Source organism: Phoca vitulina, unplaced genomic scaffold (genome assembly GCF_004348235.1).
Source record: "Phoca vitulina isolate PV1807 unplaced genomic scaffold, GSC_HSeal_1.0 scaffold47, whole genome shotgun sequence".
In the NCBI taxonomy this organism is placed as follows: domain Eukaryota; kingdom Metazoa; phylum Chordata; class Mammalia; order Carnivora; family Phocidae; genus Phoca; species Phoca vitulina.
Genome location: NW_022589750.1, coordinates 10779930 through 10914898, shown reverse-complemented (window position 1 = coordinate 10914898; position 134969 = coordinate 10779930). Strand labels below are relative to the sequence as shown.

The window sequence follows — 134969 nt, the reverse complement described above, 5'->3', positions numbered from 1 at the left end:
TATTTGACAGACAGAGAGAGCGAGAGCAGGAACACAAGCAGGGGGAGTGGGAGAGGGAGAAGCAGGCTTCCTGCCGAGAAGGGAGCCCGATGTGGGACTCGATCCCAGGACCCTGGGATCATGACCTGAGCCGAAGGCAGACGCTCAACGACTGAGCCACCCAGGCGCCCTACTTTTTGTTTCAAGTAAACTTCACCCCCAATGTGGGTCTCGAACTCATGACCCCGAGATCAAGAGCCATATGCTCTACTGACTGAGCCAGCCAGGAGCCCCAGGACTATTTTTTTCTTCCAAAAACACTTAATCCTGTGGTTTCTGCCTATGTTAGAATCTGCAATTAAAATAGGTGACTTGGCACAAAATTAAGATTGGTCACTTACTGTCTGCCATATCCAGGTTTCTTCATGCTCCCAAGAGAGCAGCCTGACTCTGGGGGACTTGCTGTGGAGTGGGTCTGGGGCCTTGTGTGTGCAGAAGCACCGAGGGCTGTGCTTCTGGCAGCTGCCCCGGGTACCAGACGGTCTACTGCTCATCTCTCTGTGCTCATCGCACGCAGCAGTGTCCAGACCCCTCCTGACTCGCTGTCTCAGCCAAACAGTCTGTGATGGTTGTGCTCCTGCAGGTGCATGAGAGGAAGGCGTATTTTGTTAATTACCTAAAGTAATGCACACTGATGGTCGGATCTAATCAAAGTAGAAGCCTGCGCTGTTGACATGGGACATTAACTCTTGCTTAGAACTGTGTGACCTTAAAATGAGCTCTCTCCTTTATACGTTGTGAGCATGGTTTTCTTTGCTTTATGAAACCCTTGAAAGTAACCACATTTTCCTTTTACTTCAAAATGAATAAGCTGGCAGATGTCTACCAAGGATGGTGGAATGGGGAACTCCAAAAGTCTCTTTCTCCGTAGAAGCAGAGAATAAATTAACAAAAACAGAATCGACTTTATTGGAACTCTAGAAAATAAAAGTTTACAGCAACTAAGTAAATGGTCAGTAAGAAAACAAAACAATAAAGAAAAATGGCTGAATCTTGAAAAGATTGCTTTGTGGCACTTTAACTTACCCTGGTCCCATTCATTTTGTGCTTCCTGGCAGCCTTGAAGACAATAGCCTGCATTCCTGGTACATGTTCCTTGTACCAATGGGAGTAGAATACTATTCTCAAAGAATTATGGTTATTTGTTTGGACCTGTCTACTGGCTCCTTGAAGAAGTGGCTCAAACGACTTGCCTTTATTTTATGCAACTCAGAACTCTTCAGAGCAGAGGGACAACTCTTAAGTTTAAAGGCAGATGTATTAGCCACTCCTCTTGGGACAAACAATGAAATCATTAAAATCTAAGGAATGAGACACTTCACGGGGAAAGGGCTTTGAAAATCTCCCACATGAATGGGAGCGGGATATGAAGGGTGTGGGATTGCACAGAGTTGAGGACATGCTCAGAAAAGACTCAAGAAAGCTTTAAGTTCTCACCTCTGGCAGATTTGCAGGCTCTGTGCAAGCAAGAAGTGAGGGCTAAAGCAGAGTTGTAATCTGCCCAGCTGAGTGTTGAAGGCATGTCGTGAGACATGCAGCCCATCTGCAGACGGTTATTTTTCCTCCCTCCTTCCCTCCCTCCCTTTCACCCTTTCTCTCTCTCTCTTTTTTTTTTTTCTTTTTTCTTTTCTTTGTTTTCAGGCTTAAGGAAGCCTGTGATGACTCATATTCAGTTGGCCAAACAGAGATTTCAGTTACCATACACAAAAAGAATACAGACTTTACAAAAATTAGTTCAGAAAAGCCACTGAACAGACAACTACAAGCAGCAACAAACCTTGGGGAAGGAGGAGAATCTGATTTCCAGACTTCCCACATTATAATATTAAAAATGCCCAGTTTTCAACAAAAAAAAATTCTGGGCCCACACACAGGAAAAAAAATTTAATAGAAACCATCCTTGAGAAAGTGCAGACATGAGATTTACTAAAGACTTTAAGTCAATGGTTATACATATGCCCAAAGAGCTAAAGGAAACCATGAGAAGGATGGCTCACTAAATAGAGAATATCAATACGAAATAATAAAAATGAACCAAACAAGATTTGGGGAAGACAGTGGAGTGGGAAGCACCAGGAATCTGTCTCTCCACCTAGACAATTGCTGTGGTAAGATTTGATGGTTTTGAGACTCCAGAGTCTATTGAAGGTTTGCAACCTCCAGGGGGAGTGTTGGACAGTAAATTGTTAATTTTGGTCAAATTCAGCTCTTAGTACAGTTGCAGATCCCTGACCCCCATACACACACTCCCAGACTGGTGGCAGGCAGCCGTACCCGTGTTCCTGGAGCCGCCTGCACAGCTTGTGGGTGCTGGGGTGGGCAAAAAGGACTCCGTCCTCCAAATAGTGGAGATCTGTGCTCTGACAGCTGGTTGCTGCTGCTGATCACGGAGGTGTAGACAAAGAGGCTGGGAGCTATTGTGATTGCACTTCCTTCATTTGTTGCAAGCCCTCCTCCTCCAGCTGATGAGAATTCTGGGAGATTTAAAGGCTGGTCTCCTTATTCCCCACCTGCACCTCCAATTTTCTCCTTTTCCCTCTTTTGGGAGCCAGACATTAAAGACTAGGACTCCTAATTCAAAAACAACTGCATATGCAGGGAAAATTAGAAAGTTACTGCACATGCTCAGAGGATATGCAGGCTCAGAATAGAACTGAAGAGACCCTAAGCTCATCCCTCAGGTTGATCCTTGGCACACAGACAGCCTACAACAACAACAACAACAACTACTACTACGACTATAATAAATACTGGGGAAGGGAGAGAAACCGATTTCCAGGGTTACCACATTATTAGATTCAAAAGTCCAGCTTTTAATTAAAAAGAAAAAAAAAACATGCAAAGAAACAGGAAAGTATGGTCCATTCAAAGGGAAAAAAATCACAGAAATGGTTTCTGAAAAAGACCCGATGGTAGATCTGCTAGACAGACTTTAAAGCAACTGTCTAAAAGATGCTCAAAAAACTAAAAACAAACCGAAAACAAAACAAAAAACAGTTGTGGAGAACAAGAAAATAATGTATGAACAAAGCAGGATATCAATAAGCAGAAAACCTAAAAAGAAACCCAAAGAAATTCTGAAAAGTACAACTAAAATGAAAAATTCACTAGAGGGATTCAAAGGCACATTTGAACAGGCAGAAGAAAGAATCAGTGAACTTAAGAAAATGAAACTAAAAAAAAAAAAAAAAAAAAGAAAAGAAACTAAATCTGAGGAACAGAAAGAAGATTGAAGAAAAGGAAACAGAGCCTAAGGGACCTGTGCGACTCCATTAAGTGGATCAACATACACATTGTGGGAGACCTCCTCCAGAAGGAGAAGAGAGGGAAAGGGGTAGAGAGAATATTTGAATAAACAATGGCTGAAAACATCAACATTTTATGAAATACATGAATATAAACATCGAAGAAGCTCAATAAACTCCAAGTAAGATGAACTCAGGGACACTCACACCAAGACACATTATAATCAAACTTTAAGAAGTCAGACAAAGAATCTTGAAAGCAGCAAGAGAGAAAAGATGAGTCTGTAACATACAAGGGATTCTCAGTAAGATTATCAGATTTCTTATTGGAACTTTGGAGTTCAGAAAATGGTGGGCTCAAGAATTCAAAGTGCTAAAAGAAACAAAAGATGTCAACCAAGAATTTTATATTTGACAAACTGTCCTTCAAAGTGAGGGAGAAATTGAGACAATCCTGGGTAAACAAACACTGACGGAGTTCATTACCACTAAACCTGGTCTGCAAGAAATGCTCAGAGGAGTGCTCCAAGGTGAAATGAAAGAACACTAGATAGTAAATTGAAGCTCTATGAAAAAACTATAAAGATCTCAATAAAGGCAAATACACAAGTAATTATAAAAGTTACTATTATTGTAACAATGGCTTCTCTTTTCTACATAATTTAAGAGACATATATTTTACAAATTATTAGTCTAAAAGCTAGTATTATTACAACATTAGTGTGTAACTTTGTTTTGTACATAACTTAAGAGGCTAATGCATTTAAAAGATTATGTTTTGTGGAACAAAATGAATAAAGATTTAATTTTATAACAACTGAAAAGGGGTGTAAACAAAGTTGTCAAAGAAGCAGAGTTTTTGTAGTTATTGAAGTTAAGCTGGTATAAATTGAAATTAGTGTCATAATCTTAGAATATTAAGTATAATCCCAATGATAACCATGAAGAAAATAGTCATAGAATATATATCAAAGGAAATTGGAAATGAATTTCAATGTTTTACTACAAAAAAATAAACTAAGCACAAAAGAAGGAAATGAGGGACAGTTGTTAGGCATCTGCCTTTGGCTCAGGTCATGATCCCAGAGTCCTGGGATCGAGCCATGCATCCGGCTCCCTGCTCCTCGGGAAGCCAGCTTCTCCATCTCCCCCTGCTTGTGTTCCCTCTCTGGCTGTGTCTCTCTCTGTCAAATAAATAAATAAAATCTTTAAAAAAAACCCAAAAACTTCTAAGTTCATGTTCATGAACACAATGTATAAATTTTTAATTTGTTAATTACACTGTAAGGGGATATACAAGTTTATATGTGTATATATACATATATATTTGTATATAATTAAAAATTAAATTGATATTAGTTCAATCTAGGTTGATATATTCAGGTGTATTATTGTTCTCTGGAGAAACAAAACCAAAGTGTGTGTGTGTGTGTGTGTGTGTGTGTGTGTATGTGTGTGTGTGACATAGAAATAGATCTATATCTATGTATCTATATCCATCGCATCTATATATATAGAAGTATCTATATAGATCTATCTATATAGATGCAGATGGATATAGATCTCTATATATCTGTATCTCTATCTATCTATATATAGAGGGAGGGAAATTGACTCATTTTAAGGAATTGGCTCATGGCTCACACACTTGTGGGTGCCAGCAAGTTTGAAATGTAAGGATGGGCCAGCAGGAAAGAACCAGGGAAGCCTGGAGAACCAGGAAAGAGTTGATCTGGCAGTCTCAAGTTCAAAGGCAGAATTTATTCTCCTAGAAGCAGAATTTTTTCCTCAAGGAACGTGTCTCTTCTCTTAAGGCCATCAATTGATTGCATAAGACCCACACACATAATGGAGAGTAATCCACTTTACTTGGTCTACTGGCTTAAAGGTTAATCACAACTAAAAAATACCTTCATGGGGACTTCTAGTTTCCAATACTGCATGTAAGGAGCTTGGAATGAGCCACTCTGTCCTAACAAGCAAAAAGCTGAATTGGAAAAATGACCGAAAAATGACCGAAAAATCAACAACTCTTCTTGAATCTCTAAGAGATGAGGACAGAGAATAAACTGCAGCCCTCAGGATTGGAGAGATAGACAGGTGAGTTCTGGGGACTCCCACAAGAGTGGGAGCAGACTCATGAATGGAAATCATTGTGAGAAGTGGGGCTGGGGTAGGAAAATCGGAACAATAATTGGCGAATTGCAGGAAGCTCCGCATGGACAACTCCAAGAGTTAAAAACTTCAGGAGGACCCTGTCATGGTAGAGGGGGAGGTGGTCTCCACCTTTTTTGCAAATTTTACCCCCAGGAGCTTGACCAAGTTCTCACAGTAAACATTGGAGAAAAATCCCCTTGTGCTTCTGGCAGGGGGAGGGGGAAAAGGAATCATTTTGAAATATGTCAGAGTATCCTGTTCTTAACAGGCCTGCCCTCAGGAGAAATTAGTTAACCAGAGTCTAAATCGCTGGGGTATTATCAAAGTATAGAAAAATAGAGTATTACAAACTAACAATACATTAACTTTTAGTATATGTGCTGCTGAGAGTGAGCACAATATTGACTTCTTTACTTATGTAGTTATCTTTAGTCTTCATGTGGACTTGGGTTATTTTATAGTGTCCTTTCATTTTAGCCAGAAGGACTCCCTTTAACGATCTTATAGGGAATATCTACTAGCAATAGACACCCTCAGCTTTAGTTTATCTGCGAATGTTTTAGTTTCTCCTTTATTTTTTAAGAACTGTTTTGCTGGATAACAGACTTAATGGTAGATGGCAGTGGGGAGGTGGGAGGTCCTTTCAGTATTTTGAATATATCATCCAACTACCTTGTGACCCTCAAGGTTTCTGATGGGAAATCAACTATTACTTACTGTTACTTACTGAGTCCTCTGTGACAAATTGCTTCTCTCTTGCTGCTTCAGGATTCTCTCCTTGTCTTTGGACAGTTTGACTATCATGTGTCTCATTGTGCACCTCTTCGTGTTTAATGTATTTGGGATTTGTTGAACTTCTTGGATGTGTACATTCATGTCTTTCTTCAAACTGGGTGGAGTTTTCAGCCAGTATTTATTTAAATATCTTTTCTGCCCCTTCCCTCTTTTTTTTCTGGGATTCCCATTAGGCGTATATTGGTAAATTTGATGGTATTCTACTGGTCTCTTAAGCTATGTTCGTATTCTTTTTGTTTCCATTTTTTATTATGGTAAAATATACATAAAATTTAATATCTTAGCCATTTTAAGTATCCAGTACAGTGGCATTAATACATTCATAATGTTGTGCACCATCACCACCATCCATGTCCATATCTCCTTTCATTTTGTGAAACTGAAACTCTATACTCATTAAACAATAACTCCCCCATTTTGCCCTCTCACCAGCCCCCAACACCCACCATTCTATTTTCAGTCTATGGTTTTGAGTAATCTAACTACATCGTTTATGTAGAATCATACAGTATTTTTCTTTCGGAGAATGGCTTGTTTCACTTAGAATAAAGCCCTCAAGTTCATATATGTTATAGCATATGTCAGAATTACCTTCTTTTTAAGGCTGAATAATACTGCATTGTAGGTATATGCAATACACATTTAAAAAAAAATCCATCAATGGACACTTGGAATTCTACCACATTTTAGCTATTGTGAATAATGTTGCTATGAACATAGTTATACAAATAGCTGTCTGAGATGTTTTCAGTTCTTTTTGGGTATATACCCAGAAGTGGAACTGCTGGATTACACGGTAATTCTATTCTTATTTTTTTAAGGAACTGCTATACTGTTTTCCACAACAGCTGTGCCATTTTATATTCCCGCCAACAGTGCAAAAGTGTTACAATTTCTCCACATCCTTACCAACAGTTTATTTTCTGATATTTGAGGCTTTTTTATAGTAGCCATCCTAATGGGTGTGAAGTGGTATCTCATTGTAGTTTTGCCTTGCATTTACCTAATGATTAGTGACATTGAGCATCTTTTCATGTTCTTATTGGCCATTTGTATGTCTTCTTTGGATAAATGCCTATTCAAATCTTTTGCCTATATTTTTTAAAGTAATCTCTATACCGAATATGGGGCTCAAACTCACAACTCCCAAGATCAAGAGTTGTATGCTCTACCGACTAAGCCAGTCAGGCAACCCTCTTTTGCCCATTTCTTAGTTAGGTTGTTTATGATTTTTTATTGTTGAGTTTTAAGAGTTCTCTATATATTTTGGATATCGATGCCTTAATATATATTTGGACACATACAATATAATGGATATATCCCCAAGAAATCATTGCCCAATACAATGGGCTTTTGTCCTGTTTTCTTCTGAAATTTTATAGTTTTAGGTCTCACATTCAGGTTTTTTTTTAATTGATTTTGAGTTAATTTTTGTATATGGTGTTAGGTAAGGGTCCACACTCATTCTTTTGTGTTTGGACATCCCGTTTTCCCAGCACCATTTGTTAAAAAGACTATCTTTCCCCCATTGAATGGTCTTGGCACCTTGTCAAAGTCATTTGACCAGGGGCGCCTGAGTGGCTCAGTTGGTTAAGCATCTGCCTTCAGCTCAGGTCATGATCCCAGGGTCCTGGGATCGAGCCCCTAGTCAGACTCCCTGCTCAGCGGGGAGCCTGCTTCTCCCTCTCCCTTTGCTGCTCCCCCTGCTTGTTCTCTCTCTCTCTCTGTCAAATAAATAAATAAAATCTTAAAAAAAAAAAAGTCATTTGACCATATATGCAGGGGCCTATTTCTGGGCTCTATTCTATTCCATTGGTCTATGTGTGTCTTTATGCCAGTACCACAGTGACTATAGTAGCTTTCTAGTAAGCTTTGAAATCAGGAAATGAGAGTCCGCAAACTGTTCTTTTTTCAAGATTGTTTTGGCTATTCAGGGTCCCTTGAGATTCCGTATGAATTTTAGAATGGGTTTTCCTGTTTCTGTAGAAAACATCATTGGGATTTTCACAGAGATTACATTGAACCTGTAGTTTGCATTGGGTAATATTGACGTTTTAACACTAGCAATTTTTCCAATCCATTATTAGGGATGTGTTCCCCTTTATTTATGTCTTTTCTAATTTCTCTGAGCAATGTTTTATAGTTTTTTTTTTTTTAAGATTTTATTTATTTGCAAGAGAGACAATGAGAGACAGAGAGCATGAGAGGGAGGAGGGTCAGAGGGAGAAGCAGACTCCCTGCTGAGCAGGGAGCCTGATGTGGGACTCGATCCCCAGACTCCAGGATCATGACCTGAGCCGAAGGCAGTCGCTTAACCAACTGAGCCACCCAGGCGCCCTGTTTTATAGTTTTTAAAAAAGATTTTATTTATCTATTTTAGAAAGAGTGAGAGCGAGTGGGGGAGGGGCAGAGGGAGAGGGAGAGAGAGAATCTCAAGCAGACTCCATACTGAGTGTGGAGCTGACTTGGGGCTCTATCTCATAACCCTGAGATCACAACCTGAGCCAAGACCAAGAGTCAGACGCCCAACCAACTGTGCCACCCAGGTGCTCCTTAATAAGGGATTTAAAGTATTTATAAAGACTGTCCTCTAAAAATTTCCTCAGATTTTTGAAGAGCAGTCTTGGTCCTGAATACCCAGTGTTATCCTGTATGTTTGAAAGGGTGATCCAGACATGAGAAGCAACTAGGTGGTGCCTAAGAAGGGCCTACTTGGCTATTTCATAGCTACCTACAATTGACCAAATTTTTTTTAGGCCAGGAATTATTATTTAGTTTCTCTCCTTCTAATGCAAGAAACTGTAAGCTAGATCAGTAGTTCAACAGCTCAACAGTCATAAAATAGTCATTGTGCATGTTAAATTTCAACTATAAAACAAATTCAGTTTGTATTTACTTATTCATTGTGACAGTATTACTAAATAGGTAAGGATGGGAATATTTTGCTATACCATATATCGCAGATGTATTGCTCTGTCTGTAAAAACTGTGCTTTAAATGATATTTTCATATGTTTTGTTGGGGCCAGAGCACATTAAGTTTGAAAGCAACAGAAATTTGTTTTGAAACTGAAGGCAACTTAATGAATCACAATTCCTGCCAAGAAAAGGTGTTTGGGGTGCCTGGGTGGCTCAGTTGGTTAAGTGTCCGACTGTTGATTTTGGCTCAGGTCATGATCTCAGGGTCTTGTGATTGAGCCCTGAGTCAGGCTCCATGCTTGGTGTAGAGCCTGCTTGGGATTCTCTCTCCCTCTGCCCCTCCCCCTCTGCTCTCTCTCTCAAAAGAAAAGAAAAGCTGCTTATAAATATAAATGAAATCATATTTAAAACAAACTGCCTCTGACACAAAATAAAAAATAATAAAGAGAGAAAGATCTAAAAATATACTACTGTTAACTTAAAAATGCTCTATAACATAAAGTCTTTAAAAAAACCTCCACAAGAACATTTAGACTGGTTTGACCAAAAACTGGGTACCTAGCCAAGTTGACTCATAAAATAACCATGACATTAGGATATTAATTGTAATCCCCAGGGCAACCACTAAGAAAATAGGTAAAAATACATAACAAAAGGAAGAAGGGGATCAAAATGGTAGACTAGAAAATATATATGTGACACAAAAGGGAGTATAGAAGAAATTGTGGTTCAAAAAAGATATGACATAGAAAAAAAAAATAGCACATTGGCAGAAGTGCTTCCTTATCAGTAATTATGGATTAATATCTGCAATCAAAAGACAGAGAGATTAGGAGACTGGATTTAAAAAAACATGATCCAATTATATGCTGTCTACAAAAGAATTACTTTATCTACAAAGACACAAATAGGTTGAAAGTGAAAGGATGGAAAAAGATATTTGATACAAAGAGTATCCAAAATAATTGGAGTGGTTTATACAAATATCAGACAAAATAGACTCTAAGATAAGAAGTGCTGCAAGACAAAGAAGGACATTACATGATTATAAAAGGGTCAATCCATTAAGAAGATATAATAATTGTAAATATATCTGCACCTGACAACAAAGCCTCAATATATTGAAGGAGAAACTGACAGAATTGAAGGGAGAAATAGACAATTCAACAGTAATAGTTGGAGATTTCAGCACTCACTTTAATAATGGATAGAACAACTAGATAAAAGATCAGTAAGGAAATAGAGGATTTGAACAACACTATAAACCAATTAGAATTAATGAATATATAGAAGACACACCACCCAACAACAGTGGAATATACATCCTTCTCAAGTGCACATAGAACATTGTCCAGGACAGACCATATGAGAGATCACAAAACAAGTCTCAATAAATTTAAAGTGATTGAAATCATACAAATATCTTCTCTGACCATAATGTAATAAAACAGAAATCAGTGACAGAAGGAAATCCAGAAAATTCATAAATACATGGAAATTTTTAAAACATTTTATTTTTTATTTATTTATTTTTTAAGATTTTATTTATTTATTTGACAGAGAGAGACACAGCGAGAGAGGGAACACAAGCAGGGGGAGTGGGAGAGGGACAAGCAGGCTCCCCGCTGAGCAGGGAGCCCGATGTGGGTCTCAATCCCAGGACCCCGGGATCATGACCTGAGCCGAAGGCAGACACTCAACCGACTGAGCCACCCAGGTGCCCCTAAAAACATTTTAAAGAGGACCACTGGGCCAATGAAGAAATGAGAAGGTGAATTAGAAAAAACTTTGAGATGAATAAAAATGAAAACACAATAGCAACGGTTATATGATATAGTGAAAACACTTCAGAAAGACATTTATAGCTATAAACGGCTATATTAAAAAAGAAGAAAGAGCTCATATAAATAACTTCATTGAACACTTTAAGACGCTAGAAAAAGAAGAACAAACTAAACTGAAAGCTAGCAGGATGGAAATAATCAAGCTTAGAGTAGGGATAAGCAAAAGAGAAAAGAGAAAAACAATGGAGAAAATAAATGAAACCAAAAGTTGGCTCTTTGAAAAGGTCAACACAACTGACAAACTTCTAGCTGGATTGATTAAGAAAAAAACAGCAAAGACTCAAATTACTGAAATCAGAAGTTAAAGTGGGAACATTACTACTGACTTTACAAAAGCAAGAAGGATTGATTATAAGAGAGCACTCAGAGTACACCAACAAATTAGATAACCTATATGAAATGGACAGTTCCTAGAAACACACAAACTACAAAACTGACTCAAGAAGAAATAGAAAATTTGAATAGACCTATGACAACTAAGGAGATTGAATCAGTATCCACAAAACTCCAACAAAGAGAAGCCCAGTACAAATGGCTTCACTGGTGAATTCTATGAAACATTTAAAGGAGAACTGACACTAATTCTTCCCAAACTCTTCCAAAAAATAGGAGTGTTATGAGTTGAATATTTGAGTCCTCCCAAAATTCATGTATTGAAGCCACAACCCCCAAATATGACTGTATTTGGAGATAAGGCCTTGTGGAGGTAATTAAGGTTGAATGAGGTCATATGTTGGGGTCCTGATCCAGTAAATTAGTGTCCTTATAAGAAGAGACAGAACCTCTCTCTCTCTTTTTCCCTCTCTCCCTTCCATGTGAGGACATAGTAAGAAGGTGGCCATCCACAAGTCAGAAAGAGAGCTCTTGCCAGGGACAGAAACAGCTGAACATTTTGATCTCGACTTCTAGCCTCCAGCACTGTGAGAAAATAAATTTCTGTTGTTTAAGCTACCCACTCTATGATATTTTGTCAGGGCAACCTGAGCTAACTAAGACAAGGAGGGGACACTTCTTAACTCATTCTATGAGGCCAGCATTACCCTGACACTATAGACAGACAAAGATTTCACACAAAAAGAAAACTATAGACTCATATCTTTTATTGAATATTAATGGAAAAATTCTCAACAAAATACTAGCAAACCAAATCCAGTACTATATTGAAGGATTATACACATGACCAAATGGGATTTATTCCAGGAATGCAAGGGTAGATCAACATACAAAAATCAATCAACGTCATATACCAAAGTGATAGAATAAAGGGGGAAAACCCCACACATGATCATCTCAATGGGTGCAGAAAAACATTTGAAAAAATCCAACACCCTTTCATGATAAAAATATTCAACAAACTAGGAATAGTAAGGAAGTTTCTCAACCTGAAAAAGGATATATATGAAAAGCCCACAGCTAAGATACTTAATGGTGAAAGACTGGAGTTTTACCCTAAAATCAAGACCAAGATAAGATGTCCTCTTTCACCACTCCTATTCAACATTGTACTGAAAGTTGTAGGAAGAGAAATTAGGCAAGAAATAAAATAAAAGTCATACAACTAGGAAAGTAAGGAGTAAAACTAACTCCATTTGCAGATGACCTAATATCATATATAGAAAATCCTAAAGAATCCCAATTAGCACTAATAAACAAGTTCAGCAAAGCTGCAGGATGTAAGACCAACAACCAAAAAATCAGTTGTTTCTATACACTAGAAACAGTCCTTGTAATCAAGAGTCTGCTCTGCCTCCCAGCACCTATATGCCTTATACACCCCTTAAATAAGGCCCCTGGGGGGCTTACCAAAACCTTACCATTTGTATCTTCTTCAATTTCTTTCATCAATGTTTTAATTTTCAGAGTAGAGCTCTTTCACCTCCTTGGCTAAGTTTATTCCTAAGTATTTTGTTGTATTTGATGCTATAGTGAATGGATCATTTTTTAAAATTTATTTTTCAGATAATTTATTGTTAACATATAGAAATTCTACTGATTTTTTGACAAACCATGAGAGACGATGGACTCTGAAAAACAAACTGAGGATTCTAGAGGGGAGGGGGGTGGGGGGATGGGTTAGCCTGGTGATGGGTATTAAAGAGGGCACGTTCTGCATGCAGCACTGGGTGTTATATGCAAACAATGAATCATAGAACACTACATCAAAAACTAATGATGTAATGTATGGTCATTAACATAACATAATAATTAAAAAAAAATTCTACTGATTTTTGTATGTTAATTTTGTATCCTGCAACTTTACTGAATTTGTTGATTAGATCTAACCATTTTTTGATGGAGTCTTTAGGATTTTCTATATATAAAATCATGTCATCTGCAAATACAATTTTACTTCTTCCTTTCCAATGCTGATGACTTTTATTTCTTTTTCTTGCCTGACTGCTCTGGCGAGGATTTCTAGTACTATGGGGAATAGGATTGGTGAGAGTGGGCACCGTTGTCTTCTTCCTGATCTTAGAGGAAAAGCTTTCCAACTTTCATCATTGAATCTAATGTTAGCTGTAGGCTTATCATAAATGGCCTTTATTATGTTGAGGAAGTTCATTCTGTCTCTAATTTGTTAAGAGTTTTTATCATAAATGGGTGTTGAATTTTGTCAAATATTTTTTCTGCATCTACTAAAATGGTCATAGGATTTTTTTTTCTTTTGTTCTAGTAATGTGATGTATCACACTGATTGATTTGCGTATGTTGAACCATCCTTGCATTCCATGTATAAATCCCACTTGATCATGGTGAATGATCCTTTTAATTACTCCTAAATTCTGTTTGTTAGTATTTTACTGAGATTTTTCTGACTATATTCATCAATGATATTGGTCTGTAGTTTTCTTTTCTGGTACCGTCTTTTTTGGGCTTTGAAATCAGAATGTTGGCCTAATAAAATGAGTCTGGGAGTATTTCCTCCTCCTTTTTTGGAAGGGTTTGAGAAGGATTGGTGCTAATTCTTTAAATGTTTGGTAAAATTCATCAGTAAAGCCATCTGGTCCTGAGTTTTTCTTCATTTGGAGCTTTTCAATTACTGATTCAATCTCTTCACTAGTGATTGGTTTATTCAGACTTTCTATGTCTTCCTGATTCAGTCATGGTAGTTTATATGTTTCTAAGAATATCTTTTTCATTTTCTTCTAGGTTGTCCAGTTTGTTGGTGTATAATTTTTCATAGTAGCCTCTTATGATCCTTTGTATTTCTGTGGCATCAGTTGGTTGTACTGTCTCATTTTTCATTTATTATTTTGTTGGTTTGGGTCTCATCTATTATTTTCCCTAGTTAGTCTAGTTAAAGGTTCATCAGTTTTGTTTATATTTTCATAACCAACTCTTAGTTTAACTAATCTTTTCTATTGTTTTTCTGTTTTCTATTTCATTTATTTCTCCTCTAATCTTTATAATTTCATTCCTCTTGCTAAATTTGGGATCAATTTGTTCTTCCTTTTCTAGTTACTTGAGACATAATGTTAGGTTGTTTATTTGGGAATCTTTCTTACTTTTTTTTTTTAAGATTATTTATTTAGGGCGCCTGGGTGGCTCAGTTGGTTAAGCGACTGCCTTCAGCTCAGGTCATGATCCTGGAGTCCCAGGATTGAGTCCCACATCGGGCTCCCTGCTCAGCGGGGGGTCTGCTTCTCCCTCTGACCCTCTTCCCGCTCGTACTCTCTCTCATTCTCTCTCTCTCAAATAAATAAATAAAATCTTAAAAAAAAAAAAAAAAGATTATTTATTTATTTATTTGAGATAGAGAGCATGAGCAGGGGGGAGGGACAGAGGGAGAGGAAGAAGCAGACTCCCCGCTGAGCAGTGATCCCAACGTGGGGCTCAATCTCAGGACCCTGAGATCATAACCTGAACCGAAGGCAGACACTTAACTGACTGAACCACTCAGGCACCCCTTACTTCTTTTTTAAAAGTTTTTATTTTAATTCCAGTGAGTTAACATACAGTGTTATATTAGTTTCAGCCGTACAATATAGTGACTCAACAATTCCTTATACCATCTGGTGCTCATCATTCTTACTTCTTTTTTTTTTTTTAAAGATTTTATTTATTTATTTTGACAGAGAGAGAGAGAGAGAGAGACAGCGAGAGAGGGAACACAAGCTGAGGGAGTGGAAGAGGGAGAAGCAGACTCCCTGCTGAGCAGGGAACCCAACGTGGGGCTGGATCCCAGGACCCTGGGATCATGACCCAAGCCGAAGGCAGACAGTTAACAACTGAGCCACCCAAGCGCCCCCATTCTTACTTCTTAATGTAGGCATTTGTTGCTATGAAGTTCCCTCTTAGAACTGCTTTTGCTGTTTTGGTATGTTGTGCTTCCATTTTCATTTGTTTCAAGATACCTTTTTATTTCCCCTTTAATTTCTTCTTTGATCCATTGTTGTTCAGGAGAGTGTTGTTTAATTTCCATGTATTCATGAATTTTTCGGTATTCTTTTCATTACTGATTTCTAGTTTCATACCATTGTGGTCAGAGAATACACTTGGTATGAATTCAGTTTTCTTGAATTTGCTAAGACTTGTTTTGTCTAACGTATGTTTGGCTTAACATATGGTCTATCCTAGAAAATGTTCCATGTGCCCTTGAGAAGAATATTCTATTGTTGTTGAATATGATGTTCTGTGTATGTTAGGTCCATTTGGTCTATAGTATTGTTCAAATCTGCTGTTTCCTTATTGATTCTCTGTCTGAATGATCTATCCATTGTTGGGAGTCGGGCATTAAAGTCCCAACTACTATTGTATTGCTGTTTATTTGAAGAGGAACTTCTAAATGGAAACAGGATTTTATGTTGGTTCAGCACATCTATACATACTATCAAGACCTCTAAAGCCTTTTAAATCCCAGAAATCTATTTTTATCAAGGTAAGATGTACATAACATAAAGTTCACCATTTTAAACACTTTAAAGTATACAATTCAGTGGCCCTTAGAGAGCTTCCGGATGGGAACTGGACACCAGAAAGACCAAGGCATGATGAGAGGGTTGGAACTTTTAGCCTTGAGTTAATCATCAGTGGCCAGTGATTTAATCCATCCTTCCTAGGTGATGAAATCTATGTAAAAACCCCTACATGATGAATAGTGTTCAGAGAGCTTCCAGGTTGGACCTCACTCTATGTTCTTCTCCATCTGGCTGTTCACCTGTATCCTTTATAATAATCTGTATCATATACTGATAATGACCAGTTTCCCTGAGTTCTGTGAGCCATTTGGCAAATTATGAAATCTGAGAAGGGGATCATGGGAACTTCCAACAATTGTAGATGGTCAGTCAGAAGTACAGGAGGCCTAAGATTTGTACCTGCTGTCTGAAGGGGGGCAGTTTGGTCAGACTAAGCGCTTAAACTGTGGGGTCTGTGCTCAGGTCATCAGTGACAGAACTGAGTCAAATTTTAGGACACCCAGTTGGCATCCAGAGAGATGGAGAATTCATTGGTGTGGGGGAAAAAAACCCCACACAGTTGGCATCAGCAGTGGTGTTGGAAAATATGACATAGGGGCTTCCTCTTGGGACGGATGCAGCTTACGGTGTGTAATATGGCTGCCTTCTTGGCTGGGCAGGTCTTGTCATTCCTGTCCTGGGTGTGTTGGGCCAGAAGAGTTTGGGTCCGAGTGTGGGTCATGTTGGATAGGATAGGGTGGGAATATGGAATGTGATTGGGCTTAAGTGTGGAATTTCTCACATCCTTCACAGCCACCCTCTCCTTGCCCCACCCATCCGCTCCTTGTGACTTCTTTTCCCCAGAATTTGTATCAGAAGGCAGGGGCTTGTTTCCCTGATGGTTTATTTTCTTCTGAGATGCAGACTGAGGCGAGGGGACCAAATACTGTTTTCCAACCACTTTATCCTTAGGAGACTGGTTTAATAAATCCGGATAATCTCCAGTTGGGTCCTTCCGACTGCTATAAAACCATCTTTCGATTCACTATATGCTTCTAGCAACGGCTTGGAAAGTGACCACCATCAGCGAGGCTAAGTGGCCGAAGGTGAGGGCAGTTGGGGAGGGGGCAATCTGAGCCTGCCTGAATTGACTAGAAACAGTGACTTAATTGTTCTTCTCCGTCTAGTTTTGCATGTAATCTTTAAACAGTCTACCTCAGGTTACCGAGTAACAAGCACGGTTGCTTTTTGCAGGTCAATGTGTTCCCAGGGGTGGCGGCTCACTCATTAACACTTCTGTAAAAGCTGCGTGTCCCGGTTAAACTCCAAATGCTTTGCAAAAGCCGCAGGCCATGTTGGAGACATCCACCAGGCTGTGCGTAATGATTTCGTTAGCAAGGGCGCATCCAAGACCCTGTGGGCTCCAATGGAAACAGAGCCATCACTGTCACCAGTGGGGAGCGTCTGGGGTCAAATCTGGAGCGGAATCCCAGCTCCGCCCCTTACGTGGCCAGACGACAGGTGGCTCAGCCTCCTGGCCTCCATTCCTTGACTGTGATACAGTATCACCTACTCCGAGTGAGCGCAAAATGGGACAGCGCGCAGAAAGGCTAAGCATTGTCCTCAGCTCCCGGCGGGCACCTACTAGATGTGTCCCTCCGTGGACATCCTGAGGAGACCACAGGGACCTGAATAGATGGTCAAACGAGGGGCTTGAGGTTGTTTCAACTGGCCTAGAAAAAGAAAGCAGAACGTTTGGCAACAGACCTTATGGTCCGATACTGGGATGTTCTGGGGCCGGGACAATCTTGGCTGGAAGTGAGCCACGTGATGCAAGAGTCACTGTCCCAAGTCCCTCTCGGGCCACTCATGGCCTGATGGCCACAGGACATGGTTGCTCGCCACAGTGGTGTCCCCAGAGGTGAGGCATCTGTCCCCAGCCCTCCATGCTTCTTATACAAATTAAATATAGGTCGAGCCACGCATCAGGTAACTGAGCCCTTTCTGGGACTATTCTGGTTGTCTTTGGATGCACGAAACTCCTTTTATTTATGATTATTGGTTTATTTAAAGTAGGCTCCACACCCAATGTGGGGATCAAACTCACAACCCTGAGATCAAGAGTTGCATGCTCTACCTACTGAGCCAGCCAGGCGCCCCCTAAACTCCCTTTATTTTTCCCAAACCTCCTCTGAGTTTAGGGAGGCTGCCCTCCTCCAAGCCCCTTCCAGCTCTCCCCCCATCCTCACGGTCAGGATTTGCTTCCCCCCTGGGGGGGGTGGGGGACACCCGAGCTGCACTTGGAAGCCGTTGCCCTGCACGCAGCCACCTTGTGGGCTGGACATGCCACCATCACGCTCGGTTTAATGATCAATTTATTGTCTGCCAGGAAGCCCTTTCTGACCTGGTTCGGCCCTCAGTTCCTCTTGCTCAGAGCCCGTGCCTTCTGCAGGATGGTGGCAGACAACTCCACCGGCGACCCCCGCACTCCCAGGCCGCAGCTGAGCGTGATCGACATCATCATCATCACTGTGTATTTCGCCCTGAACGTGGCCGTGGGCATATGGGTGAGAGGCCCGCGGTGGGCGGCCAGCCGGGATGGGCACTGGGGTGTGGGCTGACCTGCTTCGCCTCCCCTGGAGGGAGGCCCGATGTCCTCTGGGGTCCTCCTCCCAGCCCTGGGGTGGATTTGTCCGAGACCTTGACCAAGCCCCTTTGTCTTTGGGCAGTAGCTGCTCAGGCTACAAAGGGAGGAAGAGGAAGACCTCTCTAATGGGCAGGCCTAGGGGGAAGCTCACTGGGCTTTTGCGCGGCCGACAAGCTGGGGGCCCAGCGCGGCACGTCCTCTTCTGGGGCTCCGTCTCCTCCGTGTCAGATGGGCTCACGGGGTGAACGTTTGCCCAGCTGCACCCCACACCTGCTGGGTCAGAATCCGGAGAAGGGGGGCGCACACACAGAGCCTGGAGATCTTTATTTCGCAAAGCTCCTTGTCCGCCTGCCTCTGCCTAGTTCCTAAGCCAGTTTCTCTCACTTTCGATAAGAAAGAGACGTGATTTAGGCTGTCACAGACTCCAGTGGCAGTGAGGCCCCTCCTAGGCAAGCCCTGTGCTCATCACCTGGCCCCCGTAGCCGCAGGGCAAAGGCCAGCCCCATTTACGGATGAACCCCAGTGCTCTGCGGGCTGGGACTTCCGCAGTGAACCCCGGGTCCCTGCCCATAGGGGAGGCGTTCCTCCCGTCTACTCATAATGCTAACCTTGGAGGCCTTCCTGGTGGGGAGGTGAGCACAAAAGCCAGCTTTGGGTTTGCAGAGGTCAGGCTCTTCCTCCTTGTCCCCAGAGGTCCCCGGACCAGCATCCCTGAGACGTGATACATGGTGGGCTCCATCTCCTGGGGGAGAATGAGTATCCTTTCTTCTTTTTTTTTTTTAAAGTATTTATTTATTTATTTGACAGAGAGAGACACAGCGAGAGAGGGAACACAAGCAGGGGGAGCGGGAGAGGGAGAAGCAGGCTTCCCGCTGAGCAGGGAGCCCGATGCGGGGCTCGATCCCAGGACCCTGGGATCATGACCTGAGTCGAAGGCAGACGCTTAACGCCTGAGCGACCCAGGCGCCCCGAGTGTCCTTTCTTACCTTCCCTGGCCCCTGATTTAAGCCCCGAGGGCCGGAGGCAGGAGACTGGTCACATTCCCAGCTCTGGCATCCTAGGAAGTCGCTCAGCATTCTAGGCCTTGGGGCTCTCCATCTATAAGGCAGACACACCACCTACTTCACCCCAAGCCCCGAGGGCCTGAGTCAGAGGCGTTCTCCTCCCTGAGGTGCCCACACGGGGCACGGACCCTGCCGCCGCTCTTGGTTCCATAGCAGGAATGGTGCGAGTGGTCCTGGGCTTGCTGGGGCTGTGGGTGGCAGCAACAACAGTAATTGGAATTGATTCTTCGGTGATGGAATCGTAAACCACAAGCCGTTCAGAGCTGGTCCCCACTCTGTGGACTTGGAGTAAGTTGCTTAACCTCTCTGGGCATGGCTCCTCAAACACACAATGCGGATCTGGGCAGCCCACTGCTCCTGGCGGTTCCAAGGAGCACAGGAGGTCCGTGGGTGTGAAAATCTGTTGCCAACCGTAGCCCGTTTCTGGGAGAGTTGCTGGCTGGGAAGTCAGAGGAGGGGGCGCCCGCAATGGAGGCTGTCTGGGTGAGGTGAGGTGAGAGCCAGGGGCTGGAGGTCAGCAAGATCTGAAGAAGGAAGAGGAGCAGGTGGGGGATTTAGTTGGAAGCGCACATCTAAGAAACTGTTTTGGGCACCTGAGGCCAGGCCACCCGGTGACTGGGGCCCATTAGCCTCGCCGCCCGGGACTCACCTCTCCCAGCTTAGCCTTTCCTTGCAGGCTGGTGCCGCGGGCAGTGGGGTTGTGGGAGCTCTGGCCTGGCCCTCCAAGCAGGCCATGCTGGCCTAGCACGATGCTGATGGCCGGACGGCTGTGAGTGTAGGCAGCAAAGAACAGAGCCAGACGAGGAGTGTGCTGGAGCTGGATCGCACAGGGATCAGATTCAGCCGTTCATCACCCAAATGCAGACGGGACAAGCTGAGTTGGACAGGTGCACCTGCAAAGGTGCTCTGACGGTGGGGTTAGAAGAGCCCAGGGGAGGGCCTTTAAGGAGGTGTTCCTGGATGAAGGACCTTGAGCTGAGCCTTTGCGTCTATTAGGATATCTGTTAACAAGTGACAGAAAACCTAGATCAGATGAGCTCGAACAATGAAGGAAATGTAATGACGTCCATCCTGAAAGGTCCAACAATAGAGAAGGCTTCAGGTACAGTTGGATCCAGGGGTTCACAGTGTCATCAAGGCTATCAGTGCGAAATTACTTTGGCTTTCTCAGCCTCCACCCCTGTGTGGCATTGTCCTGAGCCCAGTTTCCCACACGGAGGTGAGATGCCCTGATTAGCCTGGGTTCAAATCCTGACTCCATCACTTACTAGCCACTTTCATCTCTGGAAGCCTTGGTTTCCTCATTGGTAATATGAGGATGATCATAGTACCTACTTCATACAGGTAAAGCCCTTGGAACCAACTCTGCTGCCAAGGGGCCCTCAGTAAATATTAACTAGGTGCACATGGCTGCCAGTGTTCCGAGAGCTCTGGCTTCCTCCTCACCTCCTGGGAGGCCAGGAGCGATCCCAGCCTAAGTCCACAACTGCCCTGAACCAAGTGTGACAGCTAAAGAATGTGATAGCCTCCGTGGCTTAGGTGAGTCAGGATTCCTGGAGCGGGAGACCCGGTCGGGACCACTCAAGCCACTTGCTAGGAAAGATGAGACCTCTTGAGGAAGGGAAAGGGCAAGAAGGAGGCAATTGGCAATACCTACCATATCCTCCAAAGATGAGAAGACATGTTAGGAAAAATCACACAAGTTAAGAACAGAGCTGCTCTGGAAGTTGCACAGTGCACAGCCTACACAGCTGGATGGGGCCATCCTGGCCAAGACCATGAGAGCCTTCAGATAGTACTGCATTCAATGTGGCTGGATCACAGCTCACAGAAAGTGATGGGAACTCAGGCAGGAGAGGCAAGCAGGACTCACATCAAAAGCTTTGGATGGCAGATCCAGACAATTCAGGTGAATCATCTTGAATATGATGGTGTGTGTGTGTGTGTGTGTGTGTGTGTGTGTGTGTGTGTGTGAGAAATTAAAGTTGGGTAGAAAGAGGGCTGTGTATTGATTGAGATCATGTGATCCAGCCTTATGTTAGGATGTGTATGTTGCGAAAAAGGAATGCAAAATCTATACCTAAATACACCTGCTGTGTCCTTCTTTTCAAATTTTTCCTGTTCTCAAGGTCACGTCTTTTCATTTTCTCCTGTCCAGACAGCACTAAGTGAGGTCTTGAAAAATCCATATAATCATTGACCCTTATCAGACACGTACTAGGTACCAGGCACCTTGTCAGAATGTTATGCGTATTAACTCATTAAACCTCACAGAAGCCTGTGAGGGACTTTTCTTAGGCCCACATCACAGATGAGGAAACCAAGGTACATTGGTGAAGTAACTTGCCCAAGGTCACACGGCTAGGAAACAGAGGAACCAGGATTTGCCCCCAGGCATTTTGATTACAGATTTTTCAAATTATATTATGGAGCACAAAATTCCATGCTCCCCCCAAAACAAAAGGTATGCAGGAATACTTGAGTGATAATTCTTGGAAATGTGTCAGAGATTAAAATATTCGAAGTAAGAGGGCACCTGGGTGGCTCAGTTGGCTAAGCTTCTGGCTCTTAATTTTGGCTCAAGTCATGATCTCAGCGTCGTGGGATCGAGCCCCGCGTCGGGCTCTATGCTCAGCGGGGAGTCTGCTTGGGATTCTCTCTCTCACTCTGCCTCTGCCCCTCTCCCCACACCCCCCTCTCAAATAAGTAAATAAAATCTTTATAATATGAGAAGAAATCAAAGGCCAAAGCGTTCTCAGAATCCTTGGCTCAAAGTCCTCACCAAGAGGCAAAAATCTCCGCGTAGGGGCACCTGGCTGGCTCAGTCAGTAGAACCTGCAACTCTTGATCTCAGGGTCATGAGTTCGAGCCCCACGTTGAACGTGGAGCCTACTTAAACCATGTTAAAGTGTATAATTCAGTGGTATTTAGTACATTCACAGTGTTGTGCAACCATTACCTTTATCTGGTTCCAAAACCTTTCATCCTCCCAAAAGGAACCCCATACCTATTAATAGTCATTCCTCCTACCCTCCTCTCCCCAGCCCCTAGAAACCACTACTGTGGACTTTCTGCCTCTGTGGATTCACCTGTTCTGGACATTTCATATCCATGGACTCACAATAAGTGGCCTTTTCTGTCTGACTCCTTTCACTTAGCAGAACGTTCCCAAGGGCCACCGTGTCCTAGCAGGTGTCAGAACCTCATTCCATCCTGTGGTTGGGCAATACTCCGTTGTATGGATAGACCCCATTTTGTCCATTCGTCCGGTGATGGGCATCTGGGCTGTTTCCACCATTGGGCTGCTGGGAACAGTGTTGCTCTGAGCATCCAGGGACAAGTCTTGTTTGAACACCTGTTTCCAGTTCTCCGGGAGGTCGGAGGGGAATGCTGGGTCATCACGTAGGGGACTGAACTTAGAACGTGGAAGACTTTGAGGGGCCCGAAGACTGTTTTCCACCGCGGGGGCACCATTTTACGTTCCCTCCAGTGTGTGCAAGGTCCCAATTTCTGCCTCTGCTCTTGCAGTCCTCATGCCGGGCCAGCAGGAACACGGTGAAAGGCTACTTCCTGGCGGGCCGGGACATGGCCTGGTGGCCGGTGAGTGCTGACACCCCCAGCTCCTCCTTCTGTGGGGGGGGAACAGCATCTGACCCTCGGCACAGGTGCCGGCTCGGGGCTCATCCCTGAGGATGAGGGATGTCCCAGGCAGGCAGTGAGGGGGCAGGGTGAGGCTGGAAGGGCGTCCCCAAGCTGGGACTGTCGGGTTGGGATGCTGGGAATTGTGTAAAGGGTGGGGGCTTTGGAGTCTGGTAGGGGGAGCCTGCCAATGATTCCTTTTCCTCTCTGTCCTCCAGATTGGAGCCTCTCTCTTTGCCAGCAGCGAGGGCTCGGGCCTCTTTATTGGACTGGCGGGTTCGGGTGCGGCCGGGGGCCTGGCCGTAGCGGGCTTCGAGTGGCATGTGAGCTGCCGGCGGGCAGGGGCGGGTGCGGCCGCGGGAGGGTGCTGGATGGGCCTCTACTGGAGTCTGCCCTCGGCCCAAGGGTCAGCTCCCAGCAACTCCGGGCAGCCAACGTCTAGACGGGTGGTGTTCCTGGGAAAGGTTGGTCTTCAGAATGCCAAAGCGCTGGATAGGCCAGCAGGGGGAGAGCTGTTAGCCTTGGCCAGGGGCCATCAGTGTACAGACGCACAGAGAGGGGATGAGGCCACTTCAGGTTCTCCTGGCAAGCCAGGCCTCCAGACCGCTGGTCCCGGCTACGTCTCTAGAGCGGGGTTGGGGGGAGCTGCACCTGCTGTCCTCACTCTGCCTCTGTCCCCCTTAGGCCACGTATGTGCTGCTGGCCCTGGCTTGGGTGTTCGTGCCCATCTACATCTCCTCGGAGGTGAGTCCACTCCCGGGGCCCCAGGGTGACCTCACGTGGGTCGGGGCCTTGGTCCGGCTTGGTGGTGCTGATGAGCGGGAACCCCGGCTTCGCTCACAAGTTGGTGAGCGAACCCACTGCTCTCCGGGCTGGGTTATTAGTCCAACTAGTGTGCCTATAACTCATGAAGACAGGTCCCCGAGGACCTCAGCCTGGGGGCTTTGCTGGTTTCTACTGCCCCTGCTTGCTGCATCTGGGGGGTGACGCTCCATCTACTCAAGCACATAGGCAGCACACCTGGGCGGCACACCTGGGCGATACTGTCCCCGACTCTGCCCACCCCCTCAGCCCCAGCTGGGCAGTCACTACCTCCAGTGGCTCCCACTTGCTGGATCTCTCTCCATCCATCACGGCCACCTTCCCCATTCAGCTGCGTCAATAGCTCATCCAAACTTGTCCCTTTCTCCCTAGTCACAGTCCCAGGTTCTGGGACGGTAATAAGTGGGCCTGGCCTTGTCCTTGAGCAGCTCTGGGTGGGATCTTGGGGGAGTGCTTAGTCCCTGCCCCCGTGTCTCCCCCAGATTGTCACCATGCCTGAATACATTCAGAAGCGCTACGGAGGCCAGCGGATTCGCACGTACCTGTCTGTCCTGTCCCTGTTGCTGTCCGTCTTCACTAAGATATCGGTGAGCTGCGCCCCCCACTCCCAGCATCCAGCCAGCACAGCCTGGAATCATCCCTGCTCTGGGGGCCCCTCAAACAGACCTGATATCCTGTCGTCTGTCTCTAGTTCAACAGCTGGGGAAACTGAGGCCCGGAGAGGGACAATCATTGCTCACACAGTGAACCTGGGATAGCTGGACCAGGGCTTCCAGAATGTCAGTTCGGCAGCTCGCATCGTCAGGGGACAAAGCAGGCCTTCTGAGTCCTGCTTTGCCCCAGGCCTAGATATGAGGGTGTTAGGGGTTCTCGCTATGAGAGGTCACTTGTGGGGGTGGGGGTCAGCTTGGGTGTCTTTCTGGGCCAGCGTGGAGGTGAGCCACGACTGCCCACTAGGGGGCACTGAGAACCCGCACGGTCGCTGGTGGTTCAGAAGCCACCGGGAGCCCATCCTGTGGCTGGTCAGCTCCTTCGCAAAGCTGAACCCTGGCGGCACCCTCCTGGTATTGGGGTGCCGCCCTCGTGGGCACTCCAGGCCTCTTTCCCTTGGGGACTTGGACTTGGTCCCCCTGGGAGGGTAAGAGCAGAAAGCACCCCTCGAATGTCAGTCAAGGCTCACTTAGGGCTCGTCTTGTCGGAGCCCCTGATTTCACAGATAGGGAAACTGAGGCCCAGGGCGGGAGAGTAACTTGTCCGAAGCTTCCTGGTGACTTCTTGGCAATACCAGGTCTTCTGGCTCTCACTCCTGAATCCATGGGCACCCTGCCCTTGACCCCCGAGGCCATCCAGCCCACTTCAGCCCCAGCTTCTGGAAGGACTCGGGAGGTGGGGACCAGGGCCCGAGTCCTACATCGGTCTGCTTCTGGCTGGGTGCACCCCGATGAGACCCAGAGCCTCCGTTTCCTTGTTCGTAAAGAGGGCAGGTCATCTGTGAGGGGGGTGAGGCTGTGGAAGTGCTCTTGGGCTGCTAGTTTCCCACCCCCGGCCTCGAGGGCTGCAGTGGGGGATGAGGCTGCCGGGTTCTGATCGTAAGGGGCCCGAAGGACCCAAGGGACCCTGGGGGCTCGAAGCAGGGGACTGACACAGTCAGCTCTGCTTTTGTACTCTGGCACCTCTCAGTGGGTGGACTGGAGGGGAGAGAAGCAGAGTGGGGAGTGCCCGGTGGGGCCCCGTGGGGCCAACCTGTGTGCACGGGGTGGGGTTCTCCTACCCCCCCAGCTTCATGCTGCTATATGTCTGCAGTAGGGTCGCATCTCATTCAGGGGTGGCGTGGGTAGGACTCCAGAAGGACTGAGCCTTAGGAGGGGACGTCCTAACAGAGATCTCATCCTGCAAGCCCAGTTTACAGATGAGACAATCGAGACCTAGAGAGCGACCGTGACTTGCTCAGGCGGAGAGCATGGTTAGAACCCAGGCCTCTGCCTCCCCACCCGGGGCCACAACCTCAGCTCTGTTGCACTGAAACAGCCAGGACTTGACACTTTAAACTCCTCACTGTGATAGGGGATGACTCGACTGACCCTCCTATAAAATGGAAAACAGCCCACTGACGTCAAGGCTGGGGCTCCAGAGCCAAGACTGGGTTGCCGGAGGAAGCCCAGAGGAACGCTAATTGCTTGGCTTGGTTTGGGCGGGACTGGGGCCGCCCTGGCTGATGGCTTTGGGCTGAAACTCTTTGAAGTGCATGCGCCCAGCTGGCCCCCGGAGGCCCCGACCACACTGGGAATGCCCCGGCTGTCTGCACATTCAGCACCCGTCCCAGCTGCAGTCTGTCCGGACAGAGACCACCGGGCTCACCGGCTCCCACCTCTCAGGCGGGGACACTGGTGTGCCGGGAGAACATTCGATGGCAGGGTGCAGACATTACCGCCCTGACCCTCAGATGGGGACTGGGGCCACTGAGCCCCATCACTGCATGGCTCTGGGCTAGTCATTTAACCTCTGGAAAATAGAGAAACGTGGCACAATACCCTAGGTCACATGGAGTGAAGGCCAAATGTGGCCTACAAGATCCTCCAAGATGTGGCCCCTACCACCTCGCCAACCTCTCCTGTCCCTCTCCTCCTGTCACACACATCATTCCAACCACACTGGCCCCCTTGCACATCCATGAACACACCAGGCGTGATCCTGCCCCAGGGCCTTTGCACTTGCTGTGTTCGCTGCCTGGAACATTTTTCCCCTGGATATCCACATGGTTCACATCTTCATCTCTGTCAGGTCTTTCAAATTTCACCTTCTCAGTGAGGCCTGCCCCTCCCTGCTTTCCCTCTTTTTCATACTCGCACTATCTTCCGGTATGCTGAATAATTTACTTAGAAAGTCTGTTGTCTGTCTCGCCCATTTCTTCTCTCTGTTCACTGACGTGTCTCTGGCGCTCCTATGTGCCTGGCATACCTCATGGGACTGAAGGAAAAAATATGCCAGGGGCCAGCTAATTCTTTCCGGGAAGGGCCAGAAAGTCAGTATTTGGGGCTTTGCAGGAGTCATAGCCGTTACTCGACTTTGCTGCTGGAGTGAGAAACACAATTCCAATGCGTGTGACGGGGTTTGGTCTGTGGGCTCTGCCGTGCCAAGCCCTGGTATACTTACGTAAACGTAGCTATCTGAGCACCTACTGTGTCCCAGGCCCTGGGTGAGCCCTGGGTGATAAACACATTCCTTACTTGCAGGGAGTGTAATGTTCCTGACGGAGAAGTACACAGGCCAATATAGTCGTAATAGTAAAGTGTGGTGAAAGAGGCAAAGGCGGGGCTGAATTCTAGAACGATGACAGCAGGAGCAGAGATCAGGCTCCCTTCGGAGAGAGTGGTCTGCATTGAAAATGCCAGGTTTGCAGCAGAAGGAAGGGGTGAGGCTAGAGTGCAGGGAGCTGCAGAGCTTGGAGAGGGGTGAGTGAGGAAGGGGACGGAGGGGGCTGCCTGCCGGGTGGCACCGGGCCTCTGGGCCTGGCTAGCTGGATCTTATTCTATGTGCGGTGGAAATGCAGAGAACTTGATTTTCCGCTGGACAAGCCGAGTGCGGGAGGGGCCGGTGAGGGGCTTCCAAAGGGATGGGGCAGCGGGTGGGGACAGCGGACGTGGGAGTATTTTGGAGACAGCCCTGGCCAGTGGGTTGGGTGCAGCGAGTGTGGCAAAGGTGAGAAGTTTCTGGAGCCCTGAAGGGACAGTGATGGCCTCGATGGAGATGGGCAAGGTTTGGGGGCAGGACAGGCTCCCTTGGAGGTCCTGCCCGCCCTTCCCCCCCACCTCCCCGAGGGCGGGGCTCTGCAGGGGGATGGAAGAGGCTGGGCCTGCAACCGTGGCCTGTCTCTCCGCATCCACTTCCCCATTTTCCAGATGAGGGCCACTGAGGCTCAGGAGGTGAGGTGACCTGCTCAAAGCCACGTGGCCAGGACACAGCCGAACAGGGACATAGACCCGGCCCGTGCGGCTCTGGATTTAGGGCTCTTAGCTTGTACCAGGCGGCAGCTCTCCTGGGCTCACAGAAGCCGGGGCTCCAGCTGTAGGAGAGGTCAGCGAAGTGCGGGGTGTGCAAAGGAGACCAGGCTGGTGTGACCAGAGTCACCTGGGCTGGGAGAGATGGGTGGCCGGGGCCTGAAGGCCAGCCACGCAGATCAGGGCTGAGCTCTGAGGGCGGCCTCCGTCCAGGAAGGGGTCCTGAGCGCCGGCTGGAGGAGGAGCAGGCCGGGGAGGGAGGGTGCTGCTTCCTTCTAGAGACTTCCTGTTCCTCTTCTCCTGGCAGCTCCAATCTCTGATACCCTTCGCGGCCTGGCCTCAGGGAAGTCCCTCCCCTCCCCAGGCCTCAGTTTCTCCTCTGGTCTGACAGGGCAGGGGGCTTGAAGAGTCCTTCCTGCTCTGACGTTCACAACCCTGGGCTTCTCCTTGGGCTGGAGGTAGACACACTCTCCCCAACACGCACGCACTCACACTCACACACACACACTCACACACACTCACGTCACCAAAGCCAGTAGCTAGAGTGAGGGGCTGCTGTTCTCCTGAAAGCACCTTGTCAGAGTCCACACTGGCTGATCTCTCCAAGAGAGGGTAAAGGGGAGCCTGGAGGGAGAGGTACAGGGAATGCAGACTTTGGAATCAGGGGTCCACAGCCGACTGAGCAGTGCTGCTCGGCTCTATGGTGGGCCAGGCACTGTAGCTCGAAGGGGCCTCTGCCCCCTGGGCCTTGTGCTGAGCGGTCCCCCACATACACAGGCTCGGCTGACCCACTGGCCTTGACCAGCCTTGTCAGGAGCCCATCGGCCCCAAAGGCTGTATTTCAGGTCATCTCCCCTCCTCCGAGCAGGCCCAGAATGGCAGATCGGGAAACTCGGCAGGGTGGAGCCCCTTGTCCGGCCCCTAGTCCCACAGACAGAGTCCTGCCCTCCTTCCCTGGGCTCCCACAATACAGGTGGGGGTGGTGTTGGAATTAGGGTTGTAAGGCTCAACCCAGGACGAGGACTCCAGCCCCACACGCCGCCCCGGGGTCTGGGATAACAGCGGCTGGATCCAGTCCAGCCCCTGGGGACCAGCCTGGGCCTGAGACATGGTCCTGGCTTCGGGTCCAGCCCCACCGGAGGGCAGTAAGCAAGACTGCCTGTCTGTTCCCCAGCCTGCCCCCCCCCACCCAGAACACATCTGGTCTCTTTTCAGGGCCCCCGTCTAATGGGGAGCAGAGAATAGGGGGCACACCCAGACGGATACTGGCCTGCAGACCTGTTTCCTGAGGCCCATTGGTCTTCTTGAGCCTCCCTCAGGAAGCCCTCCTGGACTCCTCCTTTCCCATCTCACCACCCCCCACCCCCCTGCAGGGGCCAGACTCAATGACAACACTGCTCCTCGGTGGACATGGGCCACTTAGGACTTTATTAACATTAGCAACATTCCCTGCACACTGCTTGTCCACATCCAGGACCTCCTCCCACCCTCACGACAGCGCCGGCGGGGGTGCGGGGTGGCTGGGGGTGTCTCTCCCGCCTTGTCCACGGGGCACCGAGGCCACACGGCGCGCGAGTGGTGCCCTGGCTCGAGCCTCCGCGCAAGTTCCTCTCCCATTCCCCAGATCGACCTGTACGCAGGGGCACTCTTCGTGCACATCTGCCTGGGCTGGAACTTCTACCTCTCCACCATCCTCATGCTCGCCATCACGGCCCTGTACACCATCGCAGGTACGGCGCCCCAGGGACCCTGCACACAGGGGGCCTGACCGCCAGCCGGCCCGGGCATCCCTGCGGCGGGGCAGATGCATGGGGGGCATGAGCTAGAGGCGGGGGCCCCCTCCCCCCACAGCCTGGCCAGTGGAGCCGTGGAGCTGGCGCTGCCAGCCCAGCCGATTGGCCCCACAGCTGACGCACCTGAGAGGGCAGGGGACACGTGTCGTGGAGCTGCTGCCCCTCCCCCCTCGAGCTCCGTCGTTTCTACCCACAGGGGGTCTGGCTGCTGTGATCTACACGGACGCCCTGCAAACGCTCATCATGGTGGTGGGGGCTGTCATCCTGACCGTCAAAGGTGAGCGGGATGGGGGGGGGGGGCTGCACTGCCAGGACCCAGGTGCCAGCACTGGGTGGGGGTGGGCTCACGAGGTCAAGCCACCCGGCAGTCGGCAGTCGGCAGCCCCCGCGGCGGCGGCCTCCCGTCGGCGGCCCAGCTGAGCACGTGGCCCGCCCCGGGCCGGCTCGGGGCTTGATGGAGAGGGAGGGCCGAGGGCACGTGTGCGCACCATCAGCGGACCACAGAGCCGCCCGGGCCTCTGGTCCAATTGTTCAAAATCCTGTGCATAATGGCAGAAGCGCTGCAACAGCCCGCAGGCCGGGGCCGGGGAGGAGGGGAGAGGGTTGAGATGGGTCGGTGATCCTGGCCTGGGAACCTGGACGAAGCTCCGAGGGCGGCCCCATTAGGGGCTATCAGAGCCAGCAGGATCCCACAGGGGTAAACCGAGGCTCAGACTGGAGGATCCTGTGGCCCGGCAATTTCTGACCTTTGAATAGCGTTCGTACGCTTGCTCTGAGTACTCGGGCCGGCCTGGGCTCGGGGCGGCAGAGAGGCTAGGGCCAGAGACCCGGCGGCAGGCTCCCAGCCTGGCAAAGGCGGGGCAGAGGGGCGAGGAGCAGGCAGATGAGACAGAGCGTCCCCCGTATTCACTTTTGCGTGTCTGCCTCCTTTCAGACAGGGGCCCACGTCCCTGGAACCCACTGCAGGGGAGGGAGCCAGGCAGCCAGGCCCAGGCTGGATGGGGGGGGCAGTAACTGTGGACACAGCAGAAGCCACAGATGGGCCGGGGCTTGGCCACGCAGGGCCCTGACCCTGAGGTAGACGGGAACAGTGAGGGAGCGAAAGGAGGGAAATGACTTCTGGCCCGAGCCCCAGCCGGCTGGCCACGTGGCCTCGGTCACTCCCGTGCCCCCTCTGGGACTCGTTCTGTTCTCAGTGCTACATGACTGCCGGGCATCCTCAGCTCTGCCGAAGTCACATCCTTCAGAAGCCCCAGGTCAGGGCTTTAACACTTTAGACTCCTCGGGAAGGTCCTCGAATGCCAAGAAAAAGTACTTTTGCTCCCTTGAGTCAACAATCTGAAGCCTGGCAGAGAACCCCTCGCCCGAGGCCAACAGGCATCCAGGGCCCAAGGGGACACTGTAGGTGTCCACGTGCAAAATGCTCATTTAATAGTCTTATTTTAAATACAAATAAAACAGTCATTTGAATCCCCCACCCCCTTGCTTTTTAAACCCTCTACCCTCCATACCTTTCCAGAGACTGGGAAAGGTGAATGGGAAAAAGTCAAGTTTGATGCATTGGGAAGTGGGGGCCCTGAGTCAGGGCCACCAGCCAGCAACCCGTCCCTGCCCCGCCCTCTCCAGCTTTTGACCAGATCGGTGGGTATGAGCAACTGGCGGCTGCCTATGCCCAGGCCATCCCACGCCGGACCATCGCCAACACGACCTGCCACCTGCCGCGGGCAGACGCTATGCACATGTTCCGAGACCCCTACACAGGGGACCTCCCGTGGACTGGGATGACCTTTGGTCTGACCATCATGGCCACCTGGTACTGGTGCACTGACCAGGTGAGTGTCAACGTCGCCGGCCACCCCACCTTCCTGCCTTCCGGGCCGGGCTCTGGACGGTCCGGGCGGCCCGTCTGCCAGTCCCTGGCACAGCCCCAGGGACACCTGCTTGGTGAGTCTGGGCTGGGGCAGAGACCACGGACCGCACGGCTCCAGGCCCAGGGACGGGGTGCTAGGGGTCCTTGCGGTCCCGGGGGGCCTGAGCCCTCCGTTTAGAATCAGAGGAGGCCCACTGGCCACTGCCCGTCCTGGCCTTCAGGTGCTTCGACTGGGAAAGTTTGGAGTACGGGATTCCGAAAGGACTTGGCTGCTCTTCAGGGCGCCTGGCATCGGCCTGGGGGCTGGCGTTTCGGGCCGGCCTTGGGGTCCCGGGATCGGCCAGAGTGCGGGACATGGGGCCCCCCTTGACCTGCCAGGGGTATGGGCCTGCCATGGCCGGGCCCGCTTTCCTGGCAGAGCTCTGGGTGCCATCAGCAGCAGGGCGGTACCGCGCGAGTCCCGAGGTCCTCATCGGCCGCAGGAAGCCATCTTTCTCCCTGGTCCTTGAGGCAGGGACCCTATAGTGGGGGATGGGCTGGCCCTAGAAGAGAAAGAGCAGAGACAGTGAGCCCCCCAAGGGCTGGGGGCAGGCCGCAGCTAGCACACCTGGGTTTGCCTCCTGGCCTGGCCACTCACCCGCTGGTGGTCCTAGACAAGTCTGTTTCACTACTTTGTGCCTCAGTTTCCCCGAGTCCTACGGGAATAATCCCGCCTTTTGTGGTTATGATAAGGCAAGTTCCTGCTGTGCCTGCCCCAGCCTCCTCCATCCGTAAAGGCGGCTGGACGGGTTTGTTGGAGGGAGCACCTCAATGTGGGCCGGGGAAGTTCTGGTGAGCGCAGGGGCTGGGTCTTCTTCTGGAGTCTGACTCTCGCTCTCCCTGGGCTGTGAACACACCAGGGGACTGTGGGCAGTTCCAGGCAGCCGCCTGGTGGCAAAAGGTCTTGTGAAGCAAGAGATGACCATCTTGCCTCTGGACCTGGCTCCCCAAGGGCCCCACCATGGGCCTGAGGCAGCGAAGCCCAAGAGCCACCCCAGCCAGCCACTAGGGGATGAGTGAGGAGAGCCTTCCCTGCAAGAGAGGCCTGGCCAACCCCAGTCCCAGGCCACAACCCCGAGGCCCAGAAGGTAGACCTGGGATCTGCACCCGGAATAGAGTGACCTCCGCCATGGCCATGGCTCCCGCCCACGAGGGGAGTGTTCAGCGGGCTCAGTCCTGGCTCTCCCTCTCCCAGGCAGCAGGAGCTCAGTGTGTGTTCGCTTAAGGACCGTCTCTGAGCTGTGTCCATGGGAAGTAATCCAGGATAGGAGGCTTCAGGAACCTTGGGAGGCTGGGCCTCAGTTTCCCCAGCTATAACATGATTCCGGTCTCACACGTGGGCCTCTGGGGCACACACTGAGCTGACAGCAGGTGTCTACCCAGCATCCCGGGAGAGTGGAGGGCCTGCCCATGCCCCTTCACCCCAGGACACCTGTCATTTCCTCCCTGGCATGACACTGGCATTTCTGGGCGGGATATCAGTCAAGAGATTTTCCCATGAAGGCCAAGTGAGTCAGCACCCTGCCAGGCCTCAAGGTCAGGGCTGGATGCGCCTTACTGCCTGGATACCGAGGCAGGACGCTGCTGACCCCAAGGTGGTCCCGAGTACCACTGACACTGGGGCCTCACGGCCTGGCCTGACTTCCCTGTCGTCCTTTGGCTCAGGCTGGGTCTGCCCAGGGGGGACGGCCAAGCCTTGGCCCAGAACCTCACAATACAGGTACCCTTTGCACTGAACCCCACGTGGCTGGTCCTACTCCGCCGTGACCCTCAGCAGCAAGCGGGGGCTTGCAGGACGCCAACTGGCCACCGGGCTGGAGCAGCCCTCCGAGACGCCCGGTCTGGTCAGCACCAGGAGGCGGCTCTGTGCGCTGCGACCCCGGGGCTTTTCACTGGCTTTGGACTTTTCACTACCTCCTGGCTCGTCCGTAATGTGTAGCTGATGCTCTCAAACTCAGGAACAAGCAAACCCCGGCCCAGGAGGCAAAAGGCCCCATGGGCAGCGAGCTCGGCCATACCCCTCCCTGGCCTCGGTGGCCCTGTCTGAGCACCAGTTTTTGACAACCAGGCCGGCTCAGGACCTGCCCAGAGAGCGGCGCCAGGGTCCCTATGCTCGCGGGCCAGCATTGCACCGTGGCTGACCCTGAAGATGGACCCCAAGGAAGTCTGAACTCACGGAACCTGTGAGCAGCCAGGCACAGGCTCGGCCCTCTACACAGTGCCTCACTCAGTCCTGCTAGCAACCCCGGGGCTCAGTGGTAGTACCCCGTCTTGCAGACGAGGTCCCACAGCCTCGGGGAGCTTCAGTGGCTGGGCCTGGGGAGTGAGTGCCGGCTTGGGGCCGAGCCTGCGCTGAGACGTCCTGGGGAGGTGGGAGCCCGCTGACCCCGCAGGGAAGGTCCCGGCCTTGCTGCCCGATGCTCGCTCTGCTGGGGCAGTGGGCCTCAGCTTCTCCAGCTGCAGAATGGGGGGACGGCAGCTGCCCCCCCCGCCTCCCAGGGCTGGCCACCGTGAGCACAGAATACAATCATGAGAGTTGACGTGCGGGGTTTTAGGGAAATGCTTTCTCTCTCCCACGAGGAGAGCAGCCCCGGGCTCTGGCAAAGCACAGGACATCAGAGGGGATGAACTCCGGAGAACTGCGTCTAACCCCCTCCCTGTCCAGACAGGGAAACTGAGGCCCAAAGTCAGGCAAGGACTTGTCCCCAGTCAGAGGCAGCTGTTGGAGAAGCAGGATGGAAGTCAGCCTGTCCTGCACACTCGGGGTCACCACTCTGGCACCCAATAATGATTGTTCTACCAAGAGCCGTGTCTTAAAGGGAAATGCGGGGAACTCTGCATGCAGCTCGCATGTTTGGAAAATAAGTTAAAACCACAGATTCTTACTTCTGAACTGCAGCTGGTGATTTCAACTGCAAAACACCAAACATAAACTACTTAAAAGCTGCAGATTGTCCAACCATGTGAACGTACTAAAAACCACTGAATTGTACCATTTGTGTGGCTGAACTACACAAGAATTCTATCTCTGTGAAGCTGTTTAAAGTTACACTTAAGGGGCGCCTGGGTGGCTCAGTTGGTTAAGTGACTGCCTTCGGCTCAGGTCATGATCCCAGGTCCTGGGATTGAGTCCCGAATCAGGCTCCCTGCTCGGCGGGGAGTCTGCTTCTCCCTCTACCCCTCCTCCCTGTTTGTGATCTCTCTCTCAAATAAATAAATAAAATCTTCAAAAAACAAAAACAAATAAAGTTACACTTAAAAAAAAAAAAAACAGAAACAAAAGGAAATCATGTCAGAGCTGGGAGGAATCTCAGAAGCCGTTGGTTCCAACCGATGCTTCCGGTTGGATTGCTGTCGGGCATCAGGCTCAGTTCTCTCAAGCAGCTCTAGGGCTAGAGGGACGGCACCCTATCTCCTGCCACTCCCTGAGGCACAGCAAGGAGAAAGCCCCCGACAGGCGCCCCTGAGGGGGCCTGGGACTCACCCCCTCCTCGTGCCCCCAGGTCATTGTGCAGCGGTCGCTGTCGGCCCGGGACCTGAACCACGCCAAGGCAGGCTCCATCCTGGCCAGCTACCTCAAGATGCTGCCCATGGGCCTGATCATCATGCCAGGCATGATCAGCCGTGTGCTGTTCCCAGGTAGGACAGGCACGGGGGGCTGGGCTGGGGCTGCGGGGGGCCCAGGCTTCTGGGTCCTGGACCTGCAGCGGTCACCAGGAGGAGAGGCAATGATGAATGTGAGCCAGGGGAGAGGGGAGGAGAGTGGTCCCCTGGGCCCTCATCAAAGGGACTGACATGGAGGTGGCTTGACATGAGGTCCAGACAGGGACCACTTACTGCTGGGTGACCTTGGGGGGTGTAAAGGACATCTCTGTGCTATCAGCAAATAAGGGAGTGGACCACACGGCAGGGCAGAGTCAACTCCCTAGAACTCCAATGTCTGAAATCTCTGGGTATTTTAAGCGCGTTTCCTTTTGGCTCCCAGTAGCTGGCTTCGGTTGCCTTTACGGGGCACAGGGGCTCCCCAGCGTCGGTAGGGACCAGCCACATGTGTGGCCCTGCGTTGTTGCTACCTGCCCCCCGCCCCCGTTCATCAGTTTCCCCATCTGTCGCACGCAAAGCCATCCGATCTGGGGATCCGGTACCCCAGCAGACGACCACTCTGGCTGCTCAGGCCTGGGGGAGGGACCCCTCAAGGGCAGGGACCCCGACTCACCTGTGTCTCCTTGTCCGTGGAATTCCGAGCCTGCGTCCTCCTCGGAGTACCCGCCTCTTCTCTCTCCCAACCTGGGGCCCACGGCGAGCCACCCAGGGGTCCACCAAAGGTCCCATGGGTCACATGGGGGGCACTCAGCTGTCGGCGGGGGGGCTGGGCCGGCCCGTTGGCTACCTGCTCGGAGTGGCGCCTCCGGAGAGGGGCTGAGCGCCCCCTCACCTCAAAATACTCGTCTGACACAGAAGAGGAGGCCACCGAGGGCCGCCGGGGGCTGGGGCCATGGCCAGAGCTGCCCGAGAGGCTGTCCTGGTCACTGAGGGTCACGTAGTCATCATCATCTTCTTCCTCCTCCCCATCTAGCCCATTGGGGATCACCGCTCCCTGGCCGTCAGGGTCATCCTGGGTCACAGACAGCTGCCGCTGGAGCGGGGCGTGGCCTGGGCCCGGTGTCCTGGGCGGTGCTCCATCTGTCCCATTCTGGGGCGTCTCCTCTTCTGGGGTCTCCAGGGCCCAGTCAACACCGCCGCTGTCCTGGGCAAGCAGCTCTGCCACAGGGACTGTCCGGGGCTTGGGCATGGGGGGCTGTGGCTCGGGGTCCCCCTGCGGAAGGCCGTTCTCCGCTGGGCCCCCGTCCTGGGGGGCACTGGGCTCGGGGCTGGGGCTGCAGTCCTGGCTCTGCTTCCACAGTTGGTTGCTAGCTTGGGACGTGTCTCGGATCTTGATGCGGTTCATCTGGCTGGGCTGGGGGTTCCAGATGTTGGGGTCGATGATATTGATGTAGCCCAGGATGTCACTGCCGGGCTCCGGGTCCGGCTCCACCCACGTGGGCAAGTACTCGAACATGTTGGCCCGCTCCAGGTTGAGCAGGCCGGGGTGGACGGGCGGGGGCGCCTCCGGGACGTCTCTGGGCCGCTCGGCCAGGGTGGCGCCCCGCAGTCCGGGGGGCTTCTTGATCTCCTGCTTCTCGGAGGACGTCTTGGCGATTTCGTCGGCGCTCTTGGCCTTGACCAGCGCGTACTTGGGGTTGACGAGTTTCTTGGCTACGGTGCCCGAGGGCACCAGAGGCACCACAGAGGGCAGCACAATGGGCTCGGGCTCGGGCTCCTTCTCCATGGGGATGTCCTTGAGGCTGACGCCGTGGGACATGAGGTACAGCTCCTGGAACTGCCGGTCGAACATCTCCACCACCTGGCCCGACAGCACGGAGATCACGTTCCGGTCCGTCCTCGCGGCTGACCACGTGAAGCTGTAGCACAGGGAGACGGGGCGGCCTGGTCAGGCACAGGGGGGGCCTGCTTCCTCCCTCTGGCCTCGGGTCCCCAGTCTAGGGAGTCCCCAGCCACAGCAGCGGGCGTGTGAGCAAGGCCCCGAGCACCCAGAGGCTGGCGCTCATCAGACTGGCTACGGGGGCCTGGATGGAATCGAGAAGTGAGCACAAGCCTCGGGGTCAGACCTGAGTCTGGGACAAGTCACCTGCACCGGGGCCGCTCCCACCCGTGTAAAATAGCAGTGTGGCGCTCCTGCGGGCTGTTAGAGGGCCCCGTAAGGCCGCTCATGGGATGCACGGTACAGCCCCGGCGCCGTCCAGCACAACAGGGGCAGGTGCTATCCTCGGTGGCTTGGCTGCGTGGACAGGCATGGCTGGGGACAGCCCGCCCCCCACCCCCGCCGCCCCCTGCATGGCGGGGTTTGCAGAGCTGGGCCACGGCCATCCTCGTCCTGGCCCATCCCTGAAGGTGGCTCTCCGAGTGACCGCCCCGTGTGCTTGGCCCACACCCACCCCCAGGCCGGTGACACCTCTAGGTTGGCACAACAGTTTTGGGGACAGGAGCCCTCCCCTGCCTGCTTCTGGAGACAGGCGGGCGGCGTGCGGGCGTGCCCCAGCCCCGCTCACACCTCAGCAGTTTTGGGACCCATGAACCGGAATAACCAGGGTGTCATAAGGCAGGATGAAGGGCAGAAGCCAGCTGGGAACAGGAGCCACCTCTGTCCCCGGCCCCCAGAAAGCTGGAGAGTCACCTGTAGGAACCACAGATGGCCCGGTCTCCATCCACGAACATGAACTTCTGGGCCAGGGCACCCTTGAACTTGGTGGCCGACCGTGTGAAGAACTCCGTTCCCCCGCTGCTCCGCACCCTGAGATTCTGTGTTGGGGGACAGGAGGCAGAGTTATGTGACCACAGCCCTGACCACACTGGCGGGGGTGGGGGTGGGCAGCAACTTGTGCCCAGGGCTCAGGCAGGGCTTCGGGGAGGGGGTGCGGGGCGGGCTGGAGGCACGGGGTGGTGTGTGTGAGGACCACAGGGTCCCGGCCAAGGCGCAAAGTGGTGGGAAGACAGAAAGGAGGGTGGGGCTAGTGACAAAAGGCGTGGCGCAGGATGGCCTGGGCGTGGCCTGAAGGCTGTCCACAGAGCAGACGTGGGCAGGACAAGACGTGCGTGGCCAGGCCAGCATGGGACAAGCCATCGCAGGTGGCGGGAGGCCGTTGCAGGGTCTTGAGCAGGAGGGGCGTGCAGACACGTTTTAGAAAAGTCCCACGGGGGCTGTGCAGGGATCGGGGTATCGCTGTCAGGCAAGTGTGTGGCTTTCCCAGGGCGAGTGGCCGGCCGGGCCCCTCTCCCTGTCTTCCCTGCACACAGCTGTCTCACTGTCCCCACTGAGCCCTGCTCACTGAGGACCAGGCTCGCAGCACTCTCCTACTTTCTCACGGGCCAGCTCACCGCCTGCCACCCAGCAGTGGTTCAGTAAATGGTCAAACCCCACTCCTCACCGGGCTGGTCCTGTGGCTCAGGGCAAGCCAGAAAGGCCCCCGCGCAGGTGCGAAAAGCCAGGGTTAGGGCACGGCAGGCCCTGGGAAGGGCAAAGAGACCCAGGAGTGGAGGGGACCCCAAAGTAGAGCCTCAGGATAGGAAAGACCCTTGGGCTCATTGGTGCAAGCACTGCCCCTGTTAGAAACCCAGGCTCCCGGCCCCCCGTCCCCTCCCCGAGACGTGCCTCTGGAGGACGGGTGGCAGACTGCGAGTTTCAGGTTTACCGCAAGCCCCAGTGAATCTGACACCTGCCCAGGGCAGAAACTCCCTCGGCAGCATCCTGCCGGTCCGTCTACAGGTCCGTGACAGGAGTCACTCCCTCCAGAGGGGGTCTGTGCCGACTTCACTCCCTCCTCGACCCCTACCCAGCTGCAGACCGAGGGGATGGTGATGAGGACCCTGCACTGGAGGTGGGGGAGGAGGCAGAGTAGTAAGAACCCCGGCTCTGGGGGAGGGGCTGGGGAGGCTCCCGGGTATAGGCTGACATCCGGAAGGCGGGGATGAGTGGGTCGGGTGGGAAAAGGGTGCAGCATTCCAAACGTGGGAGCACAAAGGCCTGGCAGCAGGAGCGGCATCTAAGACCTGGGAGGACTTCCTTGGCGGGAGGACAGTGGGTGATGGAGCCTGCAGAGCAGGCTCAGCCACATGCCAATGAAAGACCCTACCCCTGCTCAAGTGCCTGGCTCTACCCTGGGGGCAGTAGGGAGCCATGGAAGGATTCAGAGCGGGGAGTGATGGAGTTGGAGCTGCCCCTCCAGAATAGCGCCAGTCCTGGCATCCAGCGGGAGGGTGAATGAATGGGGGGTGGGGGGGTGGGCAGGAGGTGGACAGGGAGGGGGTTTCTGTGAGTGACGGGGTGCACGGCCTGAGTCAGGGCAGGGGCGACAGGGAGGAGGGAATGGGTCTGAGAAAGCCGGAGCCTGCCCTCCATGCGGGCCCCCAGGCCAAGGGTGCTCCTGTGTCTGTTCCTTCTGTGACAGGTCCCAGACCCCTCTGCTGGGCAGCCCCAGGGCGGTATCCAGAGGTTACGCGGCCGGCATGGATGCCCACCTGGCCGTGGGATGAATAATCGTTTGTTGTGGGGCCCAGCCCAGTAGGTAGATAAGCCTCTAGTCCCAGGGCCGGCTCCCCTGCCCCCCAAGCTGCCTGTCGGTACACAGCCAGCTCAGCAGGAAGCTGGCCATAACCCAGGACAATTAGTGCTCGTGACTTTGTACCCAACACAGAGCACGCTCGGGGACCAGAAGTTGGAACAAAGATCCTGGAGGCGGTTTGAGGCCTTCCCCCATCACCTGTGCCCGACCACAGCCCAGCTCTGTGGCTTCTGTGGCTCCCTGCCCAGAGCTCTGCCTGCTGGGGCCACAGGCCTCTCCTTGGCCTTGAAGAACAGCCCCCAGCCTTAGTCCCGCTCTCACCAGTGTCTGCCCCCGCCCACCCCAAAGCCTGTCCCCGTGAAGGGCTCAGAAGGTCACCACCTACATCTCAGAAAGACCCAACTCCAAGTGAGAGGCCTTGGCTCCCCTGATTTGCTGTGTGACGCTGAGCAGGTCCCTGGGCCTTCATTTCCCTGCCTGCGCACTACACAGACGGCCTCAGACTCTAAGGCCCATCCGATCTGGGGGCCGGCAGCAGCAGGTGGGGGCTTGCACCCCCCGTTCCCATCATGGCAGCTCCCCTGCCTGTTTGTTCCTGGGTGGGCCCCGCCCCGTGGGATCTGGCCCAGATGAGGTAACGTCTCAGGACTCAGGGCTCGGGTGCGCAGAGGTAGGGGATCCCACAAAGCCGCATTGTCTCTGAGCCCCGGGGCATCCCCAGCAGAGCATGTAACAGGCAGGGTGGAGGACACCCAGGCTGGCTCCCGTGGGGCGCCTGGGGCAAGGCCCTGGACTCTCTGGAATCTCAGCTTCCTCAGGCACAAAAGGGAGGCAGAGATCAGTCCCTGCGAGGACCTCAGGGGAGGACAGCTGGGCAGCGCTCCGTCCGCTCCAAGAGTGGCTTTTGCCCCAACCACTGGGGGGCACGACGGGGTGGGCACTAGGCCGGGGAGGACCTGCAGGTGCCCCGCCTGCACCCCCCACTGGGCCTCCTATGCTCACAAAGAGGCCACCTGACCCCGTACCAAGCTGCCCAGGGCCCCACGTGGGCCGGTGGTAGGCAAAGGGGACAAGCCCAGTCCCCTGCCGGAGCAGGGTGAGTCACTCGGGCTCTGGTCAAACATGGCTCCAGTCCCAGCTGGGCCTCCCTGGGCCTCAGTTTTCTCACCTGTGAAGTGGGCCCACTGAGCCTTCTGCTTCAGGGCTGCTGTGAAGCCTGACTAGAGCCACGATGCAGGGGGTGAGAACCAGCAAGGTGCCCGGCACTCGACGGGTGCTCCACGAATGGGAGGTGACAAAAGATGTGATAGCTCGTGTAGCGTGACAGGGACGTGACCCCTTCTGCTCGTGGGGGGAAAGAGGGGACTGACATGGAGGACCAGAAAATACCTAGAATGTCGTGGGTCAGGCCCAGGGAGGCCAGGACCGCCAGCCATATGTGATGGTCGCGGGGGGCTCAGCGAGGGGGCGTGACCGGCCCACAGTCTCCCAGTCGGTGGGCTCCAGCCCCCCAGCTGTCCCGTGGTGGCTCTCTGCAGGGGCCTGCTGGCATCTCCTGGGCCCAACGGGGAGTCGGGAGGCCCAGAGGCCCTGACCAAGCCTGGCTGGTGACAGCGAGATCGGGCCAGCTATGCAGACTGCAGGGGACAGAGAGCCCATGTCCCCGTGTCCTGGGCAGCCAGCCAGCGTCCACTCGCCTCTAAAGGGCCTGTTTCACTCTCTGTGATGGGGGACTGGGAGCCACTCTCACCCTGGCCTCCCCATGCCATCATGAAGCTGGGATCAGGAGGGGACGGGGCAGCGCTGAACCAGCCCAGCTCCAGGGCCTTGATGTCTGAGGGGCTCCTGGCTCCTCCCCCAGGCTGGGTTGCTCAGCCCCGGCACTGCTGATATTCTGGGCCAGGTGATGCCCTCTGGCGGGGACTGTACACTGCACACGGCACGTTTAACGGTGTCCCTGGCTTCTACCCACCAGATGCCAATAGTCCCCTCCCAGTCGCAACCATTAAAAATCCTCAGAACGTTGACAAATGGCCCAAGCCAGGCAAAGCCCGCTTGGTCGAGAAGCACTGGCCCATTACAGAGCCAGGCCAGGATCAGAGATGGCAGGACAGCAGTGGGAGAAGCCCCGGGCGCCGGAACGGGGCCAAGGCGTGGACCCTGAGCCACAGGCTGCACCCCTGCATCCTCACCAGGGTGGCTGCAGCTCCCTCGTTCATCAGACAGAGGTCCGGCCTCAGCCCAGTGGCTGCCGGTTTTTCCAGTTTGGCGCCACAAAGCCGACTACCTTTTCAGATCAGCCAGGCATCTCGCTGCTCCGGTCCTGTCTCAGCTGTGAGGCTCGGTCCTGTGTCAGCTGTGAGGCTCGGTCCTGTGTCAGCTGTGAGGCTCGGTCCTGTGTCAGCTAGGAGGCTCGGTCCTGTGTCAGCTAGGAGGCTCGAGGCCCAGCCTAGCTTCCCCTAGCTCCCCCTGCCTCCGGGGCATCCGTCAGCCCTCAGTCTCACCCCGAATGTGGCCAGGTCACCTGGTGTGGCGCTGGGCCCCGTGGGGACCAGAGGGCTGGGTCTTCTTCTTGGGGCATGGTCTCTGTTTGTAATACGGGGCGCTCATTCCCACACTCCCTGCCTGAAGGAGTCAGGGGCCAGCTAAGCCAGCAGGCTGGGGTACTTGGGGATGGCTGGGACCCTCACACCCGGGGAAGGTGCTGGTGCATGGCCTGCCACCTCCCCTAGGAAGCAGGAGTGGGCTTGACCCGAGCAATGCAGCATCTGTTTGCAGAACTCAGAGCTCAGGAGGCACGAGGCTGGGGTGGGGGTGGCAGGCTGCCTGGAGGTGAGGGCGTGAAGGTGGCCCCTAGCCAGAACACAGCTGGAAGGAGGAGGGAAGCTCTTAAGACCAGAGCTGGGGTCTCATGAGGAGGGCTGAAGGACAGGTCAGGGAGAAGAGTTCATTACTGACTGCCCTGCCCCCACATGGCTTCCTTTACTCTTCAGAGCAGCCCTGCCAAATAAATGGGGCAAATTCCCATTTCTCAGACGAGGAAACTGAGGCCGACAAAGATTCAGTATCCTTGCCCAGGGTCACAGTGCAGGTGGCAGAGCTAGGGCTCAGGCCTGGCTCCCGGCACTGCCCAGACCGGTGCCCAACACCCCCCTGGGCACAAGAATGACCCCACCAGGCACAAGCTACCCCGGGCCCGTAGGAGCTGAGGGCAGGTCACTGCAGAGCTGGGCAGGGGCGGTGGGCGGCCGAGGGCGGGCCCAGGGATTACTGGCAAAGGAAGTGCTCCTGAGACGGGCCCGGGCCCAGCCGGCCCACGGGCAGGGAGGGAGGCCAAGCAGGCAGGCCCTCGACAAGGTGACACTTGGCCAGGGCCGGGCTCACAGGAGCCTCTGGCCACCTGCCCAGGCTGTGGAGGGGACGGGCTCAACAGCAAGAGTGAGGAGGTCAGGGTCACCCATTCTTTCCCATGAAGGGGCCCGAATCTCCGTGGCGTCCGGCTCCTGGGCACATCACTGCGGGGAGGTGGTGAGCAGGGACCCCTGGTTCGAGCTGCCCCGCCCCTGCTTTGGGCTATGGTCTCATTTCAGCCTAAAGTGTGGGGGGAGGCCGCATACCGCACCCTCCCCTGCCTGGGGCCTGGGGTTTATAATTCCTTAGAGCCAGCAGCTGCCTAACTGCCCTTACTTAGCACGTGGAATGCTTTTATAACCATTGTCTCCTCTAATTTCATCCTCAAACAACCCTATGAGGCATCATTATGGCCACGAGGCGCTGGAGGCTCAGGCAGGTGGAGCCGCGTGCCCCAGTCCCACAGTGGGTCAGCACGGTGAGCCCCCGTGGGCAGCACTGGGACCGCCCCAATGGCAGGTGCATCCTCAGCCAGGGGCGTCAGGCACCAAGGATCGTGCCCTCCTGGTCTGTGCCAACTTCTCATTTCTGGCAGTCAGGCTCAGCTGCTGACTTGTAGGAATGCCTCTGGGCGAGCCACAGCCTCCCTGAGGCCTCAGTTTCCCCACCTGCCATGTGGGAGCCTAGGCCGGGGGACCCTCAAGGTCCAGCTTGGGCATTCCAGGCCCCTAGGAAGCTGCGGGGCTGCAGCAGATTCTGAGCCCCCCTATCACACCAGGGAACAGAGGGCAGGGTAGGTGGGCGGGCAGTGAGGGCCAGGAGCCAACCTCCCAGGGAGGGAGCCGAGCAGCCCCTGGGACCACGTGCTCCGCCCAGTCCTGCCTGCCTCCCACTTCCCAGGAGCTCCGGAAGCTCTGAGCGGGCTTAACACTTGAGATTTCCCTACCGAGAAGACACACCAGACAGGGGTGAGGCCAGTCCCAGGTTCAGATCCCGCTTGGCATGGACAAGCCCACTCCCTGCGTCTTCATCCCACACGGGGCACGCATGCGGGGGCTGAGCCACGTGACGAGCACCCACTGGGCTCACGGCAGGATGTGGGGGGCGGAGGGGGGCCCGGAGGTTCTCTGATCTGCTGCCCACGGGGCAGAGGCTTCTGCAAGTCACCTTTCAAGAGACGCCTTTTCTACACTCCGGACCTCTCCAGCATGAGCTGTCTGTCCCGGGAGTCCATTCTCGGTGCTAATTACACGGCGGGCAGCGCGCGGGGCGAGCGTGGGGCTTGGGGTCAACCCACCAGGGAGACCACATAAAAATGTCCCAACAGCCACAGACTCGCTGCCCGGAGAGCTCATAGCCACTTGAAAGGGCTCAGCTGGGATGGGTGGGCATACCTGACGAATACCAACAAATTACAGGCGCAGGAGCCCAGCCCCTTGTTAACCAGCCTGGCGTCGCCCCTTCTCCCACGATCGTGTTCAGATCACAGGCCGGAAGCCCAAGGAAATCTGACCCGTCAGGAGCAGCTCTGGTGCTGGCCCCCACTCCCCTTATGCTTAACTTACTGGCAGCGAGTGACACCTGGACAAATTAACCAGTCAAGTGCCCAGGATGGGGCCGACCCAAGCCAAATTCTGTGAAAGTATTCGCTCTTGTCATGCATACTGATCCATACTCTCTGGGGACCATGCTGCACACGGCAGGGGCCGAGCGACAGCTGGGTGGAAGGAGGGCTCCTCCCGCCCCCAAACACAGGATCAAATGCAGGCTGAGTGCAAGAGCACAGCGACAGTGGCCCACCTGCCCCTCTTCGGGACCAGAGAGATCCTGGAGCCCAGAGACAGGCAGTGATGAGCTCCAGGACACACAGCAAAGCGGTGCTAAGAACCCAGGTTCATCCTGATCCCTCCCCCTCTGCTCCATTGTGTCCTTCCCTAGAAAGCCCTTTCTACCCTGCTCTCCCTCCTCAAATTTATTTCAAGTCTGCAGCCATCAGGGAAGCCTTCCCTGACCTCAGCCCGAGGAAGCTGCCTCTGCCAGAGCCAGATTCTAAAACCGGCGGGTAGAACATTATACAGAGAAAGATTCTGGCTTCAGCCCAAGAAATAACTTCCTGGGAGTCACAGCTCTCCAGATGTGAGCTGCGGGAGCCTGGGTGGTGAGCACCCTGTCACTGGAGGTGTGCAAGCAAAGACAGGGAATCAACGTGGCCTGGGCTGCTCGGAAATTATACGTGATAAAGAACCTTGCCTCGGCTCCAGCACCGGATTAGCCCTTAACCAGCGTTTATCTTATCTCTGACGGTCGGAGGTGGTGTCCTGTCCCTCTGGGTGGTCAGGCAGAGGTCAGGTGACCGCTTGGCAGGAGGCTCTAGGATGACTGACCTCTCTGTCCCCAGCATAGGGCTCCATCCCTAGGAGGCAGGTGCTGCAAGTGTTTGTGGACCCACCGAATGACCGCTCGGTCATTCCGGACCAGCCAGCTCACCTTCAGGTGCCCCAGGTGCATGCGGGCCCGCTCACACATGTGCAGGAAGTACTTGACGTTACTCTCGTCCACGATGATGTACACGGCCACCTTCCTCTTGAAGCCGGCGTCCAGCAGGTCCTTGAAGATGTCCACGTCGGTGAACATGTCCATGACCACGGCTATCACCTGCGAGCAGGAAGAGACCAGGGCTGTTGGGTGGCGAGGCAGTGGGGACTGGCGCCCTGCAGGACGCACAGCCCTCCCACACCCACCGCCCTCTCTGGGCGCCCCTGCTAGCCCTGCCCCACCCCCAGCCTCAGCACTGGGACTGGGCAGCGATGGGCTGGGGGCCTCTCTGGTCCCGAAGTTCTAGGGTTCAAGATTCTCCATCGGTGGCCCAGACTGGACTTCCTGGAGCCGCGGGCCTGGAGAAGCACATTCGGCAGGCCCTCTGTCTCTGTAGTACAAGACGACAGAAAACAAAGCCCCGTCTCCTGGCCGGTGAGGCCCGTGGAGGGAGGAGAGAATGCCTGGCAGCCAGGCAGGGTCTGCATCCTGAGGTTGGGAGCATGCTGGGGCCAGCCCCCGGGGCAGCCTGCCTTCCTCGTGGGTATCAGGGCGCGGCACGGGGGCGCCCCGTTTTGGTCCCTTCCTGGCTTGCATTCCCGAGCCAGAGCAGCCCACACCTTCACCTGCCACCGGCCACCCTGAGATGCCGAGGTGGACCAGATGTGTCAACAGCCAGGAGGGCAGCAGCTGGCACAGGTGTTCTTGAGGTCACCTGCGCGTCCCTGCCTGGCGCGGACTTGGCCAGGCTTCCCGCTACCACCTCTCCTGTCTGTCTGAACGGAGCCCAAACCAGCAGGTGTGCTCTATTACGTGACAACAGCGGACCTCCAGCCCCCTGGACCTGGCTCAGGGTGGGGCCCCAGAGGTCAGAGTGCATCCAGCCCAAGCCCTAGCCCCACGTGGGCAGTGACAGGCAGAGGAGAAGAACAGGGTGGTTGGGATGAGCTCACCTGCCTTGGGGGTAGTCAGCAGATGCTTGGGACGGCTGGGGCTCAGTGACCATCTCTGGCCCTCTCTCTCGTCCCTCCCTCCCCGTCCAACTGGGCAGCCAAGGGGAGCATATGGGGGGGCCTGGGCCTGCGGCTGACAACCAACACAGACATCCAGCACCCCCAGCCCTTCGAGACCGGCGCCACTGCCCTGTCCAGGGCCTGAGAACCTTCTGGAGAAGACTTAAGAGGCCAGGGACTTGGCCTTACAATGAGCTGGGAGTGGTCAGGCGAGAACCTACCCAGGCCCGCTAGGGAGCCAAGTTCACCCCCCACCCCCACCGCGAGGGTGGCCCAACAGGCTCCCCTCACTGGGATCTGTAGGCGCAGGGTGAAGGACAGGCAGACTGGGGCCTGCTGGGGATGAGTCCGCACACTCCGGTGAGCTCACCCAGCTGGCCTCTGCAGGCCCATGTGGGCTCCTCCCTGCCCTGCCCTGCCCAGGACACGATCTGTGTGACCCTGAGCAAAGACACCTAGCTTCTCCGGGCCCAGCTCTCTCTGCGGTCCAATGGGGGCAGGGGAGCTGCAGGACCAGCCGGGTTCCATCATGGCTGAGGCCCAAGATTCACTCCATTCTCTGGGGGACAACCGCTCGCTGGCTTTGGGTCTCTGAAGGGCTGTTTCAGGTGGGGCAGAGGGCGCGGTTACAGGCCAGGCAGGGGCTAGGACAAGCAAGGGGAAGCCAACAGAGGCAGATGCTGGTGCCAGTTGAGGAGGCGCTTTCTGACCCAGAGTGAGGCAGGGGTCTTGATAGGGAATGAGCTCCCCATCCCAGGAGGTGTTTAAAGAAAGGCCAGAGATCGTTTAGCAAGGAGGTGGCTGAGGGGACAGATGAGACACAAGGATGGCTGGGTGGGCTCATGATGGCCTTAGATTTCACCAGTTGAACGTGAGACCTTGAGGTGGGTGGGGTGGTAGCGGGGACTTCCTCACCTGGGCCCCCCCAGCCCCAGAGCCAGCCCTGGGAACCCCTTGGATAAGGCGCTCCTGGAGGCAAACAGCTTCACGTGCCACCCCGGAAAGGGCGCAGCCGACACGTTTCTCCTTGGAGGCAGACATCACATCACCCCTTGCTCCCTTGTCACCGCCATCCCCCACCAGATTGGTCAGGCCCGCTTCCAGGCCCCGCCTGCCGTGGCAGATGGGGACTTGCCCTGGGCCTGGGCTGGGGGACATGCCCCAGCAGGACCCACTCCTCCTGTGTCCTTCCCCATGTCTCCCTCCAGCAGGTAGCGGACCAGATCTGCTGTTGGGCTGGATCTGTTGGGGCCTGCCCCCCATGGTGGGTCCCTTCCATGGGGCCCTGGGGCTGAGCGCTGGCTCTCCCGGGGTACTGGGTTCGGTGCCAGGCGGTGGTCAGAGGAGGGCTTGTAACAGGGGCCAGCAGATGCTGGGAGTGGGGAGGGGTGCTTGGCGCTCCCTAAGCACTGGGATGATGCTGGGGGAGGGGACCAGGTGCTCCCCATGGAGGACCCCACAGCTTGTCCAGTCTGAGCCACAGAGGTTTCTTGGAAGCCCCCCCATCGTGCATGCCGTTCCCCGTTCTGTACATGGGAGAGCTGGGGCTGGACGCGCGAGGCTGGAACCCAGGTCTCGCGCTGCGGGATGGTGTAACGTTCAGTCCTCAAACACGCAGTGAGGCAGCGGTCACTGCTCCCATTTCACAGATGAGGAAACTGAGGCATGGAGGGATTCACTCCCTTGCCTAATTATCTTGGGTGGCCCAGCTGGCCCATGACACTGTGACTTCATCCAGGGCAGAGCCCCCATTCGGAGCCAGCGTGGGGCCTGGTCTACGGCGGGCCTCAGGGGGCTGCTGTCAACTGAGAATGTGACCAAATGGTCTGAGTTGCGGGAATGAGGGAAGCTCGGGACAAGCCACGGCCCCGCTCGGGCCCTCAGTTTCGGCATCTGCCCAATGGGGCTGTCAGCCTGGCTCACTGCTACGGTCTCTCCTGCCCACACATCGTGGCCGGAGCCCAAAGCTGCCGGCCCCACCCGGAGGGGTACAGCAGCTGCCCCCTGCAGCCCCAGCTCGCACAGACCCCGCAGGGGTCCCGGGCAAGGCCAGGGCCAAAGCCGTGCAGGCGATGAAGGGGAGGCTGGAATCTGGAGACTACCCTTGTCCCGCCGTGTGTTAAGAGACTGCACTGGGCAAGAGGCAGGTGGCCTGGGTCCCCGCTTTGAAGCTCACACCTCATGACCACAGGAACCAGTGTGTCCGTGTGAGCATCGGACCAACTGCCCAGTTGCCAGGGGGTGGGGTCGGCAGGCACGTGCGCATCCCGTATCCCAGGCTGGGCGTCGCTGGGGAACCGATGGGGCAGCGCCAGCCCAATACAGAACCGGCACAGAATGCACAGGCCGGCTCCCAAGGGAAGGAAGGTCTCCGGGGGTCCCCGTGCGTCTTACCGATGGGAAAGTCCTTGCTTGAAGAAAGGCACAGAACCAGGAGGGGCCAGACACCCGTGACAACCATCCCAGTTCTCAGCCCCAAAGGGCAGCGCAGTGGGGTCTGGATGATACCTAGGGGGAGCCGGAGGATGGCCGTGCCCCAGACGGGGGCCAGCCACACAGTATAGAAGTGGGTGAGGCTAGAGCAGAGGGGAACATGGCAGGATCAATACAGGCACTGGGCTTGAGCGCGCTTTAGACCCAAATGACCCCTGGGCTCTCTGGGGGGCAGGGGGCGGCGGTATATGCAAGCTCCCAAAATACGTCCCTCCAGTGGTTCCCCACACCTCCTTTTCCCACGCCCTCCCCATTGAGCACTTTCATTGTTCAGGTGGTTACTGGGGGGACTTGAACAAAGGGGGGGCAGCGTCTGAGCCACGCTCCCAGCTGCTCCCTGCCATTCGGGCATGCACCACGTCTGCATTTCTGGAAATGCCGCAGCAAACCGACCGAGTGGCATGCCGTCTCCTGAAGGCCTGGACTCTGAGAGCCAGGTCAGGGTCCAGCAGGTTCCCACCTGGAGCTCCCTCTCTAACACCTTCCCCACCCTCCCTGGCCATGGAGCTGCGTGGAGGAGGCTCAGAGGGAGGCAGCTCTGGTCTCTCCCTTCAAAGTGCTCCAGAGCAGACAGGGGAGACAGACAAGCCCCATCCACCCTGCAGCCCGGAAGCAGCCACGGAAACAGGGCACTGCAAGCACACAAGTCCCTGACCCTCCGTGGGCCTCGTGTCACCACCTGCAAAGTGTCGGAGGCGAAGAGAACCTCAGAGCTCTGGGTCTGTCCCACTAAGGCCCCAATGGACACCCAGATGGTGGTGGCATGGGCTGCAGAGTGTCCTGGAAAACGCGTGACCTCGGGCAAGAGCCTTAGTCTCCTCAGGGGGTGGTAAAATGCCCACCTACACAGATGAGATCAGCCCCAGGATTGCCTCAGCTACCTCCGAGTCTGGCAGTCCCCCTGAGTCGAGGAGACAGGGTGTGCTCAGAGCACGGTTGCCAGAATTTTCAGAATGGAGGAGAGAGGGCTGCAGGGAGCGAACACCAGACACCTACACAGGTGTTCCCTTGAGCCTTCAGCTGGTGACCGAGCATCACGTGCACGGAGGAGACCATCCAGACTGGGACAAAACTGCTGGAAAAAGGCAGCTGGAATGGTCACCGGTGCTCACGCAGGATTTAGGAGTCATTTACAATCCTCCTACCCCCACCCCTGGCTACAGTGCAGACCCCTCTAAAACTCAGGGCCTGCGGGAGAGTCCTCAGAAGGGTGTTACCTGAGTAGTGGGCAAATAAACCCTAGAGCAGAGGCCAACAAACTTTCTGTAAAGGCCACGTGGTAAATACTTCAGGCTTTGCAGGCCACATGGCTCTAACACACTCAACTCTGCCGTGATAGCATGTGGTCCATGGTCCAACTCTGACCCTGGGCTGAATCTGCTCTGGTCCCACCTAATAAAGCTGAAAAAACACCAAACTGAACCTCGAGATGTGAAACTAGTCAACAATTAAGATGAAAAATACACTGGATGGGATGAATACCAGATTAGACACCATAGAAGAAAAGATGAGTGAACTTGAAGACACATCAGTAGAAATGATCCAAAATGACCCACGGAAAGGGACTGACAAACCAGGATCGGCTCAGAGCATCAGTGAATGGGGCGGGGGGGGTCCACGTAGAGGATCTAGGATACACATAACTGGAGTCTCAAAAGGTGCGGAGGTGGAGAAGGGGTGGGGAAGACAGAAAAATGAAAAAATAATGTCCATCATTTTTCCACATTTCAAGAAAACTATCCATCCACGGTCACGGAAGTTCAGTGAGTTCCAGGCAGAAGAGACAGGAAGAAAACCTCACCGAGGGACATCAAAATCACATCTGAAAAGCAGCCAGAGAGAAAAAGACCTTCACATAATGAGGAACAGAGATAAGTAGGCTTCTCCGCAGAATCACCGCAAGCCGGGGAACACGGGAGCAACATCTTTAAGGCACTAAATGCAAAAACAGTTACCCTAGAGTTCTCTGCCCCAGGAAAATAGCTTTCCAAACCAAAACCGAAATAAGGACTTTTTCAGACCTACAGATGCTGAGAGAGTGCATCCCTGGGCAGACCCCGTGCAGAGAAGTGGTTACCAGCCCCGCGTACACATGGAGGGACTGAGACTCCAGAGGACTACAGTGGTCTCCCTGGTGGAGGCACAGGCCCCCCTCCCTGACTGGAAGGGCAGAGTTACTCCCCTACCCGCCCCCACCACATACCCCCACACCCCTGCCTCCTGGCTGCAGTGCTCCCGTCTCCCATGTCCTCGACGTGGCCTGCACCCCTTCCGTCCCCTGGTGCCAGCAGGATTAAGGAGACTGAAAGGCCTAGAAGGTTCTCCAGGCACTGGGGAGGACTCTTGGGAGCCCCTGGCCCCACCGTGGGGGGCATTGCTCCTGACTTCTGACACTCTCTAAACCAATTTGCCCATCTTCTGGCTTCCAAAGGCCTGTCCCCGGAGGAACAGCCTGGTCCTGCCTCCCAGGGAGGGAGTCTGCGTAGGTCATTACACCTGCTGACCCCAGCCAGGGTCAGGATAACCAGGCCAGCTTTCTGACACTCACGCAGGTGTCCCTTTTCCAGGGACTAAGGATGGGCAGCAGTGACCACTCCCATTTTCCAGAGAGGGAGTCCCTGTCCCAGAGCCGCACGGTCAGCTGGTGGCAGAGGCCTCTTGCTTAGGGCTCTTCCCTTGGGAGGGGAATCCTGTGTACATCCTAGCTGACTCCACCCGCTGACCCCCAGAGCCCCCCCTGGGTCCTGAAACAGACTCTTGATCATCAGCTCTGCCTGGAAGGTAAATGCCCCAGGGCCTCCTGGCTCTTCCACTCCTTCCCAGGGTGGCCCAGGGCACAGCCTCAGCTTCCCTTCTCAGTAACATGGGGGCGCGCAATGGATAACCTGAGTCTCTCCCTTCTGACAGTCATCAACCCTGGCGCTTTCCCCACCCTCTGGACTATTAAAACAGAAGCCTCATTAAGGCCAATTAAAGGAGGCTTGGGCCTCCTGAGTGCCAAATGGCTGCAGCAGGATGGGGTCAAGAGGCGCATACTGGTCACGCCCAGAGCCCTCTGTCCAGCGGCCCTGCCCAGCCCAGCCCAGCAGCGTGGGCCCTGCCGTGAGTCTCCAGCCTTCCCCAGATAGACATTGGCCCCCTCACCAAGGCTCAGCAAAGCTGCAAGGGAAAGGGGCCCTGGAGAGCGTCGGGGAGGGCTGTCAGGGACTGTGCCTGTGAATGAGCCGGGGGGACAGGCCTCGCCCCCTTCCCCTGCGAACTTCCAGGCCTGCAGGCATAGGGTCCAGCCAACCAGACCCCCACACAGTCATCAGTGAATGGCACCAGCTGAGGACTTTCAAATCGGAAAATTCGAAAGCCTGTAAAACCTCAGTTTCCCCAGGGTCCAGGAGGGACAGAAGCTGTAGTGTCATTGAGCAGCCTAATCCCCCAGGAAGACTGGCCTGGAAAGGGCTTGCCCAAGGTCATGCAGCAAGCCAGAGAAGGCCTGACGCCCCTGGGCCACCTGATGCCCACTCGTCTCTACTGCATTCCAGCGAGCCCCTGCTTGAACTCCTCCAGGACGGGGAGCTCACCACTTTGCAACCCAGACTATTCCCAGAGCGAGGCTGTCAGGAGAGAGGGGAGGATGAAGGAAGAGAGGAGAGAACTCGCATTTACGAAACGCCGGCTTGGTGGCAGACACCACACTGCACTCTCTCCGCAACTTTGATCCGGGTATTGGCAACACCGTGGCAGCGAGGGGGCAGGAACAGAGGGTGAAAGGGGCGAAGGGACTATCCTGGGGCAGCACGGCAAGGTAACAGCAGAGCTGAGGCTTGGCCATGGGTCTGCGTGGTCTGGAAGGCCCTCTTCCCACCGCCCCGCACTGCCTGTAGCCTGGGAAGACACCTAAGGCTGGAGAGCACCCAGAGCCACAAAGGAGGCAGGCCAGAGCCTGCCAGGACGAGGGGCAGGGTCCTGGAGTGGAGGGGCGGCCCTGCCCCGCACTCAGCATCCTCGGATCACTCAGGAGCTCGTGCGTGCTCACCACTGTTACTGTTGCAAGACAAGTGTCCAATCCCCATTTTGCAGATGAAGAAACTGAGGCCCAAGGCTACGCAGCAAGGGGGTGGCTGAGCCGGACAGGAGAACCAGGGGACTGAGAGGACCGGCCCCTTTCTGCTGGCCCAGCCGGGAGGACTCTCGGCCTCAGGATGAGCCTGCCGAACCCAGGAGACCAGGAGTGCCATGCAGGCCCGCCAGACCAGAGACCCTCAGGTGAAGGCCAGCAGGCCCTGGCCCGCTCTTAGCGCCCTAACCTCAGTATCCTCATCTGGGACATGAATACGACAGGGTCCCTGGAGGGAGGTCGGCTGCAGGAGGCTGGCAGCATGCGCCAGGCCCCGAGGTGCTGGCCCTCCTTCCTGGCAGAGCTGCTCCTGGCTCTCCTCAAACTCTCAATTAGATGCAAACGCCGTCGGGTAGGAAGCCTTTGGAGAGGATGGAGCTGACACCTGGGATTATGTTATCAGATCGTTCCCCACCTGGCAGGCGAGGGCCCTGGGCCTGGGTTGGGAATTGCTGGAGCAGGCAGGATGCACCTCCGTCGCTTCTAGGCCTGAGCCTGGGCCCGGCCCCTGCTCCTTCCAGGGTCCAGCGCACGCCACATGCACTTTGGGAACAGCTCAATGGGCCATCCCTGGGGCCTCTAGAGGACAGCCTCGGTGCCACCGAGCTCAGGGGAAGTGAGAGCCCTCCCTCCTGCTCCAGAGGGACCTGCAGGGGTCTCAGCCTCCGGTCGCCCTGTTCTCCCCAGTCCCGGTGTGGTCATACTTCTACTGGGCCCCCCCACCGTGCCCCCCCCACCGCGCCCCCCCCTCCTCAGGAGAGCCCAGTGTTTGGGAGCCTGATGGGGACACGCAGCCTCATGAAAGGGCTTTTACTGTCCTGAGTCAAGCTGGGGGCAGCAACCAGGCACCAATGCTCCCATTAGGGGCAGGGCCCAGAGAGTCCAGCCAAGACGCCGCTTCCCTTGGGGACAAGAGGCTCAGAGCCTGCAGACTAGGTTCTGGGCCCAGTTCCTCCGAGACGTCTGCCGTCTCTGAGCTGCACCAAGCCTCGGGTTCCTCATCCGCACTGAGGAGGCAATGCGTCCTTTATGCAGTCGCTGGGAGGGTTCCAGCGTAGGTAAAGTGCCCGCTCAGCACCTGGCATATGCCTGGCATTTAATGAGCGCCTCATCAAGCTGCTTTTATTCTCCGGGAGCCAACCCGTGAGGCAGGACATCAGCATGTGAAGGCAGGGGGCTGACAGGAAAGACTGCGATTAATCAGGCATCGGGAAACCTGGTTCCAGTCTCTTCCTGCTGCGTAGCCCGAGGCAAGAAACTGAACCTCTCTGGGTCTCCGTTCCCAAGCCCGGACCCGGCAGGCACGAGAAGTGGGTTCTAGTCCAGCCTTGCACACTCACTCTCCCTCGTACTCCCTCAGTGTCCTCACCTGCACACGATTCACCCCTGCCCCTGGGAGCTTCCCCGGACTGTCTGGGGTTGGCGAAGGGATCCCACTAGGGGCCTGCTGGGGGCACCCCCCCCCCCCCGCAGCCCCCCCCAGGACCCAGCCCAGCCTCACCCCTCTCTCTCGGAGGCTGCAGTCAAGCAAGGCTGGGGCTCATCCCTCCTAGGCATGATGCTACAGGCCCGACCTCTGGTATGCAGTTGGAACCCCGAAGCAGGTTTTTCCCCAGGTAAATCACTGGTCCCGGGGAGAAGGGGGGGCTCTGTCTCAGACACTTAGAGCCCACTGGGGCTGGAAGACAGCTCACAGAGCACAGGCTGCCTGCTCAGCGCCATATAGCCAGTTCAGTTAGACCCAGGACCCAATCTTCAATGCCCGTACCCATTTTACAGATGAGATGACTGGGGCTCCGAGAAGAGCTGGGGCTCGTCCTGGGTCCCCCAGCAGTGGAGGAAGAGCAGGGACTCTGGGCTCCTTGTACTGTGGCCCCCTAGTTTCGTTCTAGTGTTTTGGGAAAGGGGGGAGTTCAGCAGCCTCGCCGGGAACACAGCCTCTCCCTGGCGGCCACGCTGGGACGGGCTGAGTGTGTGCTGTGTCATTTCCCTGCCCCAGGGTCTGCCTGCCGTGCTGACGGGCCAGGCAGAGAAGGAGGAGGAGGTGGGCCGGGCCGCCCTGAGTCAGCACCAGCAGCCCCAGCCCAGGTGCCCCAGTGGGCAGGGGGTCAGTGTTCGGGCCAAGCAACCGGACAGCGGGCCCCCCATCCCAGGCCTGGGGAGGGGGGAGTGTTCTCCTCACATTGCTGCTGGGGGGGGTGGGGGAGGACACGGGGGCGAAGGTAAAGAGGTGATTCACGGGGAGAGATAAGGCAGGCAGAGCTCCCGGGGGCGGCGGGCGGGCAGGCCAGGCAAAGCACCTCGTCAGCATCCGCCGTCAGCATCCGTCAGCGGCTTGGCCGAGCGCTGGAGCCTGGGAAGCCGCAGGAGCAGGGCAGATGGGAGGGCTGCAGGCCGTGTGGCCGAGCTGCCCCTCCCTGCCCTGCCTGTCACTGTGTTCTGTCAAGGCCAGGATGGGCAGGGGACCCGTCCTGGAGTCTAAGGACAACACAGGCCTGGTCCCCACCCCTCCACCCAAGAACTAGCTAGGTGACATCGGCAGGGACGAACCAGTCGGGCCTCAGTTTCTACATCTGGAAAATGGGCAGATCCCACTAGCTGAAATTATAAAGCGCCTCGTGCCCAAAAACCAGTAGCTAGTGTCATTACGCCCGCCCCCCCCCCCCACACCAAGCTGGCCTCGGGTCCCTGGATGGATGTGACAGGGAAGCACAAAGGACGGAAAGCAGGGGCGTGGCTCACCATGGCGCTGGGGGTGTGAACAAGTCCCTCTTCTCCGTGCTCTCATCTGAAAGACCCCAGATCCTCCTGCTGGGTCCGAGAGGAGCAGGCAGTCTCAGCAGTGGGCCCCCATTCTCAGAGGGGTCAGGCAGCAATGCCAGCTGGTCAGGGGGCCCCGCCGACGGTGGTACCACACAGACCGGGGTTCCAACCCGAGATGGACCTCACCCTGCCACGTCACCTTAGACAGGCGACGCCAACAGCCTGGTGGGGCTTTTGTGGGGAGCAAATGAAGTTACAAGAGGCCCATGGGACTGCATGGGGTGGCTGGGTCTCAGCCCTGGCCACAGACACGTTGGGAGGATGCCCTGCTGCCCAGCCTGGCCCCGGGTGCCCCTATCTGGCCCCATCACTGGGCCAGGCCATCAGTCTTCCTGTCTGGGGCAGATTAGACTTGCTGGCCGTTCCCATGCCGAGCAGGGATCTGGTGCCAGTCTCCTTCCTACTCCTGGTGGGGAGGAGAGGGGTGGAGGAGGCAGAACCCTGGCACAGCAGGTCAGGGCCTCAGTTTCCCCATTTTTAAAAAAGGGGTCATGGGATCCCAACAGGCCCTCCCAGAGGACTGGGTTCCACGACCTCAAGTCAGACATGACGTCAGTTGCACCTGCCTACCCCCTAGCAGCTGTGGGGCGGATTATTCAGCCCAAGGGCTATGAAGGCCCCTTACTCCTCCCACTTTCCCTCCTCTTCCTGCAACTCTTCCTCACTCCGGTCACCCGATTCCATCTTCACAACGGCCAAAGACGCAGCTCCGTCCTCACCTCCACTTTACACACCAGAAACCCAAACCCCAAAGCTGCCTGGGATCAGGCCGAGAGCCAGGCTCCGAGACACAGGCTCTCCGACTCTGCCAGCCCCCTCAGGGGACAGGCACTCCCACCTTTCTAGAAACCTAACCCATGGCCACCTTGTCAGCTCCTGACCCACTTCTGGTTTCTCGGCCTAAGAGTTTCCCCAGGCCCTGTCAGCCAGGATGGTCCCCAAAGCCAGCGTTCTGGGCTCGTGCGATCTGCTGCCCTGCTCTGGGCCTGGCAAAGGGTTAGACTCTGCTAGAAATACCTCCACCAGCACAGACGTTGCTAATCGCTCAGCACCCTCTACTGAGCTCAGACCTGGTCTCAGAATCTTTCTCAACACAGCTCGCTTGGGCAGGCTTTATCAATCAGCTCGGGATGTGCTCTGAAACCACGGGAAGGCACTTCCCCTCGGCAGGAAGACACACCAGCTCATGGCCTGGCTCGGCACGTGGTGAGCACCCCTTCTCAGGATGTGCGTCAGTGCGTCGGCTGAGAATGACTACCCACACCAGGGATGCTGCCCGTCGCGGCCGGGGTAGAGAAGAAGCAACCCTTGGGGTCCTTTCACTGGCAGAATTCAACCCAGGTGGGCAACCCTCAGCTGACTTCACTGCGCTTCCACCCAAGGACCATCCCCGCCCCCTACATCCCAGCCTGGGAAGATTCTGCATTACAAAGCTCACAAAGAGGCTCAGAGAGGGTGAGCAAGTCACTCTCCGCTGCCCAGCGCAGCCAGGAAATAGACACATTTGAACTTGGACCTCCAGGCCAGCCTCAGATGGACCCAGGCTACTTTTTAGTCTCCGTGCCTCCTCCACCACTCCAGACTCTCTCCACCACCCAAAAAAAGCAACAACAGTGTTTCACGGCGTGCGTGAGAGCTTCCTGCTTCGCAGGAATGAATCAGAGTCCTGTCGAGGGACAGTAAGTGAGAGAAAACCCCGAGATTCCTCCCTGCCCCACCCCATCACAGCACTTTCTTCTGGAGAAACTGCTTGCCTGCCGGGTCTGGGGAAATCAGAATGCGCACCGCCCCCCAACAATGCACAAAGGCCCTTTGAGATGGGGCAGCCCATGGTCACCCGCCAGAGGACCCAGGTACCCTATCCCTGTGCAAAGACACTGAGGAATCCCAGGAGGGCAGGGGAGGAGGCAGCAAAGAGAACCACGGGGGGACGGTGTTTCGGTCTCCGTATTGGTGCTGTGAATCAACGCGCACTGAATTGGCAGAGATGCTGGGGGCCGGCTTCCCCTCGGGGGGACCCCCCCCCCCAGCAGCTGGCTCACCTTCTGGGCCTGGCTGATCATCTTTCGCACCACCTCTTTGATGTGGGCCTGCCCATCGATGGGGGGCTGCATGTAGACGCTGGCCCGGGTCACACCACGGTAGGCAATGGTGTCGGGCCAGCCCAGGTCCAGCTGGGGGATGGATCGGTCCGACTTCTGGGGCCAGTACTCCAGAGAGGGCAGTGGCTCGGCCTCAATGGGGTCCCCACCCGCCCTGCTGGCCTCCTCGCTGTCGCCAACGCCATCGTCCTCAGGACCCCGGGGCCGGCCGGCACCCCTCAGATCCTCGGAGCCTGGGTCATACACCTCAATGGTCTCCAGGATGCGCCTGAGCTCCAGCTCCGACAGGAAGTCCCGAATGTTCTCCCGATTCAGCACCTCGTAGAAAGCCTCCCTGCCGCGGGCCACCAGGGCCTCCAGGGCCAGCCGCTGCTCCTCGCTGTAGAAGAACTCGGGCTTGGACTCGCTGGAGCGCCAGTTGACGTGGCTGTCGTCCAGACACTGCACCTGGGAGAAGGCCATGTTGCCACTGCCCCGACGCCTGTGCCGGGGTGGGCGGGCGACAGAGCACTCGGCAAGGTCCGGCTCCGAACTCCGGCCCGACTTCGGCAGGGCGCACTCTGGGACTCCACCGGTGCCTCAGCAGCTCTGCCCATAGGGAGCCTGCGGGAGAGGCCAAGTGAACGCAGAGGCCAGGTCAGGGTGCAGGCGGGACCGGGGAGGGGCGACAGGGCGGGGGCGGGGCGGCAGTGGGCGAGACGGCGGGGCGGGACCCACGCCTGGGCGCGGTGTGCCTCTCTCGGTAGGGGCCGGGGGGACCCGCATCCCGGAGGAACTGTGGGGCTGCCTAAAGTCCTAGGCAACTTCTGGGAGGAACCAGAGCAGGCAGGGAACTTCCCAGAAGTTTCCAAGAGTGGGGGTGGCAGGGCACAACTCGGACGGCCGCTAGACCAGCTCGGCGGCGCCCCGCATTCCGACAGCTTCCGGGAAGGGCGCGGGGGTCTTAAAACCTGAGGGCGCCACGACCCCGCAACCCGAGAGGGCTGCCCGGAGGAGGCTCGGGGAAGCGCGGCTGGCGGGCCCGGGACTCGCTTACCGGGCGGGCGCGGGCGCGGGGCACAGCCGGCAAGGAAAGCCGCGCTGGCAGAGCGGAGCGCACCCGCGGCGGCTACGGGCTGGTGACTAATGCCGCCCCGCCCACCCCGCCGCCACCACCTGCGGTCACGTGCCGCCCTGGGGGCGGGGCCGGAAGCTGATTCACCCCCACCCCCAACCCCCGAGGGACAGCGGCGCGGGGTGGCTGTGCGCCGCGTTTCCTCCGCTGCTTCCCGTGCCGGGGTGGCCGAATTCTGGAAAGTCCAGGGACCAAAGTCCAACAGCTCCTGGAACATTGCAGCCCAGAGAGGGACAGTGTTCTTACTGAGAACACACAGCAAGTCAACAACCTTTGCACCGCCCTTCCCCCTGATCGCGGCGCCTGTTGGTAAACTTGGTCCAACCCTACCGGTGTCCAGTTTCCCAGGTGGGACGGGAAGTCTGTGCAGATACCCAGCTGTCGGGTTGTGGAAGTAGAATTGGGGTACTGGACTGGGAGGCCCCAAGGCAAGGATAGGGCACCGTCTGACCCATAGTCAGGATGGAGCCTTTACAGAGCCTGGTGTGCAGAGAGCAGATAGATACCCAGTTCTTAGTCCCTAGCCCTGCTCCCTGCTGGGAGGGGTAACCCCCCAGGACTGGTTCCACATGATGAGCAGCGCCCTCCTGAACCCTGGGATGGGGAGAGCCAGAGAGGGCTGCTGTGGGCTGGAGTCAGGCCCAACTCTTGCGCACACACCCCCATCTTCCCCACCCCACTCAGCCACAGAGAAGAGGCAGGCGGTCCCAGGGGGCCAGCGCTGCTTTTGGGGTCCTGAAGCCTGATTTATATAGCTTCACTGCCACCAAGGACCCAGAACAAGAGTTTACAGGCCTCAGCTTCTCCTTTTGCTCTTATGACTGCACGTAGGCCCTGGGGCTCATGAAGGGAATCCTGGCTCTCGGGGCTGAAAGGCATGAAGCCCTCCAACCTTGCAGTTACCTGACCGTATTTACGGATGCACGGGAAGTTGTTAAAAACAGCAACAACAACACACCAACAGAGAGGTCACGGGGATCCTTCTCTCAGTTTCTCCCCATGGTATCATCTTGTAGAACTCTAGTACAATAATACAATAACCAGAAAATTGACATCAGTGCAATCCAGAACTTGTTCAGATTTCACCAGTTTACAAGTGTTCGTGTGTATGTGTGTGTGTGTATGCAACTTTACCGCATGTGTAGATTTGTGTGGCTGAAACCTCCCTCGCTACCCACATCTCCATCCCTAACCCCTGTCAACCACGAAATCTGTTCTCCATCTCTTCAATGTTGTTATTTCAAGATGTTATATAAATGGGAAGTACAGCATATAACCTTCAGGGATTAGCTTTTTCTCCCACTCGGCATAATTCTCTGGCAAGTCATCCAGGTCATCGTGCGTATCCGTAGCTTGTTTGTTTCTGTTGCTGGCTAGTATTCATGGCATGGGGGGACCAGAGTCTGTTCAACCATCTCTCCTGTTGAAAGACAATGGGTTGTTTCCACTTTGGGGCTATTATGAATTTAGCTGCTATGAGCATTCATATGCATATTATACGTATTCATTTGTATATATGTTGTATTATGTATATTTTACATTCCTACCAATAACATATGAGCAATCCAGTTTCTCCACATCCTTGCCAACATTTTATGTTGTCACAATTTTTTTATTTTAGCCACGCTCATAGGTGTGTAATAACCTCTTCCTATGGTGTTAATTTGCATTTTCCTAATGACTAATGATATAGAACATATTTTCATGTGCTTATTTGCCAGCTGTCTGACCTCTTCAGTGAAATTCCTGTTCATGTGTTTTGCCCATTTTCTAAGTGGATTGTTTGGTTTTTCCTGTTGAGTTTTGAGAGCTCTTTATACTTTTTTTTTTTAAGAGAGAAAGAGAGTGAGTGAGAGTGTGAGTGGGGGTGGGGAGGGGTGGGGGGGAGGAGCAGAGGGAGAGAGACAGAGAGAATCTCAAGCAGGCTCCACACCCAGCATGGAGCCCGACATGGGGCTCTATCCCATGACCCCAAGATCATGACCCGAGCTAAAACCAAGAGTCAGAAGCCTAACCAACTGAGCCAGCAGGGTTCCCTGCTCTTTATATATTCTAAATACAAGGTCTTTGTCAGGTCTATGGTCTGCACATATTTTCTGCTGGTCTGTAACTTTTTTTTTTAATATAAAATACAATATTATTAACTGTAATCACTGTGCTGTACGTTAGATCTCCAGAATTTATTCATCTTATAATTGGAAGTTTGTACCCTTTAACTAATATCGCCCCTTTTCTTCCACCCCACAGCCCTATCATTCTACTCTCTTTTTCTGAGTTCAGCTTTTTTGGATTCCACTTATAAGTGAGATCATATAGTATTTGTCTTTCTCTCTCTAACTTACTTCACTTAGCATAATGCCCTCAAGGTCCACCAGTGTTGTCACAAGTGGTAGGATTTTCTTCTTTCTCAGGGCTGAATAATATTTCTGTGTGTGTGTGTGTGTGTGTGTGTGTGTGTGTGTATGCCACATCTTTATCCATTCATCTGTTGATGGACCCTTGAGGTTATTTCCATGTCTTGGCTGCTGTGACTAATGCTTCAATGAACATGGAGTACAGATATCTCTTCAAGGTAATGATTTCATTTCCTTAAGATATATATTCAGATGTGGCATTGCTCGATCAAATGGTAGTTCTATTTTTAGTTCTTTGAGAAATCTCCATGCCGTTTTTCATAGTAGCTGCACTGATATATGTTCCTACCAGTAGCACACCTACACACGCAAAAGCATTCCCTTTTCTCTACATCTTTGCCAACACACGTGATCTCTTGTCTTTTTGATGATAGCCATTCTAACAGGTGTGAGGTGATATTTCATGGTGGTTTTGGTTTGCATAGCCCCAATGACTACTGATGTTGAGCACTTTTTCATGCACCCGTTGGCCATTTGTATGACTCCTTTGGAAAAATGTCTATTCAGATCTTCTGCCCACTTTTTAAATGGATTTCGTTTTTTTTGGGGGGGGGTTGCTATTGAGTTCTATGAATTCTTTATATATTTTGGCTATTAACCCCTTATCAGATCTATGGCTTACAAATATTCTTCCCAATCCATAGGTTGCCTTCTCATTTTGTTGATGGTTTCCTTTGCTGTGCAGAAGCTTTTTAATCTGTTGTAGTCCCATTTGGGTTTTTTTCTTTCTTTCGGTGTCAAATTAAAAAAAAAAATCATTGCCAAGATCAATGTCAAGGAGCTTACCCCCCATGTTTTCTTCTAGGAGTTTTACATTCAAATCCTTAGTCCATTTTGAGTTGGTTTTTACGTATGGTTTGAGATAGTAGTCCAGTTTCATTCTTTTGCATGTAGCTGTCTCATTTTCCCAACACCATTTATTGAAGAGACTGTCCTGTCCCCATTGTATATTCTTGACTCCTTTGTCATAAATTAATCGACTATATATGTGTGGGTTTATTTCTGTGGTCTCTATTGTGTTGTATTGATCTATATGTCTGTTTTTGTGCCAATACTGTATTGTTTTGATTACCATAGCTTTGTAATACAGTTTGAAATCAGGGAGAGTGATGTCTCCAGTTTTTCTCTTCTTTCTTAAGATTGCTTTGGCTATTTGGGGTCTTTTGTGGTTCTATACAAATTTTTAGGATTGTTTTTTTCTATTGTGTGAAAAATGCTATTGGAATTTTGATAGGGACTGCACTGAATCTGCAGATGGCTTTTGGTGGTATGGACATTTTAACATGAATTCTTCTAATCCATCAACATGGTATATCTTTCCATTTATTTGTGTCATCTTCAACTTCTTTCATCAGTGTCTTATAATTTTCATTGTATGGGTCTTTCACCTCCTTGGTTAAATTTATTCCTAGATATTTAGTTATTTTTGATGCCATCATGAATGGGATTGTTTTCTTAATTACTCTTTCTGATGGTTCATTGTTAGTGTATAGAAACATGACCGATCTTTGTATATTGATTGTGTATCCTGCAACTTTACTGATTTTGTTCTGTAACTTTTCTTTTCATCCTTTTCACAGGTGTCTCACACTGAACTTTTAATTTTGATGAGATCTACTCTATCCATTTTCTCTTTTATGGGTAGTGCTTTCGTTGTCAAGTCTAAGAACTCTTTGCCTAGCCCTAGGTCCTGATCTACTATTTTCTTCCTAAAAGTTTGATAGTTTTTACATATTACATTTAAATCTGTGATCTATTTTGAATTAATTTTTGTGTCAGGTGTGACATTTAGGTTGAGGTTGAGTTTTGGCCTCTGGATGTCCCCCAGAAGGACTTTACAGGGGAAGAAACAGCCTCAGAGACCTTAAATAATCACCCAGGATCATACAGTAGAGCGTTGGGATAGTTGGACTTAAACTCAGGTCTGTGTGCTTTTCTCCTGTTCCTTATTGCAACATCCACATCTGGACTGTCTCCCTGGGATGGGCCAGGCCTGGTTAGGGAGTGGGGAGCAACTTGATTAGCCCTCCTGGTCTTATGTCCAGTGGCCTCCTTGGGAAAGGGTCATTCAGTCCATCAACAGACACTGGCAGAGGCTGTCACGGGTCACAGAGTTATTGGTGCCATGAGGATATTGCCCAAAGCCTGCACAGACATCCATAGGTTGAAAGTATGAATCCATATGAATTCCCTGAGTTTCTGAAAGAGGGAAGGGTATTCCAGAGAGAGGGAACAGCAAACACAGAGGCCCAGAGGTGTGGCTAAGAGGGTAAGGGGCCATGAATGGCACATTTAGAGGCTTGTGATCCCTCCTGCAGGGGCTGGAGAGCCACAGAAGTGTGTGAGCAGGAAGGATGTGGACAGAAATGGTGTTTTTAGAAGTTCCCTCTGCTGCATGCAGGGAGGGTGGGTTAGAGGGGGCAAGGCGGTGCAGTAAGGAGGTGGTGCAGTTCACCTGGTCACCAAGCCCAGTGGCTGGACTTGGTATTGGCCACAGGGAGGGAGGACGTGGGAGACAAGGAGAGGGGCAGCTCCCAGGCTTCTGGTGTGGGCCCTGGCTGGATGGAGGTGCCAATGCAAAAGTAGATCCCAGCTGGGGAGCTCCTAGGTCCACAGAAGCTGGCTCCCTGGCCAACTCAGAAGCCCCCCCTCCCCCCCTCTGGCCCTTGCCATCCTGAGTGTGGCACATTCAGGGGACTTTAATGGCGCACCTCTGCCGCTGTCATAAAGGAGAGGTTGTTGTTTCTTGCTGTTCAGCACAAACTCAGGCAAGCGAGCCAGTGGTGCCCAGAGGCGGAGGCCCATGCCCACAGCCTGGAATGGGCTGAATAAACTTGGCCAGAATCTCCTGACTCGGGCTTTCTGAGCCATTATGTGGCTGTGACTCCTCACCTGTCTCTCCCAGGAGGGCTGGGTCCGGGCACCAGAGCAGGCCAGTCCAGGCCCAGAACCTGTCAGCAGGGGCCCAATCACCTGCCTTCTGTATGCTGGACCCCAGTGCCCTGCCACCCCGAAGTCCTGCCATGGGGCCTGGGGCTTTGTCCTGGGTCCAACTTTGTGTCCCAGGCCAGTCATGCCCTTTGTGGTCCCAAGTTCTCATCTGCGCACCGCTGGCCTGCAGCTGGATCAAACGTTGCCTGAACTTCGTCATGACTGTTTTCTGGCATCCTTTCTCCTCCTCCTCTCCTCCTGTGCCTTGCCTCCTTCTTAACAACCATTCACTCCATTACTCACTCATTCATTCACAAATGTTCGCAGGATCTCTTTTCTGGGCCCAGCCCTACACCGAGTGATACCCGGGACCTGGAGATGATTCAAACCCAGTGTCCGCCCTGGGGGAGCTCCCAGTCTGGTAGGGGAGGTAAAATATGCATACAAACTATCATGATTCAATCCTCAGCCATAGGAGCCTTTGAGAGGAAGCTGCTTTTCCGGCTTAGGGTTGGGGGGAGGGCAGAGGGAGTCAGAGAAAGCCTCAGAGGACCAGCCCTTTGCAATGGGCCAGGGAGCAGGAGGTAAACAAGGGTAGGATGGAGTCCTGGGAGGAGGGGACCTCGTCTGCGAAGGCCCAGAGGCGGCAAAGTGCTGGGTGTGTATGAGAAAACACCAGCAGGTCCGGGCGGCTGATGCATGCACACTGGATGGGAGGATCTGGGACCAGTTGACAAGGACCTGAAAGGCCACAGAAAGGATTCCACCCCCCCCCCCCCCCCCCGGAAGCTAGGGACTCCAGCAGTGTGTATGTGTGTGTGGGGGGGAGGCCTCCTGAGAAGTAAGTAGTGTGAGCAGAGGTGTAATTTGGCAAGGATGGGGAGGATGGAAGGGAGGCGGGGAGGGGCTGGTGCCCAGGAGCAGGGCAGGGAGCCAAGTGAAGCAGGCAGGGATGTGGCAGGAAAAGCCATGGGGCTGGGGGGCTCTGGAGCTCCAGAGAGGGGCTGGGCTAGAGACCGGGGATGCCAGGTCATTGAGGATGGGCGGATGCTGCCCCAGCCCTGCTAGCCTGGAGGAAGGGTTCTGAGACCCACCTGCCATGGGTTGGGCATCCGTGGAGGGACTTTTCAGAAGGGGCATTTGGAGGGGACAGTGGTTAACTCAGGAGTGCCTGGTCTGCAAGGGGAGCACCGTGGCTGGGGAACGCCGATGCCTGCTGCCGGATTGAAATGAAAGCGCCCACACTGGCCTCCCTTCCCCCTGGAGCGCTGGTCGGTGGCATCTGTTTCTGAACTTCCCCCACCATCAGCTATGCACTCTGTGGGCCCCCTGCTGAAAATCCCAAGGGACACGGGCAGCCCACGGGGCGTGGAGAGAGTATTTCATGGGAGGAGCCCGAGAACGTGGGGTTGACCAGTGTTCCCCACACTGTGCTGGGGAGCCCGGCTGCCATGGGCAAGCTCTGGGAGTGAGGCGCCATGCTTCCTGCCTCCCCCCCCCAACAGGGTTCTGCTGGGGCAGCTTGCTAGGGAGGCCCAGATGCAGGGCTCAGTCCATTCACTCCACAGATGAGCAGTGTGCGCCCCTCCTGCTGCGGGGGGCCACTTCTGAGCCAGTCCTCCTGGGAAGGCCTGGGCAGAGGGGCTGGTGGGGAAGGCCTCAGGTGACGGCGAGGCCCCTGTGGCTGGAGCAGGGTTGGGGGGCAGCAAGGAAAGGGACACGACTGGAGGAGCCCAGCGTCTCGATGACTGGAGAGTCTTGTGGACAGCAGAACTACTGGAGAGTTCTGACCGGGCTGTGATCTGGCTCCCCTGTGTTTTAAGGGTCCTCCAGGAGCTGCTGGAGATGGCTCCAGGTGGGGGGTCAGGGGGACAGGACCCAGCCTAAAGCTCTGAGCCCAGGGGTGGGGGAAGGTGTCCCTCTAGCCTGCATTTGCCCCTCTGGGGAGAAGGGGTGGGGGCAGAAGGGGGGTGAGGGAGACCAGCGCCCCAGATGGCTTCTAACAGTGGACTGCTCACGTGGGCAATGCCACACCACAGGTGAGCCCCCTGGCCTGGCCTGGGAGAGGGAGAAGACATTACGACGGAGGACACCAGGCAGGAAAAAAGTCAAGGCTTTAGGGACCAGAATAGTTCTGAGGCCAGCCCCCTCCTCGTGACCCAGGACCACATAGCTCCTGGTCAGAGGAGGTGACAGAGCAGGGCTGGGCCGGGGGCTGGCCCACCCTCAGGTGCTCACGGCTGTCCAAAGGGCGGGGTGGGGCAGCTGGGATATACTGGGCATCCCTCTGACGCAGATGACGTGGGCTGCGTGGTGCCGTCTGAGTGCCTTCGGGCCTGCGGGGCTGAGATCGGATGCTCCAACATCGCCTACCCCAAGCTGGTCATGGAACTGATGCCCATCGGTGAGACTCTGGGTGGGGTCCCGGCAGGGTGAGGGGTGGAACCTCGCGTGGGACTGGTGAGGGCGAGGGGCACCAGGGGCTGTGGAGGCTGCTTTGGGTCCAGTGTGACATCCGAGTGGGATGTTCACTCCTCGGGAAAGAGAGGAAGGTAATAATACTGGAAAATACTCACATGCCCCCCCCCCGCCCCCCACCATGGGCCACACAGGATTCCAAGGACTTTGCATGGGACTACCTTCCATCATTCCAAGAACCCTAAGTGCTGATATTATCACCCCCATTTTAAAGATGGGGAAACTGAGACCCAGAGAGGTTGAAGAGACCTGCCCAAGGTCACGTGGCCAATGAGCCCCAGAGCTGGGTTCTCAACCCTGATAATTTGCCTCCAGAGCTTGTCCTCTTCCCCTGTGCTGTGCCATCCCTTGACAGAGGTCAAACTGCTTCCCACTTCCGGCTATGAGGTAGTTGTTAGCTCCCCTTTACAGATAGGGAAACTGAGGCACCGAGCGGGGAAAGTGACTTCCCCATGGTGACAGAGTGGCTGAGCCACAGACCCCGGTCTGTCCTGCTCCAACCCACTGCCGACTCCGCTGGGATCAGGAGCTCAGGCCCCCATGAGCCCCACGCTTCCTGCCTCCCCCAACAGGTAGAACATGGAGGCAGGTTTTGGCCTTTCCCACATTTCTTGTCCCAGCAGAGCAAAAAGAGGAGATAGCCTTCTGAGACCCTCTGCAGCCTGGTTTCACCTCCAGATTCTCAGACCCTGAGTGTCTCCCTCCCTCCCCGTGGCTTCCCCTATAGAAGCTTCCAGGCCCTGCCCTGCTTTCCCTCCCTCCTGGGGTGTGGAGGCCCAGGGTGAGTTCACAGACCTGGGATCAAATCTCAGCTCTGCCACTTGCTGGCTGAGATATTTGGGGCGTGTCATTTCCCTGCTGGGAGCTTCAGTGTCCTCATTTGTAAATTCGAGATAATGACACCTACCCACCCCTCGGTGTGTTGTTGCTGGGATTAAACATAATAATGCTGGGACCCTGCCTGGCGCAAGGCTTGGCCTCGCTGTGGGTTCCCACCTCTGGGCCTCACCTTCCTCTTCTGTTCTGGGGGGCGGGGGTAGCTCGCTAAGCCCCCGAGTGCTGACACCCAGCCATTGTTGGGCTATAACCACTCTCTAGGCCTTGAGCTCCCTGTCTGAAAAATGGGTGGAGAATAAGCCCCAAGTTAATTCCACCTCCCTGAGCAAGAGAAACAGGATGGAGAAATGTTTGAGGGAAAACCGTGATCTAACTCACTTTTCTTTGGGCCCCAGCCCTGTCATCGTGATAACTGAACAGAGAGGGCCATGGGATGCCTGGAAGTCACACAGCGAGTCAGACACAGAACCAAGGGCCAGGCAAAAATAGCACCAGGGAGGCTGAGCCCTCAGGGGAGGGGGGGCCATCAGTCAGGTTTAAACTAGGGCAGGGGGTGGAGGACAGACAGACAATCAGCAGAGTTGGAGGGGAGGTGCTTAGACCCTTGAAGAAAAAGTATAAGAGGCCTTGGAGATAGAATCAGACCGAGGCCCAGAGAGGGGAGCCGACCAGCCTGATGCCACACAGCACTGAGTTGGAAATTGAGCATCCTTCCGTCTCTCCGGGCTCCCCACCCTCAGCCCCTCTCAAGCCCACGACTCCCAGAAGGCTTTGCAAAGCAGAGCCTCGTCCACCTCGATGGGGACCCCTCCCTCGTTTTCAGCCAATCCCTGGGTAGATTTTTCTCTCTCCCCTGGGGAACCGCATCTCCTTTTCCACAGAGCCACAAGAAAGGGGCCCCCCCTGTGCCTCCTGGGGCCGGCCACACACAGGCCACCGCGCCCTGCCCAGGTTGTGACCTCTAAGCAGAGGGTCCTGCCCCAGGTCTTCCTGTCCCCGCCCCACCCCAGAGTTTTGCCGCTGGCCACTGTGAGTCCCTGGGCACCTCTCCTCCCGCTAGGAGCTCCTACTTCCTCCTCTGTCAAACGGGTTAATAATGCTTCCGTCAAATGAAGGCCTGGATGTGAAAGTGCTTTGTCACCTGCGCGGCTCTGCAGAAACAGGGTGCTCCTAACTGCACCCAGAACAGCAGAAGCCGTCACGGCTGTGACGATGGGGCCAGCAAGCCGCAAATCCAGAAGTAACCCCCTCCGCCCCGCCCCCTGCATTTGCCCTTGGCCTCCAGCCTCTCGCGTCTGGGCCTTTCTCCCGCGAACACCTCCCGCCTCCTTCCTCCAGCCTCCTTCCTCCTTCCTCCTGGGGCTCTGCTCTCGAGGGCTTGTGAGTGGCCGATGCTGACGGTGGGGCCTCAAACAGGGGGACGCAGGCAGGAGGGGCTCCCGGGCCAGGTCACAGCGGCCCTGTCCCCACCCCCCAGGTCTGCGGGGGCTGATGATCGCAGTAATGATGGCCGCGCTCATGTCATCGCTGACGTCCATCTTCAATAGCAGTAGCACACTGTTCACCATGGACATCTGGAGGCGGCTGAGGCCCCGCGCTGGCGAGCGGGAGCTGCTGCTGGTGGGCCGGTATGGTGGCTGGCAGGGCGGGGGGGGGGGACTTGCCGGGCACTGGGGACAGGCTGGGACATGGGCTTCCCCAGCCGCACGATGGATGGCCCGGGAGGCCCCACCAGAGGGGGCCTTTGAAGGGTAAGTCTGAGTTTGCGGGTTGGAGAAAGGTCCATCTCACCTCCCATGTGGCTCTGCCCGCCCCCCCACCATGGTGACAGCCATCATCTTCGATGTGTCTCTTTCTCTGAGCTGCATCTCTGAGCGAATCTCTGCCGGGGACGGTCCCCCTTCCCCAACCGTCCCAGAGATCTCTCTGTCTTCCCCCAATCTGAGCCCTTAGCCCTCCTGATAGAGGGGGCCCAGAGCCAGTTCTCAGGGGGGCCACACTCAGGCCACAGCTGTCCCTGGCCCCCCTGAGCTTCTGACGTTTCCTCCTAGCCCTGCTTGTCCCCTCCTTATCACCTCAATGACTCACCCCACGATCTTTCTAGACTCTGCCCAAGTGTCCCCTCCTCCATGTAGCCCTCCCTGATACCCCCGACTAAGGAATGAGCCCCTCTCCCCTCTAAGCCTCCCACAGGGGATCATGGTCAGACTCCTCCCACAGCACATGTGTCTCCCTGACGCCCCCCCAACCCCCACTCCCACGAGGACGGGCAGGGGCTGTGTCTGGCCCAGCCCTCCATCCCCGTACTCAGCAGAGTACCTGGGAGTCCTCTGGGGTGAACTCTGCAATGGGTGACAGGAGGTTGGCGTCTGAGTGTGTGCATGTGCCTGCCTGCTTGGGTCCTCTCCCGGGTCCTACCGGCCTGTCTCCCTCCAAGCCATGCAGCCCCCCACTCCGCCGGTCGAGGGCCCCAACGGCCGGTGCCTAGCTTGACCAACAGCGCAGCCTCGGGCTCTGGGCCCATGGCGCCCGTCCTCAGGGCGGGGTCTCCCCTGGAGCTCCAGGCAGCTGTCCCAGCGATGCAAAACAGCCGAGCTTCTGTCAGAAGGGCCCTGTTGGGACACGCCACTCAGCAGGCGAGCGTGAGCTCATCTGCCGGCTCACCGCCTCCTCCAAAACAAGGAGCCTCTCCCTCCTGCCTTACGGGATGCTTCTGTGTCAGTGGGGCCTGGCCCCTTGACCTCCTCTCCCCGCCATGTGGTTCCCCTGCCTCTCCTCAGTGGCTGTGTGGCCCTGGAAGCCCACCCTCATCTGACAGACTCCTCCAAAGCCCGTCCAGGCTCAGCATCTGGGGACCTGACGCCTGAGTGCCCCCTACTTCCCGCCCTCCTCAGAAGCAGGCTTCCCTCCTGCTCCCACCTGAGACCAAAGTCCGAAACTGGCCTCCCCTCTATACCAACTCACCCCCAGCCAGGGGGCTCTTGACCCTCCTTCCCACCTCTCCTACCAAGTCAAGCCCCAGCCAACCCAGGCCCTGCCAGCCTGCCTGTGGGCACGCGGCTGTGTGATGTGGGGCAGGTTGCTCACCCTCTCTGGGTCCCAGTTCTCTCAGCTGCCAGTTTGGTCAGGTGGGAAAGGATCCAAGGCTAGGTGTTGGGCCAGGGTTCAGCTCTAATGCGTCTCCCTCATGAAACACCCGGACCCCCGCAGCACCTCCAGCCTCCTCCTGCCTAAAACAACACTATTTAAGCTGTGTTTCCTGGATTGTGTGGGGTCCTGGGTCTCTGGAGCCTCGATCCAAGGGGATGTGGGACGTACAGAGAGAGGGGCAGCAGAGCATGTGCAGAGGCCTGGGGAGGAGGCTGCCGTGGGTCAGGGACAGGCAGGGGCATGCCGATGACCCTGACAGTCTTATTAGGTGGGGGTGGGGCCAGAGAAGCCATCGCAGACCTGGGGCAAGTGACAGTCCCACATCTGGGGCCCTGATCTTTGCCAGGCCCCACTGCCTGGTACTTCTGCTCCTTCATTTCCCTCCCCTGCTACCCCTGTCTGTCTACCATTCTACCTTCTGTCTATTATTCGGTCCACAAATAGTGCCCGATGCCTCCCTGCATAGAGCTGAACAAGATGGGGGACCCGGAAAGATCTCAAAGACCCCACCTCGAGCCCTTGAGGGGCTCCCCTGCAACCACGGACGACAGTCAGTCATCCTGATGGCAGTGTGTGTGTGCAGGCGGGAAGGGATGGGGTTGGAAGGCTTCCTGGAGGAGGAGGGCCTTGAGCTGAGCCTTGGAGGAGGAGGAGGGGGTCGGCCGGGGGGGGAGTTGGGGAAGGGTATTCTAGGCAGAAGGAACAGCCTCTGGGCTTGTGGTTCCCCTGGAAGGGGAAACCCTAGAGGGCAGAGGGAAGGCAAGGGCCCCAGTCCAGGCCGCTCTGGAGACACCTGGCCCCGCACAGAGATGCTGAGTCCGGTGTTGGACGCAGGAGCCTGTGTGGGGAGGGCGGGGTGGGCCGGGTGTTAATGGAGCCCGCCTATGCCTTTGAAGAGGGCAGTGCCCACCCGCCTGCCAGGCTAAGGGCTAATTAGCCTTAATCAAGGTGGCACCTCCTCCCTCCACCCTCCCCCTCAGGCTTGGAAGGGAAGAAAGGGAGGCAGGCGGGTAGGCAGACAGGAAGGACCCACGCCAGCGGCACACATGGCTTTGCTCGCCCTTGCTGTCCTGTGCAGGGTCCGGGAGGCCTCACCCACCACCCACCTTGGGGGTGAGCGGTGTCCAAGTGAGCCGGGACACAGGGGCGAGGGGTACTCAGCCAAGAAGGAGCAGATGGGACGCCTCACCCCAGCTCTGTCTCCTTAGCTGGCCCCCACAGCTCTTCCAGACTGGAGGAGGTCCTCCTCTGCCTAGAAGCCCTCCTGGGTTACTGCTTCCTCTGGGCCCCCTCAGCCCAGACCCCTAGCACAGGGTAACAGGCTCATCTGCTTTCTTTGCTCTGCTCTCAGTGCTAGGAAGGGACCGGGGCCCACTCGTTATTGAGTCTGGGCTTCTGGCCCAGTGCGCTGCTCTCGGGTGGGCTCCCGATGGGCGGCTGCTGAGTGCAGGAAGCATGTCCCTGCGGTGGAGGGCTCCCACCTAGAGGAGAGGCAGGCAGGAGCCAAAAGGAGGAGTCCACACAGGGTAGGGAGGCAAAGGGGCTCCTCTGGCCAGAAGTCTTGGGCTTCAGAGCTGAGGAGTCCACGTCCCAACCCAGACCCAGACCGCCCGGCCCCAGCCCTTGCCCTCTTAGGACAGAGGTCATCTGCGATGGGTGCAGGTCAGCAGCCCTGGGCTACGGGCGTGAGGAGTGTGCCAGCCACAGGCCACCGCTCCTGCCAGACCCCACCAGCGTTAGAGAAACTGCCAGGGGGGCAGTCTGGCTGGAATGCGAGGGCTGCAGGTCATTCTCGAAGCCACCAAATGTTTACGGGGCACCTACTGTGTGCCTGGGGCTGGTGCATCCAGCCCAGAGGGGGAGCCGGACAGTAAGGAAGTGGGACGAGTGCTTGAGGACAAAGGGGAGAGCCTGGGGGGACCTGGGGGGGAGACAAGAAGGAGCAGAGAGGCTGAGTCGGGGGGCTGTACCTGCAGGTGGCCGAAGCCACAGAAAGATTCGGGGCAGGGCAGGGCTGGCCACATCCCCAGAGGAGGGGACCAGAGGCCGGGGAGGAGGCTGGAGCTGGGGTGGCAGGGGACAGCCGGAGAGCAAATCTTAGTGACCGTGGGAGATAGGGGAGAATGAGAAAGGGTCTTGAGGGACGAGCACGCCCCACCGCCTGCCCACAGGCTGGTCATCGTGGTGCTCATCGGCGTGAGCGTGGCCTGGATCCCCGTCCTGCAGGACTCCAACAGTGGGCAGCTGTTCATCTACATGCAGTCAGTGACCAGCTCCCTGGCCCCCCCGGTGACCGCCATCTTTGTTCTGGGCATCTTCTGGCGGCGAGCCAATGAGCAGGTGGGTGGGGGATGGGGAGAGCTGGGGCAGCAGACTGGACGTGGGGGCAGACTCCGTCCTCTTCCTGCGGACGAGCTGTGTCTGGCTCCCATCTCCCACCCCCACCCCTCCCCCTGCTGGCTATGTGTGTGCTGGGGGAACCCTGGCATCCCCCTCACGGTGCACCTGCCCTGCCTCCTCTTCCCCAGGGGGCCTTCTGGGGCCTCATGGTGGGGCTGGCCGTGGGCGCCACAAGGCTGGTCCTGGAATTCCTGCACCCTGCCCCCCCCCTGCGGTGACCCGGACACGCGGCCGTCCATCCTTGGCAGTATTCACTACCTGCACTTTGCCGTCGCCCTCTTTGTGCTCAGTGGAGTCGTGGTGGTGGCCGGGAGCCTGCTGACGCCATCCCCCCGGGGGGTTCAGGTGAGCCTGCCCTGGCCCCTGACCCCGACCCCTGACCTTTAACAAACTTTTGACGCTGGTCCCATTCTGACCCTTGATCCTCTGCAACTCCGGCATTTTCTAGCTCTTGACCCCTGTCCCTTTTTGAACTCAGCTGCTCACTTTCCATCCCTGACCCCTGTCCCCGCCCGGGCCCAGCCCTGTCCTGCCACACCCCCATCCCGATCATTCTCTGCAGATTGAGAACCTTACCTGGTGGACCCTGGCTCAGGATGTGCTTGTGGGAGCCAAAGCAGGTGGGTGTGTGACCCTAGGCCCTGACTCTAACTCCCACCCAAGGAGTCCGGGAGGTGGGGGCGCTAGGTGTGGCCCTGTGGCCCTCACCTGCCTCTCTGCCCCGCCCCCCAGGTGATGGCCGAATACCCCAGAAGCATGCTTTCTGGGCCCGTGTGTGTGGCTTCAATGCCATCCTGCTCATGTGTGTCAACATCTTCTTCTACGCCTACTTCGCCTGATGCTGGCCCTGGGGGCAGGAAGGCCAAGCCCTCGGAGTCCTCAGGTCCCCCTTGCTTTCGCTAACGGGGACACCGAGGCCTGGAGAGGTGTGGACTCCCCTCACCTCACGACTCCATGGCCAGTCAGCGTCCAGGGACTGGCTGAGCCAGCAAAGCAGGGGCCCTGGAAAAGTCGGGGGGCAATGAACAGAAAGAACGTGGTATTTCAAAAATTGCACAAAGTAGTCTTGACGGCAACAAAAATTAGATTTCCGATGACCATCCTGATACTCATTTTACTGTTTTTATTTTGAAAACACGGGCCCAGGTCAGGAGCAGCTCAGGCCTTGAAGGGTCACTGGCCAGCCCTGGGCAGAGGGAGAGCCTAGGGCCCCCTCCCCGGGCTCTTGCCCCCATCCCACCTGCTCCCAGCTGCCATGAGATCTTCCTCTCCCTCCCTTCCCGCTCACTGCCCCCTCCTCCGCCAGCCTGGCATCCAAAGCACTTCCTGAGTCCCCGTCACTCTTCCTGCTCCCAAAGGTGCCGAGGCCCTGGGCAGGCGCCCCTTGCTACCTGCTGCTGATTACACATTCTCTGTGGACACCCCACCTTTCCTCAAGCCAGGGTTCCATTCCAGATGCCGTTAGACCTCCCAGTCCAGCAGTGGCCCTGACTTCCCACCTGGCCTGTAGTTTCGCTGAGCTCGGGGGCCCGGGTCTGGGCAGAACTTGGACCCCAGCAAACGACAGCGGGGGCGGGCAGGTCCTCCAAGTGTCCATGCCCCGGGCCTGCGCCACGGAGCTTGTCCATTGTGTTGGGCCTGCGGGAGAGGAGAGCCTCCCTCTGTGTCTTTCATCACCGCCCACCTCCTGTGGGTCTCCCCAAAGTGTCCGTGGTGGGGCGGGGGTGTGGGACACCCAAGTGGAGCCCAAAGTTTCATGGGGCTGCCGAGAAGTCGGTCTCCACCTGGAGTCAGTCCATCGGTCCAGGCCATCGGGTATGCAGCCCCCGTCCTGTCCCTCATCACTAAGCCACCTTCCCAGTAGCCAGCACCCTCAAGGGGCCATCTGAGGGTGGGGCAGGTGGGCCAGCAGATGGTCAGCCCAAGGTGAACCCATCTACCCTACGCATGGTTCCTTGGGCAGAGCCCCCAAAGGCCTGCAACTTAGGAGTCCTCAACTCTCCCTGAGGCTGGGGCCATTGATGGCTGGAGGTGGGGGGGCTTCTTCCCCCAAGGGCACCCCGCAGCTGGTAGCCAAGAGGAAGAGGCCAGCGGGAAGCCCGGGAGCTCCCCTTGCCTGCCGGGCACTGAACATCACAGTGGTTCTTGGGCCCCGGGGCCCATCCCAGTTTGTGCAAAGCAGTGGGCGCCTAGCCCGGCAGTGAGAAGACCCACGTTTGGGTCCAAGGCCCTCGGCTGAGTCCCGTGGGCCCCGGGGACGGGGCGTCCACGTCTTCTCTCTGGACCTCAGTGTCTGGTGGATGGATGATCTGCCGGCTCTGCCCCCGCCCCCGGGCCCCACTGGGTCACAGCTGCACTGGCTGGACGTAGCTCCGCGGGAAGAAGCCGATGCGTCCGCACAACCGGCCCCGCCACCAGTGGGGGTCGAGGCGCTCTAGGACCTCGATGATGTCACCGCGGTGGAAGCTGAGCTGTGAGGAGTCCTGGGCGGAGAAGTCAAACTGCGCCTGGGCAAAGCAGGCCTGGGAGGGCTGCGAGGGAAGGGGGTGGTTAGTGGGGACCTTTCAGGAGGCCCCAACAGGAGAAGTGAGTGGCTGCGGGTGGGAGAGCAGAACTGAGCTCGAACTCGCTTTTCACTCCAAATCCAGACAGATGGCCACCCCACCCCAAGAGCCCCCCGCTGCCTGCCCCCTGAATGTCTGCCGCACAGAGACTGTCTACACAGACCAACAGGACTGTCTGGTCCGCAGGAACAGGCCCTATAAACTGTAAAGTGCTGTGTGGCTGAGAACAGAGTTGACGGCTGTTGCCCTTGACCAGGCTTTGAGGGAGAGGGTGTCACCAAAAAGAGCTGCTCCCAGCTCTCAGGCCTGGATTCTGCTCCTATCTCTACCCCAAGGTGACCTTGGGTAAGACCCTGCCCTTGTGGGACTTAGTTTCCCCATCTGCAAACGGCAGCAGGACAAAGCTCTCTGCAGGCACGTCGGCCCGGCGCCGTGACGATTATACCCGGTGTCCCGGCCCTGCCTGCCCCACCAGGATCTCTGTTCTGAGCCTGTGGAATCTTATCCAGGATGGGTGATAGGATCAGCAGACAGGCTCTAATTAGCAGTTCTCTGCCCAGGAAGGAGGAGGCGGTAGCATGGGTCCCACAGGGTGGGTGACCCCAGGGCCCAGGCTGGAGTGAAGCAGTGGGTGTGGGGAGCCCTCAGGCAGCCCCCACCCTCCCCAGCTCCATCCTGGCTCCCTCACATTCTCCAAAGGCAGGTCTGGCCGACGGTGGAGGGGAGAGAATGGAGGTCGGGGACAGAGGCCTAGCAGGGCCAAAGTTCGCTAAGACTGAGCGCTCACAGCTAAGCCAAGCCCCCACGGTCAGGCTGAGGAGGCCAAGCATCCTGGGGGCAACAGAGAGTACACTAATGGGGGTCTCCCAAGGCACTCTTTGACCCTCCTGACACATGAGAACCCAGGGCTCATTCTCTTGGACAGCAGGGAAACTGAGGCCCAGTTGAGGACTGAACTGACCGTGAGGTCACACGTGGTGGGGGTCTAGGAACAGGCAGGACTAGAGCTTCTCTGTGACAGCCCGGCAGCCCCTCCCCAGGATATGCACCCTTTATCCTTTGCAGAGCCCTGGCTCACCTGGGCGGTCCTAGGGTCCTGACTTCTAGCCCCGGGCCTTGCCGACACCCCCCTCGCAAAGAAAACAGTACCTGTCGGGAGCTAATAACCCCGTTGGCTGGTGTCATCATTCTAATCACACCCCGAGCCCGGCCAGCAGGTCTCCCACGAATGCTCCTCACACTGCCCCCACCCCACCGAAGGCCAGCTCCTGGGGGCACAAACCAGGACGGAGCCGACCCCGCAGGTGGTCTTGGGAGAGCCTCAGTTTCTTCACCTGTACAATGGCGACGATGAGGCCCCCAGCGGACTAAGCCCAGCTCAGTGCATGGCACCCGGGTGGCTCCGCAGGGTATCAGGACCCTCGTGCATTCAAAACGCGTACCTACTGTGACCACGCAGGGCGCCACCGCGAGCTGAGAACGAGCCAGACACGGGGTGCCCCCTGCAATGTCCACTGTTCCTTCCCTTTCTTTCCCTCTGCGTTCCCACCCTTGCTTGTCCTACTGCGGTGCCACCAGAATGGGACTTCAGAGCCTGGCCTGGCCCCCTCCTCCTGGGACACTAGGCTGCGAGGGGCGGGGCGGGGCGGGAGGCCACGCCCACTCCCGGCCCCAGCAGGTGTCGAGCCCCTGTGAAGGCAGAAGGCGCGGAGAGGCTCCCGCGGGTCCGCCCGCCTACCTTGAGCAGGGGCTCCTCGTCCCGCAGGAAGACCTGCCGCTGCTTCGCGATGGTCGTGGTGCGGTAGAAATCCACCAGCTCATTCAGGGAGTTGAACTTCTCTTCCCACAGGAAGTACTTCCCCGAGGCCTCGCGCAGCACCTTGAAATGCTGCACCTGGTCGCCGTAGCTGGGGGAGAGGAGCCCCCTGAGCCGGGACCCAGGGTCCCCCCGGGGGTCCCCGTCCCTGCCCGCACAGCCCCGGGGCCTCCCTCCTCATCCCCACCGGGAAGCTGGTCGTTCTGGCTCCCGAGGGGATGGGGGGCGGGGAGGGGGGGAACACCTGCGGGCAGGAGAAGGGGCAGGTCCGGGAGGGCAGGGGCCGGGCCCACTGACCCGGTGGGACGTGAGACCTGGTGAATCCCCCTCGGCGGTGGGCTATGGAATTAAGGGTGTGGGCGCTGGAAGAGACCACTGGGCTGCTGTGTGACCTTAGGCAAATCACTGAACTTGAAACCTCAGCTTCTTCATAATGGTAGCTCCTCCCTTTTGGGTAAGTGTCCAGAAAGTGCTGCGGATGGTTGATCGGCAACATTAAATGGGTTCCTCGGAAAAAGTGGTCACACAGCTCTTCTCCTCCAGCCGCGACCTTCTCCCCCATACTTCCTCCAGCCTCGCAGTCCCACTGAGGAGTGAGTCCTAAGACCATCCTGACTCAGACAAAGCCTGCCTCCGTATTGGGTGCTTCCTGTCTCTTCCTGCCCCCCTACCTCAAGAACCATCTATGGCTCCCCATTACCCTCCAGATAAAATCTTAACACCTCGGACTCAAGATTTGGCCCCGGTTACGTGCCCAGCCTCATTTCCTTCATACACTTCATATACTCTCTTCCCACATGCCTCATGTCCCATGCCAGGACAGGCCACAACGGATTGGGACTGGAGAGGGTACCGGCGTGGGTTGAGACAAGGGGTAGCACAAACCATTGTGATTCCCCTCGCTGCTGCAGGCCGGGCCCACCACATGGCCCAGGAGGTGCAAATCGGGCTCTTTGTACAGTGGGGAAACTGACGCTCCAAGTGCAAACTGTGACCTTCCCAGGGTCACACAGCAGCAAAGCCAGGACTGGGGCCACATCTGTGGCCAGAGCTGGGGCCTCATGTCAAGTGTCATTCCAGCATGCTCCCCTGTTGGTTCTCATCGTATAACAATAGGAATAATAATTATTCCAACTGTGGTATTGATAATGTCCCAGACCTCGTCATCCCAAGTCCAGGACTACTCCCTGGGCTGTGACCCCTAGGAGGCCTTCCCTCTCTCAGCCTCTGTGCCTGGCCGCATCGCAGCCATCCTCCCGGGCTCTGGTCAGCTCACCTGGGCCTCAGTGTCCTCACCTGCCCAAGGAAGGGGAGGGCTCCCGGCAGCTGCAGGGAGAACACAGAAGAGCCCCGGCTCCCCCGCAGGAAGAAGCTGGTTTAGGAACCTGCCCCGGGGCTGGTGGAGCTGAGAGCCCAGGGAGCCCGGGACCTGAGGGCGTGGCCACGCATGTGTGTTGGGGGCAGAGGCTGGCCCACCGGCCCCTTGGCCACCTGAGCCACGGGCTGTGCTCTCATTTTGTGCAGGACTGAGAACCAAACAGTGGTCTGGAGACTTGATAGTAAAAAGGAAAAAACATCTCCTGGGTTCTAAATTTAAATCTTGTTAAACAATTTTGTAAACTGGGGTTTGCCCACAGCCTGGGTTCCTCCAGGCTCACAGTCCAGGGTCTTGCAGGGCCCCAACAGGAGCACAGGACGGTCACCCGCAGCCCCCCAGGTCTCCTGCTGTCTCATCCCAGCCTGCCGTTCACCTCCTCCCCCTGTCAGCCCTGGGGTTGTTGTGCTGCTTTGTTAAACGTTTAAGATTAAAGACTGAAGACAAAGAATTGTTCAAGGTGTACATGTTTGGGGGGAGAATGGGGGTCAAAGTGGGATGCCCTCACCTTCCCATGTTAAGGGGTCCAAACCACATAGAACCCCTCTCTTTCCACTCAAACATATCTCCCCTCCAGGCCTTTGCATACATGATTGTCTCCAAATTCTTCTCCAGTCAAACTCCTACTCATACCTCAAAGCCCAGGTAAAATGGCCCAACTAAGTCAGAGGCAGAGGTCTCCTTAGGTTCCTCAGCCCCTCATACAGCCTTCTTCTAACCCACTGCTCCTAATGGCTTACACAGAAAAGGCAGGGAGGCAAGACTAGGCCCTCAGGGTCTAGCCCAGTTGGGAGAGGCTGAACTCGGGGAATGGAGCGTCAGGGCCCAAGGCTTAAGCGCTCATCAGGGTGGTTTACTCCTGAAAACCCTCTCCTGTTCGCTCTGAGCCGTGATTCCAGCCCTCCAGGTGTCCTGGCCCTGAAATAGACCCGACCCCCTCTCTAAGACGTATCCAGATCTCAGGGCAGCTTAGCTCCAAAGGGAGCCAGTTCCCCCCACCCCCGCCCCCAAGAGGCTCTGGGACCAGGTGGAGCAAAGATCCCCAAACCTGAGACAAAGCCGCTTGTGTGCTGTCAGCAAGCATTGTTCCCAGGTGACTAAGCGGCCGGTGCTGTCAGCTGGGGGACATGCAGGTCTATGTTCCTGGGACGGAACTAGGGCAGGCAGGCGGAGGGTGCTTCCTGCCCTGTCTGGCCTGCCACAGCCTCCCAGAGGCCACGCACTTTCCTTGAGGCACCTCTGAGCCCGATGACTCCCAAGTGCCCTGTCCCAGCCAGATCGGGGTGGCCCCAGCCCCTAGACTTTGGCAGGGGTGCATGGGGAGGAGTGTCTCTCAACCAAACGCTGGGCAAGTGAGAATCTGCCAGGAAAACAGGGACCCCAAGGACTCCGTGTCTGGGCCCCCCAGTGCAGCAGAGGCAGAAAGCTCTGACTCGGGGCTGTCCCCAGAGAGGAGCCTGGGGTATGGGCGGCCCGGCCCCTCTGGGTAAGGGGGCAGAGAAGCTGTGGTACGTTTGTGAACGAGATCTCAACCCCCAAGTGACGACCTGGAAAGTCAGAACGAAGTATTCCCTGATCACACAGGAGGATCAGCGAGTAGAGAACGGGAGATGAGATAGGAAAGGGGCAAGTGCCCAGGAGGTTTGTGCGTGTGTCCTGGCCTGTGTGTCCATCTCTATCGTATCTGAGTGTGTGTGTGTTTGGGGGGGTCCTCTCTCTCTCTGGGGGGGTCCTCTCTCTCTCTGCTCTGCCACAGTGACTTCACATGTGGGTCCCTTTCTTTGCAGCCATGGGTGTGTTTGTCTCTGTGTGTGACCCCCACAGCCACCTCCCCAGGGGGCTGAGGGGCAGGGCCTGGCTTCTGGGCTGTCACAAAAGCCTCAAGGACCAAGTGAGGCCTGATGCTAGCAGCCGTCTGTCCTGCCCAGCAGGTTTTTCTGGCCTGGTGGTGGCGGCAGCTAAGGGGACAATGGCAGCGCAGGGAAGATGAGGAAGGCTGGGGTAAGGTCAGGAGCCCCAGGACTGCCCCAACTAGGGCCCGTGGTGGGTCCTCCTGGGCAGAGGCCTGCGTGCTAACTGCCTGTGGGGTGATGGCCATGAGGCATGGTCCTTCTAGCCTCAGTTTTCTCATCTGTGAAAAGGGCAGGGGTAGAATACATGGACTGCAGCAGGCGTGAAATAGGATCAAAGTGACCGTGGCAGGGACCCGTGGGTCTTTGGGACTCAGAAAAGGTGGCTGGAAGGTCGAACGGGTCTGCCCGGGCACAGAAGGTCAATGGACACTTGCTCTGCGTTTCCTTGCTGTGTGACCTTGGGTAAGTTACTGCACCTCTCTGAGCTTCAGTTTCCTGCAAACCAGGCTTCTGGGGATGGCTTCCTCTCCCTCTCGGTCTTTGCCTGCATAAGGTAGCGCCCTCCACCTTCCGCCACCTCTTCTGTCCTGCTTCATTTTCCCAAGAGCCTTTATCATCTCCCCAGATCTTATATAATCTGCTAATTGTTTCTTGTCTGTCACCCCAGTGGAAATGAGTGCGTAAAGGACAGGGAGCTTTGTCCGATTTTGTTCATGGCTGCATCCCAAGCACCTGGGACGAGGCCTGGTGCACAGTAGGCGCCCAGTGGCCAGAGCAAACACACGTGCATTGACTCCAGGGCACCTCTGGCCTGAAAAGAAGCGCAATACCTCACTTGGGAACCAACTGCCATTCACAGCAGAGGAACCTGGATGGGGGTGTGGGGCAAAAGTCACACAGCCCAGGCACTGCGCCCCAACCGTGCTCGCTGGTCTGCTGGCTGCCCGCTCAGACGTGCCCCTGCAGGTGGAGAGGAAGTAGCCCTCTGTAAGCTCGTAAAGGGCATCTAGCGTGGCCACTATCGCTCCACGGGGCAGCCCGAGGCCCATAAACCCCACCTCTGACAGCTTTATGGGGCTTGGCATGAGCATGCGGGAGATGCCACGTGTCGTGGGGTCAGAGTCCCCAAGAGCCAAGTCAGCGAGGGTGGAGATGCTCTCACGCATGGATTTGCACAGCTGTCACTTTTCTGGAGGGCCACTGGGTCCCCGGACTCTGTGACACCTGGGGTTATTGTCTCCACGCTGTAGATGAAAACATTACAGCCAAGAAGAAAGCCAGGGCCTGCCTCACAGCAGGTTCTGAGCAAAGTCAGGACGAGAACTGGGTTCCCTGCCACTCCATGTCACTGCCCCTTCTCGAATAGCCCCGGATTCGTGGGCAGGGGGCTAGGAAGCACTGTGTGGCTCTTAAAGGGTAATATAATGATGACTACGATCGCCGGCATCTTTGGAGCACTTACTATGTGCTAGGCAGCATACAAAGCACTTGACCTGGATGTTCATTTTACAGATGAGGAAACTGAGGCTCAGAAGGTAACTTGCCCAGGGTTATACAGGTAGGAGGTATCAGAGCTGAGATTCTTGCTCAAAAGCCCACACTCGTAGCCATATATGCCCTCTGAGTCTGTTTCCTACTCTATCCCTGCCCAGTGATCCTCCAAGGGCCACTGAAACGCTCCCATGAGAGACAATGGACCAAGAATGGGAGCAGGACCTAGGAGTCCTGGCTCCACTGGGACGAAACCAAGGGTGGAGGACGCCACCTGGTGGCGCTGTGCACAAACCACAGCTAGCTGAGCCCAGGAAGCCCCTGCTGGTTCTGACCTTGGGGGGCTCGGCCAGGACGCCTTGGGGGAGGCGCCGAGCGGCACTGTCTGAAGGACACTCCCAGACCTCTTCCCAGGACATTGGTGCTGGCTCCCCTGCTCACCAACTGCATCCTATTACTGCCTGTTGTCCCTCCTGGTCAAACTTGTTGCTATCCAAACCCACCCCTCACTGTCCCAGCTCCGGATCTTTGCACCTGCTGGTCCCTGTGCCTGCATACCCTCTCCTCTCTTTGTGCACCAAACTCCTACTCAGGCTTCAGGGTCCTCCTGAAGCTCAGATGTCACCTCCTTCATCATGAAGACCCCTGGGCCGGGCGGTGTCTACTTTCCCACCGCACTCCTTGGTTTGACCCCGCCCTGTACACACACACACACACTCTCTCTCTCTCTCTCTCTCTCTCTCTCTCTGGGTCTGAAGCTGCGCGTGTGCACAGGTGGGGCTGCATTTACAGAGAAACGCCAGAAGAGGGCAGTGCACAAGGTCTTAATGCTGGACGTTCAGGCAGTGTGATCTGTCAGCAGAGGAGGGAGGGGGGATTAGGGGAGCCGTTGGGGGATGGTTGGGAAGGTCACCACCTCCCCTCAGCTTCGGCTGCAGAAGCTATCCCAGTGAGTCCCCTGTGCCCCTGCTTTGCTGGATGATCTTGGACTTTGGAACTGATTCCAGGAGGCGCCTGAAGCTGGCCCAGCCCGCCTGATGGGCGCCATTCCCAGATGACCAAGTCCTTGGATAGCCAGCACATGGAAAACTGACATTTCCTGCTTTTGCAGGGACCCCAGAGGGAAGTGCGGGCTGGGCTGTGGAAGTGGGAAGGTGACCCGGGGGGAGGGCACTCCAGGTGCCACAACCATGGGCAACGGTGGGGGTGGGGGCAGGACTAAGAACTCACAGCATCTCCCTGACCGTGCTCCCATTTTTAAGATGGGGAAATAGAGGCTCAAGTCCGGCCAGAGCCACTCCCATCCCCCAGGGTAACCAGCCTGTTCCCCGTTGGGGAGGGATTGAGGGGTGGGGAAGAAAGCGAGAAGAGCCCATGGCTGCTTGCAGAGCTTGGAGGGGATCAGTTAAGTGCTGTGACCTCTCATGATGTTGGATCATTTTTACACGCGCCCCCCCCACCCCCCCGCCCAGCAGCCTTCCTGACCACAGCAGTCCGCCCCACACGGGTGCCGCCAGGCCCAGACGAGGAGATCACCACCACGCAGCACTCCAGTGTGCACATCGCACACCACGCTCCGGAACAGAAATGGACCAGCCAACAGCGCACCAGTCACAGAGCTCACCCCAGAGTCTGGAAGAGCCTGGAAGACACTGACTTACCTCCTCACCCCCAGCCCCTGCATTAACCGTCAAATTAACCATGGTCCCGGGTCCGTTCATCCTTTGGACAATCAAGCCATCGACTGCAAACCAACCCGGTCCTAGGAAAACGGCCTCTTAGCGGCCACACCACCAAGCTCCAGAGTCCAGCACCTGGGCCTCCTTCCAGCTGCAAGCTTGCCACCCCAAGACTGCTCTCAGTGACAGTGAGGCTCTGTGCCCACTGCCCACGGAGACCCTAACCTCTGGCCCTGACTTCACAGATCCGTGGCATTCCCTGATCTGGCCGCTTTTCATGCCTTCAGCCCCCACCGCAGTCCCTGATACCATCCCCTCCTGCCTGGCTCCTCCCTGGCCAACCATCCTTCCTCCTTGTAGCAGCCAGAGGGATCTGCTGAAAAATGGAAGCCCATCACATCTCCCCCTGCTCCAGACCCTCCGTGGCTCCCTATGGCTCGGAGAGAAAACTCTACCTCCTTGCCAGGATCTGTCAGCCCCATCTCTGATCGTATCCCCCACCTCTCTCCACCTGGATTCTCTGCTCCTGTGGATGCCAACATGCCCCAAGTGCATCTTACCTCAGGGCCTTTGCATTTGCTGTTCTGTCTGCCCAGAAATCTCCCCTCCTAGGTCCTCATTCCCGGAGACCTGGGCAGCCTCCGCTTCCAGGTTCAGATCTTTGTTCAAATGCCACCTCCTCAGAGCGGCCGTCTCTGACCACTTGATTCCTGCTGGATGCTTTTGCTTCCTTGTTTGCTATCTCCCCCACTCAGACATAAATCCATAAGGGCAGTTTTTACTGTCATTTCCCCAGCCTCTAGAATAGCCTGGCCCATGACACGTAGCTTAATGAATAGTCCTTGAATTTCTGTATCTATATCCTACTGTTCCAGGCACCAAGAATAGGAAAGACGGACCATACCCCTTCACCCCCGACTCCTATTCCTGTTTTCTACCTTCCAGCCTGGGTTCCTCTATTTCCCTAGTTGTGGCCTTTCGGACTGGGTTCCGCACTGCCCAGAGGCTGCTGCATATCACAAAGCGAGACCCTCCCAGCACGGCCACCCCGCTTCAATGTCGGGCACTATTCTAATCACGCTACATCTGTTGACTCAAAAAATATATAGGGCGCCTGGGTGGCTCAATTGGTTGAGCGACTGCCTTCGGCTCAGGTCATGATCCTGGAGTCCCAGGATCGAGTCCCACATCGGGCTCCCTGCTTAGCGGGGAGTCTGCTTCTCCCTCTGACCGTCCCCCCTCTTGTGCTCTCTCTCTCTCTCTCTCTCATTCTCTCTCTCAAATAAATAAATAAAATGTTTAAAATATATATATATATTGACTCATGTATTCTTTGTATTGACTAATTTCACATCAGAGAAAACAGGCACAGAGAGGTTAAGTGACTTGCCCAAGGTCACACAGCCAGGAAGTGGCAGAACTAGAATAGGAACCCAAGCAGCCTGGCTTCGTAGTCCATCATCTCGTTTACGGCACCATATGGCAGGACCCTGTCCACAGCACATCCTGGACACCTTCCCTGGGTGCCTGGTGCTCTCCCGCCTCCTGCCCCCAGCTGCTCCCATCACCTCAAACCCCGGCATCCTTCTTCCTCCCTTCACGATGAGTCCTTGAGGGCTCCTTACCGCTCATAGAATACCAGCCAGACCCTTCACACTGGCACTTGAGACCTTACAGTGGACTCAAGCCTGCTTTTCAAGCACGGTCCCATGACTCTGGGCCCCACCCTGGGGTGCGTGTCATTCCCCGACCCCCAGACAGTCACCTGCTTCCAGGCTTGGGCTACTCCTCCTTCAAGGATGCCACTCCCTGCACCTCGGTCCGTGAGCCCCTGTCCTGTGCTTCCAGGCTCAGCTCCAATGTGCCTCCCTGCCCACCCTTCTCTGCACTCCCCCCATGGGTCAGAACTCACTTCACGGAGACCGAGAACTCCCCAGGGGAGCTCTCACTCTCCCGGATCAGGAAAGCTCCCAGGTGGTTCCGCTTCATCAGAATCTCTTCGGCCAGCTGCCGGGAAATCCTGCCCGAGTACCACCTGCAGAGGGAGGGGGCAGGTGAGGGCGGTGGGAAAGCCAGGCTGTCCCTTCCCCCATGTGCCAGGCAACATCGCTGACCCTCACACCAGTCCCGAGACACGGGAGGTATGATTTGCACCCATTTCACAGATAAGTAAGCTGAGGCACAGAGAGGCAAAGTGACGAGCCCAAGGTTACATGCTGCGCAGGCAGGACCTGGGACCCAGTCCCAGCATTTTGGCTCCCGAGCCCAAGCCTTTCCCACCACGCCAGGCCAACATCCCCTTAGGAAAAGAGAAAAATCAAACCTTAGTGAACCTCCACCCAGCCAACCCCAGCTGAGGTCTTCCGTTTTAGATGATAGATTCTTAAAAGTGAAAAAATATAAAAATGGATGACAAAAGCAATTGCAGCTTTGGTCTGATGAAGGATCGTTCCCTCACCCATTTCACAGATGCACAGACTGAGGCCACCTGGATTTTTTCGTCCCAGGTACAAGTCCCTTTTCTGGCTGACCACATAGAACTGGGAACGCAGAAGCTCCTGGCAAATGCTTAGAGTCTTGCAAGACCCCCATTGCCCCCCCGACCCCCAATGCCTTGGGGTGCGGGTGAAAGGCCAGGACTCAGCTTCTCTGCCAGTCCTGCCCATCTTGCTGTGTGGCCCAGGCAAGCTCCCCGGCCTCTGTGGGCCTTGCCGGCCCTCGCAGTGTCCAGGTGGTCTCTGACTGGGCCCTTTATTGTGCAGATGGGGAAACTGAGGCCCAGAGCAGCCCAGGGGTGGGGTCTGGAGACTCCTTTCCTTGTAAAGCTTCCCTTCCCTCTTTCAGCAAATGCTTCCTGAGTCTGAGCTGGGCACCGGGGGTGGCTGTGAGGTGGGACTTTTCCTGTTGTCTCAGGATGTTGCCGAGCCCTTGAAGCCCGGGGCAGGGGCAACAGGTGCAGCGCCCCATGGTGTCCTGCCCTGTCCCTGCTCCCCACGGTGTCGCCTGCCAAATGCGAACACTGGGATCCTGCCCTGGGGCTTTTTTTCTAGCGACTGTGCGCAGGGTGGGCTGAGCCCCCAGAACATTGTGATGTGTTGTGTTTATCCCCTCGGGAGCAGGTGGATAAACATTCAGCTCCCCTGCCCCCGATGGAACATTCTGGGGACACTATGCTGTCTCCCCACCCTCCCCGGTGCCTGTCGCCCGCCCACAGCTGCACTGGTAACACACCCCTAACCACTGGCTCCTTCCCTGCCCACTTCCCACTCCGAAATAAAGTCCTTGTCCTCACACCGTGTCTCAGGCCCTGGTTCTGGGAAGCCCACACCCAGAAGTGAGGCTTAGCCCGCTGCTGTCCCCAAACTGGTGGGGACCCCCGGAGCCCGTCTCACGATGGATTTCCTGGGAGGGGAGGTGGTGAAAGATGGTTGCTGAGTGTGGGGGCTCGAGGCAACCATCTGGAAAGCTCAGCCCAGGTCCCTGGAGTTTGGGAGGCCTGGATGGAGGCTTCCAGGCCAGAGGCTGAGCTGGGGGGCCGGGGAAGGGAGCTCCTCCACCGGGAAGCCCCCAGCAGGACACAGGTGCAGGCACAGTGAAGGAGCAGGGGCCCACTGGGGCCCCGAGTGGGCGTTTCCTGAGGGCCTGGGTGTCTCTAAAGAACCCACAAAACCCCACAGGAGGCGTCAGTGTGTGGGCGCCCGTCACCCTCAAAGGCTTTTGCAACCACACCCTCTGAGGGGGCCAGCCCCGCCCCCATCGGAACAAGGCAGGGCTGGTCCTCAGGTGGCTTGAAGGACAGAGTGCAGGAGCAACATTTCCCGAAGCCCCCAGAACCCGCCTCTCTCCGCCATGCCAGTGCCACGCTTCTTGGGGCCACCTCGTATCCTCCCCCATTTCACTGATGTGGAAACTGAGGCTCGGAGGAGGGCAGGGATCTCCCGAAAGGTTGCCCAGCAAGTCCCTGGCCTCAGGGCCTCCCCCAGTGCCACGGTGGGCACAACCCCGGGGTTGGGGGGGGCGGTGCACACAGCACAGGGCTGCAAATCCCATGCTGCCTCTTGCCGGCCAACCTCTCTGCACCTCTGTCTCCTTGTCCATGAGACCGTGATGATGGCACCCGGCTTGCAGGGCCCCTGGGAGATTGGGGGCCCTGATGAACCAGCTCATGCCCCTCGCCCCGCAGCACTCCCTTAGGCCTGTCTGCTGCCCTCCCTGGCAAACTTCTAACTCCCAGGCCCAGCGAGCCATGCCCTTCTTTTGGAAAGCCTCCCTGCCGTCCACTGGCACAGTGCTGGGTGGGTGCCTCTGGGGGCCCCTAGTCTGCATCACGGCCCCCGCAGGGGCTCCCTGGCCAGGCAGGGGAGACAGTGGGTCCTCAGGGAAGGAGCGGGGCTGGTGTAGGCCGAGTGAGGCCCTCTGGGACCCCAGTCCTCCCCCCACTGCCCCACACCCCAGGGCCTGACAGGCTGAGTCAGATGCTGAGCTGGAGTTCCCCCCTTGCTATTTTGGGGCCAGGGCAGGTGCTGAGGTTAGCCGAGAATATACCCGGGCATGGCCTCCAACAGGTTGGTTGGGGGCCTGAGCCCTGTCCCTGCTTTGTCCCAGACACCGGTGACCAGAATTGACCCCAGGGACCCCCAGGGCTTCGGACACCGGGACCCTCCACAGCTTCCAATGGGTAGAGAGTCTTGTCTCAACCACCAGCAGTGCCCGGAAAGGCCTGGCCTTGCCCTGAAATCTGCTCAAGGCGTCCCAGCAGCTTTGGGCCTTCTGGGCTTCCAGCCTTGGCCAGGACATTCCCTGCCCCTGGAGGCCTCTTCCTGACCCACCGGCCCGCGGGGGTCACTCCTACCTGTGGTCGCTCCCCGGGGTGCCTGGCATCTCTCCCTCGTGCCCTCCTTTGATTGGCAGAAAGACTATAAAAGGCCAGGGGGCAGACACCTGCCCCCTGTCACATGGCCCAGGGGGCCCGCTACGGGGCCTGGATCGGGGAGCTGTGGCCGCATGTGGGCGGGAGGCGGCGGCCTCTGTGTGGGAGGCTGGGGATGCCTGGAGCCCAAGCAGAGGACTAGCCGGGGACCTGGGTGGGATGGGGCTTGCCCAGCACAGGAAGCTGGAGGCGGGGGCAGCTTTGGAAATAACTCGAAGACAGATAAAGAGGAAACATCGCCCCCCCGCCAGACACCGCCCTGATGGTGCACCTCCCTCCCCTTCTACCCCACAGTCACACACACCTCATGGCCTCCAGTCTGCCCCCTCCAGCCTGCAAGGCCCTGTCACTGTTCTCCACATCTGACGGAGTCCCTCCCCCCGCTCAGCCATCTCCGTGCTCCCCACCACCCCGGGCCCACCATTTGAGGCCCTCCGGCCGCTCCCACTGCCATGGGTTCGCCCTCATCGTCTTCCCTGTCCCCTCTCCGGGGAGTGCCTTTCTCTTTTTCTACCTAGCTAACTCCTACGTGCCCTTCAAAACCTCATTCGTTGCTACCTCTTCTGAGAAGCCTTCCGCAGTTACCTCAGGGCTGACTGCCTTCCCATCTTGTACTTTCTTTATGTCCCGTCTCTCCCCCAGGATGGGGCTGTTCCGACTCCCAGGCACTCCTCATGTGTCTCCAGCATCACCCAGGCCGGCCCCCCTGGGGTGTGGCTAGTGTTTGATGAATGACTGAGTGAGGGGCTACCTCCACCACCATCTCAAGCAGATCCAGTTGGTTTTTTCATAGGTTCTTGGCCACTGGGGCCTGTTCTGGGGCTGGGCTCTGCCCCAGCCATTCCCAGGGCGGCAGGCTGGGGTGCCACCTGCTGTGAGCCCGATGGGGGCTTCCCTAGGCTCCACACATGACTCCTAATCTGCCCCAGTCGCAGGGCATTGGTCTGCTCAGCCAACGTCCAGCTCCCCAAAAACCCCCAAAGGCAGGGCCCACAGGATCTGCTTCCCACACCCCCCGTCACTCCTCCATTGTCCCCTTCACTCCTCATCCTCACACAAGGCTGAGCCAGCCTCTTAGAGAAAGCTCTAGAATCCTCTGCAGATTGAAGCCTCAGCCCTCCTCATGTTACAGACAGGGAAACTGAGGAATAGAGAGACCACACGGCAGCCAGCGGCCCAGCCAGCCGAGAGCCCGGGGCCCTGTCCCTCCAGCACCCTCCTGGATGTTCCCCGGTGTTCCAGATCCTCAGTGTTGTGGCCTGGGCTGGCCCTGACTCTGCCACCACTTTGGTCCTCACATCTCTGTCCCCTGCCCCTGCTCAGGGTAGAGACAGGGGCCCCAGGCAGATGAACGGAAGCCGGAGCGAGGAGTCCCCGTGCCTAAGGCGCGTGCCAGGCCCCGAGCTTTTCAGGCAGCTCGGCTCAGGCTGGGCCAGGCCAGGTGGGGACACTGGGCTGTAGGGCCTGGGGTGGGGGTGCCTTGAGCATAGGGCTGGGGTGGCAGCCACTCACGGATGGGGCTTGATGCGGATGTAGTTCTTGGGAATAAAGCCCTCAGCGCCTCGGAGCTCAGCCTTGTACCAGTTCTGGTCATCTTCCATGTTCAGGATCTGTGGGCAGGAGAGACATGGTCACCTGGTCACCGAAGAGGGACAACTGCCACCTGCTGAGGTCCTGCTGTTCAAGGACCCCAGGTCGGGGATCCCAGGACCCATTTAACAGAGGACGGTTGGGGACCTGCCCAAGCTCACAAGGACCATGTCTGATGTCTCAGTCCTGCTTGCTTTCAGGCCCAGGATAGCCTGTCCCCAGGAGGGTCACAGACTCCAGAGGCTGGACAGTTGGGGACCCAGAGGAGGTCAGTGGGTTGAACTTTGGGGGGCCTGGAGCTGGACTCTCAGGATCTGAACCCCAGTCCCCCAGCAGACCACACGGTCTTAGGGGGCAGATCCGGGATGCCTTAGTTCCCAAGCTGTGCCCCTGAGTGTGGGGCCTCCACGGCATTCATATGCCACGCAGAGCCATGGGGTGGAGGTCTGAGGTCCCCCAGAAGGTCGGGGAGCCCCAGCCCGAGCTTGGTGCCTCCTGGTGGTTCACCTGGGGTCACTTGCCTTTAAACAGCCCTTATAATCTGAGTTGGGGGATGTCATTTCAGGGTGGTGGGGACTCAGGCACCAGGGAGCAAATAAGGGAGGCCTTTGGGCTATGATGGGGCTGAGGCCCGGCCTGCTCAGGTCACATGGGCCCCTTGTCAGCAGCCGCACAGGTGGGCCGAGAGGAACTGAAACAGCCCGAGTGGGGGTGGGCCTTGCAGGGGCTGAGCAACCAAGCGGCCACAGGGAGGAACCGGCCGGGTCTGGGGAGTGGGTACAGCATGAGTCTTGGGGCTCCTTCCTCCTTCCCCTGGGCCAGCCTCCCACATGGGACAGCTCATCACCCCAAAGGCTACTTCACAGATGAGAACCCTGAGGCCCAGAGATGGGAGGTGAACAAGACCACACAGCAGTGGGGAGGCAGAGCCCGTACGGCAAGCCAGGACTCTGGGGTCTGGGGTTCTTGGCTCAGCTGCTCTAGGGGAGACCGTAGCCCATGAGTTTTTAACCTCACTCCGCCTCCCACTTGTGTCTGGACCCAAGGCCTGGAGAGCATCTCTCCTGTCAGTCCTGGAGCAAATGTCAACATTAGCTCAATCCTAGTGGGTATTTGTTGAGGGGGGGAAAAATCAGATATACAACAGCATCCCAAGTAGAGGGCATTGGAAGAGCAAAGGGCCGGGGGCAGGCCAATGCAAAGCCATCAATTTAGTTTGATTTTCCTGGGAAGAGCTGAGATTTGCTCCCTTGGGCCCAGGCCTTGCAGGCAGGCATCCCCCTTATCTGTCTGCCAGGCCCCGTTGAGCTCCTTCCTTCCTGACTCTGTAGCCGGGGCAAGGTCAGCAGCCCCAGGGGCGGACGGAAGCAGGTGGCTGACTCAGGACAACTTCTGCTGAAAACAAAACAATTCCCCAACTTAATAGGACACTTAAAGCCTGTCAGCTGCCTTCCATGGCCATGGGTTCAAGGAAGATGCCCGGGAGCCTGGGGCTACCCTACTCTGTCTGCTTCTGACTCTCTCCATAGTCCCGGCCTCAGTTTCTTCATCTGTGAAATGGACACATTTGTGGCCTATGCTGAATGTGGCAGTCTTGTAACTACAAAGTCCTGTGTGGCCATGTGACTATCCTATCTCAAATAGAATCTTCGTTTTGTTTTATTTTGTTTTGTTTTCTGTCATCTCCACTCCGAGGACCCAGAAATGTTCTCAATGGTTACATGAGCTGAATTCTTAATGTTCACATTGTTCAAAATCTACAGACCCCCCTGAGACATGAGAATTTGCACAAAGGAAAGAGACCAACTCCTCCCTGGTGAAATCCACACCTTGGTCTGCCCTCAGGGCTTTGCTCCCACCGTGTCCTCCACCAGGGGTGCTGTGTGGGGACTGGGAGGGCTGGGAGCAGGGGGAGGCGGGGCGGCGAGGAGCTTCTGCACTGGCCCAGGTGAGCGAGGGAGGCCCCGACCGGGCGGGCAGTGCGGGTGGGGTGTGGAGAAGTGGTCAGGGTCGGGATAGGGGTCGGCAGAGTCGCTGACGGGACTCAACAGCAGGCCGGGCACGAGACAGGGAGGGAGCGACCAGGACAAGTCCGGGGGTTGGCACCTGCTCTCGTGGCCATCAGCTGCTATCCCACAGCTGTCGAGGAGCAGATTGGGGGGCTCAGGGTCGACTCCACTGGGTCAGAGGTGCCATTGACCATCCCTCTGGAGATGCCGAGGAGGCTGTGGGCTCCCTGAGTCTGGGTCTTGGGGGCCAGGTCATCCACGGAGAGATGGGGGTGAAGCCGCCACCCACCTCCCTCCTCCAGCTGGGAGCGATGGGGTGCTGTGCCCCCAGAAGTGCCTAGCCCGACAGGCAGGACGCTTTGTTCCAGAGGAGTGATGTTTGGGGCCATTTGTCCAGAGTGGGTGCACCTGCCACCTAGGCTTCCTCCAAGACCGGAGCTCAGATTGCTTTATCCACGGGGGCTCCCAGGGGTTGGGAATCCGCCTGCGGGCACTGCTGTGACAGGGTCGCACCTCCAGGGGGCGCGCGGGAAACACTCGCTGGAAGAGTGAATGGAATGGCTCTAGGAGCGCCCCCCCCCCCCCCCCGCCCCCCCCAGCCCAGCCAGGTAAAGGAGGGCCAGCAGACCCACACACCGCCGCCCTGGCCCGGGAGAAGAGGGGACACAGCGTGACATGGCAGTCACGTTTTTACGGTTCTACAGAAAGAGGGCTTCGCAGGAGTGAGACGGCTGAGGCACCTCGGGGACTAAATTTAAGGGGGCGTCAAGAAACTCAGGAATCAAGATAAAGAATATTTTAAGACAAGATGTTAAAAAATCAAATCAATGCAAAAACTCGATTACGTTCATGAGTTAACAATAAGGTATCAATACCAGTCCATTAACGGAAAAACGGTAGGGTGCCAATCATGTAAGATTCTACCCACTGGGGCAGATGGGTCCAAGTCCCCCTGTGCTATCTCCTCGATTTTTCTGTAAATCTAAAACTGTTCTGAAAATTAAAAAGCTAATGCAAGGGGCGCCTGGGTGGCTCAGTCGGTTTAAGTATCTGCCTTCGGCTCAGGTCACGATCCCGGGATTCTGGGATCCAGTCCCTCATCTGGCTCCCTGCTCAGCAGGGAACCTGCTTCTCCCTCTCCTCCCAGCTCGTGCTTTCTTTCTCTGTCTCTCTCTCTCAAATAAATAAAATCTTTAGAAAGAAAGAAGGAAAGGAAGGAAGAAGGAAAGGAGGAATAGCTCATGGCCCACCTCCCAAAACCAACCACTGCTAGCTTTTCGGATCATTTCTTTCTAGAAAGGTCTTTTTTTTTTTTCAGAGCACAAATCCAGTGCATGATGGGTAGTTTTCCTTCCACAAAATTAATACCTATTGATTATCTATGTAGAGTACGTTTGCATTCTGCTTTTTGCCACTTGACGCTGCATCATGAGCTTTTTTATGCCGTTAAACACCCTCCCCAAATAGCATTTTCAGGGCTGTATGATATTTGGTACCATCACTAGGTGGGCAGTCTAGGCTGATTTCACACTCCACAAACTTGCACCCATATTCCCCACCCCTCGCCTGCTTCATTCTTTCCCATGCACTGTCTCCATCGGACAAACTCTGTATGTTACTTACTAATCTGGTTTGTGGCCCTCGGCTGCCACCAGAACGTCAGCAGCATGAGCAGTGCCTGTGCCCATTTCCTCCTTGCTGAGTCGTCACTGCCTGGCCGAGGCCCGCGGACATGCAGAGTGCTCCCTGAATCCCCATGAGAGAACACACATACATCTCTGATCACGTCTCAGTTTTCCAGAGGCAGAATTTCTGGGTCACAGGACATGGAGATTTTTATGGCTTTTTATATGTTCTCCAAGTTCTCTGCAAAATGATTGTGTCACTTTACCTGTCCACCACCCCCATGTAAAAGTGCACATTTTCCCACACCCTCAGTAACCTTGGAGATTCTTTTTAAAATAAAATTTTGCTGATCTGGCAAATGGAAAACAGTTACTTGCTTTAAGTTGGGGTTTTGTTATTGGTGAAATTGGGCACTTACTTGCTTACATTGCTTCTTGGGCAATTTCCCCGTTCATATCCTATGCCCATTTTTCTATTATGCTGTTTGTGATTTTCTTATTGATTTATAACAGCTCTTTACATATTAAGGATATTAATATTTTGTCATGATTTTTTTGTGTGTTTGTTTAAACCACCTTCATTTCTTACCTAGGAGACTGCAAGAGCCCCTCTCTGCTTCCATTCCTGTCCCCTCTGTTATCTTTTGAAAATGTAAATCTGATCAAGTTTTTTTCCCTGCTGAAAACTCTTTATAAATTTAGAATGAAATACAAATCTTTCACAGGCCCTGATGCCTGCCTACCTCCAACATCATCCTTACCTTCTCCTTCTCACCCACTGCCCTTCAGCCACAGACCTTTCAACTCTTCAAATACACAAATATGGTCCTGCCTCAGGGCCTTTGCACCAGCTGTTCTCCCCACACCTGGTGCTCTCTTCCCCCGGCTCTTTGCATGGCTGATTCCTGCTCATCCTTCAGGGCTCAGCTAGAGGTGTTATCTCTCTCTCTCTCTCTCTTCTTAAGTAAGCTCTATGCCCAATGTGGGGCTCGAATTCATGACCCCGAGATCAAGAGTCACATGCTCCATTGACTGAGCCAGCCAGGCGCCCCTAGGTCTTAACTCTTTTGAGAGACTGTCCTGACCACCCCATCTAAAGCTGTCCCCCTGCCCCCTCCCACCCACCGTCACCCTCATTCCATCTCGCTGTGTTCATTTCTTCAATCCATTCATCACCTCCTGATGTCACTCACTCTCTGGAATGTCAGCTCCCAGAGGGCAGGGACTTTGCTTCATTCCTTGCTATATCCCCAGAACTTAGGACAATGCCTGGCACAGGGTAGGTGCTCAATCACTTGACAAATGTTTGTGGAAGGAAGGAATAAAAAGGCAGATCTTCCCACTGCCTGACATTCCTCCATCAGTCTTTGAGCCTGAAAAGTCCCCTCCTCAGTCTCTGTGGAGACGAGGTGCAAACCCCCTGGGAGGGATGCCCCCATTTCAGCTAACACGTTAATCCTTCCGTCCTTCCTTCTTTCCTGCAACATTCCCCATGTTTTATTAGGAGCCTACTGTGGGCCAGACACTGCTTTATGTCCTGATGCTCCACTGTGGTCCTGGCCTCGTGAGCTCACCCCTTCCTTAGCCAGCACCTCTGTTAGAAGCAAACATGCTGGGAGTTGCCTAATGCTTTAGCAAAAGTTAGTGGAAAACGTGACTCATCTTGGGGTGGGGGTCATGGGCACAGGAATCTGGGAGGGAAGTGGAGATGTCATAGTCTTTACTATAATTGCCTTGGGGGACACCCAAGGATCCATCCTGTCCACCACTGGCTGATCACTCTGAGCCTCAGCTGGAGCCCAGCACCTACTCCGTTCCTATGTCCTCATTGTCCCACTCCCCACCAAGCCCCAAATCTGGGTCTAGAGACCCCAAACTGCTCTCAAAGCAGTCAATGAAGCCTCTGAACTAGACCCAGCTCTCCCAGGATGTCTCCTGCCCCGGCTAGGTGGTGCTGGTGCTAAGCCTGCCCCTGTCGTCCGCCGGCCACATGTCCCCAGGGCCCCCAGCCAGCAGCTCAGGTGGAGAGAGGAATGGGATTCCTTAACGGGACATGGTTCCTCTTGGGGAGCATCACGCTCCTGAACCCCAACCCAGGCTGTTCAGTCTCACGGAGACAGAATGAAGGTTCCAGAATCAAGCTGTGGTATGACTTTCTTTTCCCTTTCCTCCACACTGCTGGGAAGCTCCTTCTCTACACTGAAATCACAGTTCTTCACCCTGAAAGCTTTTCTATCCCTCTCCCCCTCTTTTCAACTGTCTTTTCAAACTCTTCCCAGGAAAACTGGGCGTTGAACTGACTCCTGCCAGGCACTAAGCTAATGTCTCCTTGAATCTTCACAACGCGCCCCCTGAAGGACGGGTCACAGTTATCTCCTCATTTCTAAGATGGGGACACTGAGGCTCAGCGGGAGGAGGCGACTTGTCCAGAATCACACAGCCAATACCTGGAGAAGCCGGGCCTGTCCTCCTCCGGAAGCTGGACCCTGTTTGGGGGGCTGTCCTGGGCCCCTGATTCTTAACACCCTCCCAACTCAGCCCATCCCAGCCACCCTACCTTGAGTGTGTCCCCCTTGTTGAAGGCCAGCTCATCACTCTCCGTGGCCTGGAAGCTGTACAGGGCCACAGACTCCATCCCGCTGGTCCCAGGCCCCAGCAGCTGGGCTCCGAGCAGGGTCGGCTCTTCCTGCTTCCTCTGCAGTCGAGGACCGTCTTCCTTTGTTTTGAGAGCGAGCTGTGCTTTTGAAGCGGCCCCCGAGGGAGGAGAAACAGGAAGCTGACAAGTCACAGAGCACGGCGAGCCTGTGAGCAGCCCGGCCCCTACCTTAGACCCCAAAGGCCAGGTATGGCTCTTGGGGAGTCCCCAGGCAGCCCTGAGAGGGGGTGCCCTCTTCTACCCATGTCACAGATGAGGTACAGAGGTTTCCAGAGAAAAAGTGCCTTCCTGGCAGCTCGGGTAATGTGTCTCATGGTCCCAACCACCCCCACCAGCTTGCCAATCTGCCCTTCACATTTTCTGAACTCCAAGGCCTCTCAGAACTCCCCAGGGCCTGCCTCATCCACCCCGAGCTCCTTGCCTGACATTCAAGGCACTTCCAAGCCATTACCCCTGCCCACCACTGCTCCTCTCCAGAGCCATCCTTTGTTATCCTCTTGCCCTGTGAACAAACACTGGGCGGGGAGGGGGGGGGGACACACTGCTCTTTCATGCCCCTGCCTTTTGCACATGCAGGTCCCTTCCCCTGTCTCTTCCCGGGAGACTCCTATGCATCCCTCAAAGCCCATTTCAGAAGGTGCCTCTTCTGGTTTTAAACACTGGGCATCCTCCGTGCAATTGAGATCCTAAGGTCAAAGAGAACTGCAAATAAATCTTGACCTCTCCTTAGTAGGTTTATTACGGGTCATGGTATCAGGATAGCAATTCTGCAACAATGGCATGAGTATTACAGGAAAGAGCATCAGTGGATAAATGTGGTGGCGTTGCTTCAGACCCTGGTTCTTTCCGGGAAAGAAAGGAGACACAAACCTGGAAGGGCAAAGCGAGGAAGAGCCCTGTGGCATTGGATGGGAACTGGATGGCTCAGGGTGAAGGCATGCTGTTTTTTTTCTATAAAGGAGTTTTTCCTCCTTTGTTTATATCAGTATGGTTACATCCTGCTTTCCTGTTTTCGTCAATGGGTTAGAATCCATAACTGCAACGATTGATGTGGGATGCTCAAACTGTCCCGGATTTGGCCAGTGGGACCCCTTTCAAGCTGCCTGCTTGTCCTTCTGCCAAGTGCCCGTCATTCTCTGAACAAGTCCCTTCTGCCCGTATGTTCCAGGCTCATCGAAGCCTTCTCCTGCGTCACCCTGGAATCAGCCTCCTCAGAGAGGTGGAAGATAGTGTTTACCCAGGATTGAGCCGGTGTTAGTTGGGTTTATTACCCTGGAGCTGTTAGAGCTTCTAGACCCACTACACAGGCAGAGAAGGGGGGAAAATACACACACACACACACACACACACATTCATTATGTGTAAATATACTCATATATAAATTCATTATATATGTAGATATAAAAGACTCATATGAATGAGTCTTGAGAAATAGATTTCCTGGGGGACAGAGTATGTCCATATTTCTAAGTTTACTTCTCTGCGTGTCTATATAGTTCTGGATAATAGATTAAAAACTAGGAGCTTGGGCGCCTGGGTGGCTCAGTCGTTAAGCGTCTGCCTTCGGCTCAGGTCATGATCCCAGGGTCCTGGGATCGAGTCCCACATCGGGCTCCCTTCTCGGCAGGAAGCCTGCTTCTCCCTCTCCCACTCCCCCTGCTTGTGTTCCTGCTCTCGCTCTCTCTGTCTGTCAAATAAATAAATAAAATCTTTAAAAAAACAAAAAAAACAAAAAAAACTAGGAGCTCAAGCAGATATGAATGGGTGAATGCAGGTGAGGGGTCTATGCGTGTCCTTGTGCCCTTCTCACAGCTTTTCTGAAGGCTTGAAATTTTTCTATGTAAAACATTGATAAGCTATAGTTATCTCAAAATAAAAGGTTTAATTAAAAAAAAATAAAAAAACAAAAGCCGTGGGGCAAGAAGAGGAACATGGCAGAAGCCATGGCCCGTTCTGGAGCCCCTAAGCCTTGGCCAGCGCCCCACAACCCCTTCCTGGTCTTTCCTCCAGGCCCCTCCCCGTCTTCCGCCCAGACCCCAGCGTGACAGGATGTTTTAAGGCTCTTCTTTCCGGCTCAGTTTCAGCTGAGGTTTCAAAACCTCAGAATGGTGCAGCCAGGGGGTTGGGATCCACCCCACCCCAAATCTGAGGTGCCTAAAGGCAGGCATGGGGAGGGTTTTCCTTAGGAAGCCGAGCATGTGTCCCCTGGGGCTTGGGGGCCAGCTGGCTGGTTTATTCAATGTTTTTCAAAGTCCTTATTCTGTGCCAAGTCACACACAAAAAGGTGAGTAGCTCTCCAAAGGGCCCATGGCTAGTATGTGGCCAGGCTGGGGGGGTGGGTGTCAAGCCTGGGTGGACCTGAGCCAGGCCAGGCGGTGACCCCCGTGCCACGTGTGACCTCAGCCTGGAGCCTGGGGAGCACACTGTGAGTCAAGAGAGCCGAGCTGGGGGTGAGCCACAGATTGGAGGAGTACAAATGCACCCAATTCCCAGAGACCACACAGGACCCCCCAAATGGGACTTGACCGAGAGGACCCTTCGGGACTTTGGGCACCCCAGCTGAGGGTAGACAGTGGGGCCTACAATGAAGGGGGCATCAGATCTGGCAGCTGGGAGCATCAAGCCCCTCAGGGGAATTGCAGCTGGGGTCCCTGGGGAAGTCCCTCAAAAGCTGCCCACAGGAGAAAAAAAAAAATCGGCATTGGTCACTAGCCACGCCAGGCCACAGCAGAGCCAGCCACGTAAGACTCTCCATCCTTAGGCCCTAATTCCCTGTGGCAGGCTGATCCGTGGCCCCAAGACATCCAGGGCCTCATCCCTGGACCCTGTGAATGTTCCCTTGTCTGACAAAAGGACCTCGCAGATGCGGCTGAGGTCAGGATCTTGAGGTGGGGAGAGGACCCTGGATTGTCCAGGGGCGCCCTCGGTGTGACCTCAGGTATCCTCGGAGAGGGGGATGGAGGCCGCTCTGACACAGAAGCAGGAGGTATGTGACCGAAGCACGATGCTAGGCTCCCCGCTTTGAAGATGGAGGAAGGGGCCATGAGCCCAGGGATGCGAGGGGTGCGGCTCTGGAAGCTGAGAGAGGCCCCGCACGGAGTCTCCCCTGGAGGCTCCAGAAGGAGCCAGCCTGCCCACGCCTTGACGTTAGCCCAGTGACACTGATTTGGGAGTTCTGGTCTCCACAACTGCAGAGAATAGTCTTGTGTTGTTAAATAAGCCACTAAAGCTTGTTACAGAAACCACAGGACACAAATACACCCCATCTCCCTCGGGGGCTGATCCTACGGGGAGGACATTCGGAAAAGGCAGTTTGAGACCTGAAGGCTGGGGGCGGGGCGCGGAAAAATTGATCACTCCAGGTCCAGAGCCAGGGTCGGGGGTCGGGGAACCACAATTTTCAATGCAAGTTGGAGTTCTGTCGTTATTAGACTGGATTATACCCTTGACACTACAAGGAGGCAGGACGGAGGACTTTTTATCATCAGATGTTAACTGAGAGACATCTGAGGGATCTCCCTGAGTTTTCGTTCTGGGCCGGGAAGGAAGCATTTGTCAAGGAAAGTTTAGCAACAGAGGGGAGAGGAAGGATCAAATTGTTTTCTGAGGCCCATTCACTCAAGAACTCTTTCTTAATGGGGCGCCTGGGTGGCTCAGTCAGTTAAGCGTCCAACTCTTGGTTTCCGCTCAGGTCCTGATCTCAGGATCATGAGATCGAGGCCCGCATGGGGCCCTGGGCTCAGTGTGGAGTCTGCTTAAGAATCTCTCTTCCTCTCCTTCTGTTCCCCCTCCCCATGCTCTCTCTCAAATAAATCTTTAAAAACTTGGGCGCCTGGGTGGCTCAGTTGGTTAAGCGTCTGCCTTCAGCTCAGGTCATGATCCGGGGGTCCTGGGATCAAGCCCCGCATCGGGCTCCCTGCTCAGCAGGGAGCCTGCTTCTCCCTCTGCCTGCTGCTCCCCCTGCTTGTGCTTTCTCTCTCTGTGTCAAATAAATAAATAAAATCTTTTAAAAACAACAACAACAAAACTCTTTCTTGAGCCTCTATTCTGTGCCCGGCTCTACGTAAGATTTTGTGTGTGTAACAGAGAGATGGAGAAAACAAAACAAAACAGAACAAATTTCTGCCTTCAGAGATAGACAGCCAGCAGACCCCCGTGAAACCGGTGAAAACTAGTGAACAACCCCTAAAAAATATTTAAAGCTTCTGAAAAGGGTCCAAAGGGTGAACAGAAAATGAAAACTCATTTAAGAACATTTATGAAAATTTGGTAAAAAAAGGTGAGAGTCTGTGGTATTTGAACCAAGACCGCTCCCTCCCTTTACTCTCCGACCGGTTCAATGAGGTGAAGACTCCACTCCCCCCCCCCCCGGCCAACAACACAGGGCCCCCCTCCCCCCAGACCAACAACACAGGGCCCCTCTGTGGGCTGACCCGATAGGGCCAAGGCCAGGGGCATGCGAGGTGGGAGAATTCACTCAGGGCAGAACAGAGGAAATAGAAGTTCACTGAATACACTGCGAAGGAGCTGTGGGCAGGACAGCAAGGGAGAGACTATCCGCAAGGAGGTGGCGGGGGGCTGGAGTTAAGGGGGAAGTGAGGAGGTATGGGAACATATGGAATTTTCCTTTTTGGTGCCTGTGTCCGGATATAAGTAGCCCATTGGTCAGCCAGGGCTTATGGATATTTTGAGGTGGGTCCCCTAGTGGGCCTGTTTGCATCCAGCCCTGTGGCCACTGTGGACCCTTCCTCCTCAGTCAGGTTCCCAGTGCTCAAGCCTGGGGCCTAAAAGCAGTCTCTACATCCACCCCCATTGTCCAGACAGATGGACAATGAAAGATCTTTGGCATTCGGGCGGGGATCTTCAGTAGCTGTTTCATGCTGAATGGTGTGTGTGGGGGGCACGCTGTCTCTACCTAAACTTGTCGGCCCATCAGGGGTCCTGCGCAATTGTAGACCAGGGCACGGTAGTACATTAACGTACTGATAGGCGATTTGAGCAACATTCCTTAGTGGCCACGTCCATGAGATTTAGGGGGAGGGGACCCTCTGATGGGATGAACTGGAATCCTTGTCAAACCATCATCTGTATATGGAATTGTTGGATTCTAGAAGAGACAAATTTAACCAAGAGATTAAAGAGAGGGGGACCAGTAATTAGGAGTATGAATATGGAGGCCAGGGGTCCTAAGAAAGGAAGAAGCCAGGAGAACCAGGACCAGGATTCTTTCCAGGAAAACCATCCTTGTGTTGTTGAATGGTCCCGGAGGGAGGCCTGTTGAATCAAATTATGGACATTTTCTTGTGTTTGCCCTGATTGATTGACCCAAAACAACGTCCCTTTTGATGAAGGATAATTGGAAGGCAGGCAGGGACAAGGGGCCCCTGCCCAGGAAGTAACTACCCCTAGAAGGATTTTACACCACCCTGGAAGGAGTCCTCCACCCTTTTCCATATGATAGATAGGTGAGAAAAATCTGATTGGATGACAGGCACAGGGAGGGTTAATCAGATTAAAACAGCCTGCCAACAAGCCCATAAAAACCCCTAGACTTAGAAACTCTGGTGGCAACCCCTTCGGGTCCCCTCCCTCCTTGGGAGCTTTGTACTATCACTTTGCTATCACTCTATAAACCTTGCTTTGCTACCCACCACTCTGTCTGGTCTACCTCTTCATTCTTCGAAGTGGCATGACCAAGAACCACGGGCACTGACGGAGAAAATCCTGAAACACTTTAGCATGGCACAGATACTCCCTGGGGCTGCAGCTAGGAGATCTAAGCTGTGTCGGTTGGGCTCAGGTGTGGCTACAAGACCGCAACTGGGTTTGTATAGTTAGGATGGATTTAGCTATTGTTTCTAGGCCTTTTGCAACCTCTAGAGATAGATGACGATAGACCATGGATGATGGTCTAATATTATATAATACCTCCCACGCCAGTGTGATTCCTGCAGTTATCTCTAGGCCATTGAGAAAGGCGATTATGTGAATAGCACGCTTCATTTGGGGTGAGGTGTCCGATTAGGGGAAGGGCCATTGGAATGGCCTTTGGGGCTATAAGAATATCTGGGAGGAGCACCTGGTTGGCTCAGTCGGTTAAGCATCTGACTCTTGATTTCAGCTCAGGTCATGATCTCAGGGTCATGAGGTTGGGCCCCAGCGTTGTGCTCTGCACTGGGCGTGGACCCTGCTTAGGATTCTCTTTCTCCTCTCCCTGTGCCACCCCAACCCCACTCATGCTCTCTCTAACTCTAAAAAAAAAAATCTGGAGAGAGCATTACATCTGGAGAGTGCAAGTTCCAGTCCAGTCGGCAGGGAGACAGATGTGGACAGCATTTCCACAGAGGAAGAAGCATCCTGAAGGGGTGGAGAAGCAAGCCTACCTGCCAGGAAGGGAAGAAGAAAGACCAATACCATCGTAGTGCCCCAGCTGGGGCGGCTGCCGCAAGGGGCTCCTGCAGAATGATTTTCCAGAAAGGCATATGTCCAGTGACATCTGTGAGTTTTCTGAATTTAAGAGAAATTGGGGAAAGGACTGGCAGGGTCCCCATTTTGTGGGCTGCAACCAAAGTGAAGGAGTTGGGGCAGTTTTGAGGTCTGCCTTAGCAGAACTGTGATGTTTCCTGCATCCAAAGGGATTGAGGAGGAACGATTAGACTGAGGGTACTAGAGAATCTAACTTGTCCCTGCGACCCTGGAGTAGAGGTAGTGTGTTGAGAATCTGTGATAGTGAGGGGGAGGTGGCATTTTTCGGGTGGCCATGTTCCCACTAGTATTCCCTGTGGTCTTGTGGTCACAATGCAGATGGGTGCCTATAAGGGTAGCTGAATGAAAAGAAGTGTCCCAAGATGGATGGGGTTGGTGCCTATAAGGCTTGAAATCTGTTTGAGACTGCTGTAGATAATCTAAGGCTGCCTGGAGCATATTAGCTTTGGGAAATTTGGTTACAGTGTAGGCTAAGGAGGCCTTTATTGCCATCCATTCTTTAGGGGTGGCCGGGTAAGGGAATTCAAGTCCCCCATTGGAGGCATCTATGCATAGCCAACAATTGGAGGAATAGGTTGAATCGGCTGTTTGGAGGAGGCATTGTGCCTCCTTGAGGACAGGGAAATAGGGAGCGGAAAGCAATAGACAACAATATAAGAGTAGAACAGGGGCCATATTTAACAGTGGGAAGGTCTTTTTGCTATTCAGGTTTAGAGCCAATTATGTGAGCATGGAAATCCACGTTTGGGACCAGATATGCACCAAAAGAATGTTACAATAACAAAGACAAAGACTATTTTTTAAGATTTTATTTATTTGAGGGAGAGAGAGAGAGCGCACCAGCCAGGGAAGACACAGAGGGAGGGGGGAGCAGACTCCCTGCAGAGCAGGGAGCCCGATGTGGGGCTGGATCCCAGGGCCCCGGGATCATGACCTGAGCCAAAGGCAGCCACTTACCCGATTGAGCCACCCAGGTGCCCTAACAAAGACAAAGATTAATCCAAACAGGGGTGTTGATTGTATTGTGAGAACAGGACATCAAGGGGGGATAGCTCCAGGTAAGTTATGATTTCTGACCAAGTAAATTTGGAGAGGTCACACCAAAGGAAAAGGTCAGAATGAAGTCTTGGATTTGGGAGGAAAGTATTCAGGGAGTTTTTCTAAGATAAAATCATAGAATGATTGAATGTGAGTGAATGGGCATTGGTAATGGGCCAGATTCATGGGTCTCTGGGCCTCTAGGTGTATATCACCTGAGTCTCGTTTGAACAAAGATCTCCAACGGGCTCACAGCTGTACTTGGCAGAGAGGGCTCCTCACCTGGGGCTGGTGCAGTCTTGATTCTGGAAAGATGGATCCACAGGGAGAAGGTGTGAAGTTTTACCACTGTTGGGGTGGTCAAGAGAACTTGATAGGGCCCAGTCCAGACAGGTTCAAGTGGCTTTTTGTTCTGTGAAGGAGACTTAAGGTACACCCAATTCCTGGATGTAAGTTCTGGATGTATGTTCCCTGAGAAAGAGGGGTCAGTTTGGGACTGTACTGGTTTTGGTGGATATTAATGGCAGAGACAGTTTGCCCGAGGGATATAACATAGTGTGTGAGATAGTGGCTTTCGGGGTCTAATAAAAGATCTGTCTAGAGGAAGGGTTTCCCATAAAGAACCTTGAAGGGACTGAGATGGGTTGTAGATTTTGGGGTGATATGATGACTTTCATCTTGGCCAAAGGAACCAAGTTTTGTTTCTGAGACAGATCAGATATCAGAAAGGAAACGTGAACCCTAATGGTCCCTGCATCCCCATTCACTGCCTCACCAAGGGCATGACATTTTGTGGAGAAACAGAAGTCAGGTCCTTAGGCTCATAGTTAGTCCCAGACCAGGTATGGGATGGGGGAGAGGGGGCCTTTGTAGGGTGGTACAGTGGTGGCAATGGCAGAGGTCCCTAGGGCATTAGTAGGAACCAGGGGAGGCCCTGGGTCTTCAGGGGGAAGGGAAAGACAACAGGGTGGAATAAAAGAGGGGTCATCTAGGGGCTCCTGGGTGGCTCAGTCGTTAAGCCTCTGCCTTCAGCTCGGGTCACGATCAGGGTCCTGGGATCGAGCCCCGCATCGGGCTCCCTGCTCCGCGGGAGGCCTGCTTCTCCCTCTACCACTCCCCCCGTTTGTGTTCCCTCTCTCGCTGTGTCTGCCTCTGTCAAATAAATAAATAAAATCTTTAAAAAAAAAAAAAAGAGGGGTCATCTAGAATGTCCATGGGTCAGATGGGCCATGAAACTGAGCAAGACACATTCTAGTTCTTGCAGAGGTCAGAGTTTTGGGACAATGCCATGAAGGCTTGTACATAGGAGACCTCCAACCGTTTGGAGGAGTTCCACCAAAAGAGGTCAAGCTGGAAAATAGTATAAGAAAGAGTTCCACCAAGGGGCCATACCTCTTGATCTGGGAGTTTGTACTGAGGCCAGGAAACATATGAAAAGATGAGACATTTTTTTCCAGTTGGGGTCAAATTTGTTCCAGTTTTTAAGAATACAGCCCAAGGGAGAGTCTGAAGGAATAGAGGGGGTTTGTCCCATAGTGGGAAAGACCAGCTGCCGAGTCCCAAAGAGGTGTCCTGCCAAAGGGAAGGGAGCTCTGACTCGTGGTCGCGATTTCAGTCAGGGTGTCCCACTGACCTGAAAAAGGACCAGACCTTATGCGGGGCGAGTGACTCTACTGGAATGTCCCACCAAGGGGAGGGTCATGGCAAATGGCAATAGCAATTCCCACCAGTTACTGTGGGTCCTTCTAGCTCAGGTTTCCAGTGCTCAAGCCCCTTGCCTAAATTGGCCTCTGCACCCTCCCCACTCAAACCAACAACACATGGCCACTCTTCCCTCAAGACCAAGAACACAGGGCCCCTCCCCCCAGACCAACAACACAGGGTCCCTTCCCCCAGACCAACACAGGGCCCCTCCCCCCTCAAAACCAACAACACAGGAACCCTCTCCCCCTAGCTCCCAGTAGGAGGACTTTCTTCCTGGGAGGAGCAGAATGTCAGCATTTCTCAAGCTGTTCCAGCTGCCTATTGCTGAAGCTAAGTGGATAACCGTGTCTGTGAGGTGGCAGCTCCCTTCTGCCCAGCCTCCATTCATGGAACAGAGGCAGTACCTTGAGTGCAGTGTGCTGAGAATACTGGGGCCCTCTTATCCCTGCCTTGGCTCACAAGGTGGTGGTTCCACACTAGGAAAGACAAGCTGAGAGGACCTCAGGCTGCTCCCTCCCCCATCTCCCCACCTAAAGCAGGGGTATTATTCAGAGAGAAGCTTGCCATTGTCCTCATCCTTGGTTCCAGAACCCTGGCTCAGAGGTTTGCCTGGGGTATAGAAACTGGCCATAAAACAGCTCCTACTCTCTTCCGAGGGAACTGACCTCATCTACACCAGAGAGTGAAGATGTTCAAGCCTAAAGGTGCTCTCAAGAATAGTGGAGGTTCTGGGGGAAGACAACTGGGAGGAGATTCAAGACACAAGCTGAACTGTAGGCTGGCTGGTTTGCAGGAGAGAACAAGGGAATAATACAGGTAGGAGGAGCCCTTCTGGGATCAGAACAAATAATCAATTATGGACCCTACACTATTCCTTCAAAGGAGCCAGAGTTGATTGGATTCTTTGTAGAACAATGTACGCCCCAGGGTACTGTTGAAAACAATAGAAAAATCAGTTGGAAATTAGTGGAGTTTAACAGCTGGGTGTGGTCAGGGAAAGAAAGAATGAGAGACCTGCCAAAACCACTGTCATCCCAGGGTGACTGTGAGCATTCCAAAGCTATGCCTCCCTGAAAAAAACATCAGAGGTTGAATACTGTGGGATGAAGAGACTTCCCCAAAATTATACAGTTGTCATGAAGCAAATAAGAAAATAACAGCAACAAGCCCCAGAGTAGGGAAACCCATACCCAGAGTTGCTACAACATATTGTCCAAAATGTCTCTCTCTATATATATGGCAAAACAAAACAAGGAAGCATGATCATACACAGGGAAAAATCAGGCAACATAAACTGCCTGTGAGAGACACCAGCTGTCAGATTTACCAGAAAAACTCTTTAGTCATTTTAAACATGTTTACAGAACTAAAGGAAACCATGATTAAAGAAGTAAAGGAAGGCATGATGACACATCTCATCAAATAGAGAATATCAGTAAAGAGACAGAAATTATGAAAAGAACCAAAGGGAAGTTATAGAGTTGGAAAGTATAGTAACTAAAATGGAAAATTCACCAAAGGTCTTGATAGTAGATTTGAACTGGCAGAAGAAAAAATAAGTAAACTTGAATATGGGTTGATAGAGATTATACAGACTGAAGAATAGAGAGAAAAAAAGAAGGAACAAAAATTAAGAGAGCCTCAGAGAAATTTGGGACACCATTGAGCACATCACCATTCACATAATGAAATGGGTTTACCAAAAGGAGATGAAAGAGGAAAAGGTGCAGAAAAAATATTCAAAGAGATAATGGCAGAAATCTTCCCAAATTTATTGAAAAAACAGTAGCTTATACATCCATGAAGCTCCAAGTAAGTTAATACAGAGAGAACCACAAACAGACGCTACATAGCAAAATGCTAAAAGTCAAAGACAAGGAGACAATCATGAAAGTGGCAAGAAAAATCCCAAATTCTTAAGAGAACTTAAGAAAGACTAACAGCTGACTTCTCAGCAAAAACCACGGAGTATAGAAAATAGTGGGATAACATCCTCAAAACACACAAAGGAAAAGCTGTCAACCAAGAATCTTATATCCAGCAAAGCTATCTTTCAAAAATGAAGGTGAAATATAGATTTTCCCAGAAAACAAAAAATGAGAGAATTTGGGCGCCTGGGTGGCTCAGTCAGTTAAGCATCTGCCTTCGGCTCAGATCATGATCCCAGGGTCCTGGGATCGAGTCCTGCATCAGGCTCCCTGCTCAGCAGGGAGTCTGCTTTTCCCTCTCTGCCCCTCCCCTATGCACATGCACACACTCTCTCTCTTAATAAATAAAAATGAGAGAATTTGTTGCTGGCAGACCCACCCTACAAGAAATACTAAAGGAAGCTCTTCAGACTGAAAGCAAGTGACTCCAAATGACAATTTGAATCCATAAAACAAACAAAAAAACACTGGTAAAGGCAACTATGTAATTATAAAAGATAGTAGAAGTGCATATTTTCTCGTTTCTATTCCTAACTGATTTATAAGGTGATTGTATAAAGTAATATGTATACAATGTATTGTTGGGGCTATAACAGGTAAAAATGTAATATGTGCAAAAAAATGTAAAATATGTAATATATTTGTCAATGACAGCACAAAGAAAGTAGGTGGGAGCAAAGCTGTATTGGGCTAAGGAAATAACTATAGATAATAAAATAATAATTATAACAATGTATTGTTGGGTTTATAACATTAATAGATGTAATATAAAAATATACACAATAATACCACAAGAAGTGGAGGGGGGAGAATAGAGCTATATAGGAGTATCATTTCTATATATAGCTGGAATTAAACTGATATAAATCAGAAGCTGATTCAGATAAGATATATGTGGTAAATCCTAGAGCAACTGCTAAAATAAAAAAAAAGTGAAAAAAAAGGAATTAAAATTCCACATTAGAAAATATTCTCTTAATGCAAAAGAAAGCCATAAAGGAGGAATACAGGAACAAAAAAGAAACGAAATCTAGAAAACAACAAGTTAAATAGCAGACATAAATCCAACTCTGTCAGCAATAACATTAAATGTAAGTGGATTACATTAAGTAATGCATTCAAAAGGCAGAGATTGTCATATTGGATTAACAAACAAGATCAAACTATATGCTATCTATGGGAGACACACTTTCAATTCAAAGATACAAATACATTAAAAATAAAATTTTAAAGGTATATCATGCAAACAATAACTACTAGAAAGCTAGAGTGGCTATAGTGATATCAGACAAAATAGACTTTAAAACAAAAAATGGGGATGTCTGCGTGGCTCAGTTGTTAGGCATCTGCCTTCAGCTCAGGTCATGGTCCCAGGGTCCTGGGATTGAGCCCCACGTCAGGCTCCCTGCTCAGCGAGAAGCCTGCTTCTCCCTCTCCCACTCCCCCTGCTTGTGTTCCCTCCCTCACTGTCTCTCTCTCTCAAATAAGTAAATAAAAATCTTTATTTTTTATTATTATTCTCTCTTTTTTTATTATTATGTTATGTTAATCACCATACATTACATCATTAGTTTTTGATGTAGTGTTCCATGCTTCATTGTTTGCATATAACACCCAGTGCTCCATAAATAAAAATCTTTTTTTTTTTAAGATTTTATTTATTTATTTGAGAGAGAGAATGAGATAGAGAGAGAGAGCATGAGAAGGGGGAGGGTCAGAGGGAGAAGCAGACTCCCCGCTGAGCAGGGAGCCTGATGCGGGACTCGATCCCGGGACTCCAGGATCATGACCTGAGCCGAAGGCAGTGGCTTAACCAACTGAGCCACCCAGGCGCCCCATAAATAAAAATCTTTTAAAAAATTAAAAAAATATAAAACAAAAAATGTTACTAGACAAAGAGAGACTTTAAAAATTTTTTTTAAAAGATTGATTTATTCATTTTAGAGAGAGAGCAGGGGGAGGGGCAGAGGGAAAGAGAGACTTAAGCAGACTCCACGCTGGGTGTGGAGCCTGACACAGGGCTTGATCCCACAACCCAGAGACCATGACATGAGCTGAAACCAAGAATCAGACATTCAACTGACTGTGCCACACAAGCACACTCAAAGAGGGATTTTTTTTTTTTAAGTAAGCTTTACACTCAGTGTGGGACTTCTACTCATGACCCCAAAATTGAGTCACATGCTCCACCCATTGAGCCAGCCAGGCACTCCAAAGAGGGACATTTTCATAATGATAAAAGAGTCTATCCATTAGGAATGTATAACAATTATAAACAAATATCTACTAAATAGCACATTGAAAGAAAATTGACCAAAATGAAGGGGAAAATAGAAAATGAAAAAAATATTTGGAGACTATAAAAACTACTAAAAATAATCCACTTTCAGAATGAATAGAACAATTAGACCATAGACCAAGTAGGAAATAGAAGACTTGAATAACACTATAAACCACCTAAATTTAACAGGCATCTATGGAACACTCCATCTAATATCAGCAGAATATACATTCTTCTTAAGTGCACATGGAACTTTCTCCAGGATAAACCATATGCTAGGCCATTAAACAAACTTTAACAAATTTAAAGAGATAGAAACAATACAAAGTGGAATTAAATAAGAAATCAATAGCAGAAGAAATTGGGATACTCACAAATATGAAGAAATTTAACAACACACCCTAAAGAACCAATGGATCATAGAAAAAATCAAAAGGGAAATCACAAAATACTTTGAGGTGAATGAAAATGAAGGTCTATGACACCAAAATTTACACTAAAAACAGTGCTTAAAGGAAAACTTATAGCTATAAATGCTTATATTAAGAAAGATCTCAAAACAATAATTTAGCTTCCACCTAAGACACCGGAAGAAGAAGAGCAAATTAAACCTAAAATAAGCAGAAGCAAGGAAATAATAAAATTGTAAAAGAAATTAAAGAAGTAGGGAATAGAAAAATAGAGAAAATAATTGAAACAAAATGCTAGTTCTTTGAAAATATCAACAATTTTGACAAACATTTTACTAGATTGACCAAGAAAAAAAAAGAGAAGACTCAAATTACTAGAATCAGAAATGAAAGAGGGGGCATTACTACTTACCCTACAGGGAAAAAAAAGGAATATGAAGGAATACTATGAACAATTGTCTACCAACAAATTAGATAACAGTTCAAACGGAAAAATTCCTGGAAAGGCATCAACTACCAAACTGAATCAATGAGAAATAGACACCTGAGAAATCTATAATAGATAAAGTGTTTGAAGTAGTAATAACTAAACAAACAAACAAACTAGGGGCACCTGAGTGGCTCAGTCAGTTAAGTGTCTGCTTTCGCCTCATGTCATGATCCCAGGGTCCTGAGATCTAACCCTGCATCAGGCTCCCTGCTCAGTGGAGAGCCTGTTTCTCCCTCTCCCTCTGCTGCTCCCCCTGCTTGTGTGCTTTCTCTTTCTGTCAAATAAATAAAATCTTTAATTATATATATAAAAAAAAAGCTATCCCAAAGAAATGTCCAGGCCTAGATAACTTCATCACTGAACTCTGCCAAATATTTAAAGAAGAATTAGTACCAAATCTTCAGAAACTCTCCCAGAATAATAAAAGAGGAAGCAACACAACACTTCCTATGAGGTCAGCATTAACCTCATTAACAAAACCAAAGAAAACTACACACCAATATCTATTATGAATATGGAATCCTGAACAAAATATTAAGACACCAAATCTAGCAATGTATAAAAACAATTATATGCTATGACCAAGTGGGATTTAATACAGGAATGCAAGGTGGTTCAACATCTAAAATCAATTAATGTAATATATCATATAAATAGAAAAAAAAACAAAAATCACAAGTCATTTCAATAGACGCAGGAAAAAAAATTTGACAAAATCCAACACTTCTTATGATAAAAACATTCAACAAACTAGGAATAGAAGAAAACTTCCTCGACATGATAAAAGTTATCTATAAAAAACCCACAGCTAGCATCATATTTAATGATGAAAGACTGAATGCTTTAGCCCTAAGATCAGGAACAAGAGTGTTCACACTCAGCACTTCTGCTCCACATTATACTGGAAGGTCTAGCCATTGCAATTGGGTAAGAAAAAGAAATAAAAGGAATCAACATTGGAAAGGAAAAAGTAAAATTATTTATAGATAGCATGACCTTGTATAAAGAAAATCCAAAGGAATCCACTAAAAAAAATATTAAAACTAATAAATGAGTTCATTAAAGTTTCAGGATAAAAGATGAATATATAAAAAGCAATTTTAGGGGCACCTGGGTGGCTCAGTCAGTTAAGCATCTGCCTTTGGCTCAGGTCATGATCCCAGGGTCCTGGAATTGAGCCCCACACCTGGCTCCCTGCTCAGCAAGAGCTTGTGCTCTCTCTGTCAAATAAATAAAATCTTTTTTTAAAAGCCATTTTATTTCTATACATTTGCAACAAACAATTTGAAAGTGAAATTAAGAAAACAATTCAATTTACAATAGCATGAATTAAATACTTAAGAATAAATTTACCAAGGGGCGCCTGGGTGGCTCAGTTGGTTAAGCCACTGCCTTCGGCTCAGGTCATGATCCTGGAGTCCCGGGATCGAGTCCCGCATCGGACTCCCTGCTCGGCGGGGAGTCTGCTTCTCCCTCTGACCCTCCCCCTTCTCATGCTCTCTCTCTATCTCATTCTCTCTCTCAAATAAATAAAAAATCTTTAAAAAAAAAAAAAGAATAAATTTACCAAATAAAGTTCAAAACTTCTACTCTAAAAACTATAAAACATTGCTAAAAAAATTAAAGCAGATCAAAATAATTAGAAAAACATCCTACGGAATCATGGATTGGAAGATTTAACACTGTTAAAGATGACAATAACAGCAGCTGACTTCTTGTTGAAACTGTCGAGCTTATTCTAAAATTCATATGGAAAATAAAATGAAAATCATATAGAATTGCAAGTGGCCTGGAATAGTCAAAACAATCTAGAAAAATAAGAATAGTTTAGAAGAGGGGCGCCTGGGTGGCTCAGTTGGTTAAGCGACTGCCTTCAGCTCGGGTCATGATCCTGGAGTCCCAGGATAGAGTACCGCATCGGGCTCCCTGCTCAGCTGGGAGTCTGCTTCTCCCTCTAACCTTCCCCCCTCTCGTGTGCTCTCTCTCTCTCATTCTCACTCTCTCAAATAAATAAATAAATAAATAAATAAAATCTTTTAAAAAAAAAAGAATAGTTTAGAAGAAATATAGGGGAAGATGGTGGAGTAGGAGAACCCTAAGCTCACATCATCCTATGGATGCAACTAGATAACACTCACATCAGTGTAGCTAAACCAGAAAATGACCCAAAGACTGGCATAACAAACTTCGCAACTAAAGAGAGAGAAGAGGCCACATCGAAGAGAGTAGGAAGGATGGAGACATGGTGGGGAGCTAAATGGACCTGTGGGACCATCTGCGGGAGGGAGGGAACTGTGGGGTGGAGAGGAAAGAAACAGACTATCACACTAAGGAGCCCGCACAGGGAAGATAAATCCACATAACATTTGACTTTGAAAAACAGAGGGGCTAAATTTCTTGAGTTCTTATAACAAGCAGGATTAAAACTGGAATTTTGTTTTTATTTGTTTAGTTTTTACTTTTTGAGAGAAAGAGCACACACAGAGTGGGGGAGGGGCAGAAGGAGAGGGAGAATCTTAAGCAGGTTCCACGCCCAGTGTGGAGCCCAACATGGGGCTTGATCTCACAACCCTGAGATGATGACCTGGGCCAAAATCAAGAGTTGGATGCTTAACTGACTGAGCCACCCAGCCCCACCTTATTTATTTATTTATTTATTTATTTATTTATTTATTTATTTTGAGGGGGGGAACCTGAAATTTTAAAATTCAGTGGGCTGGGGCACTTGAGTGGCTCAGTCGGTTAAGCATCTACCTTCAGCACAGGTCATGATCCCACGGTCCTGGGATCAAGCCCCACATTGGGATCCCTGCTCAACGGGGAGTCTGCTTCTCTCTTTTCTCCCCCACTCCAAGTGCTTTCTCTCTCTCAAATAAAAAAATAAATAAAATCCTCGAAACAAAACAAAACAAAATTTCAGTGGGCTGAGCTCTGGGAGAGCCCAGAGCATGAAGAGTAAGAGGAAACTGAGTCCCAGCCCTTAAAGAGACAGCACAACAAATAGGCCATGCAGATACAGCATGGAAGCAACAGTTTGAAAAACACCTGGGGTGTACAGGAGGCAGAGTTGCTAATCTCAGCTGTTTGAAGGGACAGAGATCCTTGGGAGACTCTTCCAGGAATAAAGGAGCTAGCAGGAGTCATTTCCCTCCCCTGCACTCCAGCATAAACACACAGACCCCTGTGGGAACCAGTGTGGTGCCAACATTACTACCTAACTTGCTAACATCATGCCCTGCCCCCCTCTCAATGATTCTCCTCCCTCCAGCCAGGCCCGTCTCAGCCCCAGTGTTGCAGGTCCCCTCCAACACAAGACTGGCTCAAACCTTGCTGGCACTGCGTGTCCTGACCCAGATATTTTGTGGGTCCACCCCCTCTGGCCTGGCTGCCTTTGGTTCTAACAGTGATGGGTCCCCTCTCTTGGAAAACCAGCATGCAAACCTTGCAAACACCACATCTTTGACCCAAGCACTTTGCAGATCTGCCCCCTCCAATACACTCTTGGCCAGAGCCCATCCAAAATGGTTTCAAAGATTTGCAGTGTGCAAGCAACCAGGAAAGGGGCCAGCACTGCAACAAAGTGACCCTTGCCCAGGAAAGAGGGGAAGATAAACACACACACCAGTCACACTGTGGCCCCAGCAGTGGGCTGAGGGCAGACAGCTGGTCTATTTGCAGGCCTCACCCACCAATGAAAGCTTCTCAGGGGACAATGCAGGGAAAGCACCCTGCAAGTTTAGTGCTACCACACCTCTGTAAAATGCTCGGTCTGACTCAACTCAAGCCCAAGGTGGCCCCAGACTGGAACACTAACACCACAGGGACCAAACACTGCCCACAAGAGGCATAGAGCCACTGCAGATAACTAAACAGGAGGAAAAAGAGGCTCAGTCACAACAGCAGTGTGCACACAACACACATAGGAGACAACCCTGAAATGCTACGTTGTGGTGAACACTGAACACATGGGGACACCGAACAGCAGTGTGTCATAAGGCCACTACTTTCAAGGGCAGGAGATATAGCTGACTTTCCTAACACAGAGAAACAGACAGAGTTAGACAAAATGAGGGGACAGAGGAATATATCCCCAGTGAAAGACAAGGAAAAAACCATAGCAAGAGACCTAAGTGAAATGGAGATAAGTAATATGCCTGATAGAGAATTTAAAGTAATAATCATAAAGATACTCACTGGACTTGAGAAAAGAGTGGAGGACATCAGTGAGACCCTTAACAAAGAGATAAAAAAAAGAACCAATAAGAGATGAAGAACACAACAAATGAAATTAAAAATACACTAGATGGAATAAATAGTAGACTAGAGGAAGCAGAAGAACGAATCAGTGACCTGGAGGACAGAGTAATGGAAAGTCATCAAGCTGAACAGGTGAGAGAAAAAAAAAATATGCAAAATGAGAATAGACTTAGGGAACTCAGTGACACTACAATAACATTTGCATTATAGGGGATCCCAGAAGGAGAAGAGAGAGAAAAGTGGACAGAAAATTTATTTGAAGAAATTAGCTGAAAATTTCCTGAATCTGGGGAGAAAACAAATATCCAGATCCAGGAGGCAAAGAGATCCCCCAACAAAATCAACCCAAGGAAGTCCACACCAAGACACATAATAATTAAAATGGCCAAGAGTAGTGATAAAGAATCAGCAAGAGGAAAGAAGAGTTACACACATGGAGAACCCCAGAAGGCTATCAGTGGATTTCTCAGCAGAAATCAGGTCAGAAGGGAGTGGTGATATATTCAAAGTGCTGCAAGGAAAAATTCTGTAGTCAAGAATACTCTACCCAGCAAGACTATCATTCAGAATAGAAGGAGAGATATAAAGAGTTTCCCAGACAAACAAAAGTTAAAGGAATTCATGACCATTAAACTAGCCCTACAAGAAATGTTAAAGGGAACTCTTTGAATGGAAAGGAAAGACCATAAGTAAGAGTAAGAAAAGTAGGAAGCACAAAAGCAGTAAAAATAAGTGTACATGCAAAAATCAGTCAAGGGACTTACAAAAGTATGACACCATATACCTAAAACATGGTGGGGGGGCAGGGAGAGGAGTAAAGAATGAGTTCAAAGTTAAGCGACCATCAACTTAATATAGACTGCCATATGCACAAGATGTTATATGTAAACATAATGATAACCGCAAATCAAAAACCAATAATAGATACACATAAAAATAAAGAGAAGGGAATCCAAGTACATCACTAAAGAAAGCCAACTTATTGTGAGAGAAGAGAGCAAGGGAAGAAAGGAATAGAGAAGAACTACAAATACAACCACAAAACAAGTAACCGAATGGCAATAAATACATACCTATCAATAATTACTTTGAATGTCAATGGACTAAATGCTCCAATCAAAAAACATAGGGTGATGGAATGGATAAAAAAAACAAGACCCATCTATATGCTGCCTACAAGAGACTCATTTTAGACTTAAAGATAACATGCAGATTGAAAGTGAAGGGATGGAGAAACATTTATCATGCAAATGAATGTGAAAAGAAAGCCACGGTAGCAATACTTATATTGAACAAAATAGACTTTAAAACAAAAGACCCTTCAGCTCGGGTCATGATCTCCAGGTCCTGGGATCGAGCCCCATGCTGGCTCCCAGCTCGGCAGGGAGTATGCTTCTCCCTCTCCCTCTGCCTTTCTCCCTGCTTGTGCTCTCTCTGTCTCTCTCTCTCTTAAATGAATGACTAAAATCTTAAAAAAAAAAGAGAGAGAGAGAGAGATTCTCTCTCTCTCTGCCCCCCCACTCATGCTCTCTCTCTTTTTCTTTCTTAAGAAAAAAAAATGGGCAGAAAACATGAGCAGATATTTCTCCAAAGAAGGTATACAGATGACAAACAGACACATGAATAGATGCTCAACATCCCTCATCATCAGGGAAATGCAAATCAAAACCACAACGAGATATCACCTCACACTTGTCAGAGTAGCTAAAATCAACACAAGAAACAACGAATGTTGGTGAGGATGTGGAGAAAAAGGAATTCTTGTGCACTGTTGGTAGGAATGCAAACTGGTACAGCCACGTGAAAGACAGTATGGAGGTTTCTCAAAAAATTAAAAATAGAACTACCCTACATTCCTTTTTTCTTTTTTCTACCCTCCATTCATTACACTACGGGTATTTACCCAAAACATATGAGAACACAAATTAGAAAGGATATATTCACCCTTATGTTTATAGCAGCATTATTAATAATAGCCAAATTATGGAAGCAGTCCAAGTGTAAGTGGGACTTACTGTTGTCCTTCTCAGGGCTCAAGGACCTCTCCCCACCTCACGGTGGTGGGAAAGGGGATGTGGCAGGAAGCCCCAGGGCAGATCAGATGGGAAGTTTGGATAGAGATGCCCAAGGCGCCTATGAGCAAGATGAAATGAAATGATGTAGCCACACACCCAGGAAGCCTATGAACACTTAAGGCCCAATTCATAAATTAAAAGAAACAAACAAAACCTATTTGGTCTGAAAGAAAACATTACACGATGAAAAGCAGATTCTACATGAGTACCTTGACTAGGAAAGAACTTAACAAGAATACGAACCAGGGAGGTGCCTGGGTGGCTCAGTCAGTTAAGTGTCTGCCTTCGGCTCAGGTCATGATCCCAGGATCCTGGGATCAAGCCCCGAGTTGGGCCCCTGCTTAGTGGGGAGTCTGCTTCTCCCTCTTCCTCTGCCCCTTTCCCCCATTCTCTCTCTCAAATACATAAATAAAATCTTAAAAAAAAGAAAAAAGAAAGAATATGGATCAGGTGATCACATGACAGAAAAGACAGAAAGAGAGATGGAAGACAAGGAAATTGATCCAGAGGACTCCACCACAGACATAACAAATGAATTACAAACAGAAAATGAAACAAACTTGGAATAAAAACAAGATCAGGGACACGGAAGAAGGGTTGAGAAAGTCACAGTGAATTCAGAGGCAACAGATAAAGAGATTAACTCAGTAAGCATGAAGTGACAAGTAAGGGGGAGTGACGGGATGATCCAAAATAAGGATAATTGGCATCCCTGAAAAAGAGACACCAAATGGATGTAAAAACCTATTTGGACACACATAGCAGGAAAAAGTTCCTGAAATAAAGGGAAAAAAACCTGTATTACTGATAGTAAGGGCATACCACATACAAAAAAATTAATACAGAAAATTTGTACATAACAATAGGAACATATCTCAGTAATAATGCAAGAATTAATTAAAAAAAATCTTTGCCTATCCAAACTTAAAATTGAAGTCATGCAAAGGGAAAAAAATAGTCTGCTCTCAGCCTTCTCCAAATCAACACTTCAATGCCAGAAAATCCTGCAGCAAAGCCACAAGGTTTGGAGGGCAAGGGTGCCCCAAGAATATCACTGTCAGGAGCTCAGCTGAGCTGAGAGAGAGAGCTGAACTGTCAGGTGCTAGAGTAGCTGATTAAAGCACCAAGTCAAAAATGAAAGTGTTAAGCTTTAATCACTTACTGTGATATAAGCAAGAATCTAAAACTAGAGAAGGTTCTCACTCGTCCTGTTCCATTCCCCCCCCCCCAGAATGGAGCACCTGTGTGGGGGGGGGTCAGCTGGAGAAGTGCAACTGTTGAGGGAACCCCAATAAAAGGCCCTGGCCATTTTATGGACCTGAGGATGAGCGGCAGATGTGAGGCAGAGGGCTCACAGTGGAAAAATACTGGGTACTGAGTTGGGGTGGGGAAAGCGCCTTGGAGGTTTCCCCTCAACCACAAAGAGGCTTCACAGAGGAGCCTGGAGAAGACCACTGCCTAAGATCTTTGATAAAGAGACCTAGGTATGAAGATACCAATGCTGGAAATTGGAAAAATGGAAATATGCAAAGAGCATGGCTAGCCAGGGGGCCTGAGTCCCTGATTGCAACTCCCCTCAGAGACCTCAGTGGCCCAAGCCTGATGTGAAGGGGGAGCTTCTCCTGTGAGGCCTGCCAGGGAAAGTCTCTGTAATCTCCTGTGGTCAGGCCTGGAAAGTCACACAAAGGTTTTTAACTAGGAGCTGGACTCCTCAATCATAATCAGCCAAAATGTCAACCCAGCAAGCAAGAGGTAGGCAGAGGTTCCCAAACATGAAGGATCTCAGTGTATTAGTTATCAATTACTGACTCACAGCTGTAAATGCACCCGTAAAATATGCTCTATGACAAGTGAAAGGATTTCTTTAGGCCCTTCTCCTGAAAAGGGACAGAGTGTTAGCCTGTTTGTCGCATAGGGGAGGGAGAGGGTCAGCAGTGTGGGCATGAGGACATATGATGGAGCCTGCCCCAGCCTTGGACCCAGAATATGATCCCTGCTTGATCTTATTTCAGCCTCAGGCTGGTGATAACCTTTCTGTGGCCCTCTTGAAAATGAAAACCAAAGACCTCTTGCAGTCTACACATAGTGGCCTATGGCCTAGAGGGTCATGCACCAAGCAGTTAGTCTCCCTGTAAGCCCTAGGAGGACTGCATGCTGTAAAAATGTCGTGACCTCCATTTGCACTTGCTGAGCACCTGGTCCCCCACCTGTTTTGGAGAGTGCCCTCTTTTCGGCCCAGCACCTCCAGTCTGGCTAAACCAGAGAATTTCTCTGTTATCCACTGGTTGAACCACACCTTCCTCAAGGAGAACTGCACCCCTTCCAAGTTTGTCCATCCTTGGGTACTCTCCCTCAGCACTAGGGTACCATACAGAGTTCCCTTATAGTTACTCTTTTATCATAGTGATTCACTGTAGCAAGCTTTCTCTGCTTAGTCTATGGTGTCCAATCTCCTGATTAGACCCTACCTGCTACATGCAGTAAATATTGCACCCTTTAGACCTTTTTAAAAAACTACTCAATAGTAAAATCTGGCCAGCCCATGGATGAATCTAAAGAAAGAACTCAGAAACAGAAAAGCCATGTTAAAAGGAGTGGAGGTATGTATTGAATCCATTTCAACCCAGAAATAAAACTCAACTGGGAGATGTGTGATTACAGAACAGAATGTTCACAAAGTTAAAAGCAACTAAAGTAGTGAAGGCTTAGCATAAAAACAAAACAAACAAACAAACAAAAAAACAACCCAGTCACCTTATCTTTCATTGCTGAGAGCCATTCATATCATCTAAATTTTAAACATATGGTTTAAAAAGAAAAAGACATCAACTTCTTAATGACTTTCATGAACTCTATCTTAACCATAGACAATTCTTTTTAAGGCACTCACATTTCTTGTGGTTAAATATATATATATATATATATCTCAAGTCCAGGATTTATTCAGTTTCACTTTTTTCTTCATCTTCCAAATTCCAACAAAATTAATTCTAAGGCTTTTATTTTAAGAACAATATAGGCTGAGTTCTGGTCATGGTTGGGCATGTAAGGAGCTCAGAAGTCGTCACTGTCACACCTGATCTCACAGCAAGAAGAAAGATAAACTCTCACAATTCTCCTTAGATCTATTGGAGGACTGAGATCACAGGACAAACCATGACCCCCAAGATTGGAGTGAAAAACAGGCAGACACAGAGAACCACAATTTACCAGAGCAGAAGTCCAGGAACAAAAACCTCAATGGACTCACTACCAAGGTCAGGAACTCAGAACTGTAGTTGATGAATTGGTGGAAGCCAACTGGGCAAGTACAAGAGTTACAATCTCCGGGGGGGGGGGGGGGCAGGTCCTCAAGTTTTATCTTCAAGATCTTTTTTTTAAAGATTTATTCATTTATTTATTTGAGAGAGAGAGCAGGAGTGGGTGGGGGCAGAGGGAGAGGGAGAAGCATACTCCCAGCCAAGCAGGGAGCCAGACATGGGGCTCAGTCCTGGGATCATGACCTGAGCTGAAGGTAGATGCTTAAGCAACTGAGCCACCCAGGCGTCCCATCAGACCGGAAACTTAAAACTATGATTAATATGGGGCACCTCGGTGGCTCATCAATAGACTGGACACAGCTGAGGAAAAAAATCAGTGCACTTAATGTTGATAGAAACTTCGAAAACAGGGCGCCTGGGTGGCTCAGTTGGTTAAGTGACTGCCTTCGGCTCAGGTCATGATCCTGGAGTCCCTGGATCGAGTCCCGCATCGGGCTCCCTGCTCAGCAAGGAGCCTGCTTCTCCCTCTGACCCTCCTCCGTCTCATGTGCTCTCTCTCTCTCATTCTCTCTGTCTCAAATAAATAAATAAAATCTTTAAAAAAAAAAAAAAAGAAAGAAACTTCCAAAACTGAAATGCAAAGAGAAAAATGAAAAAAGACAGAACAGAATATCCAAGGACTGTAAGAAAATTACAAAAGGCGTAACATACACATAGTAGGAACACCAGAAGGAGACAAAGGAGAGAAAGGAAGAGAAGAAATATTTGAAGCAATAATGATTAAGAATTTCCAAAAATTAATGTCAAATATGAAACTATAGATCCAGAGAGCTTAGAAACACAGAGCAGGATTTTTAAAAAATCTATATCCAACCATATTATATTTAAATGGCATAAAAATCAAAGACAATGAAAAAATCCTAAAAGAAGTCAGATGGGGGGTGGGGGAAGAAACCCATCTTGTCAATTAAAAAGCAAGAAGAATTATATCAGACTTGTTTTCAGAAACCATGCAGGCAAGAAGAGAGCGGAATGAAATATTTAAAGTGTTGAAAAAAACCCACCAACCTAGAATTCTCTATCCAGCACAATTATCCTTCAAGAGTGAAGGCAACATAAAGACTTTCTCAGAGAAACAAAAAATAGAGGGAACTTGTCTCCAGTAAATCATCCCTGCAAGAAATGTTGAAAGAAATTCTTCAATTCTTGCTAGACACGTCCCCAAAGGCAAGGGAAAGAAAGGCAAAAATGAACTATTGGGACTTCATCAAGATAAGAAGCTTTTGCACAGCAAAGGAAACAGTCAACAAAACTAAAAGGCAACTTACACAATGGGAGAAGATATTTGCAAATGACAAATCAGATAAACGCCTAGTATCCAAAATCTATAAAGATCTTATCAAACTCAATACCCAAAAAACAAAACATTCAGTCAAGAAATGGGCAGAAGACATGAACAGACATTTCTCCAAAGAAGACATCCAAATGGCCAACAGACACACGAAAAAACGTTCAACATCACTCGGCATCAGGGAAATACAAATCAAAACCACAATGAGATACCACCTCACACCAGTCTGAATGGTTAAAATTAGCAAGTCAGGAAACAACAGATGTTGGTGAGGATGCAGAGAAAGGGGAATCCTCCTACACTGTTGGTGGGAATGCAAGCTGGTGCAGCCACTCTGGAAAACAGTATGGAGGTTCCTCAAAAAGTTAAAAATAGAGCTACCCTATGACCCAGCAATTTCATTAGCAGGTATTTATCCAAAGGATACAAACATAGTGATTAAAATGGGCACATGCACCCCAGTGTTTATAGCAGCAATGTCCACAATAGCCAAAATATGGAAAGAGGCCAGATGTCCATTGACAGATGAATGGATAAAGAAGATGTGGTATATATACACAATGGAATATTACTCAGCTATCAAAAAGAATGAAATCTTGCCATTTGCAATGACATGGATGGAACTAGAGGGTATTATACTAAGCTAAATAAGTCAGTCAGAGAAAGACAAATACTATAGGATTTCACTCATATGTGAAATTTAAGAAACAAAACAGATGAACATAGGGGAAGGGAAAGAGAGGGAGATAAACCATAAGAGACTCAATTATAGGAAACAAACTGAGGGTTGCTGGAGGGGACGTGGGGGGGGATAGGGTAACTGGGTGGTGGGCATTAAGGAGGGCACTTGAAGTAATGAGCACTGGGTGTTGTATGCAACTGATGAATTACTAAATTCTACCTCTGGAACTAATAATACATTATACATTAATATAAAATAATTAAAATTTTAGGGGCACCTGGGTGGCTGAGTCGATAAGCATCTGCCTTCGGCTCAGGTCATGATCCCAGGGTCCTGGGATCGAGCCCCACATCGGGCTCCCTGCTCTACAGGAAGCCTGCTTCTCCCTCTCCCACTCCCCCTGCTTGTGTTCCCTCTCTTGCTGTGTCTCTCCCTGTCAGATAAATAAATAAAATCTTTTAAAAATATTTAAAGAGACACAGCGAGAGAGGGAACACAAGCAGGGGGGAGTGGGAAAGGGAGAAACAGGCTTCCCGCTGAGCAGGGAACCTGATATGGGACTCGACCCCGGGACCCTGGGATCATGACCTGAGCTGAAGGCAGATGCTTATCAACTCAGCCACCCAGGTGGCCCTAAAATAATTAAAAATTTTAAAAAAGTAATTCTTCAGAAAAAAGAAAAATTATATAGGTCAGAAACTCGAAGGAATCAATGAAAGTAAAATAAAATATTTTCTTTTTATTATTCTTAATTAACAATAATAGCAATAATATATTTGGTGATTATAGTTTGTGGATAAGTGAAATGAATGACAGCGGTGTTATAAGGAATGGGAGGGAGGAATTGAGATTATTCTGTTATAAGGTACTTACACTTCCAATGAAGTGATATAGTGTTGCTTGAAAGAAGACTTGGATTTGTTGTAAATGTATATTGCAACCACTACAAAAAGCTTAAAAAAGGAGCACCTGGGTGGCTCAGTCAGTTGAGTGTCTGACTTGATTGTGGCTCAGGTCATGAGATCAAGCCCCGCATTGGGCTCCACACTGAGCGTGGAGTCTGCTTAAGATTCTCTCTCTCCCTCTGCCCCTCCTCCCTGCTCGTGCTCTCTCTGTCAAATAAATAAAGAAAATCTTAAGAAAATAGAAAAAATAACAAATATGGTAGATATGAACCCAACTATACCAATAATCACTTAAGGGGTGCCCGGGTGACTCAGTCGGCTAGGCCTTTGACTCATGATCTTGGGGTTGTGGGATTGGGCCCAGAGTTGGGCTTGTCCCTCTCCCTCTGCTCCTCTCACCTCTTGCATGCTCTCTCTCTAAAATACATAAATAAATAAATAAAATCTTTTTAAAAAATCACTTAAAACATCAATGGTCTAAATACACTAATTAAAAGACAGAAGCTTTCAGAGTGAATTAAAAACAAGACCCAATTATATGTTGTTTACAAGAAACTCACTTTATTTTTTTTAATTACCAACTTATTTTATTTTCTTTACAAAGTCTTTGTCTCTTAAGAGACTCACTTTAATTATAAAGATACAGAGAGATTAAAAGTAAAGGGACAGAGAAAGGTATACATGCGCTATCAAAAGAAAGCTACAGTAAATATATATATTATTTCATTTATATTTATTTATATATATTTATGTATTTATATAATATATATATATATTTTAAAGCAATCTTTACAATGTGGGGCTCAAATTCACAACCCTGAGATCAAGAGTCACATGCTTTACCATCTGAGCCTCCCATGTATCTGAGGAGTAGCTATATTGTCAGACAGATCAGACTCCAGAGCAAGGAAAATTATTCGGTATAAAGAGGGACATTACATAATGATAAAGGGATCAATTATCCAAGAAGACATAACACTCCTTAATGTGTATGCATCTAGCAACAGAGCATTAAAATACATGGGGCAAGGGGCACCTGGGTGGCTCAGTCGTTAAGTGGCTGCCTTCGGCTCAGGTCATGATCCCAGGGTCCTGGGATCAAGCCCCGCATCGGGCTCTCTACTCAGTGGGAAGCCTGCTTCTCCCTCTCCCGCTCCCCCTGCTTGTGTTCCCTCTCTCGCTGTGTCTCTCTCTGTCAAATAAATAAATAAAATCTTTAAAAAAAAATAAAATACATGGGGCAAAAACTGATAGAACTTCAAGGGGAAATAGTTAAATCCACTATTACATGGGAGACTTTGACACCCCACTATAAGCAATTCATGGATCCAACAGACAGAAGACCAGTAAGGACATGGCTGAACCGAATAACACTATCAATCAACTGAGCTATCAACATCTATAAAATACTTCATCCAACAACAGCAGAATACACACTCCTCTCAAGCTCACATGGAGCACTTACCAAGATAGACAACATTCTGGGACATACCTTGACAAATTTAAAAGAATAGAAATCACACAAAGTTTGCTCTTGGACCACAGTGGAATTAAACTAGAAATCAATAACAAGAAATGGCTGGGATGTCCCCCCAGATACTTGGAAATTGAACAATACACTTCTAAATAACACATGGGTCAAAGAAGTCTCAAAAGAAAATTTTAAATACTTTGAACTAAAGGAAAATGAGAATACAACTCATCAAAACTTGTGGGAGGCAGTGAAAGTTGTACTTAGAGGGACATTTATAACATTGAAAGCATATATTAGAAAAGAAAAAAGATCTAAAATCAATAATGTAAGCAAAATGAGAAATCTTAGGAAATGAGAAAAAGAAGAGCAATTTAAGCAAGGAGAAGAAAAGAAATAATAAAAATTCGAGTGGAAATCAATAAAGTTTAAAACAGAATCAATAGAGACAATTGATGAAATTAAAAGCTGATTCTTTGAAAGATGGATGAAATTGATAAAACTTTATTCAGGTTAATTAAGAAAAAAGAGAGAAGACACAAATTGCTAATATTAGAAACAAAAGAGGGGCCATCACTACTGATCCTATGGACATTAAAAGGATAATAAAGGAATACTATGAACAACTCTGTGTCCACAAATTTGATAGCCTAGATGAAATGCACCAATTCTGTGAGAGACACAACCTGCCAAAACACACACAAGAAGATATGGACAATCTGAATAGGCTTATATCTATTAAAGAAATTGCATCAATAATTAATAACCTTCCAAAACAGAAAGCATCAGGCCAGGTGGGTTCACTGGTGAACTCTGCCAACATTTAAGGAAGAAATTATACCAATTCTCTACAATGTTTTCTAGAAGATAGAAGTTGTGGGGCACCTGGGTGGCTCAGTCGTTAAATGTCTGCCTTCAGCTCAGGTCATAATCCCAGGGTCCTGGGTTCAAGCCCTGCATTGGGCTCCCTGCTCAGCGGGAAGGCTGCTTCTTCCTCTCCCACTCCCCCTGCTTGTGTTCCCTCTCTCGCTGTGTCTCTCTCTGTCAAATAAATGAAATCTTTAAAAAAAAAAAAAAGAAGATAGAAGTTGAGGTAATACTTCCCATCTAATTCTATGAGGTCAGCATTACCCTCATCCCAAAACCAGACAAAGGCATTACAAGAAAAGAAAATTTCAGACCAATATCTCTCATGAACATAGATGTAAATATCCTTGGCAAAATATTAACAAATCAAATTCAACAATGTATAAAAAGAGTTATACACCATGACCAAGTGGGATTTATCCCAGGTATGCAAGGCTGGTTCAACATTTTAAAAATTAATTAGTGTAACTCATCATATCAAGAGGCTAAAGCAGAAAAATCATATGATCGTATCAATAGATGTAGAAAAAAGCATATGACATAATCCAACACTTACTTAAATTAAAAACATCTTAGCACACTATGAATAGAGAACTTCCTCAACTTGATAAAGAACAGTTACAAAAAACATAGCTAATGTCATTTTTTTTTAAAGATTTTACTTATTTATTTGACAGAGAGAGACAGCTAGAGAGGGAACACAAGCAGGGGGAATGGGAGAGGGAGAGGCAGGCTTCCCGTGGAGCAGGGAGCCCGATGTGGGGCCCGATCCCAGGACCCTGGGATCATGACCTGAGCCGAAGGCAGCCACTTAACGACTGAGCCACCCAGGCGCCCCAGTTAATGTCATTCTTCAGGGTGAGAAACTAGATGCTTTCCTTCTAAGATCAGGAACAACGCAAGGACATCCTCTTTGAGTACTCGTATCCAGCATTGTATTGGAAGTTCTAGATAATGCAATAAGACAAGAAAAAGAAACAAAATATATACCAATTATGAAGGAGAAATAAAACTGTCATTGTTCACAGATGGCATGATTGTCTATATAGAAAATCCCAAGAAAGAGGCACCTGGATAGCTCAGTTGGTTGAGTGACCAACTCTTGATTTTGGCCCAGGTCATGATCTCAGGGTCATGGGATCCAGCCCCAAGTCAGGCTCCATGCTTAGCATGGAGTCTGCTCAAGATTCTTTCCTTCTCCCTCTGCCCTTCCCCCTGCTCACACGCTCTCTCTCTTAAATAAATAAATAAATAAATAAATAAATAAATAAATAAATAAAACCTTTTTTAAAAAGAGAGAGAAAAACCCCAAGAAATTCCCAAAGAATCAACAACAAAAATTCCTGGATCTAGTAAGCAATTAAAGCAAAGATGCAAGATACAAGGTTAATATACAAAAATCAATTGTTTTTTTATATACCAGCAATAATCAACTGAAATTTGAAATCAGAAACATAATACCTTTTATACTGGCACCAAAAAAGATAAATACTTAGGTATAAATCTATCAAAATATGTATAAAATTTATATGAGGAAGGCTGTAAGACTCTAATGCAAGAAATTATAGAAGATCTAAATAAATGGAGAGATATTCCCTGTTCATGAATAAGCCTCAATAACTTCAAAATGTCAGTTCTTACCAACTTGATCTATAGATTCAATGCAATCCCAGTCAAAATCCCAGCAAGTTCTTTTGTGAATACAAAAAACAGATACTAAAGTTTATATGCAGAGGCAAAAGACCCAGAATAGCCAACATAACACTGAAGGAGAATAACAAAGTCAGAAAACTGACATTACCCAACCCCAAGAGTTACTATAAAGCTACAGGAATCAAGACAGTGAGGGGCACCTGGCTGGCTCAGTCAGTGGACCAAGGGACTCCTGATCTCAGGGTCATGAGTTTTAGCCCCACGTTGGGTCTAGAGATTACTTGAAAATAAAATCTTTTGGGGGCACCTGGGTGGCTCAGTCATTAAGCATCTGCCTTTAGCTCAGGTCATGATCCCAGGGTCCTGGGATCGAGCCCCGCATCGGGCTCCCTGCTCCACGGGAAGCCTGCTTCTCCCTCTCCCACTCCCCATGCTTGTGTTCCCTCTCTTGTTGTGTCTCTCTCTCTGTCAAATAAATAAATAAAATCTTAAAAAAAAAAAGAAAAAATCTTTTTAAAAAGACAGTGTGGTATTAGTGAAGAATAGACAAACAAATCAATGGAATAGAATAGAGAGCCCAGAAATAGACCCACACAAATATAGCCTTTTGATCTTTGACAAAGGAGTACAAGTAATTCAATGGAGAAAGGATAGTCTTTTCAACAAATGGTGCTGAGACAATTGAATATTAATATGCCAAAAAAAAAAAAAATCTAGATAAAGACTTCAGAACTTTCTGGAAAATAACTCAAAATGGATCATAGATGTACATGTAAAACACAAAATTATAAAACTTTTCGAGGATAGCATAGAAGAAATGACTAGATGACCATGTGGTTCCAAATCTAGGACATTCTGGAAAATTCTAAACTATGGAGACAATAAAAAAATAAATGGTTGCCAAGGGTTCAGAAGGAAAGAGGGATAAATAGGTAGAACACAGGGGGTTTAGGGCAGTGAAACTATTCTGTATGATATTTTAATGGTACATACATGTCATTATACATTTTTCAAAATCCACAGAATGTATAACACAAAGAGTGAACCTTAATGTAAACTCTAGACTTTAATAATTATATATTGGGGTGCCTGGCTGGCTTGGTCAGTGGAGCATGTGACTCGTGTGACCTCAGGATTGTGAGCTGGAGCCCCACGTTGGGTGTAGAGATTACTTAAAAATAAAATCTTTTAAAAAATTACACATCAAGGGGCACCTGGGTGGCTCAGTTGGTTAAGCATCTGCTCAAGTCATGATCTCAGGGTTCTGGGATCGAGCCCCACATCAGGCTCCCTGCTCAGTGGGGGATCTGTTTCTCCCTCTCCCTCTGCTCTTCCCCCCTGCTCATTCTTTTTTGCTTTCTCTCTCAAATAAATAATCTTTTTAAAAAATTACATATCAATATTGTCTCATCAGTTATAACAAATGTACCACATTATAATGCAAGATGTGAATAATAGGAAAATGGGGGTGTGCAGGTGTATGTGAGGTCGTATATGAGAATTCTCTGTACTTTCTGCTCAACTGTTTTGTAAAACTAAAACTGGCCCCCCAACATCTATCAATTAATTTCAAACACCCACACTCACACACCTACACACACAAACAAGCAAGTCACAGGCTGTCCATAGAAAACAATAGCATGGATTATGATCTCATAATCATATCTGTCCATCTATCCTTTCATCCTGTAGAGACATGATGAAGCTGTGTAGGGAGAATTCTATAATGATATTCATAAAATAGAAAATCCCACTGATGGGGGCACCTGGGTGGCTCCCTCCTGGTTAAGTGTTGGACTCTTGGTTTTGGCTCAGGTCATGATCTCAGGGTCCTGAGATGAGCTCCACACTGAGCATGGAGCCTGCTTAAGATTCTCTCTCTTTCTCCCTCTGCTCCTCCCCCCACCACCTCCCCCCTTCTTGCTCCTGGGGGCTCACACTCTCTAAAAGAAAAAAAAGAAAGAAAATCCCACTTATGATGTTGATTTATTGCTTGTTTTCTTTGTAGTTTCTAAATTGTTTGGATTGTTTTCTGTTGAGCATATATTCTTTTAATAAAACCAACTATCACCATTTAGGAGGTGCCTGGTTGGCTCGGTCCCTAGAGCATACAACTCTTGATCTCAGGGTCCTTCGTAGGACCCCACCTTGGGTGTGGAGCCTACTTAAACAAACAAACAAACTCCCTTTAAAAAAAACTATCACTATTTAAAGTAAAAAAAAAAAAGAAATTAATGAAGTAATGTGACATTTCTTGTACCCCTGAGTTCGTGGGCAAGTATTCATATATTTATATTCGTATGTATGTACTTGCAGTGAAAAAAATGACCACAAAGCTTTATACCAAGATGATAGGATAATAGACAGCTTTTTTAAAAGTGCATTTTCCTTTTTCTTTCTTTTTCCCGCAATTTTTAATCACGCCATTTCTCGGCTCACAAGCTTTCCATATCACGCACAGCTAAATAAAAATGCCTTCAGTTCTTCTAGTTTATTAAATGGCCCACAGCCCTTGTGGGAGGTCCACAGTCCCCATCTGAGAAGCTGGGGAAAGACAGGTTCTTAGACTCGGTACATTATTTAACCCTCACAGTGACCCATCTTACTGGGGGAGGGATGAAGAGACAGCCCCGGAAGTGGAGGGACACGGGTTCGAACTCGGGTCGTTGGGGCTCCAGGGGAAATGTTCTTCCCAGGGCCCCATGGTTCATCCACATCCCGAGGCCGACGCCCACAGACAGTGCCTCAGTCCGTGGCCACCTCTGCCCCCTTGCGGCACCTCTCGGAACGACAGGTCGCCTTCCTGTCTAGAAATGAGGGGCCAGCCGTCTGGGCTGAGCTAGAAGAAGGGACTCCTCAGTGCCCAGGCCACACAGACACAGAGCCCAAGAGAAGGACTGGCCCTACCCACTCTCTGCTTCCCACAGATGCAGAGACCGAGGCAGAGGGAAGAAGGGATGTCCCTGTGCGGGGGGGCAGGCTGCAAGCAGAGCCAAGCCTGGAATCTGGTCTCTAGAATCCTGCCTCACCGCTGAGCACCAGACCGGGGCTCCCAGACAGGGGCCTGAGCCAGGCCAGGCCCGCAGCCTTTCCCTCCCTTCATTCTCCTGCCATTCCGTGGGCTTTCACCTCGCTTCCCTGAACTATTACTATAATAAAACTTATCATTGTTCTACAAGGACACCTTTGAAAAAAGTCAATAAATGTGTATTTTTTTAATAAAGAACTTTATATTTTTTAAGATTTTATTTATTTGACTGAGAGAGACAAAGCGAGAGAAGGAACCCAAGCAGGGGGAGTGGGAGAGGGAGAAGCAGGCTTCCCGCTGAGCAGGGAGCCCGACTCGGGGCTCGATCCCAGGACCCCGGGATCATGACCTGAGCCGAAGGCAGACGCTTAATGACTGAGCCACCCAGGTGCCCCAATAAATGTATTTTTTTAAAGATTTTATTTATTTACTTGAGAGTGAGAGAGAGAGCATGAGCAGGGAAAGGGACAGATTCCCCACTGAGCAGGGAGTCCAGACATGGGGCTCGATCCCACGACCCTAGGACCATGACCCCAGCCGAAGACCCAAGCCTAACCAACTGAGCCACCCAGGTGCCCTGGTCAATAAATGTATTTAAAGGGAGAACTTGCATGTTGCCACTCTTAAGTGGAAATTAGTGTCACTTTATACATAGTAACAATAAAAGTATGATAAAACAAGACAATGTTATTAAATGCTACTGGATACTGTTTCTCACAAAAGGTGTGCGTGGCCCCTTCTTTGTTCAACAGGAAGATTAGTCAAGTATCAGAGAAGGGATTTTCAAACACATCTTACATTCCAACCCAGGAGACAAATATAAAGATGAAACAAAAATCACAAAATAATACCCTTATTTTTCTGATATTTTCTATTCTCTTTTATTCAATCTATTTTTTTTTTTTTTTAATGCTCAAAGGCAGGTAGATAAAGAAATATAAAAAACATGGGTGGGGTTGAAGCTGTTTGATGGTACATGGGGGCTCACACTTTCTGTTTTGGGGCATGCTCGAAATTGCAAATTAGGGTGCCTGGGTGGCTCAGTGGGTTAAGCATCTGCCTTGGGCTCGGGTCATGATCCCAGGGTCCTGGGATCGACTCCCTCATTGGGCTCCCTGCTCAGCGGGGAGTCTGCTTCTCCCTCTGCCCCTCCCCCCTGCTCATGCACTGGTGTGCTCTCTCTCTCAGATAAATAAAATCTTTTTAAAAATTGCAAATTAAAAAGATTAAAAATTTAAGAACTACTGGTTTGCATTCAGTACACTGATTTTACAACTCACTAAGGGGTCACAACCCATAACTGGAATTCCTTTGGGAATATTTAAAAGCCCCCCCCACACACACACACACCATGCAGAAATTTCACCTGAATATAATCAAGAGATTGAAAGAGAATTAAGAAGGAAATGCCGTGGGGCTGCTGGATGTCTCAGTCAGTTAAGCATCAGACTAGGTTTCGGCTCAGATCATGATCTCAGGGTCATGAGATAAAGCTCTGCATTGGGCTCTCTGCTCAATGCAGAGTCTGTTTGAGATTCTCTCCCTTTTCCCCCCTCTAAAATAAATAAATAAAATCTTAAAAAAAAAAAAAAAAAAGGAAGGAAATGCCTTCCCACTCTACTTGTTTTTTTTTTTTTTAAGATTTTATTTATTTATTTGGCAGAGAGAGCACAAGCAGGGGGAGCAGCAGGAAGAGGGAGAAGCAGGCTCCCTGATGAGCAGAGAACCTGACGTGGGGCTCAATCCCAGAACACTGGGATTATGACCTAAGCCGAAGGCAGATGCTTAACTGACTCAGCCACCCAGGCGTCCCCCAACTATACTTAATTATCTCCCAAGATGGCCACCACCAATTTCTCCTCCCCGTATACGTGTGCCATTCCCACATCAAGAAGTGAAGCCTATTTCCTCTCCCTTGAATCTGAGCTAGCCCAAACCAAGCCCCTTGGCCTGGTCCTCTAGGCCTTTCCTGACCTGGTCCCTGCCTGGCCTCATCCCGGCTGCTTGCACGCTCTTCTCCAGCCAGCTTGAACCATCTGGAAGAACCTGTGCCTTTCACCTCTGTTCCTTCCACCCTGAACACCCTTCCTCCTCGTGGTTGCTCCTTTTGAGTCTCCCTTCTGTATGCACCACCACCTCCAGAAAGCTCTATCTGCACCCACCCAGGCTTGTGCAGGCTCCTCTGGGCTCCATGAGCTCCCACTTGCCCCATGTGATCACACGGGCTCCTGCGTCTGTCTGAGGGTGGGGTCCCCTCTGCTGAGTCCCAGCACTGCCCGGCCCAGGCTGGCATGAGGATGGGCACATACCAGGGATACAGCAAACATTCGGACATGCGGGTGGAGGAGTGGATGGCTGAGGGAGAGGCACCATCCTGCCCAGGCCTGGGACTGGCCCATGGCCAGCTCAGACATCTATAAACCAGCAATCATTGGGCACCTCCTGTCTACAGTGGATCGCTCTAATGAAGAACACAGACTCCCTGCACTCACAGGACCACCTTCTCATAGGGCAGATGGACAAAAACACGGTAAGTCAGATGCAGAGCTTAGCAAGCACCAGTAAGTGTTATAGAGCCAAGTAAAGCAGGGAGAGGACATGAGGAGGGAAGGGTATAATCTAGGGCAGGGAGGCAAGGCCTCACTGAGCCTTCCTCTCTTCTTCCCTGTCCGCGTCTGCCTTCTATCTTCTATCTCGAGGTAAGGGAGCCACAGGAAGATCTGGGGGAAGAGCATTCCCAACAACTGAAACAGCAGGTGCAAAGGCCCTGAGGTGGGAGAGTACCTGGGGGTTTGAGGAGCCCTGAGGAGGCCAGTGTGGCTGGAGCGGGCTGAGGGAGGGAGGGTGGGAGGTAACAGGGAGGCAGGACAGGCGCATATTCACTGAGAAGCCGATAAAGCTCAAGCTGCAGTCCCTTTCGTCTGCCAGGCTACGCACCGCACTGGCGGGTGCCTTGCAATGGGCTCGTGCTTTTTTTTTTTTTCTCTAAGTTTTCTTTATTTAAGTAATCTCTACACCCCACGTGGGGCTCGAACTCGCGACCCCGAGATCAAGAGTCGCACGCGCTCCTCTGAGCCAGCCAGGTGCCCCGGTCACAGGGTTTTGTAAAATCTGCGAAAGTAAGTTAAATGCCTTTTCTCACACTCTGTGTGTTACAAAAGCCAATTTAAACATTTTCCAAGAAACCTAGGTCAGTTACTGCGATGTAATGCGTGTCACTCCACTTCCTAATGTTCAGTTAATTTACTGTTTTTAATTCGTTTTATCCTCTTGGGAAACGTTCCTGTTGAAATATAATATGCATACAGAAAAGGACACACATCATAAGCGTACAGCTCAATGAATTTTCATAGAAGCGCCGACACCAGATCGAAAACCAGAAGGTGACCAGCTCCCTGACACCCCGCAGGGGCGACCACTTACCCCACCTTCTCGCCATTTCTGTTGGTGCTGACACAGTGGAACTGCTGGCTCTGAGGGTGGCCATGGGTTCTACCTCACTAGGTGCTGCCAAGCGGTTTCCCAAAGTGCTCGGACCAGACAAGCAAGCAGTATTGATCACAGTGGTCAAGACCACTCGCCACTCTCTTCCATTCCGACTCTTCATCCCAGAGTCTCTCATTTTGTACGTGTAAGGTTATATTCTTTTTCTTTTCTTTATTTTTTAAAGATTTTATTTGAGAGAGAGAGAACAGAAAGAGAGAGCAGAGGGAGAAGGAGAAGCAGGCTCCCCGCTGAGCAGGGATGCGAGGCTCCATCCCAGGACTCTGGGATCACGCAGGACCTGAGCTGAAGGCAAACGCTTAACTGTCTGAGCCACCCAGCCGCCCCTATATTCTTTTTCTTAAAGAGGGC

General features: G+C 52.2%; 3 protein-coding genes across 3 annotated transcripts; 1 reads left to right on the top strand and 2 right to left on the bottom strand.

Annotated features, from left to right (window-relative positions):
- The first annotated feature begins 23177 nt into the window (after nucleotides 1–23177).
- On the top strand, nucleotides 23178–74727 carry SLC5A10 (solute carrier family 5 member 10). The gene is given in 15 exon segments (XM_032431847.1): nucleotides 23178–23207; nucleotides 23465–23569; nucleotides 23931–23990; nucleotides 24551–24655; nucleotides 29691–29796; nucleotides 30056–30136; nucleotides 31486–31691; nucleotides 35272–35407; nucleotides 67072–67179; nucleotides 69568–69718; nucleotides 73412–73580; nucleotides 73769–73843; nucleotides 73845–73985; nucleotides 74203–74260; nucleotides 74373–74727. Coding segments are annotated over 15 exon segments (1623 nt in total). The 5' UTR covers nucleotides 23178–23192; the 3' UTR covers nucleotides 74480–74727.
- Nucleotides 31864–58778, bottom strand: FAM83G (family with sequence similarity 83 member G). The gene is made up of 5 exons (XM_032431846.1): nucleotides 58257–58778; nucleotides 45727–45894; nucleotides 38004–38128; nucleotides 35985–37230; nucleotides 31864–32271 (listed from the first exon to the last, which is right to left on the bottom strand). Exons 1-5 carry the CDS (start codon nucleotides 58776–58778, stop codon nucleotides 31864–31866), a joined length of 2469 nt encoding a protein of 822 aa, XP_032287737.1.
- Nucleotides 74728–74754: 27 nt separating the features above from the next.
- GRAP (GRB2 related adaptor protein) lies at nucleotides 74755–97270 on the bottom strand. Its single transcript, XM_032431845.1, has 5 exons — nucleotides 97130–97270; nucleotides 90861–90958; nucleotides 86331–86453; nucleotides 77943–78111; nucleotides 74755–76171 (listed from the first exon to the last, which is right to left on the bottom strand). The coding sequence occupies exons 1-5, from the start codon at nucleotides 97205–97207 to the stop codon at nucleotides 75986–75988; spliced, it is 654 nt and encodes a 217-aa protein (XP_032287736.1). The 5' UTR covers nucleotides 97208–97270; the 3' UTR covers nucleotides 74755–75985.
- Nucleotides 97271–134969: the final 37699 nt, after the last annotated feature.

Excerpts from the sequence above, each read along its gene's own strand:
- FAM83G (XM_032431846.1), bottom strand. The coding sequence starts at position 58,778 with ATGGCCTTCTCCCAGGTGCAGTGTCTGGACGACAGCCACGTCAACTGG. Across the intron at positions 38,129-45,726 it reads TGCACCTGGGGCACCTGAAG|AATCTCAGGGTGCGGAGCAG; the intron begins GTGAGCTGGCTG and ends CCCCCAACACAG. Across the intron at positions 32,272-35,984 it reads CCACGGACAAGGAGACACAG|GGCCAGCCCATCCCCCACTA; the intron begins GTGAGTCGGGGT and ends TTTCTCTTCTAG.
- GRAP (XM_032431845.1), bottom strand. The coding sequence starts at position 97,207 with ATGGAGTCTGTGGCCCTGTACAGCTTCCAGGCCACGGAGAGTGATGAG. Across the intron at positions 78,112-86,330 it reads GAGTTCTCGGTCTCCGTGAA|CTACGGCGACCAGGTGCAGC; the intron begins GTGAGTTCTGAC and ends CCTCTCCCCCAG. Across the intron at positions 76,172-77,942 it reads ACGAGGAGCCCCTGCTCAAG|CCCTCCCAGGCCTGCTTTGC; the intron begins GTAGGCGGGCGG and ends CTTCCCTCGCAG.